Raw genomic sequence first — 143,519 nt, forward strand, 5'->3', positions numbered from 1 at the left:
AGTGGCAGAGAAAATCTGTGAATCAACACCTTACAGAGCACCTGGTCTTGGGAAATGTTTATTAATGATTGCTGTGTTATCTGTTGGGGGTGACTATGTGGAAAAAACATCCCCATTTTTGCCCGCAGGACTGCAATGCATTTGTTTTCCTGGATTTGCCACACACGGTTAGGCACAATTAGCATTTGCAGGAGGCCTGGGTAACAGGTAAGCACGGCCCCAAAATGGGGCTTTTCTCCCGAGAGCCCCTTTGAAGGTCAGGTTGGAGCAGGCAGGGGTTCAGAGTCACAAATCCGCTCGCTCCAGCTGCTTATGGGGAGAGCCATTGCAACTCCCCCACGGCTTCCCAAAGGCACTGAGTCAAACATCTCAGTACAGCACAGAAAAAATTAGGGTCCCTAAAGAGGAATTAGTGGCACTGTGGCTCTTGGTCATTCTGCCTTTTTATTATTACTGCTCATTAATTCTGCCCCGTCTGCATGCAGGAGCCCCCATAAGTGACACTGCAAAGGACAAGGGTGACAATCCCTCCTTCAAGACTAGAGCAATGCCTGGAGCCTGTTAAATCTGAGATGTTAATCCATGAAGTTTTAGGCTTTACTTTCTGACTGTATCCAGCAGGGCTGGTACAGTGCATTTCAGAGCTGGGAAACCCCTCCCCTTCACTTGTACTTCTGAAAACCAGAAGATTTACTTCAATTGACAGAGTGCATTCCTCAACATTTAAAAATTCATTGGCTTGAATTTCTGTTGTTAACTCGAGCTCTCTCTTGAAACATATAAATTAGTGTTTGGCTGAGAATTCCACTGTAAGTTGCAGAATACGACAACTTGCACGCTCCAGAACCGTAAAGCAAGATGAAGCATCCCCAGCCCCTTTGCCTTTAAAATGCCATGGAAGCACCGAGGCTCTCGGCAGAACACTTTATCTGCTCTCCAAAGCTGTGACTCTTCATCCTTCCCCGATGAAGACCCAGGGGATTGCTCACTTAGCATACACCAGAGGCAATGGGTAGGGTGAGCAGGCACTGCAGCCAGAAACCCCCAGCGCCGAGCGCGGGCGATTCCCCGCACATGCAGAGACTTCGGAGCTGAATTGTGCTGAGCAGAGAGCCCCGGCTGGGGCTGAGCGAGCCATGTGTGCCCGGCAGGAGCAGCTCCGCTGAAAAGCAATGCAGTAAGTGCTGGGCTATTGCAGCAGGCAGCGCTGCCCGGGCTTTGCAGCTTGTGCTGCGAGAGACACAGCCTCCATCCAGCCCGGAGCAGGGGCAGGGGCGGATTTCTGTGGTTGTTTCTAAGCCAAGTGCAGGGATGGAGTGGGTTTGCAGCGCCGGGGGCTGTGGGGTTTGTTTGCTTTGTGTGCCTGTGTGGGTGTTGCAGGGCAGCGCTTGCTCCATGTCCTGTGCTTGCTCTATGTCCTGTGCTGAACTAGGGCTGCTGGCTTTGGGGGGGATTTCTCTGCTTGTGCTCAATAACTTCATGTCAGCAGGCATTTGTGTTCTCCTTCATCATGCAGCACGGGTGCAAACTATTCTCTGTGCTAGTACTAGGTAGTCTGGTGCTGGGTTTACAGGGGCTGTGCCTTTGGGTGATGATGAATTGTAGATTGAAACTATGTGAGTGAGTGCCCTGATGGTGGGTAATACTTTTATTTCACTTCAGCAGGTATGGCTAATTCCTAGTTTGTGGTAAATTCTGCACTGTGTTCTGGAATTGCTCTTTTGGTAGATAAATGTTTGTAAGCAGTACTTTATCCTAGCAGAGCTGTGGCTTTCTTCAGATTCTGATGTTCTGTTACTGTACTCTGCAGCAGCAGCTTTCTGTTTGTACTGAGTGGGAGAGGGAAAGCATGAGTTAAAGTTTGCTTTATATGATGAAGGATTTTTACATAGTTTGAAAGTGTTTGCAAAATTCAGCATTTGGGCATTAATTGCAGGCCTTTGGAAAGATCTGTGCAGCATTTAAAGGAAATTTAACCATACAGTTTTTCTTCTGTTACTTAGAAACTAATACCAAGCTTCATTCCTCTGGTTTCTTGGTACAGCTTCCTCAGTGACTTATGAGCTCTGGCTTTAGGATAACTGCCTGCCTTCAGCCTCTCTGCCATTTTGGGCTTCAGGCATGTTTAATTCTTTAAGGCAATGTTTGCGAAATTTTTGTAAGAGAGCAACTGCCAAAAGTTAGGGATTCTCTTTTTACTGCTCAGTCAAATGTCATTAATAAATAGCCATTGTAAAGGAACTCTAATGAAACCATTCCTTGGTTTTCCCACTCAATATTTGTTTGTAAGTTGGGGTTTATTTAGTTCTTGTAAAATAATGAAGAAAGAAATATTCCTCCGATATAAGTCATTTTAGTTTTAAACAAAATTTGTAGCATCAGGAATTTGAAGGGATAATTCTCAAAAATTAGACAAATAAAGTTCAGCTTCTTCTAAAAGAGGTTTTGCAGAGATGCTGCTGAAGATGGGTGTAATGTTTAGTCCCAGGCACAGCTGATCAGACCAAAAAATACCCTGGAAGTTCCGGCACCTTTTCACTCCCGTGCAACATGCGTGTCTTGGAGTTTTTTCTGTGAGATTAATGCTCAGGTGCTGAAAAGAGATATTTCCTCTGACACTGCAGTCAAAAGAATTTTCTCCTTTTCATCTCAGAGAAGATTTATGACATATGCTGTTATTGAGTTGCAATTGCTAAGATAATGCAAAATTAATAAGTCCTAATTATTCTTCATTAGCTGTACAACTTGAAGATGAACAAATCTACAAGGAGGGTGGATCACATCTGAATCTGATCTGCTCCCCCCTCCTTTTCTCTCCAACCCCTACTTCTCCCCTTCTTTTTATGAGCCTTTGATAGGTGCTGTAGTTACTCTCATTTAAGGACCTGAACCTAAGATCAGTGCAATTTTTCCAGTCACTGGTTCACAATCTGTGTCTGCCTCATCTGCCCATTTTCTCCATCTAGATTTCCAGCAAAGCCAGAAGCAAACTTGGAAGATATGAGAATTTATTATAAGATATCTCTGACTGAGCATTACAAAGCTGGTGTTGGTATATCTGTCATGAGGAAAGAGCAGGGATTTTACCTGTAACTAAAACATGCTGAGAACACACAGTTTTGATGATATTATCATCAGATATTTTCAGGTAAACTAACTCCACTAATTTAACAAGCTATTGTTTTCAAATTATTTCCTCTGAGGTACAAAGCAGGGGAGAGAAATAAATGCAAAGAAAGAGTTGGATGTTGGAAAGTCACTGGATTCATAATGAGAATCACAAGACAAAAAGGAAGATTAGGTCTGGTTTTATGCTTTCATGCAATTCTGAGTCTTTAATCAAAATGTGTTTCCTGAACTGGAACCTCAGAATTATTTGCCAAATATTATTGTTCATGTCAAATGTAAAATGGAGAACATTGGGTATAAAATCTAATTTCTCAGCCTAGAATAAGCATATTAGTAAACATTATGTTTTCACCTCACCTCATCTGTAAGTAACCCTGGCAGGAGCCTTGCCTCAGAAGTCAAGTTCACTTTATTGCATTGCAACCTGAGACACAAACACGCAAAGGGAAGTTTACTGATTTTGTCCTACATTGCCAGTAATGAGCTGCAGGTCAATTTAATTAATGAAGAGTAGCTGCTCAACATTTGTAGTCACCTGAACTACTTTAATTTGCATCACTGTATCTCTACCAGCTTTTGACGTGTAGAACCACGGACAGATTTACAAGAGAGTGAGAAATACCACTGTCATTTAAGTACCAGAGGCAAAAATTCCAGTACAAAACTGGATAAAAGAATATACAGTGGGTGGATAAACATGCTGCATAATTCCAGAGGCCAGTGGAAGTGTGTGTCATTGCTGCACCAGGAAGCAATGGCGCAGACGGTGTCACGTTAACAGACACGACATTCAGTTCTCAAAGAGATAAGTTAGCTCTGTTTGTACAAAAGTGGGGAATTTTTTGTACCATGCTTAGTAGAACTGTCATGTTTGTAAAGAAATACATCTTACAGCTAGTGACATCCAAAATGTGCCACATACATAGTCAATAGTTTCTTTGTGGTTACAAAAGAAAGGACATTTTCTTCCTTTTTTGTTTTTCAAGGGTAGGCTTTCTGATGGCGTCAACTACTTAGATATGCTGCATAGTAATTATTTTATTCATATGTATGAAAGAAAATCTCTTAGAATCTTCATTATACTTATCTGCTGCGAGCATCAAGATTGAATTTAACTGGGATTTTCAGATATATGCTTAGACAGTCCATTTTCAACAACAAAATGAATATGCTATTATTTTCTACTATCACTTCTTCCCAAGGGCAATTACTTAATACTCTGTAATAGCTACAATTTAGGATACTTCATTTGCCACAGTGACTCTCCTCACTTTCCACACCCACACAAACCCCAGAACATACTGTGAGTAAAGCAGCAGTGCAGTAGCATTCAAGGAGGATTAAAGGACTAAGATTGAGTACTTCCTAAAGCCTGCAGCCTGAGCTGTCATTTAAAACAGGAGCAAAAGTGATGCTCCTGCCTCTCCCAAGTGCTATCCAAAAGGTGTAGATACGCACACAAAACCCATGCAGAATTAGAAGGATCACACGCTATGTTTGGCAAAGTATCTTCAAAGTGCACCTGGCAAGGCAGGGTGACCTTCAGAAAGTGCAGAAGAGCTGGCCCACAATTCTGTCACCTTCTGCATCTATTCCTTAAAGCTTTAGGCAAGAATTCTGGCATCTGGCTTTTTGGAGGGTAATTCAGGACATTGAACTTTAAAAGGAGGCTGTGGAAGTCTATATTCTAACAAACTTAGCCACGAGCAACAAACTGAAAATCAGCAGCTGATTTTCACTGAAACATCTGGAAGAAACTCCAAATGCCATGTGCTCTGAACCTTCATGAGTTCATGGCACCTTTAATGATCTTTTCTTTCCTCTTGGACAGAAATGCAAAGGAAACAGCGCAAACTAAACAAGGGTTTGTTTGAATGATGGCTGCAGAGACACATACCTCTTCTCAGCCTTATTTTAGCATTTGTGTTTCAAATCTATTTCATCCAGCCCTGGGGAGACCAAGCCTCTGGGGATCCTATTCATGATACTCAGAATTCACAGTATCAGGCAGAGAGATTCCTAGACAGGAGGAGCATTGTATCCCCCAGTGTCAGTCAGGACTTTGTTCAGAGGGAAAGATGAGGAAATGAGACAGAAGGTGGCTGAAAACACAGATGCTCACATTTCTTCTGCTAGAAACAGGGAATGATTTATTTCTTTTTATCATAAATCACAGGTTTTCCTTCAAGGCTTTGCTTTAGACTTTCAATCAGTGCTGATGGCTGTGAAGAATCACATGCCCAAGCAAATCTGAACTATCTGGTGGAAAAGCCTTCCATTTCTCTCCCTGCCCCATCTGATTGATTTCATGATTACTGCAGAATTTGCTGCTTCACACATTTATTTTTTCTTATAAACCAGTCCAAGGCCGCTGATGTCACCCGTCCAATTTTGTTTCCACATTCACACTCAAGCTCCCATTCTCTCTGTCAGCCTGACCAATATATATCTATGACTTCTTACCAAATAACCATATCACACTATGTGCTGCGGAATTGTTTTGGTTTTCACCAGTTTAGTTTAGAATTCAGCCCTCAGTCTGAGCATAATTCAGCTGGGAGGAGATCAATTCTAGAACCACAGAGGGGTTTGGGTTGGAAGGGGCCTTAAAGCTCATCCCATTCCAGCTCCCTGCCATGGGCAAGGAATCTTCACTAGACCAGGATGCTCAGAGATCCACCAGCCTCTCCTAGAACACCTCCAGGGAAGTGATTTTTTAAAAAGCTTGGTGAGAGCCATGAGCCAAAAGCCACATCAGATATAATGAAAAATAGTGGGAATGAAAAGAAGAGGAAACCTCAGCTACCAACACAGAGAGAGCCAATTTTTGTCAGTAAGATCTTGTCAGGAAAATGTCTCCCATTGTTAGAAGTCCAAATAATGATAAGTCATAATTGCTCAAAATCAAGAAACTCAAAGTAACCAAACCACAAAGACTGAACTCTGAAAAAATAAACATTGCATTCATTTTGTCTTTCATTTTGGGGTGTTCTTAAGGATTTATACTTCAAAGCTTTCATCTTTAAGGATACGAGAGCATTTTAGAATAAAGACTTTTATATCCTTGCACAGTAACCTCAGCAGAGCTTCAAAAGCATCTCCTCATATGAAAATCACACAAGGATAAAATTTAGATAATCCCTATATTGGGAACCACAACTTTACAAAATATTACTTGCTTCTGGTTTGTTTTCACTTTTTACAACATTACATGACCATCTTTGTGTCTTACAGCCAGCAGAAATGTTTCCCAGGAAAAGAAATTGAGAGATTTTCTACCATCTGCATCAGCAAACCACCAGAAAATGATGTTTTCTGGATTATATTCTGCCTCTGAGTTCACTGTATCATCACTGCAGTTTTGCAAGTTGCAAGCAAAAGGCAGTCAGAAAGAAAATACCCAAGTAAAGCTGATCCAATTCTTGTTCAGCTGCAGAAGTATTCAGAAATATCTCTCCTTACTCTTTTCATGTGCTATATTTGCTCAGCACACTGAAGTTGGCTTGCATTGTATTCTCTCCCATTCAGACCCTGTCACACCATTGCAGCACTGACAGCTCTCATCTCCATGCTCACTGTGGGTATTTTGTGGGAAGAAGCAGATTAGGGAACACCTGCTTTCCCTTCTTATCATTTTCCTTCTGCCACATCTCAGTAATGAGCTCTTTTAAGAATTGCCTGGAGAATGGGAACAGGTTGGTAATAGCAAGGGGGAAAAAAAAAAAAAACAACAAACCAAAACAAACTCAGAATTGCATCTGTGAAGGAGGTTTTCCCCAGCTGCCTTCTGCTTTGGGTGTTGATCCCACATCCATGGAAGGCAGTGAGGAGACTCCCACTGACTCTGCAGCAGAACCCAAAAGAATTCTATGGGAAGTACATTGGGAGTTCTTTTGGTGATGTTTATGATGCAGAAAAGAAGAAGTTCAGAAGCTCATGACCTTGCAAACCCTGGCCATGGTGAGCAGCCCCTCCTGGGCAAACAACCAGCTCCCCTCAGGGCCTTTATTTGCCCAAGTTTATTTGCCCAAGTCCCACACGCATTAAACATTTATAGCTGGCCTGTTATGGACAATGAGATTTTGTTCCTTCCTCTTGTTTTCAAATATTGTCTTGATTTAAATTATGTGCAGAGCAAAGGAAATAATATTTTAGAAGAGGAATGAAAGGATAATACAGGCACAAATAAAATTTGGTTACAGAGAGAATTAGGTAGATGGAGAACTTTTCTTATGAAGAAATACTGCACCTGGGGAGGGTGTTTTGTATAATGCTCCATAGCTTGGGATTTGATTTTAAAAGCCTTTTAGACACACTTAGATCTCAAGATGTGGAGAAAACCAGCAAGAAAATGTGTCTCCTTTTTTTTATATTTAAAGCGTTTCCTTCACATAATCCTTGTAAAACCAAGATTTTGGTGAGCAATAATAAGTGCATACAAATGAAGCAGATTCTCTGGAAGAAGCAAAACCCAAAAAAACCCAAGTAAATCAAGATCTGGAAATGAAATGCAGGCAGCATATATTCCACAGTAAGTTTCCTTGAGCAATATTTAGTGCTAAGGCATTTTCTGTTTAATGTGAGAGCAAAAGCAGCAGGTCCCAGCTGGATCCACCTGTCTCTCTTGACGAAGCAGCTGAGTGTTTCAGCAAGCAGCCAAGGAAGGGCTATGTTCATGTGCTGCTTCATTTCAAGCTCAGACTTGTACAGCAACCTGTCAGGGTTGCTGACATGAGTATTTGTCTCCAAAACTACCCTGTGACACTGAGATTGACTTTAAAGGACACTATTGGGCTGTTAGGAAGCACTGTCTGCACAGAAACCATCCCTGTCTGAAAGAGGAAGAGGTTGAGTAGGAGGAAAATACAGAGAGGATATTTAATTTATAATTGTGTACAAATACACACAGATGCAAACCTGAGGGCTCATTTTGGGGTTTCCACCAGAAAAGAAGGACTTGGGAGCCACTGGAGCCCACAAACACAAGGTTTTTATACCATTTGTCTACATTATGAAGACAACATACTAAGTTATTCATTAAACAAAAGAAGCCCAGAGCTTTTCTATGCCTCTCTTTTGTTTTTAGCACTCTGAGTTTCCTTCCCTGAGCCTGTAGAGCTGAAGGAATGGCACCTTACAAGCTCTGCTCCCTATCCCTGCCCCTGGGCACAGATTAAACACAGCAGAGATGGAGCTAAATGTGCTGCCTGACTCTACAGAACAGATTTCTGGTTCCCTGCACCTGGGGTCATGGCATAAAAGTCATGTTATGCTTTCAGGTGGTATTTAATCACTCACCATCCATAAGAAAACACCTCAGCTGACTGCTAGGCTTTTTCCCCCTGGTGTTTAGCATTTAAGTGTCCTTCTACTGATTGTGGAACAAATTCTTCTGTGATGCTTGCCTGGGTTTCAAACGCCTGGACATGCTGCATGTGTGGTAGGTGAAACTTCTCAGCAAACACAAGGGATCAGTCTCACCCTTCACCCTGCAGTCACCATTGCTGTCATAGCAACTTGGCCCCATATATTCAAAGTTTAAATGTGTTTGCAAACCTGCTGCCCTCCAAACCAGTTCTATGTGCTCCAGTGACTTCACTGGGCAGTTTGGCAGCAGAGGGCCACATTGAATTCTTCTCAGTTTAAATTCACAGGAGTTATAGTTTAACACTGAAAGGGGCTGTGTAAGGGAACCACAGGAACAACCAAGCTAGGCTGAGGTTTTTTATGAACTCTGATTTAGTGATTTAAATTTATTTGGTTTTCTGAGATGGTCTAGAGATCATAGGCAGTGTATTACTCTGTCTTGGCTGACAAGAGGTAACTTCTAAAGATGCATGACCTTAGTTTCTTGCTGCCTTGGAAACATAATGATATCTCTACCACATTGGAAATAATACTTTAATAAAAAGTTCCCTACCCCATCTGCAGTTATGGCCACGTTATGTGCTCTGCCACAGTAATAACAGAAACACATCAACATGAACCTTGCTGGAAATAGCTCCAGCACAGCTTTGAAAGCCATTTCTTCAGGTGAATGGAGTAAAGAGAAACTTTTCATCTCCAGGAACATATGAGCCTTTCCAGTGCACTCCAAAGCTTGGCCAGCTGGAAGCAGGAGCTGTAGCAAAGGGCTCTGGAGCCTGTTTGGAAGCTGACTCCAGCACAGGAATTGAAATAAATGAATTTGGCACCTAAGAGGAGGCTTTGTGGAGTCAACGCTTTCTAAGCAGAGGACAGAGAGAGATTTGGCAAGGTTGGTGCATACATTATTGACATTTTAATGTCACAAAGGGGTAATCCCAGGTCTAACTCTGAGCCAGCTGAATTTGTCATGGTCTTGAAGCCCACCCTTCTCAGGTGTGGGGCTGAAGGGATGCTGAAGTGACAGCCTGGGTAGGCAGGGGAATGCTAGACACTGTCAGAAAACACAACAGGCAGAATAAACACCCCACCCTGTTTGTACTAACCTGTGATTTTCTGCATTCCCTACTACCCCCTCCCACCAAAGATAAAGCTTCTTATGTTGATAGTTATCACAGAATGAGCATGAGAACGTTGAGAAAATAAATAATTTATGCCTGCTTTTGGTTGTTCAAACCAAAACACTTGTTTAAAGGAATCTATCCGAAATGGAAATCAATGATGGTTGGCATCATTCTCAGAACATTGCCTTGGGACACTGAAGTGCACAAATGCTTTGCTGATATTTTGGACACAGTGCAGAAGAATTTTCCAAGTGATTTTCCACCTCCCAGGAAAAAAACATTGTGTTTTCCTATTTGCATTTGGACAACTATTTGTATCTTAAAGCAAGTATCTGCAAAACATTCATGCCTTGCAGCATTTTTAAAATTAATAGCACAGAAGGAAATAACACTGGAAATAACACTGTCTAGCAGAATTTTTTTCTGTTGGATTTGGTAAGAATTGGATATTCTGTGTAAAGAAAATCTTGCTTCCTTATTTGCTTAGGGATCAGAACCGTTGTCTTTAGCTTTCTTTTCTCCTGACAATTTGTTCCTGTAATCTCCTTATGTTCCTCCATTAAAACCTTTGGCTAAATTGAGAGGTGGCTTAACTGAGAATTTAAGCTACACATTAGTAAACATAACAGGAGGCAATGGAACAAGTCACCCCACAAGGAGAGAAAAACAGTGAACATCAGGAATCTGTGCTGCCTCACCTAGTTTTTATTAACTCTTAAAAAAAAAAAACCAAACAAAAACAAACAGTTTCCTGCAACAGCATCTTTCTTCTAAATTTTCAAGTTACATCAAAGGTCATGACAAGCAGAATGGTTTGCACTATGGTTAGGTCTGTTCTAAGGAGATAATAATGTATTTTAATCAGTAGCAAGCACAGGAACTGAATGTCTCTCACTGAGAGTCTGAACACATCCAGGGGAGCCAAGGGGCAAGAAATGGCCCTGTGACCTTGTCTGGGGGCACACAGAGCTCCTCAAAGTGGCTCAGCACCAGCCTAAAGCCTCTTCTCCAAGTGCAAGGTGTGTGGTGTTACCAAACCCTTCCAAAAAACCACCCAGGAGGGGATTCCAGGTCACCCTGCTCAGGGATGGGGGAGAGGAGGCAGAGGAGCTCTGGAACCTCTCAAAGAGAGAGGAGCTCTGGAACATCTCAAAGGCAGAGGAGCTCTGGAACCTCTCAAAGGCAGAGGAGCTCTGGAACCTCTCAAAGGCAGAGGAGCTCTGGAACATCTCAAAGAGAGAGGAGCTCTGGAACCTCTCAAAGGCAGAGGAGCTCTGGAACCTCTCAAAGGCACAAGGAGCTCTGGAACCTCTCAAAGAGAGAGGAGCTCTGGAACCTCTCAAAGGCACAAGGAGCTCTGGAACCTCTCAAAGAGAGAGGAGCTCTGGAACATCTCAAAGGCAAAGGAGCTCTGAAACATCTCAAAGAGAGAGGAGTTCTGGAACCTCTCAAAGGCAGAGGAGCTCTGGAACCTCTCAAAGAGAGAGGAGATCTGGAACCTCTCAAAGAGAGAGGAGCTCTGGAACATCTCAAAGGCACAAGGAGCTCTGGAACATCTCAAAGGCACAAGGAGCTCTGGGAACCTCTCAAGGAGCGTTGCCATCACTGTTTCTCTGAGAAAGGATCATGCTCCATAACCAGCACAGCAGATACAGTACTGCAAACCTGTTTTCTGCAAGAACACCATGACTGCCTCACGCAGAGCCAGAGCAGCACCACCAAGGCGCTCAGTGCTTCAGGGAGCAAGGGGCTTGTGGAAGGAATAATTCTAAAGCACCAAGCCAGCATCAAACTATCAAACAAACCTCTTTGGTTGGGACATTTTCCTCGCTTTTCCCCTTCTTCACCACATGATCCAACAAAGTGTCTGACCCCTTGACTGTCTGGGAAATGTGATAAGTTTGATCAGGAAAAGAAAAATTTCTCCCCCAGCTCTATTAAATTCTGTGGGTGTCCTGAGAGGAGATGATCTCTGGACAGCAGCAGAATGTATGATTGCAAGCAGACAGTAATTTTATTACACAACTGCCCAATGGCACTTCTCTGAAATATTTTGAAGTTCTGTGGCATAGAGAAAGTCAGCATTTCTTAAAGCAGTTTAAACCATAAAACAGAGTAGTAACCAGCAGGGGAAAATAAGAATAGCTGTTCCTTCAGAATTTTTGAGTGATTAGACCAATTTTCAACCTTTCTTGTACATGATCTATTATTTAATCTCCCACCTTACTTCATGGCAGCAAACAACAGTCTATTTTAAACCTCTGTTTTTCCTCCATTACGAAAGCATTACTCTCTAAAAGAATGGATTTTTGCAAAATGCTAAGAGGGAGGAGAAAGCAGAAGCAGCTCCAAAAAAGGTTCAGATGGCTGTGCCAGTCCTGCTGCTGTGCCATGTCACTGCTGCTGTCAAGAATATTCCTCCCCTTGAAATCAAAGGGAATTTTAAAATAAGCAATAAAATTAGAAGATCAAACACGTGAGGTGAGGAAAGTGCGATCTGGTCCAGTACTTACTATATTCTTTCCTGTATTTGTGTTATCATTAATTAAAATCAGTAAATGCTGTAACTGCAATTTAAGTCAGAGTAAAAAGGAGAAGAACAATCAAGTTTCTACAATATTTTACTTTTACCACATAACATGGGCTAACTACTGCATTTTTTCCCCATTTGATCTCTTTGTAAGGTTATCTTAAAAAGTTTCTTCCCTCTTTATTTGAAAGGATGAATTCTATTTCTAAGCAGATTTGCTCAGCAAAATTTTCTGATTTCTGTTCTTACAGTTTCTTCTCATTGTATTAGCGCTTTCTTTTTTTTCCCCACACAGCTCTTGTTAATACAAACTTGCATTAACATGTTGCTTATTTGGCCCATAAACAAATTAACATGCAGGGTGTTAAATAACTACTAAAGCTCTTGTAAAAATACATTTAGCAGGCAAGAATGTGTTTGAATGAATAATAATCATATCAAAAGAGAAAAGATTATTCTATCTACCTCTTTCTTTTAGATATTTTTTTAGATCTCCATAACTTTCTGAGAAACTGTGCTTAAAACACTGGTGTGAATACAGAGCAGGAAATCTGAAGTAATTTTCTTTCAATCCTTCTCAAAAATGCTCTGCATCTGCTGGTGCAGCAGAACAGCTCTGGGGATGCTGAAAGGGTGCTGTGAAAATCACTGCCCCGTAAAGTCCTCGCTGGCTGCTGTTTAGAAAAGGAATTTGTGAAGGAATAAAGGCACTTTTTCACCAGGTTACAAAAAAGGAGAAGGAAGAAATAGTTTCCAGTTGCTGGAACTAAAAACGGCGAGGAAGTGCAAGTGCATGCAAAGAGGGAAAACCACAATTCTCCTTTGCAAAAAGGAAGGAATGATGTGTAAAAGGCATTCAAAAAAACACTTCTACCCCAGCCACAGGAAAGATTTGTGTATAATCAACTTCTGTGTGCTGCAGAGCAGTTGCCGACGTATTTTCATGCAAGCTGATCTTGTTTTCCCTGCTTGAGTGGCATAGCAATAATAAATACATTTATTATTCATTAAATGCCTTCAAAATATTTTAATATGCCTCAGCATTTCCAAGGTGTTCAAATCACAGCAGTAAAACACCCTGCTCACATAATTTGCCGCCTTAACAACTGAATATTGGAGTTTGTAGTTGAAGTTTCTGAGTGCACATTTTCAGACAGAGTGGAGAATCCCTTTAGGTATCTGGAGTCAAATCCTTAAAAGAAGCTTTCCTCTTAAAAACCATCCCCCCTCAAAAGAAAGCTGGCATTATACACAGTTTGATTCTCCTATAGTTTATAAAATAAAATTTCATAAAATAAAGTTTCATAAAATTCACCAAATTCAGAGGTTGTCAAATTGGGAAAAGGATGTTCTTAAGGTAAAGGCAGCCCAATAGATAGGTGCTGTAGTATGTGCATGTGTGATTTGTGTAATTTGGTTTGATTGTTTCTTTTCTATACACAAAAACACTCCAACAAACCAAAAAAACCCCATCCAAAAAACCACCAAAAAACTAAAACAAATAAACAAACAAATTAAAAAAAAAAAAAACAACAAAAAAAAAAAACCCTAAGCCCTGCCTCGCCCCCCCAAAAACAAACAAAAAATTTAAGAAAACCCAAAGAAACCAAACAAACAAAAAAAACAAGAACAAAAAAAAAAAAAAAATGAGGAATTGAGGAATCAAGATTTAGTCTTATGGTTTTCTTTACTTGCTATTTGGAAGTAAGACTTCACTGGCCACAGGGTCCCAGCCTAAATTTGCATGATGGAGAGCTCTGCATAGCATTTCCTGAGTGCCAAAGCAGATGGAAGGTGATTTATGGCCTTCATTGTTTATGGGGATAAAGGAGGAGAGAATTATGCCCAGATCACTGTGTCCCAAATAATTCCTTAAGGTTATCAAGTTTGCACAGCTCTGTCTTATGTTAAGTTTATGCCGGAAAAAGAAAAATAAATCAAAAGAAGAGGAAGTGAACCACTGAAGCAGGGAATGTACCAAAGCACACAGAGCTTATTTATCTACAGCTGAACCACATCAACCAGGGGGAAGTTTTATTCCCAGTCACTGCTCAGAGCTTCCAGTGAAACCTTCCCTGATTATATTATTGTCACCAAATCCAGCATTTGGTGAACTTTATCTACAATTAGAGTCTGGCAACGTGTAGGCCATAAGCAAATAAATCTGAAAGCTAAATAAAGTTTTTCTTCTTAAAAGATTAGCACTTGAAATATCTAACTGCAGTTACCTGTGTTGCGTCCTGTGAGATGCAAAGAGAGAAATCCTCCAGAGGATTTCTAAGAGCAGCCTGTGGTCCAATGAGCAATGCTGTGAGATGCTCAGCCCTTCTAGCAGCCTGGAAAGGGTTCAGAGACACTGCAGGCATGATCCCAACATGACTGGAACTGGCAGAAACCTCTCACCAAGATACAAAATAAGGCTAAAAATGAGTATGTGTTATTTCCTGCATGTCCCCCAGGTAAGAATGCAGAATTCCAGGTACCCAGGGGATGTTTCCCAGAGTTCTGGCAGTGACAGAGCTGCCACTCATGGACTTCAGCACACCCCAGGAACCAAGGCTGGTTTTGTCATTTGCTAACATCACTGCACTTTGGAACTTAAAATGAAACTTGTTACAAAGACTTGTCACATGGAGTTCTCTTTTTGCTACAGGAACTCTTGCTTTCACATTGATGAAGCCAGGCATTGACAAATTTGCTGTTGTTTAGGGCAAATGCTGCTGCAGGGGTTATATGAGGCTGTGGTCTCAGTCAATGTGGTATAGGATTTACCATTCAGCTCCAAAATGAAAAAGTGCAATTAAATGCTCTTGAAAATGTCCTGTGCTAGGAAGAAAAGCCTTCCAAAATAGATTTCTATCTACTTGGTCCTAGTCCATGGTTCTTTAATGTTTCTGTAAGCAGTAATGGTTTTGTCCTGCAAGACAAATACCCATTGATTTCAGTTTCTAATGACTGCTGGGTCAGGCTTCCTATATATTTGTTTAATTAATTTTTCTGACCTTCCTTCCGTTTAGTACTTGGGATGACAAACCTTCATTTTAGCAGCTGTGTGGATGTTAATCTGAAGCACCCATGATGTCAAAGGCTTTGTATTCATTTACTAACCAAGTTATTTTGGGCCTTTTTAAAAATAATGTGCATGGTCAGCACAGATTTATGATTTGGTTTTTTTCAGCTCAACCTCATATCACTTATCAGATGAATTAAATTTAATTCATGCACATTAACCTAGAGGAAAGAGATGGTTACTGTTTCTTGAGATATGAGGAAAACATCTGAATTCCAGGGAGGATTCCAGATAAATGCATTAATTTTTAAAGTTGAAAGGTTCCTTCCTGCTTTAATTAACAAGGCTTCAATTTTCTGCCTCAACATTCAATAATAAAGGTGGAGACTGGGAGAAATGCCATGTCCAATACAGAGACTGCAATGTAGAGGCAATTCCAGGTGCCATCCAGCAAACCAAGCACATGCCTTAAATCTGACAGTATTGGCTGGACTTAGGTTAAAAGCCAAAGGCAGAGGAAGAAATTGGCTCTTGAATCCCTCCTTGAACCCCTTTTCTCATTCAAATCTTAGCTCAGCTGGTTTGAGCAGGGTGCTGATAACACCAGGGCTGTTGTGGACCCTTCACTCAAGAGCCAAGCTCAATAACCCTCCAGCTCAGAACAATCTGTGAATCTGAAGTGTTAAACAAGTCTACACGAAATTAGTAACCTAAATGCAATTATATATCTTGTCCTCACTGCTTTATTCTCAATCTGCCCTTAGTACCTATTTAAAGCCAGGCATGTGCCTAAACCCTTGCATGAAAACTGCATTCAGATAAGTGATCTAAAATTAAAGCATCACCCAGCTCTTGTATATTTGCAAATCAAATTTGTTTGGACAACAGGTTAACATAAGACACAGATGAGACACAGAGCCTAGAGCAAGACTGATTGGGCTGTGTGATTTAAGGCTCTGCAATTAAAGACAATGCCCAGGGATGGGATGCTGCCTCTCAAATGTGAGTGCTCAGGTTCTGCCAGGACTCTGCTGCCTGCACACCTGCCAGTGAACTGGAGCAGGTGCCATGCTACTTCATGGAAAACATTTATTAACTCAGTGATTTATTTAGTCTATTTAAAGAAGGTGGAATAAAACACTGGGCTGGCCATAATGATTATGCTGCTGTTGTTTCTTTTTTAATTAATATTGAGCAACCTGTACTGCAGCCAACTTCAAGAGACTTCAGACTTGCACTCCTCATTGTCTGGCTGGAGAACAAAAACCTTGGTTGAATAAATAATGTTTTCATTCTAGGATCCTACAGAAGAATACGTTTCCTAGTATCTTCCTTGCACAAAGAAAAAGGACTCTTGATTTTTCCTACCTCATCTTACAGGGAAAATACTCCCCTTTTTCTCTTCATCTCTGAGATATGAAATCTAAAACTCAGAAACATGGGCAGTCCCAGGTCTGAGGGTCCCACAGAGGAGAAAACCAGATCCTGTCTCACCATGTTTCTTTAACTCAGTGCAATATTTACCAGGACAGAGCCAGCCATGGTCCCCTCACCCTGCTGGCCTGGAATAAATGATTTTTTGCACTTTTCCGTCCCAAACCCTCTGTTCCTCCCCTCCCTGCAGTTTTCTGTGCTTGCTCCCAGGCCTGCTCTGGGTTATTGAGTGGGAATTTTATCAACCCATTCAAACTGAAACACCACAGAGTTTGATATCAGAGATTTGCCATTGGGGTAGAGGGAAAGAAATAAAGAGAAGAACACCAGGGCACAATGCCCCAGCTCAGCATGTCTGACCACCATAATAAACAGAGATCTCTGCTTGTTTCTAGAAGCTGAACATTATATTAACCCCTGGGAAAGACTCTTCCAGCTTGCATGGGAGACAGCAGGGTTTTGCTGCTGCCCCTCTGTTGAGGTCAGTGGACAGAGGCAGTGACTCTCAGTGCCCAGTGATGCTCTCTGAACCCTCTGACCCAGAGAAGAGACACAAAGCTGACCACAAACTCCTCCTGGTGCAATGGTATAACACCACGTTGAGCTAAATCCACAACAGAACAGCCTTCAGAAGCTATTTTAATCAATTAAGAACAGTTGGGCCCTTTAGCACATAGTTACCATCATCTACTTATTATGCACTTAAAATGCAATTATAGACAGGAAAATAATGTTCCTTTTCTATTGGCCTCGTTTTCCTTGAGTGAATTAAGTCTGCTTCTCATCTGCATTCCCAGTCCCAGCTGCTTCCTGACTGAGACAGATCCTGGAGGCTTTTTATATCCAGGAGCAATGCAGCAAGGCCATATGTAAGGCCAGGGTGTGTGTGGGAGCAGGGCTGGCTCCTGATTTATTAGGCTGCTCCAAGTTCCAGTGAGGAATCATTCCCTGGGTGGTGATTCATGAGGTAGCAAACAACCCAGATCCAGTTCCCAGGCTGTCTGTTTAGGGTTAGAAAAGCAATAAAAAAATAAAAAAAAAAAGCCATAACAGAAGGGAAGATAGTTTTTGGAGTGCCTGCCTGTGACAGAGCAGGTCTCTGAGGTTATTAATTACCCAAGACTGGTGGTAAAGTAGAAAAGGTGAATGTATAGCAAAGGAGTTTTCCTAAACATATATAAATAGCAAACCATTACACTCGCACTGGAAGAAGAAAAATTTGCAGACAGGGCAAAGCTCAAGAGCTCCCAAGCCCACAAATGCTTGTGTTCCCTGAATGTCATTGATGCAAGTCACTTGCTGCCATAATTAGCTTTGTCAGAAGACCTGAAATAAATAGAAGGGGGAGGAGAGGAGTCCCTGCAGTATAAACTGATGGGGCTCTGCACCAGGGTGGGGTGTGGAGAGGATACGCCCAATTTCTTAAATCTGCTTTCCTTCCTGACCAGGGTCATTTGATGGACAGATATGCATAGGCTGGCCACATTTCACCAGGAGATTGCTCCACAGCTTCAAGGTTATATTTATGAGAAAGCTGCCAAATGCTTTAATTGGTGTCCACTGCAGTAGGTCACCAAGAAAAATAAATAAAAAATCAAAAACCCACCCCAGGGCAGCATTCAGGAAACCACTTCATAGGAGAAGCTTTAAGTTGTGACAAGACAGCCTGTCAGACTTCTGGAAGACTTACTTTAACCTATACCTTCAGTAGATTCCAAAGGAATAATTTGGACACTGTTCTTTTTGGTCAAGTGCAGGTTTTTTATGCTGCTACTATAATATTTAAACACTTCCTATTAAATATTGCATATCAATAGGACTGGCTATATCAAAGAGCAGATAATTGCTGGCACTTATTTTTCAAAGTCAAAACTCTGCTTGAACTTCCCTTTGAGAAAATTAGGGTTTTATTAGCTGGCAGAGAGGGGGAAGTGATTCCAAGGGCAATTTGGCTTGGGAATGCAGTGTTCCCATTTTCTGGCAGTGAGGCTTTCCTGAGAGAGAAAGTTCAGCAGGGTTTCCTGAGCCTGTTTAGCTCTCACACCTGATTTTATGGAGGCTTTGGAAGATGCTGAGATGGTGCCTTCAGCCTCATGAACCCAGCAATGCACAAACCCCCATCCTTCTCACTGCAAAGTCAGTAGTGAGTCAGTGCATGGAATAAAAAAGGCTGAGGAGGAGGAGGAGGAAGTCTAAAGTTTGTGTTTGTCACCAATGCCAAGGGTAGGCTGCCAGCCCATACCTCCCACTGACTGCATGGAGGTGTCCTGGCAGCGCCAAATTTACTCACTGTCACACTGTCCTCAGCCCCGAACCCCCAGATATGCTGCCCTTGATTTTCCTGCTCATGGGGGACATTTTCCACCACCATTGATGGCATTTGTGCTTTGCTTAGCCCCAAAGCACTGGGTTAAAGTGGAGCACTCAGAAGTTTCCAGCTGCCTACGGTCTGCCTGCCTGAAGTCAACGCAGTTTTTATGAGGCGTTTTATTATTAAAAGAATTTCTCTAGAAATCAGCCCTCCCACTGCCTGTCCAACATTTACAAAACTAATTTAGTTCAAGGGTGCTCTCAGTCATGTAAATAGAAGCCAGACATTTTTCTGTGCCAGGGGAAAGTCATTCAAAGAGAGGTAGCCAGCCATGTGCAGGCCCTATTTTACCATGCCCACAAAGAGCAATTTCCTAGCTCAGTGCTGAATATCTCAGTGCTTTTGAAGGGTTTGCAGTTGCAGTGTTCCCTCAGCCCCATTATTTCCCCTGTGCCACTCCAGGGCTGCTGCCCTTGGTGGCAGGACATGCCCCAGGCTGTGTGTCAGAGCATCCCCAGCCCCAAATACCTCACCCACCAGCCTGTGCAGGACTTCCCTCCTTGAGGCTTGGCATATTCACAGAAACTGAATTTTACAGCACTCTTGGCTGCTTTCCATTGCTGCCCCTCAGAGCTGAGGGTGCAGCTGGGGCAGTCAGTGCATGGACAGAGGTGCTGGAGGAAATCTCCATTTCACTGTCTCCATTGGCAAAGTTCACTTTGCAGAGCAGACAGAGAGAAGGCAGAGCCCAGACTTACAGACTGGGAGCAATGTTGGAGGTTTCTGCTGGTAAAAGAGCTCCCTTGTATCTTTGCTTAACATCTTCTCAGCTAATCATTACTTTCAGTAATTCAAAAAAATAGAAGTAATGAGATTTTATTTGCCTTCCTGTGGAAGTGTTGACTCCTAAACTCAGCTAGAATTGAGGTCTGTGCTTTGCTGTTACAGGTGGCTTGAACAATCCTGCCCTAAACAGAACAAAACATGGTCCCTTGCCTTGTCCTGCCATAGATGATCCCTGTGAATGTGTTAGCTGCTCTGCACAAACCCTGAGCATCACATCTCACACACCTCAGGCTGTACCTACACAGAGGCTTCACCCAAAAACAATGTGCATTTTAGTATAGAGGGAACCATTTTCCCCCAGCCACAGCATCCAGATAACTCTTTGTGTTAATCTGCAGTGACGTGGGACAAGATCTGAGGCTTTTTTCTGTGAATCAGAAACAGAGCAGAACTGGGCAAAACCAGTTGTCCTTGTTTGCCTTCTATGCTGAACCACGATGGAGTCATAAATCTCCTTCTGCCACTTCACTCCCCCCTTCTCAATCAAGCCCCTGCCTTGAGAACCCTGACTGCTGCTGGCACATGAGCAGGAGCAGCTTCTGAGCACAGCCCTGGTGGAACAGCACCAGCAGCTGAAAAGCAAGGGCTGCTTTTGAGCTCAGTGTCCTGCCCTTCCAGATGCTCCAGGCTCAGCTGCAGCACATTGAGCCTGTGGGGGATCTGGAGCCATTCCCTGCCATGAGGCTCAGCACCAGAATCATCTAGAAGACCTTGCAGGGAAAACAGTCCAAGGAGAAACAAAGAATACTTAGTTAAAAAAAAAAAAAAAAAAAAAAGCCCAAAAAAACAAAAATCAAAACCAAACAGTTTCAGATCTGCATTTGCACATATATAAAAATTTTGCCTTAGAAATTCTGTATTGAGTCATCACTGCAGTCCTGTTAACTCCTGTCCTAACATAAATATTCACACAGAGTACACCAAATGAAGTAGGGAAATGCATTTAACCCTGCTGGTATCATCGTGTCATGCTCCCTGCACAGTTTTTAGGGATCATGGGCTGGATGCTCTGTGTGTGTCTGGTGAGAGGTGCTCAGGGGTAATTGTCTCTTCCTCAGCACTCACAGATGTAGGATGGAATTTCTGTGTGTTAGATGTATTCTTGCTTCTGGCCCAAAGTCACCTGCACTGCAAAGCAACTCTCCATTGCCTGCATTTGCAATTAATTTAACTTCCAAGAGCATGGGCATAAAACAAGCCCGTGACAAGAAATAGCAGCCATGGACAGGCAGAGACCCACTGGGACACATCTCACCTTATTATTCATAGGACTGAGCTGTTTGAGTTTAGTTTCTTTTCATGCATGAAGAGCTTTTGAGGAATCTCATTATTGCACTGAATATAAATATATTCAGTAAATATGAAGAGACAGAGTTAAACTAGAAGCAAAGATCAGTGCCTGGCTTTAAAAGTATTAGAGCTGTATTACTTACAGATACAAATAGAGATTGAAGCTGAAATTAGGATCAGATCTTAAATATCTTCTCTTCTCTTAAAGGGGCTTTCCAGAGGCAGCCCAAAAGCATTGGTAACCCAAGAAATAAGAACATAAGAAACTTGTTTTGGGGCAGCCCAGAGGTCTGAGGGGAGGTGCTGTTTGGGGACCCTGTGTCACATTTGGCAGCACATCCTCCAGCACCCACAACTGCTCCTTTAGGAAGTCACAGGGAACATCCCTGATTAGTGATTTTAAGGTTTGTTTCTGGACCTGCTGTCCGTAATTAATCCAGTTCAAAAAGCCTGCTGGTGTTGTCTGCAGCTCTCTGTGTAGCAAGTTTTGGGAAGTCACTACCTGCTGAATAAAGAATCCTTTTTTTCTATAACAAGCTGGTTGTCTACCAGTTCATTGAATGCCCCCAATTGAGTTACCTGCTTGGAAAACTGGTGATTTTTTTTTTTTTTTAATGGGAGGAAACAATTTTCCCACTCACCTGATCTGTGATTTTTGTATAGCTCAAACATGATTCCTCAGCCACCTTTCCCCCATCTTCTTCAGACACTTATAAAGGAACTGATCATCCCTTTGATCATTTTAGTTGTCCTAAAGAGAACTCCCTTGGGGCACGTATCCATTCCTCTGCCCACTTCTCTCTTTTCAAACCACACTGATCCCAGTCCATAAAACACAAAATAAAAAATGATAACAAGGGGTAAAGGAACATTTAAGTTTGGGACATCTGGGCACATTGAGAAGTCAGTGTGATCCCTGCAAGGGAGAAAAGACTTTCCAAACTGCTGAGTCAGTCCAGGCAAGCCCTCCTGGCTCCCTGTACATTAAGTTCACTTGAAAATGTTCCTTGTGGCTAATGGTGCATTAATAAGGTGTTGGCTGTCTGGGGCTGCTGGCGGCTGTGCCAAAGCCAGTCCTTTATAAATTGAACATGTGCAAAGGTTCTGGCAGTCTGACCCACTGACAAGCTACCAATCCAGCAGAAGATGTGGAGATGGGATGTAATTGCCCACAATCTTTTTAATCAAGGACTACACTGCCAGTAATCTGCTGCAGTGACAGAGGAAACAACATCAGGCTGTAACACACGTCTGGAATCAAAGCTCTTTTCTGTACAGTCTTAATTAAAGAGTGTTTCTCACTACAAGTTTTATAGAAAAGTCAATGAGCTTCCAGCTGAGGAAAGGACCTTTCTTGATGTGATGAAAAGGCTGCACATATACTGAGAAAGTGTACATGAGTACATGATCAGAAAAAACCATGGAGAAACACAGGTAGCACTCAGGCCATGGGTTGTGCTTGGGAATACCTTCAATACAGATTGGGATGAGACAGAAGGAGGGAATGAAAAAGCACCAATCGCTCTCAAAACCCTGAGCACAAACAAAGCTATGGCCAAAGTCATCACTAGCATGGATCAGCTCTGCTACAGGGAAGGTGAATTAGAGCCTGGCCTGGAGCAGCCCCCCAGGGCATGGGTACCTGAGGAGTCACCTAAAGGTAATCCAGGGAAATGCCCCAGAAATGAGAATGACAACCAGGTGATAATCATGGGGTGGCTTTTCACTGCTCGGACAGCCTTCAGTGTCAGGCTGTGCTGGTGATCACTACATTGGTGTTCTGCCACCTCCTGCCACCAAGGCCCAGTCAGAAACAGGCCCAGGGTTTCACCTGAGAGATCATTTTTGACTGTTCCCTGTCTTTGATTAAACAGAAATTTTATACTCATACATGTGGCACTTCTAATAAATACGTTCTGCAACCAAGAGATACTCAAAGTTTACAAGTTTGTCATCCCTCTGAAAACACATTGTAACATAACCTGTCGCAGAGGCCAAGTTTAACAGGATTTCATAGAATCACAGAATGGTTTAGGTTGGAAGGGACCTTTATAGGTCATCCAGCTCCAAGGCCACTGGAATGAGTTGGGAGATCTGTAATTAGATCAAGTTGCTCAGAGCTCTGTTCAACCTTACCTTGAATATTTCCAGAGATGGGCATCCACTGCCCTGCAGTGTTTTACCACATTCCCTATTAAAATGTTCTTCCTTACATCAGATCTAAATAGATCCTGGTTTAGTTTAAAACCATTGCCCCTTATCCTAACACAACAGCCACTGATAAAAATTTTGTTCCCATTTGCACAGGCAGCTCTACCAGCCAGCCTTGATGCTAAAACCCAGCCTTGGACAGATCTGATTTACTGCAGGAGAAATTGCCCACATGTCCTGGGAAGGACAAGAGACAGAGACCATGAACAGCTGGGCTAAGATCCTGCCTGATCCTCACTCATCTCAGCAATGGGCCATTTATCCTTTCACCCAGCCTCCCTGGTGACATGCCAAATTTGGAGGCTGCTATATTTGTTACCTACCTACAGAACTATAGACCAGAGCTCAATTATCCTTAAATTCTCATCAGGATCCTTCACTCCAGCCTGGGCTGTCATGGAAAATGTAATGCATGTCCTGACTCAAGGTTTTGGTTCATTTCTAATAAAAAATCATCTGGCCTCTCTCTGAAGGAAGATGCAATCCATCCCTGCTGGGAGACAGTGGAAAACACAGTTTATGTGGGTGCCAACTGGATCCTCCTCAGAAAGAATCTTTTGTGCAGTGTTCATGTGCAGAGCTGTGCAGAAAGGGAGGGGGATCTGAGAACAGGAAGATTTTCTGTGCTGTTGAGCTGTTTGGCTGCTCACACTGGTTCCAGATGGTGCTGGAGGCACTCAGTGCCTCTGAAAACAGGCCAACTTTCACTCTCCCTGTTCTTATAGTAGCAGGAGAAAAACTGTCCCCTTGAGAAAAGGAAACAGGGAAAAACTAGTAATGATACTCCTGCTTCTCCTGTTGGCAAATTAGAGCTGGAATTAGATAACATGCTGCAACAATTCTGGTTTTCCAGCTGGAGAGGGAGAGAAGCTGCTGTGGGTGTCTCATGCAGCACAAGGCTCTGCTCCCTGGAACAGCCCTAACCCAAACTCATCTGGATCACCTGGGGCCCCCAAATTTTCATTTCATATCTTCAGTTATTCTTTCCTCCTATTCCTCAAGTCTATGTAAGCAGGGCTGGTTTTGCCATTGTTTTCTGAGGGTTTCTCACCAGGTAAGGACCCAGCACCATTTCTGGGCTCTGGGGCTGCTCCTGGGGGCTCCATTTCTGCCCAGTGCCCTGGCAAGGGAGGCTGGCAGTGTTAACCCCCATGTCCTGCTTTGCAGTCAGGTCCATATTTCTACTGCATCTCAGGCTGATTCATCCAGTCTTTAAGACTCCTTTGCAATTTGTCACAGACATATTTTATGAGAAATCCTCTCCTCAGGATTTTTTCTCCTGAAAAGCTGAGAGGCCTCAGAAATGAAATGTAAACATTGATTATCTGCTGCTGTGGAATGCAACAAGTGCATCTGTGATCGGTCTCATGTGGTTGTTTTCAATTAATGGCCAATCACAGTCAGCTGGCTCAGACTCTCTGGTCAGCTACAAGATTTTATTATCATTCCATTCCTTTCTATTCTTTGCCAGCCCTCTGATGAAATCCTTTCTTCTATTCTTTTAGTATAGTTTCAATATATAATTTTCTTCTAATATAATATATATATATCTTATAAAATAATAAATCAGCCTTCTGAAACATGGAGTCAAGAGTCTCATCTCCTCTGTCATCCTGGGACCCCTGCAAACACCGTCACAGCAAGATTATTTTTTTCCAGTTTAAGATAGGATGTGGTTCAGCTGGCATCCCAGCCCTGGTTGATCACCACAAAGAGCCAGAGCAGCAGCACAGGAGGTTTTGTGCATGAGCACGAGCTGCCAACACCCATCCTCACCATCCCCTGCAGACCAAACAGAAAAGGAGCAGACAGGAGCAGTGCCTCTGATGGGAGCCCTGTGTAGAACCTGTGTCAGTTTGATTTGTTTTGAGCCAAAGCACACTCTGGACTTTAAGCTTTATTTTTGCTCATGTTTAATTGATCAAATCCCTCTCCCCACAAAGTTCTGAGGTATCTGAGAAAGGCCTGCGCTAAAAAAAAAGTGTATGAATCAGTTATCAGTATGGATTAAAGAGTACCTGCAACTATTGCAATGGCAAAGTTACCTGTAACTATTTTGGATGTTTTTGCTACTCATTTGTTAAAACTTTCTTGGCTAGGAGTTACCTTCATTAGCAAGAATTTAACTTTTGATTTGATAAGTGATTCAGCGATGAAGCAGAGCTATACTATTCCTTTCTGCCTATATTTGTGACAGTTCTACAGACATAACGCAGCTATTTTTTGAGAATTCATCCACAATACTGTTCCTCAACTGGAAAAATATTGATACAGCCTCAATCTGATCTGTATGTAACCTTTCAAGATGAAAGGGCAAAAGATGTGTTTCTTAAAGGTATCCTCTCCTCCAGTATTAGAGAATACTGGACATCACCACCACAGGGTAATATTTATGTAAAAAGGAGTTGCTGCTCTGCCTTGAAGTGAGCCTTTTGTTTTTGTAAAAAAAAAAAAAAAAAAAAAAATTCAGAGTAATACAGAAAAATATGGGTCATTTTTCCTCCTTGTCAGCTTTACTGCAGTGAAAAATTTCTCCATAGTTTTGCTTACAATTCTCCTGGCTAACAGTCATTGTTTAATTTATAAAATAGCTGCCAGGACCAACAGGCATGTTTGTCTCCTTTCAGAGGACTTAAACAGCAGAGAGTTAAAAAAGCAGATACTCCATTAAAATGAGTTTATATCATATCTATTCAGACTTTACAAGACTTGGCTTGAAAGCCTAATCCATTTGTTTCTCTCAGACTCCTTTACATTTGCCTCTTGCCTTGATGAAAGGGATGCACTGAGTGCATCACAGCAGTGATAAGAAAAGCATCTTCAGCCCCCTTATCAAAACACACAGGCAGTGAAGGATGGTCCTGCCCAGACAGATGTTCCTTCTCAAGCTCATCTAAACTTCTCATATCCCAGGTATTGCTTTGCATTTTCTGGGCATTATCTCCTAAAGGACAAATCAATGATCCCAACAGCCCAGGGTGGAAGCCAGCACTGCAAGGATGGGCTGGACCACGCTGGGCAATCCCTGCAGCTCTCCCACCACAGCACAAACACAAACTGGGCACCAAAGGTGTTGGGGAAGGTGAAACAGGAAAGCCTTATAAATATGAATGCCTGGCAAAAGATTGTGAGAATATGGAAACTATAAGTGAGATGGAAATGAAAGCAAGCTTTGAGATACCTCAGTTTCTGAACAACGGGAAAACAATGGTGTGGCCAGTGAAGGTAATCTCCTTTTGATGGAACAACACCCTCTGCTTGCAGACAGGTCCAAGGGTCAGAGCAGACCCTAAAGCTTGGCAGAAGGGGCCCAAAGAGGAGTTTTTAGGGTTTAAAATGTAACAAGTATGGTAATGTAGGGATTCTTATAGGCCGTATGGAAATGCTATAGGATTTGTATCTTGTACTAGATTGGTTAGTGAGAATCAGAATATTCAGCACGGAAGAAGATTTATTGTATTGTAACGGGAACCTTACTCTCTGATCCTCTTTACCATGATCTTGCCTTCTCTCTCTGTACCACTCTCTCCCTCTTTGGTGCCTGCTCCAAGCTGTGGCTGCAGCTCCCAGCAGGGCCCTGCACCCAGGCCCTTTGCAATGAACCCCAAATCCCACCAGGGCCCTGCACCCAGGCCCTGTGCAATGAACCCCAAATGCCAGCAGGGCCCTGCACCCAGGCCCTTTGCAATGAACCCCAAATCCCAGCAGGGCCCTGCACCCAGGTCCTTGGCAATAAACCCCAAATTCCACAACCTGGCTGCAGAGATCTCTGGTCTCTGTCCATCCCTATCACTCCTGTCCCCATCACTCCTACCCAAAGGAATGTCCCTGCAGCTCTCACAGCAGCCTCAGAGCTCCCTTCCCCAGGGGTCAGTGCCAGGGAGGGGAGGCACAATCCCTGGCCTGGGGTCTGAGGGAGCACTGGATTTTCTTTCTCCTCCTGCTCCCCTGTGGGTCACAAAGCAACTGATACAGAGACAACATCACCAAATCCTCCTGCATTGCCTGCCCTTGATAATGGCACTTGAATCCTATCACCTCCCACTCTTGTGTCCAGCCAGAGAACCATAGAGAGCATCACTGATCCTATCCCTCTTTTTCACCTCTGAATGACCACTTCCAGCCTCTGAGAAAGATTCCCAGATGTTCTTACCTCAGCAAAGTTTAATCAAGGATTTCTCCCAATAGTTGAGCTTTGCGAGGCTGAAACACTTTTTACTCCAGATCCCAGCTGTCCCTCAGTTCACTCAACAGTTCTGAACAGTGACTTCTTCCCAAGCACAGCCCTCCATTTTTCAATCTTTTGTTAATGAGCAATTCCACATGCTCCTTGAAATGATTATTTGATTTAGGATGCCCTCAAATTATAAGCAGCCCACAGTTATTTTAAGTGTATGCTGCATCTTTTTCTCAATGAAGATTAATGTTATACTTGCCCTGGGGCCATGTAGGAAGGAAACATTTGTGCAACAGCAACTTTTAAAACTTTCCCCAGATTGATTTATGTGTTTATTTGTTTTCAACTTTTGGGCCTTTGCAAATGATGTCTTTAGTCTTCTGATGGAATACTAGCATTCAGTGATTTACAGCTGGCTAAAAGCAAGAGTGTGGAGAGAAGATTATTTGTCTCTTGACCCTCACTGAGGGCTAGATTGAATAAAAGAGTTTGTATAAACTAAGCTAACCATAAAGATTTAAAGTCATTATGTAGAGCAAGAAATAAAATAGTCCAACAACCAAAACAAAATGCCAAACAGTGAGCTAAAACAAAGATTAAACCTGCCTTCAGCTACATAGGAAAAATCATGCTCATAGGAAGGCAGAGTTCCTGAAATGAAGTATTGATTTTCTGCTGAAAGAATTGTAAGTATAAAAGGACAATTAATTTTTGGACTAAGCTAACAGTCACATTATTGCTCTCTGGGTGAAGCAAGAAGCTCATCTGTCTGTATCTATCCACAGCATTTGACTCCTATGCTCAGAGGCAGTGAGCTTTTAATCAAAACTAGATTGTTAAGAATATTAGAGTATGATCAAGTGTCCAGGCTATTCCTGTAGAGGTTTGAGCTTCAAATTGAAGGTGACTTTGTTTGACAAACACACACAGTACCCCTCTGGAGCAGCATCTCACCTTCCCTCCTGGCCACTCACCTCCAGTCCCTGCCTGAGCACCCCTGTCCTGCTGAGTCCCCTCTCAAGGGTTTGGGGCTCATCTTTTGCCTTGTTCTCCTCAGCCTTCCCATCCTACACCTTGGAACTCCTGTCCACAACCATGTGCAAAAAGCCAGGTTTGTCACCCAGCAAGCATTGCTGGCTGAAACTATTTTGTGTGCCAAAAAAAGAGTATTATCCCAAACCAGACAGTCCAAAAAAAAAGGCAAATAATTAACAGCTTTTAAGTCTTGCTGTATCAGTTCAGATAAATCAGGCAGTTTTCTTTAAACAAACCATCCAAGCCCTAAATAAATATGCAGACTCCCGAGCAGGATCAATTCAAACCTGGCTGATCTTTCACTATGATTTAAAAATAAGATTTTTCTGCTTGTTTAAGAAGAAATATCGATATGACCTCAGGCTTGAGCATTGCTTTTCCTCTCACAAACGTTCTTGCAGGGCATGTGTGACAGTGAATCCACGCTGGGCACGAGTGGCTCTGGAGCTGCTCCCAAGCTCTGACCGAGTGTGTCCCGCCCCATCCCGTGAGGAGCAATTGTCAATTATTCTCTTTTTTTGCAGAGCACCCCGGTGAGAGCAGCTTCTGCTTCCAGGTCTGGCTGGAGGTGAAGCCGAGCAGAGCCCGGACGCCGCTCAAGCGCCACCGACCGAGGAAACTTTTGAAATATGACTGCAGGGAGGATTTCATCTGCACAATGCTGCTCTGCTGGGATGTGACAGGCTTCCTACCCGGGTCTGGAAGGTATGGATCTGCTTCATACATGAAATCTCATGAAATTCGCTTCATACATGAAATCATTTCTCTTCCCTCCCTTTGCCTCTGCTGTTTTGGGAAAGGAGTATAGAAAGAAAAAAACCAAAACCCCCCCAGAGAAACAACAAACCAGAACCAGACAGGGTTTTGTAATAAATCCTAAGGGTTGAGATGAGTTGAAACATGATTAACCAGCTCTCTGCAATGTATGTGGTTCATTATTAGTTTATATTTAAAGTGACAGTGCCATGAATGTCAGCTCAGGAAAAAAACCCTAAAAACATGTATTTTAAAGTATCTTGCATAGGTAGGGCTGATTGCAAAACTCAGGCACACTGATGAGCACAAATGTTACAGAGAGCCTGTAACAGAGCTGGAACACTAAGGAGGGTGCCAGCACACTGCATTAGGTCATAAAAATTAAATATAATCTCTCTTCTGTGGCAATCCCTCATGTAAAGGGCACTGGGAAACAAGACAACCAGCAAAGACCAAATGCTCAGGATGGAGTCCTCAGTGAGGTAAAGGGTTCCTGATCCCTGACCCAGCTCCAGGGACTGTCAGAACAGAGACAGAAAAAGCCTGGGAGCAGGGCACCAAACCTTGAGGATGCCAACCCCTCTGAAGGGGCACAGCTGCTGCCTGCTGGTGGGCACAGAGCCACTCTTGGTGCTGAATTCCTCACCCAGCACAGCTCCATCCCTGGCTGAGCCTGCCTGGGGCACACACCAGCTCCCAGAGAGGTCACAGGGGAGAGACTGCACTGAAACACCCAGGGGGTTTACAGGAAGACAGATTCAGGATGGCTAAATTGCCAAATTGGAACCAGGGATTGTTTCTTTGTTTAGACCTAATCACATTTTCAACAAATCTGAAGAATATTAAAAAACCACAATTCTACAGCTTATTGCTGTCAAGCTGGGGAAAAAATGTAATTTTCTACAATTCAGCTATTCAGAGAAAATTTGATCAATCAAGTGTGAAACTTTATAATTGTTTCTGCTGATATTTCCCCCCAACACACACACAATACTGTCAACATTAACCCTGCTAGCAAACAAGAGCCAAACATCCAGCCAAGCAGTCTGCAGCTGGAGAGAAAGCTGATTTCAACAGCACTGATGGATTTCACACACCAGACCAAGGAAAACCAACTGCAAAACCCCTCTGCTCACCTGCACAGCACATCCCAGGGCTGGGATGGAGGGCAGGGGCTGCAGGCAGAGCATCCAGCATGGAATTAGTTTGTTTCCTCCTGGGATTCACTTCCACAGCCTCTCCAGAGCTGCATGTGCTGCTGGGCACCAGGGGAGTGAGGGAGGGCAGTGCAGGCCCTGGCCAAGGAAATGGGAATTAAACAGGAAAAGTTGTGCAGCTGTTACAGCGATGGAGGAGCACAAGGAGATGGCAGACAGCAGGACACAGCAAGTCCATGGGATATTTGGGACCTGGACTTCCCCAAGAGGAAAAAGTGAACACATTCTTTTGAATTTGGGGATTATTTTTGCATTTTTTGCAAAATTTGTGATCACACCTACTTTTGCATTTGGGGACTGTCTCTTGCCCGATGTAGAACAGCAGTGAGTTCCAGCCACAATAAATTAATCTGTCCCAGGCACAGCCCCATTCCAGCACCCAGCTCTGCTCAGCACCAAGGGCTCCTGCCCTGCCAGGCCTGCAGGAGTGCAGGAACAGCATGAACAGCACCAAAGCCTGCTGGCACCAACCTCCCACAGCTCACATGAGCCCTTTGATGAGCCAGAGCTGCAAAGGAGGCTCCACTCTGACACAGGCAGGTGAGCAGCCAAAGCCAGCCCCAAGCAACACGCTGGCCATCAACAGTGACTGCGTGCAGAACAGTGCTCAGCATCAAAACATTACTGAGTTTGTGGGGGAACCAAAAGGAGAGACCCAAACCATGATTTATACACCTCAAGAATTCAGATTTCTTGGAAAAAAATATTTCTAGTCCTACTGAAAATGTCTACTTTTGTCAAAACAGATCAATATAAACCTGAAATCATTAAGTTCAAGCTGTCACTGTAATTTACTGTGCAAGCCAGAGCTCAGGTGCCACAGCCTTTCACTCTGCTCTCTGGGTAAAGCCTGCTAAAGCCTGGCTATCCTTCCCAAAATGTGCTTTTCCCTTCCAGCAGAAGAGAAACATCCTCCAGGCACAGCCCTGAAGCAGAGGGATGCAGCACTTAAACCAGACTTATATGAGATTGAGCGATGCCATTTCGAAGAGAAAAATCTCCAAGGGAATAGATCTCTACTTGAAACCTCTGATCATTTTCTGACTAAATTATTCATCTTTCCAAAGGGAAAGTGAAGTTTTCCCTCCAAGATCAGTACTGATGGAAATTACCAGGTAGTTCTGCTATTCTGCAGGAGGTCACTTAGGGTGAAATGATCCCACATAGTACAACAGCCAGAATGTCAGGAGGGAAAAAAAAAAAAATTAAAACTCACTCCCATCCTTGTTGGACCTTCACAAGAGCACTGCAGGGAAAGACTGGGATACATTTGCAGTTTTGATAGCATATTTTTTTCTTTTGTATTCATAAAGTATTCACACTTAATACTCAGCTTTGCTGACAAACCTTTTTCTCATCAAATGAAGTTATAAACTGCAATGTAAGATCTCTTGGCTGGGGAAATAGAGTGGTAGCAGAGTCTCTGGGGAATATTAGACCCCTGACCAGGCAAGGTGAGCATTACAAGCCTGACCTCACTCCTCAGAGGTTTCTTCATGAGCTCCTAAGGATGTGACTGGTAAATACATGAGATCATGAAATGTTTGCTTGGTTTCATTCACTTTGTGTCATCAGCTTCGTTTCATTTCCCTGGCTGTCACAGTAATTTCTGTGCTTTCAGGAAATTAAAAAAAACCTGACATCCTTGTGCTTAAAATAGACTCAAGAGCCCAGCTGATTTGTACTTGCCTTGTGGGATCTAGGAGGTTGTGAGGCTGGAAAACCACCTGAAAAGGAGCTAATTATGAGACAGGGAAGAAACTGTGAGCTTGTAAAATAAAAGGTCTTCAGCTGACCCTGAGGAAGATTGGCAGGGCTCAGGAGATCAGGAGTGCCTGGGACACCCAGGGCAGCTGCAGGAGCAGAACTGCAGCCAGATGTGAGGCACCACTGCAGCAGCCCTGCCAGCAGCAGCAGCTCACTGCAAACACAACCAGGCAAACCTGGCTGTGGAATAAAGCTGGGATTTCCTTACTGTGTTAATGTAGTAATAGAAAGCAACTGGGCTGTTTGATACCCCAAATCCTCTCAATATCTTTTTGTTCCCATCTCTCCTCTCCAGTAAAGCAGGGGCTGCTCTCAGGTTGATTATTGTATTTGATGTGAATGACTTTGTTGTATTGTTTGCTGTAAGAGGCATATTCCACATTCCGGATCCTCTACACTGTAATCCCCAGCACTTGTCCCTCCCACCTTGGCCAAACATGGATGTCAGGAGAAGTTTCTCCATCCCTGGGCAGTGACTCAGTTCTATGTAAGGTCAGCTCCTCTCCTTCAGCTCAACTGTGCAAAGCAGTCTGTGTTATCAGCTGGTGAGCTGGCCAGAATCAAACTTTCAGAGGGATTCCATCCCTGCTGAAGTAATTTTGGTTTTGGATTCAGGTGAGGAGGCCAGAGAGACCTTCAGCTATGCAGACATCTGCAGTGAATAAGATAATTCTTGTTCTAATCACATAATCACCTGTACCTCTCTGGTTGATAAAACATCCACTTAAAAATTATATTGCTCTTAAAAAAAAATCTTCTACTGCCTGGAGAACCTTGAGTAGCAGAGATTAAAAGATTATGGAAAATAAGTATGCATAATTTTCACTTTGCTTTGTGCCAGTGAGAGACAGAGAATGTTTGGACAGAGAGGAAAATTGGAATAGAAACAGTCTGCTCTGCCATTTGTCTGATCTTTCACACTAGCAGAGGAATGGAAATATTTTTATGATTAGGAAATGCTGAGACAAGAACAGTGTCTGTGTCTCTTTTAGGAGATGATATTTCAAGCAAATAGTGCTCATTCACTGTTGCCTCTCTTTTCTTTGTTAACATCTCTTTTTAGTGTCTAATATTTCAGCAAGAAGCATTTGTGGGCCAAATTAAGGTGGAGATGAGGTTTCTTCTTCTCTCAGCTCTCATTCAGCTGAGCTACAACATTTCCACTGGGTTTAATTCCCTGCAAGAATTTAGTAGACCTGTAACAAGTACCTGTGTCTGGTACTGTCAGAACCGAGGACATTGCTCTGACTGCCCTGGAGGACTCAGGACCCTGGCAGGGGGCTCAGAGACCTTGGCATGGAGTCAAAGACACCCGTGCCTTTGGTTTTGACCCATAGAAACAATTACCAGCTTTGTGTGAGGAGTCACAAGCCACAAGAGTTTGAATAGAATGATGGTGAATTTATCACAGGGTGAAAAAGTAGAATTTTGGGGTTTTAGAATGGGGGTTCAAGAGGCAAGATGGAGGAATCTGGGCATGTCCTGTCCTTCTCTTTCTTCTTCTTAGCCTGCATTTTCTGCTGTGTTGGCGGCACTTTTGGATTGGTTTAGAGTAGAGACAAACTGTCTAACGTAGGTGATAGGTACTGGAAAATTGTCAATAAAGTACACGTAGCTTTTAGTATAAAAAGATAACACTGCCCTGAGGGCGGTCAGTGTGCCATGAACCAACGTGCTGGAGAGATCTCAGCAGGTCAGAGAAAGAATTAGAGATAAAAAATAATAAAGAAGCTTGAGAACCAAAGCCAAGGAATTCTGTCTTCTTCTTCAGTCTTGGGGCTAGGAAAAGGAGACTTTCCAACACCTCAGCATCACCTCAACACCAGATACCCCATCATGGTCCAACCCCTGATTTTCCCCAGCAGTCCCTCGTGCCTGACGCCCTGTTTGTTTCGCAGGAGCTCGATGATGTTAGGAGCAAACTCCAGCTGGGCTGAGGAGCGGCCCCAGCCATGGAGGTGCCCACCCCAGAGCCCGTGTACGTCGACGTGGACAAGGGGCTGACGCTGGCCTGCTTCGTGTTCCTCTGCCTCTTCCTGATTGTCATGATCATCCGCTGCGCCAAGGTCATCATGGACCCCTACAGCGCCATCCCCACGTCCACGTGGGAGGAGCAGCACCTCGATGACTGACGGGGCTCCCGGGCAGAGCCAGGGGTGCTCTGCTCCTTGTGCCACCCACAGCCATCCCCAGACGTGCAGGGCAAAGGCAATGTCTCCCAGAGCACGTCGTGGGAAGTTATTTCTGCTCAGCGGGTCAAGGTATCAGCCAGCCATTCCGGCAGCGGAGTTTACTACTATGCAGCAATTGTTATTTTACAGTTGTCTCTTATTTTACATTTTAACTCAAGTAGCACAAGATTCTCCAGATTTTCCCAATATAACTCTTGGTCTAGCACAGTTTGTCCCACCCTCAATATCACCCACAAACCCAGGGTAATGCCATAAAAAAAAGCAACCCATCAATGCCATGAAAAAGCAACAAGAGTATTCTGTCTTTCCTGGAAACTGATTGTTTCAAATATTGATTGCTTCCTCAGTCACTGTGGGTGCATTTTAGGAAAGGCCCAGGTTTCATACACCAGAGCATCACTAAGTAGAAGTGCTGCAGTACCTCTGGCTAAGGAGAATTATACAAGCAGGTTTATTCTTGCCTCTGATCCTGCACTTGCACTCCCCACCCCACTGCAGCCATAGTTCCAGTGACCAGGATGCTGAGGCACTCAGATTTGGGGGTTCTGGGCTGCTGTAGACCCCACAGCACCACCTTGCTCTGCCCTAGTCATGCAAAAACAGCCATTTCCTCTGTCATGGGCCCTTGGATTAGTCAGGCCACTGATTCTGAGCTTGGTAGGCACCAAAAATCCCTGGAGCAGAGCCTGGACACTGCTGGTGTGAACTACATAAAACCTGCTGTGGTTTTCAAAGAGTGATTCCACATGCAATTTCGCCCTTCTTTTGCTCCAGGTGTACTTCAGTGGGATGAGACAGGACTAAAATGACAAGGACAATGAGCAGAGAGACTTTTCCCCCAGCTTTGTCATTCAGACTCCTCAGCATAACATTTACAGGCACACACAATAATAAGCATTCTACCTCGGAGAAATTCAGCTTCTTCAAAGGAAGATTTTTTTTCCCCACAAATTTGTAAGGTACATTTCCTTCTCTCAACTCATTAAGACAGTCATTATGCAAGAAAGCAGGACATGGGAGCTCTGAAAATTTAATTTTTACCTTTGAAGAGTGGGACTGCAGCATTCCAAAGTTCTCAATTCCTCAAATTCTAAGGTTTGATCATGCCTGTCTTTCCTTTCATGACTACATGTTCAACTTATGGGATTGAAGGGAGACAATTCAGAGCAGGTGCTGCTAGCACCATGAGCAAAAAAGGCTTGAAAGCACAAAACTTCAAGAAAGGCATTTCTCCATTTCCCCTCCTCACCATCCCACCTGACCCCCAGGTTTGTGCCATGAGACCCCTCACAGTGGGTGGGAAAGGTGGAAGCAAAGGCTGTGGCAAGAAAATTGGGACACAGCCTTTGTAAGGCACTGTTTTAGCTCTGACAGATTTGTTTGATAATCACACAAGTCAACTTTTATGTGCCTCAGTCTACTCATCAGTGAAATGGGTGTAACAACATCTTGTCACACCTCATTTTTTTCTGTCTAACAATACCAGAAAGCACCTGGAGAGGCTCAGATAGAGACACAGAAATGAGGTTCTCACTCACAGCTCCTCCTGCTAAAACCAACAGGGAAGGTCTGGGTCTTGTTACCCAGGCAGAGCACTTGTCCAGACCCCCATTTGCTCTCTCATTACAGAATTTTGGGCCAAGCCAAATGGCACCTGGCTTTTTTACATAGCCCACTGGTTTCTGAGGATGTAAGGTGCTCAACACTGCAAATCCAGAGATCCCAAAACAGCAGGCTATCAGGCATATGGAGACCCCTGCATGGATCTTTTGAACCACACAATTTCTGCTGATCTCCGTTGTAGGAGATCCCTTTCCTGAGGCAGGGAATGCAAAGATTATCTTTCCTCCTGGTGTCCTCTACAAGAGACCTCCACTGCTTCCATCACCCACTGCAGATTGCTCCTCAGGCTCCTATTTAGCCTCAGCTTCTGCTAGCCAGGTAATCACCAGTAACTGAGCACTTTTTCAGGCTTAAATGTTAAATGTTCATCATTCTTGGAGCAAACCCACTGTTCTCTCTTATTGGTGGGCAAGTCTATCTGTGCCACAGGAATGGATGTCCCAGCCCAAAGAACAACTTCTGTTCCCTGGGCTAAGGTTTGGAACCTGTTTTTTGTCATTAAATCTTGTATCCCTCTAGTGGGGCTATTCACAAAATAAGCAAAATAACAAAATTAGATCCAGGCCAGAGACACTTTCAGTGTGCAGATCACCTGGCTGAGCTCACAGCTGGTGCAGAGCAAGGACAGAGCTTGTCCTCACACCTCTCAGTGCCAATACTCCCCTTGGTGCTGATCTGCATGCAGGACTCTTTGGCACTGGCACACGTCACTGACGAGCCCCAGTTCAGCTAAGGACTAATTCAGGTGCTCAAGTTTAATCCTCTGAGCAGACTGCCCACCTACAGAGCCCAGGGTCAGCGCTGTGGCATGTTCCTGGCAGGGCAGGGACAGGAGCACACAGCCCTTAGCAGCAAAGCCTGCCTGAGAATGGAGGGTTACAAATGCTGGGGAAGCAAATGGACAAATTTGCTTTGCAGGGATGGTTGCCACTGTTTTCTCTCTCTGTCCAGCTGAACAAACCATTCTATGGATCTTCCTGAAAATCCTCATGAAAAGACCCCTCTGGGTAGCTTTGTTTTCTAATAAAAAGGCACTTGTCCTCCTGGCATAGCCTGTCCAGTCCATCCTTCTGTTGACAGAAAATGTCTTTATAAAAATCTGGATATTCACATACATGACCGCACAAAAGTCAACGAGATTGTTTTTATAGAGAAAATGTAAATCTATTGATCTCCTCACTCTTGTGACCAGTGACAAGACTTGAGCCCGAGTTCAAGGAGCCTTTGGACAACACTGAGGCACATGGTGACATTTCTGGGATGTCCTGTGCCAGGCCAGGAGTTGGACTCCATGATCCTGATGGATCCCAACTCAGCATATTCTAGGATTCATTCTAATTTCTGCCTTTCCCCACTGGTTACAATCACACAGCCTCACTCCTCTTTAACCAAAAGCAATACTGAACATCATGCCTAAGCCAGACATTTCCAGCTCCTTCCCCTGGAGCCAGGGCTCTCCCAGCCCAGGTGAGCCCATGCAGCTCTGGCTGGAGCCAGGGAAGGGCTCTGCCAGCAGGAGCTGCACCACTGGGCTTGGCAGGAATTCCAGCTGCATGCAACAAGTGCCTCTGCTAGTTTTGGCTCTTTTTTTAATCATCGTGCCATACTACCAGCAACTGCACTCAGAGGATGCAAGTCAAACTTGTTGCAAGTGTATTTATCTAACATAATAAACAGCTTCGACATGGAAACCTCCTTGCTGTCTCTGCTGTGGTTTTCTTACAGTTGCCAGGACATCTTTAGAAATACTCACAACACAACATGATGTACAAGAAAGGCACACATTCCTGACAGCCCTCCTTGGACAGTGAGAGCAGAGATCAACTCCCTGCACCACTACAGATTCTTGGAGCTGAGGGCAGAGCTGATGGAGCCCCAGGTGTCCCTTTGGCTCTGCAGAAGCTCAGCCATTCCAGCCTTTCCAGAGGGGCTATTCCAGGTTACTCCCTTGGCCAGGAAGAGCACTCAGCTCCAGCTCCGTGGGGGACTCCAGCATCTGTATTTCAGCAATTCATTATCAGTAAGAAATTGCATACCAAAGGAAATAGGGCCACTGAGACTGGAATCCCTCCTGCCAGCAGCTGAAAATGAGAAGCATGGAGCATCTGTGGGGGTCTCTTTGAAGGAGCTCCAGAGCATGGGATATGCAGGGTAAAAATCACCCAGGGTACTCCTCCTCTCAAAAAAGATGAAGAGATGAATTGCTAATTCTTTCATCTTGCAAAAAAAGAGCTCTGTTGCCTGAAAGCTGGGTGCTTTATAGATCTGCCTGTCCCTGCAGCAAGTCCTCTGGCAGCAGGATCTCTGTGCCTGGAACCCAGTTTGCTACAAAGACTGAGCCCCACTGATAAATCATTACTGCTCTCCTGGTCACAAGCAGGGACTGGAGCCTTTACTCTCTTTTCTGTACAGCTGCCCTGGCTAAGGTAAGAGCAGACCTGAACTGAGGCCAGCTGCAGCTGAATTTGAGCAGACACCCTGGAAATGTTTTTCTGGAAGGAGCAGGGAGTGATGGCAAGGCAGAGACCCACGTGATGCTGCTGCAGCCTGGTGTCCCCAGCCCGCTCTGGGTCATTTCAGTCTCAGCAGGCAGCTTCAGACTGCCTCAGCTCAGAAGCCAGCACAGGATTCACAGGATGGGAAATGCTGTGCTCAGACTCCAGGCATCTCCTTCACATTTTTAAATTTTTTTAAATACTATTTTCATTAAAAATGGTCAATACCTTGCTAGCCAGGAGGAAAACTCTGCTCACACACACATCTTTAAAGCAATAAGCAATTTGAAAATGCTGGTTGCATTTGCTCTCAGGTCATCATATATAATTAAATTCACAACAGTGTTAAGAAACACTGAATTAGAGAATTCTTAGTTACAAAGCTGCATGTTTTGTGATGGAACCTAGCCAGGCAGCCCACACAGGGAATCAGAAATCAAAAATGTATTAAAATTACATTAAGTGTGCCAAAGCCATAAGGAGTGCAAAGTTTTTCAAAACTTATTTTATATTTAAGATTGATTGGATTTCTCCTGCAGCTGCTGCCTTGCCTCTGCAGATCAAAGGAAGGATCTGGTAGGGGTGAGCAAGCAGCAGAGCTGGGCACACTCCAGCCCCTGCAGCAGATCCCAGAGCCCCCAAAATGGGATCCCAGGGCACGATAGCTCCAGGGCACCCTGTGCTCTGCAGGGCACTGGAGATGCTGCAGGTGCTGAGCCCTGAGCACCCCTGGATCCTGCACAGTGAGGAGTGGGACAGAAACCCTACCAGGCAGCCCCTCAGTGTTCAAAACCAAGGTGTTGATCCCCAGGCTGAGCCAAGGATGCTCAGCTGCACCAGGGACCTCTGCTCCTGCAGCATTTCCCTTGGACATTCACTAAGTGTGCTAACAGCAGCCCTGTGACTGTGTTTGCAGGGGTCTGACGATGAGGGAAGAGATGAGGATCTGACTCCATGTTTCAGAAGGCTGGATTTATTATTTATTATATATATTACATTAAAACTATACTAAAAGAATAGAAGAAAGGATTTCATCAGAAGGCTGGCTAAGAATAGAAAAAGAAGGAACGAATAACAAAGGTTTGTGGCTCAGCTTTCTGTCTGAGCCAGCTGACAGTGATTGGCCATTAATTGCAAACATCCAACAGGGGCCAATCCCAGATGCACCTGTTGCATCCCACAGCAGCAGATAATCAATGTTTACATTTTGTTCTTGAGGCCTCACAGCTTCTTAGGAGGAAAAAATCCTAAGGAAAGGACTTTCCATAAAAGATGCCCATAACACCAGCCCTGCCTCAGCTGCTTATGGAGCGAAGAGTATTGTAAAACCAGAAAGCACAGGCAAAAACCAGAAAGCACAGTTCTATGGTTAAAACTCCATGGAAAACCAAGCACTTGTGCAACACTGAAAGAGTTGAGGTGAAGAAGTTCTTGGGAATGAGGGAGATGAGAAGGAGGAACAGCTCACAGCAGATTTGTATGGAGCAGCGTGGTGCCAGCACCTCAGCATGTCCCTCACGTACTTCCAAAGCCTTCAATCAATTTTAAAATCCCAGAAATGATCTCCTTCTTTCTCACTAAGCAGCAGCTGTGTGGGCATTCTGAGCAGAAGCAGCAATCAAACCTGAGCAATGTTCTCCTGCCTCAGTGCCTTACACCAAAAGCTGCGTGAGCATCACCCACCAGCCCTGTCCCTCTTCACAAAGTCACCACCTTGACCCTGAACAGCTACTGAGAGAGTGTTTTACTTTGAGTTATCACTGCCTGGGTAATGGAAGAATTATGAATACTGCTGACCCAAAGGCTTACATCAAAACTTTTTTTTTCCCCCAAGATATCGCATCCGTTTCTAATTAGAATCTCTGCAGAAAACTACTTCAGGTGAAGAGTGGCAGCATTTCACAGCAAAAAAACATTGGTTCCTTTAAATTCTGAAATACATTTTAAGGATTCATTCCATGCTTTTTTTTTTTTTTGGTGACACTTAATTATACCAACAGCACGATTATAAATTACTCCCAGGTTTTTCATTACACACCAACCAGACAACACTTTGATCTGTAAGAAAATGCATCTCCAAGTACTAAACAGTGGCTGCCTTTAGTTTTGCTACCAGCAAAATAACAAAAGCAGGTGGAACAGTCTCAGGCAGCATGATTTATTGCCTCTGTGCCCACCCTGTGATAAATCAGCACAGCCCAGCAGCAGCTCCTGCACCCCTCCAAGAGTTCCCATCCATCCAACAGCCAGGCACTACTCACCCCTGGATCTCTGCTCCAGCATGGATTGCTCCTGGAACTGCTGACCTCTGCTCAGGCAGGAGAAGGATGCTCCAGGCTAGCTCAGGAGCCGTGCTTTCCATATAGACTCACATTTCCATTTCCTTTGGTCGTGAGCGAGGCTCTGTCTCCCCACACAACGTTGGATGATCCTGAATGAGGCCTCTCAGGTGGCTGACACAGCAGAAAGGTTTTGCTTTTTCCTCCAGGCTTCTGAAGATCCAAGAAGGATTTTCTTGCTCCACACACAGGTTACAAACCCACAAACCTGGTGCTGTGATAGGGCAGTGAAAAAGGAGCTCTGAGTCTGTTTGTGGGTTTTTTCCACTTATGTTTGAAGCCAGATTATAAGCAAACTAAGAAAAATACATCTAAATCAAATGAAAATTAGTAACTTCTAGAAGCAGAGGCAGCCATGCTCAACCCTAACTAAAACAGAATCTTCCAGAAGTGCATGGGAAGCTCTTTGTAGAGGCAACCAACCCAAGTAAAACTGGCACTTCAAAAATAAACTTTTTCCAAGCAGTCAGCCTGTTAGGCTGAAACACTTTCTCATTCCTGATCCTTTCAGCAGTGCCCAACTTCCCCCAAAGCAAGAGGAAAGCTCCATGACCTCCATTTTTAATGACCAGGGTGCAAACTGACCCCAGCTGGCCCAGGGGAGGTGGAGCAAGCAGGAGGTGCCCATATCACCTGTGTGTGTCCCAAAATTTGGGTCAGAGGCTGCTTTTCCCCAGGCAGTGGGTGCTGCTGGCCCCAGGCCAAAGCAGATTGCAGCACAGTGTGTCCGTCACTGTCCCTGACCCAGGGCACCCTGGCAGGGATGGGAACCAGCAGTGCTGTGGCTCCAGGCTCACTGCGTTGGCCATGGACCCCCCTTCTCCACAGTGCCCACCCAAAAAGAGCCCCGTCACAGACATCTTTTATGGAAAATCCTTTCCTTAGGATTTTTCCTCCTGAGAAGCTGAGAGGCCTCAGGAACAAAGCGTAAACATTGATTATCTGCTGCTGTGGAATGCAACAGGTGCATCTGTGATTAACCCATGTTGGTTGTTTGTAATTAATGGCCAATCACAGTGAGCTGGCTCAGACTCTGTCTGAGACACAAGCCTTTGTTATCATTCCTTCTTTCTCTATGCTTTCATTCTAATGAAATAATTTCTTCTATTCTTTTAGCATAGTTTTAATATAATATATATCATAAAATAATAAAGCAAACCTTCTGAAACATGGAGTCAGATCCTCGTCTCTTCCCTCATCCTTGGACCCCTGTGAACATGGTCACAGAGCCCACTGCCTTCTTCTGGGGGGGTAGAAAGTGGTCTTGGGCACACAGAAGAGTTTTTCTCCTTTTCTGTCATCCCCTGGCATTTTGGCCCCCATCCATGTAGCAGGCAGCAGATGACTCTGAGCTCTGTCCTGGGATTTTGGACTTTGTCCAGCTCACCTCTGAAGCCTGCTGTGCCCAAGGTCCTTTCCAGAAATTACCCACCTTCTGGGAATCTGGAACTTCTCCAGGTGTCCCCAGGCAGGAGGAGCTCAGCTCAGTCACCTTGGGGCCACAGGGGCCCTTCTCTCCTCCCACCCATCCCCAGCGTGGTGCTTGGGCCAGGGATGCGCAGAGGGGTCACAAAGCCACCTCCTCCCTCAGGGCTGGGGCACGAGCCAGCTTGGAAGGATCTGTGGGTGGCTGCCTCCATCCTGGCTGGGTTTGGGGGCTCAGCACCACCGACCTGCCTGAGCAGAAGGTAACAACCCCAATTCCCACTGGCTGGCAGGAATTGCAGTATCCGGTCGGCTCTCGGGAAGAGGAATTCGTTGGGTGTGTGCAGGACTCACCTTTACCTTGCTCAAAGTTCAGGAAGATCCCAATGGATTTATATTTCCCTAAGTATTCCTGCACCCAGAAAGCCTGGACACCACAGTTCTTGGCTGTGCAGTGTCTTGCATCAAGGTCAAAGCTGCTGGCCAATGACACATTGCCCCAACATCAGCTCTCTGTCAGACATTTCCCTTCCAGGATATCAGATATGCCGGGGTGCACCATGGATGTGGCTTCTGCAAATAAATTTCCCTCCAGGATAAATGCTTTGTGTGTCCTCCTGCTGCTGCCAGGAGCAAAGCCAGAGGAACAGGATGGGTTGTTTCTAAATCCAAGAGGGAAGGTGTCAACTCACAATTGTCCTTTTAGGTCAAAAGATAGCACAAAGCATCTATAAATTGATGATCCAGTCAGAGTACATTAAATAAATATCTGCCTATTAGTTCAGCTCCAAGAGCCTGAAGGCAAAATAGCTTTTCCTTGATAAACAACAAAGAGCCAGTGTTTTCCAAATCAGGAAATTTGGGGATAAACCTCCAAGTATCACTCTTTAAAGAACTATTATTGTGGCACACTGAAAGAGAGCCCATTACAGTGCATATGCCCCATTAGCAGTGATTTATATACACTGCCACATTTTTTTCTTTAATTTTCATTTCAAATTCATTTTCCTCTTCTGCATGGCCATAAGGTTCACATTCCTTGTCAGCCCCAGGTGCTCCCCAGGATGACATCAATGTCCTCACAGCCCACATCAGCAAAAATACCTGGCAGAGCTTTCCAGCAGCAATGGGACAGCCTGGAAAAGCAGCAGCATGGGCTCATCCTGCTGTCACCACATGGAGCCAGCAGCCTCATCAGGTTCTTCACTTTGAGGACCAAGCAAATATTTAACAAGTTCCCCTTGCACTACACCACAGTTCATTATCCGGTCTCCCGAGCTCCTCCAGTCAGTAATATCCTCTAATTGATGTGATTTGGCACTGGGCCATGGAGTTAAATTGATTTGTAGGCCAGCAGGAGACAGCAGATGCCCTTTACACTTGAGGAAAGTGGCATGTGCTGTGTTTACTGGCTGCTGCAGGGGAATGCTGTGGCTCCAGACGCTTTCAGGGTGCAGGAAAGGGCTTGGCCTGCTTGGTGTCCTTGTCACAGCCCCATTGAGTGGCAGGGTGTCACTGCCACCAGGGAGTGCCTGGGGATCACCCCAGTGATGGAATTCCCCCTCCCTCCTCACCAAGAGATGCTGGTGCACAGGGTGAGAGAGAAACAGGGAATTCCCTTCTCTAAACAGGGCAGGAGGAGCAAGGGTGATCTTCTGACCATGACCTTTTGAGGGGTGCCCCAACACAGTCCCCCATCTCTGGGCTGGAATCAGTCACTTTCTGGGGCAGAAAACTGGCTCTGGTTGTGTAAGGGCAGGAGGAGCAGGGGCATCCTGCCTGTTGCCTTCAGTAGTGTTGATTGTCACATTTCCAAACTGCTTTGGAAATTATTGCCAATTATTTTGCCAATTATTTTAGAGCACTGGCATGTAACTCTTGCTCAGGAAGGTCTACAAGTTTTAACAACTGCATGCAGCTCGGCTCCAGGGTTGCACCTCCAGCATATTAACACTGTGCAAAAAGGAAGCCAGCATGGAGTCTCAGCTCTTATCATCAGCCTAGTTCTCTGAATATTTAAGCTTACTTGAAAGCGTCTTTTTATAATTATGAAAAAAACATTAATATGGTAGAAGAGTTAAGAATCTTATTTTCCATTTCAATCACCTTATTCATATTCTGAGAATTTTAGGCCAGCATTGAAATCCTTTTCTTATCACACCAGAAAGCCACATTCACCTTTAAGATATTTATTGATAATTAAAAAGAGTAAGATTACAATCACTCATATAAAAATAATAAACCTAAATAAAGCAGGATGACTGGTGGAGGTGGGAGGATTCCTCCTTGGATGCCACATCACTCCAGGCCTCATGGATTGGACAGGGCTGGAAGGATTTTTCCTGAGCACTGGCCAAATCCCACGCGGAAGCCGTTGCCCTGGCAGTACCCTGGGGACAGAAACAACACACAGCTTGTTCTGTGAGGACAGCAGGGTTTAGCCAGGAATAAAAGTGAATAAAGGCATAAAGGGACTAAAACCAAGTGAAAACATCTCAGATATGCAATGAAGTGCAGGAAAAAAGAGCACCTGGAAGAGCTGAAGCAGCCCAGGAATATGAGAAAAAAGAAGCACAAACTGTTAAACACAGCAATATGCAAGTTCAGTGAATTGATCAGAGAACAAACAAGATGTGCCAGCAATATTTCTGTTTTCAAACCTAACCTGCAGCACCATCAATCTACCTGGCAAACTGATTCACTGCCCGGCCCAGCCCTGCAATTAATCAAATAAATCTGGATTCTCTTTCTGTAGCATCAGGGCTGCTCTTGGGATGTTGGGATGCTGGCAGCCAGAAAGGCAGTCATTAAACCCCTCAAACAGCAGCTCCTGCCCTTGCAGAAGCTGTTTCACTGGCTAAAGTGGTTTAGTTCCATGAGAAATCCAGCATCTGACTCCAAGTTCTCATTAATCCTGTGTTACATAAGAGGGGTGCTGCAGAGCTCAGGGGCTGTGACAGCATCTCTGACCACGGGACAGCTCTGGGTGTCCCTGCTGCTGTGAGATGGAGGGGGTGGCATTGGGACAGGGGTGCTGCAGCCCCTCCTGCTGCTCCACCAACAGCAGCCACCACAAAGCTGCAGGCAGGGCAGGGGACACAGCCTGGCCCCTCTGAGAAGTCTGGTCTGCAGCCTTCTGCTACAGCAGCTGATCAAAGGAAGGACAAGTGCCCTATGCTGCATTTTAAGGACTGATTTCATAGCTAGAGATGGATTTTCCTGATGGAATACATCACCTGCATGTGATAAAAAGCAGCTGCCTTCAAGAAGCCAAGGAGGAGCTCAGCAGAACAGCCCCTAATTCCCACCCTTAGCACAGATCAGGGGAAAACTCCCCTGAGGAAGAGAAAGGGTGGGCTCAGGCTGCAGAGCAGCCAAAGTGACTGCAACACAAAGAGAGACCCTGCCAGCCCTAACACACCCTGCAGCTCTCACAGCCAGGCTGAAATGAAGTTTTCCAAGGCCAGTGGTGTCTCCAAGAGCTTGTGTAAAGCCACAGACACCACCCTGGTACCTGCCAGGTAATCCTCATCCTCAAGCAGCTGTGGAAAAAGGCACTGTAAGGCTCAGCTCAGCTTCCATGTGCCTCCTTAGGCTTCATTGCCAGCTTTCCTTTGAGCAGCAGCTGATGATTTCAGTCCAGTTTGGTTATCCCTGCTGTCAGGCACAGTTTGGAGCAGCACCAAGGAGCAGCACACTGAACAGAGCCAGCCCTGGTCTGCCAGCATGCCTGAGCTCTGAGGGTGCCAAGGAGCTGCTGAGGGGTTTTGGCTGCCCAGCACCACCAGGAGCCTTCCCCTGCCGTGCTGAGCCACTTCTTGGGAGAAATACATTTCTCTCATTTTGTGTGTTAAGTCTCTGAAATAGGTCCCGGGTGGGGAGTAAGAATACAGAGCTGAAAGAGAAAACCAGAAATGATGTGTTGAGCACTTTGCAGCGCCTTGGGAGGGGATGGAATAGCACCAGCCCTGCCCCAGGGGTGCCCTAAGGCCCTGGACCTGCCATACATCAATAAATGAATAAATAAACAGGAGCAGCTCCCTCACAGCCCCAGCTCCTTGCACTGCCCTGGTGCCACAGCCACAAACGGTGCCAGTGTGAACCAGCCCAGCAGAACAACTGCCCTGGCACTGCCCCCTGCCTTCCCCAGCCTACAGCAATGCCATCACGCCACCTCTAAACATTAAAGACATTCAGGATTCAAAGCACCTAATGAATTAACACAGCTTGTTAATTGGGCAGGCAGAGCATGGCTCCTGGGCTGGTCACGTTTGTCCCCAGGCTGGCTCCCCACCCCAAACTGTGAGGGGCTCCTTGCCAAAAGGGATAGGGGTGTGCAAATCCACAGGGATGTGCATCAGCCCTCACTGCACCCTAATTTAGGGCTTCTGGCATAGCTACTGAGGGAGACAGAGGCCTGGAGGGCAGTGTGGCACTCGGGATTGCTGCAGGAGGGTCCCTGCATCTGCGGGAGCCTGCAGAGAGCAGCCTCAGCTGGCTCCACATTGCAGCACGGACACTCGCTGGGCTGGAGGGGCTGGAGGGTGTCAGGGGCACTGGGGACTGCTCAGGTTCATCACCTATGGCTCTCTCTAGAATATTTCAGTCTCCAGCTGTCTCAGCATCTTCCTCTGTCAAACTGGCAGCAGCTCACAGAAACAGGATTTTCAAGGCTACTGGATGGGCTGCCAGGCAGGAGGCACTGGAATTGCCAGGGGACTGGAATATATACATTCCAGTATATATTTTACATTTATTTATATATATAATATATATAGTATATATACATAGTATATATATAGTATATATTTTGCAGTATATATTACAGTATATTATCCAGTATATATTTTACATTTACATATTATCTATTTTTTCTTATTATATATATATTATATATTATATATATATAGTATATATATAGTATATATTTTGGAGTATATATTACAGTATATTATCCAGTATATATTTTACATTTACATATTATCTATTTTTTCTTAATCACAGAAAATTCTTCACTTTTTCTAGGTTTTTTTTTTTTTTTTTTTTTTTTCCAGAGAAAACCAGTTTATAATTTTAAACTGTTTTGTCAAAAACCCCAGGAGTCCAGGTTGGGTTGAGCCCAGGCTCACATTAACATCACAGCACGAGGCAGCTGCCCAGGAGTTTGTCACTCACATTTTCCTGCCCTCAGTCACTCCTGTGAAGCCTTTCCCCGTTGCCTGAGCCATGTGCAGACATCTCTGGTCACATCAGCAGGACGGAGCTGCTCAGAGCCAGGGCTGGCACTGGCTGGGGCTCAGCTGTGACACTCAACATCCCACAGGACATTCCCCAAAATCCCAGCAGGTCACACAGCAAAGACACTGCAGGCTTGGAACAAAAGTTTCTTGCCAAATATTTGCGCCCCAAAGATGAGAGGAAAGGAAAAAATAGATTTGTTTTGCACTAGGCTTTGGGTTAAAAGGAAGTAGGAGTAAGATTTAGATCACAAAACACTGTGGTAGATTTTAATTCATAAAATCCTTAGATTATCGAGATGAAAACTAAAACCATGTCTCAGCATGAAACTGCTCTCAAGCAGAGCCCTCTTCAGAGGAGAGCTGGTCAGCTGTTCTAGAAGGTTCCATACTGTTTCTCACATATTTGATTTGCAACACACTTCACTGAATAGGCCTAGGTTACAAATGAAATATTATTTGAAAAATACCTTTTTTTTTAGCATTTTCCAAGCTCTGCTCCACATGCAAAGTTGTACTGTGGTGGAAACAATTCAACAATTCAACGATCAACTGCTCCTAGTCCTGGAGTATTTTTACCCATAAAGGCAAACCTACCTCCATCATCTCCTTGGTGCTCACACAGTGGCATAGCAAGAGCACTGGGGACTTAGCAAAGCAAATAATCCATTCTAGAGAGCATCTATGGCAGGGCAATTTCCATCCACAGCTTTGGCCTCCTCGCAGGCAGGATGGAAGCAGCTGTGCTTGCGTGGCAGGCGTGCTCAGAACAGCCCAGCTCCGCACCAGGGGCTGTCCTGCTGGCTCAGCCCATGGCCGTGTGTCCCTGCTGCAGGGCCAGAGCAGCTCTCCAGCCCTCACCTGTCAGAATGACCTCATCTCCATCCTGCAGGAACTTCCGACACTGCCCGCTGCCGAGAGGGATTTCTTTTGTGCCATTCCAGGACAGCTCCAGCATGGAGCCAAAGCTCTCTGGCTCCTGCAGCAAGAGTTCGGAAACAAATAAACATCTTTTCAGTGTCTTTCCTGCTGTTCAGCTTCTTGCTGCTGGGAGCAGACACACAATGTTACCTCTCCAGAACAGAGTTTTGCTGTTGATTTAATTCATTGATACATTGGGTCCTTTTCCTGACTTTGCATTTTAATTTCTTGCTGGCTATTAGCAAGAATTATTAGTGATGCTTACAGCTGTTATCTGGTGTATTTAACAGTGTTCAACCTGTAAAAGCATTTTGAGTCTGCCACAGCAAGAATGGAAAGAAGTGGAGGAGATTTCTACAAATCCAGTGCTTTTCTGTAATCACTTTCAGATTTTTAATTACATTTTGTTCTTCAGAAGAGCAAAGCTGGTGTTTGTGAGTCCTTAATGTCTTTTGCAGTACAATAATCTGAAGACTCAAAAAGCACCTCAGAAATGCTCAAAAGGGAAGTACAGGCATCCCAGCTTGCAAACAACTTACCTGAGGCTGTGTTTGAGACAGCATGTACAGGATTTGTGTTTGGTGGTTCAGAAAGTGAGGGTTGCCACAAATGGCAGCTCAAGGGGAGTGAAAGCTTGTGAAGCTGGCACAAGCTTCATTGGAGAAACTAAAAGTTATACCCAGGCATCTTTTACATTCTTTTCAGAAATAAAAAGCTGCATTTCATAGAGGGCAAATGGATTGTGAGGATGCTTCCACACAGAAGTTATTTTTCATCTGTTGTAAAATAGTTCTTAGAGAAACAAGTACAGGAGAGATCAAAACCCCAAAACTCAACAACATAAAAAACCAGCAAAGCAAAACCCTACCCAAACCAAACCCCTTCTCAGTGTGAATCTGGGGCTACCAAAGCAGCACCCCAGAGTGCCTGGGAGAGAGCTGCAGATGGTTTTGTGGTGCTCAGGTCAGGAAGGGCCCAGCCCCAAGCCCTGCTCTGTTGGCTCTGGGTTGCTGACCAGTGACTGGCACGGTTTCAACACTTACAGGTCCACTGATGGTGCCAGAGGCCAGCAGGTCTCCAGGCCTGAGGTTGCAGCCATTGATGGAATGATGAGCCAGCTGCTGCTTCATGGTCCAGTACATGTGCTGGGGGAAGGAGGAACAGCGGCTGAAGCAAGGAGGCAACAAAGGAGAAAATTCTCTGGTGGCCATTAGGCTGAGCAGAGTGTGGCCTGGCCTGTGGCATTCATAAACCCCACACTTTAACATGCAATTTAGTCCCTTAAAATTTTGTCACAGACATCTTTTATGAAAAATCTTTTCTTTAGGATTTTTTCTCCTGAGAAGCCGTGAGGCCTCAGGAACAAAATGTAAACATTGATTATCTGCTGCTGTGGAATGCAACAGGTGCTTCTGTGATTGGTCTCATGTGGCTGTTTCTAATTAATGGCCAATCACAGTCAGCAGGCTCGGACTCTCTGTCCCAGACAGCAACTTTTGTTATCATTCTTTCTTTTTCCGTTCTTAGCCAGCCTTCTGATGAAATCCTTTCTTCTATTCTTTTAGTATAGTTTTAATATAATATATATAATTAAATAATAAATCAAGCCTTCTGAAACATGGAGTCAGATTGTCGTCTCTTCCCTCCTCCTCAGACCCCTGTGAACACGGTCACAAAATTTTTCTTATTTCAGCTGGATTTCATTTTTCCTTTTCTTCCCCTCTAAGACCAGTACTGCTGACCCAAGCTCCATGATTACACCCAGTATTTTAACAGCCTTGTAGAAAAATCTGCTTATTACTGATTTGCTGACTACTGATTTACTGATTAAGGTAATTACTATGCAAAGAGCCAAATGTGAATATGAAATGGATTGAGAACTGCTGCAGCTGGCACATAAATCTCCGGGTTTCAATCGGGGGGTGGAGGCAGAGCCACAGAGGGGATGGGGCAGACCCAGGCTCAGGCTGGCAGCAGTGAGTGGCATCCAAATCAGAGCTGTGGCTGCAGAGCTGCATTGCAAGAGACAATTCCCTGCCAAATGCACAGAGCTAAGGATGCTCTGAGCACCCCAAAGTGAGCAGCAGGGAGAGCTGCCCCCTTCACCAAGCATTCGGGTGTTCCCACCTCACAGGGGGGAACCATCACCATATTCATTTCATCTTTCAAAAATAATTTTTTTTAAGTTTTTTGGAAAATTTTGGGCTGGTCAGGGAGGTGGTGGATTCACCATCCTTGGAAGTGTTCAAAAGGTTTGTGAGGGACATGGTTTAGTTGTGGGCTTGGCAGTCCTGTGTTAATATCCGGACTCAATGATCTTGGAGGTCTTTTCCAACCTTATTGGTTCTATGATCCTGTTCTATGAGTCTAATGCAAAAAGCAGGGTTTGAAATTGCCTGGGCTGGAGCTGATGGCATCAGCAAGATTGCAAATAAACAAAAGATGCTGGAGCCTTACCTTGAAATTGGATCTGCATATAGTAGCTGGCGTGCTCATTCCTTCTCCTGCAGAAAATAAAGGATAAAAAGGAGAGAAGCAATTTGTTTGTGTTGGATGAATGATGTCAGAGTCTTTTTATTTTACAGATGGATGGAGACTTCTTTTATCACTGTAATCCCTAGTGAGAGAGCAGTAATAACATTTTCTATTGCTATGAAGACCGGGATTTCATAGAAAACAAGTGCGTGGGTTGCACTGGAGCAGCATCAAGCTGCCCATTTCCCACTTTCTGCTCTCCTGTGGGAGAAACACCTGGACCTTGTGGCCAGCAGGGCCCTAAGGTGGGGGCTGGGCTGGGTTAACATCTGGATCCCCCGAAATCTGCTCATTCCATGCCCTGGTGAGCCCTGGCTGTGCAGGGAGACCCCTCAGGGACCCTGCTCAAGGGCAGCACTCCCTGCTTGGCACAGTGCTGCACAGCCAGCAGGGAGCAGAGCAGCTCTGCCCCTTTCCCTGGGCAAAGCAGGAGAAGAAGGAGCACACAAAATTTAATTGGCAATTGCAGCTTTGCAACCCACTCAGCTTTGCCATACCTTTAATGGCAACAAAGAGCTTGATGTCAAAAGTGTAGGGCTCTTTATCCTGAAGGTAGGGCAGCGGCTTGGGATCCTAAAGGAACATAAAACACATCATAAACCAAAAGGAATTTAACAATCCACAAGACATTCCAGTGAGTGTTGGTGTACCCAGCCTGTGCTGCACAAACCATTCACTTCACCATTCTTGCTGCTCAGATTATCACTTTTCTTTGGTCTCATGCACACACTTTTAAAGATCTTTCTGAACAGGCATGATATCCACGTAATCCAATTCCTTTTTCTGCACAAGGCTTACAAAAGTCAAGCCCATTATTGCAGTGTGGATGTTAATCCAGCACAAACAGAGTGCCAGCACACCTCTGCTCTATGTCTGCACAAAGACGGTGAGGTCTCTGCAAGACTCTGTTATCCATTCCAGTTTTAACCACCTGCACAATGCAGACAACTGGAAATGCTTGAACAAAGTGCTCTGGCTTGACTCCAGCCTCTCTCCAACACTTACTGCTACCAAAGACCCAGAAGAAGCTCTGATTAGTTTATTTTCCAGGCATTTTAAAGATGATTTTTCTGCCCCCCTCAAGCAGGATGACAGCACAACACGTGCCAGGGCCAGTGACATCAATGAGCACTTGAACCCAGGGGGCCCTGGTTGCCCTCATCTGCTCAGAAGCAGAATCCCAGCTGTGAATTCCATGGAGGCAATCCTTGGCATGGAGGCAGCTCAGTGATTCCTGCTGATGCCACCTTCCAGCTCTGCTGACATTTTCCCAGCGCTGCTTTTCCTTTATTTCAACCTTTTCTCTTGCTGACCTGCACGGGGTTTGGCAGCACAAATGGCATGAGAGCTTCCATGGTGACAACCCAGGGAGAGATGGTTGTGCCAAGGCTTTTGCTCAGGAAGGGACCCAGAGGAACATATTCCCACTTCTGGATGTCACGGGCTGGGAAGAGAACATTCAGGTAAATATATCCCAGCACTTGCACATCCATCAGACCAATGAAAGAGTAACATGAATTGAAATTGCCATCCCCAGCCCTTTTCTAGCTGTTATGCCTAAATCCCTAATTTTAATCCATCCATTTTCAACCCAATTTTCTTACATCAGCTAGATTAGGATGATAATTCAGCAATAAGTAAAACAAACCAGATCATCTCCATATGATCAGTATTTTTACCCCCGCTTTAATTTTTTATAATTTATTATATTTATAATTTATTATATATAATGTATTATATATAAATTATAAAAATAGATTTATAATAATCATTTTATACCCAGCTAATGGTCTTTGCCAGCCATAGGGAGAATTTCAACACGTTAAATCTTTGCGGAGACTGAGGGATTTGTGATGCCCAAATCCTTTTCCTGACACTGAAATCAATCACCATCCTTGGTATCACCATTCTTATGACTCCTCCATCCCTGCCCAGAAGGAACTAGACTGAAATTAGCCCTTTCATAAGTAAATAAATCTTCATTAGGCAGCAATTTCTGGTTCTACTAATTGATCAAAGATGGATTGATACAGGGAACACTTCATTTTCATCCCTTTCAGCGGCACCAGTGTTTTCAGTGCTCAGTTCTGCTAGAATATGAATTTTTGAAGAATATGAATTCCTATTTTGAATATGGAATTTGTGCCTCTCTGGGGTTTCCCGTGGACCTGCGCTCACCGCTCCAGTCGTTCATCAGCACCATCCCAAAGATGTGCTCCTGGGCCCTGCTGATGGGAATGGGCTCCCCAAACTTGTTTCCAGGACCTACAAAGAATGCCTGAAATCAAAAATAAATAAAAAAAATTAAAAAGCAACGTGTTGATTGTGTTTTTGGAGCCAAAAATCTTTACTGCACGGAGAGTTGCGGTCAGCAGCAACAGAGGCTGGACAGGGTGAGTTTTGCACCATTTCCCACACACATTTGGACAAAACCCATGGCTTGCTCCCCTTTTCTTCCCCTCCATGAAGCTGGCAGGCTTGAATTACTTAAAAGCTCTGTGTTGCTAAGAGACAGGGATTAAACAAGGGCACGATGTTGTCAAAACGCAGGAGGAAAAAATGGTCGCTCCTAATTGGAGGCCGGATGCAGAACAGGTTTGCCCACTGAAGGGCTGATTGCTGCAGACAGGGAACAGGAAGGAGTTTAGAGTCATCCAGGGGGATGATGAACGTGGCTGGAGCCTGATGAGACAGTGGGGAAAAACAGGTGGAGAAATGTGCCCACCAAGTAAAGCAGGCCATGAACTGGGTGCCTGCACTCATTCCCTTAGGAATCCACAGCCTGCACATGCAGAGGATTTTATAGGAAATCTCAGCTGTCTCTTTCTGTCTACAATGAGGAAGTTTTCCCTTCTGTTCTTGCAGCAGCCAGCAGCAGAGCTCAGGCTGGAAGGCAGAGCCATGGGAACCCCACTTTGTGGGACTGCATCTCCCCTGACAGCATTAAAGAGTTTCACCACATTTTTATAGCCATTTCCATAAATATTACACTTCTTCCAGTACTTTTTTAAAAAGGGATTGGGAATAAAACATACAAAAATTATATCAGCTATTAAAATGATATAAATCTTAATAGAATCCCATGGAACCCTCCCTTCTGGACCACACTAAGCCACAGCATGAGGTACCTTCCCACCATCTTTTTTTACAACACCCACAGCACAGGTTTTAACTTTCCAGACAGGAAAATCAGGAGTTTGAATTGCCAAGAACTCAGGGTTTCCTCTGCTCCTGCACAAGGTGCAGACAGCCTGGACTTCAAACCCCCAGTGTCCATTGATGGATCCTGGCTGCAGAGGTAACTGCTGACCAGGAAACGGGCTGTGGTGGCTGTGGAAAAGAATTCTGCTGCCTGACTGCACCACTGGTGCTCAGCTTTGGCCAGGTGAGCTTTTTCCAGCCTGAGAGCTGTATGAGCAAACCTCCCAGTGAGCTAAGGCACCCTGCTCCTCACCCAAAGCACAGGTTTGTGCCACAGAAATCCTTACTGCCTGCAGCACTGACAGCTCAGAGAGGAACACAGGAGTGGGCCTTATGGGGCATTCAGTTTAGAAGCAGCTAAACACACCCTTTCTTCTCTGTTTCTACTTTAATGTATTTGAAGTCATAAGGAGAAAAAAGCCTCTCACCATTTCTAACTCGATATCCAGACGTTTACAAGCACCAAACACTGGAGGTTTATCTGTGGGTAGAAGCAAGAACATATCACAAGAGGGAGGCAGCTAGGGAAATAGAAATAATGGCCAAAAAGAAACAGCAGCTGGTGCTGCTTGGCATGGAACAAAAAATGGACTTAAACCAGGGTTTTCTCTTGCCCTGACCCCAGGCTGGGCTTTAGGCAAGGCATCCCAGACCCTTCCACTCCACTACTCTATGATGTGGAGCTAAATTACAGAATAAAAGAAATAAGAATCCAGAATAAAATCCCCCAGAACTCACCATTGTCAGGTTTTGTTTGTCCCACAGGTCTCCTGATGGGCGTCCCAGACACCACAACAGAGGATGCCCGGCCGTGGTAACCCACAGGTAAATGCAGCCTTGAGAAAGAGCACAGGCCTGGGTTAGCTGGGTGCCAGAGCAGCTTTTGGGGTGGAAGCACCACAGGAGTGTGAGGTGCAAGGAGAAGGAGCTCTGCATGCATGTGCACAGACCTCAGAACATTACTCTGATATAAAGATGGAAGCGAAATATAATATAATAACAAAGCCTTGCTGCAGTCTTAATGCACTGCTGTGCCACTGCTCCAATTAATTTCTTGGATCTTAAATTCTGCTCTCTTGTCACTCAGCAAAACCTAATTTTTTTAGGTATATCTGTCTTTGAACTGGGGGGCTGCACAGTAACTGGTGTGGCCCCTGCAATGAAGGGCAGTGCAGATTCAGCTGAGGCTGGGGATGTGTGGTATTTGGTTCTGATATTGAACTCTGGACATTACTGATTCTCATCTGCTAAGAACAGAAACCAGTGTGGCCCTGAAAACCTACTCAGACCTTTGAAATATCATGTGCATGTAAGGATAAACCTGCAAAATAATGCTGCACTAGGGAGCAATCCAAGGCACTCACCAGTTCGGCATCAGAGCGTTCTCCTTCCCCCTGAACATGATCCCAACGTTTGTGGCATGCTGGCGTGAGGAATAGAAGTCAGTGTAATCTCCTGCAGGGGAAAGAAGCCATAAATCAGGGATCAGTGGCAGCCAAGTCCCTCATCTGTGGGGGCTAAAGCACTGCTGGTGATGGAAGGAGCAGAGAAGGAGACGGGGGAGCGCTCGGGTGTCACAGACATCTTTTATGAAAAATCTTTTTTAAAGACTTTTCCTCCTGAGAAGCCGAAAGGCCTCAGGAACAAAATGTAAACAATGATTATCTGCTGCTGTGGAATGCAACAGGTGGATCTGTGATTAACCCATGTTAGTTGTTTCTAATTAATGGCCAGTCACAGTCAGCTGGCTTGGACAAAGAGTCCGAGCCACAAATCTTTGTTATCATTCCTTCTTCTTCTATTCTTAGCTAGCCTTCTCATGAAATCCTTTCTTCTATTCTTTTAGTATAGTTTTAATGTAATAAATATCATAAAATAATAAATCAAGCCTTCTGAAACATGGAGTCAGATCCTCGTCTCTTCCCTCATCCTCGGACCCCCGTGAACACGGTCACACTCAGGGATGTCAGTGATAGCATAAAGGGGGAATTAACAGTTCACCTATACATTATGCGGACAAAAATGGCTTTTATAATTTTTTTTTTAAGTCTCCATCAGAGAAGAGAAGGGGAAAGGCAGGACACAGAGCAGCAGCCCCCTTTCCATAGTGAAGCAATTCCCGCTGCTTTCCCCGCAGCCGGCAGCAGCAGCGCAGAGACCCGGGCGATACTCAGGACATCTGCTGCCCTCTGCTGCCATCCCTGCAAACAGCTCCCACTCCTGAGCCACGGGAAAACACAGCAACGAGGGGGAAACACCGTCTGCGAGGGTGTATTTGCATGATCTTGGTCAGGGAGCTCAATAATTATCCAGCAGCTCCAGGAGCATCCAGCAGTGAGTTCTCCCCTGCAGTTCAGCCTCCCAGAGGGGGACCCAGCCAGCCAGGAGAGGCAGGGACCACACATGGGACAGAGCTGCCCCTAGGGGCTGGGGAGGCTGGGGAATCCTAAATGTGCCTCATTTCTGTGGGATCCAGCTCGGTCACACCAGGGCAGTCCATTCCCAGTAGCCGTGGGAGCCAGGAGCCAGCAACTGTCTGACAGAGCATATTCAACATGAAACTATTTTCAGGAACTCCTCATGGTTCCTCTGGGACAGGCTAGACTTTGTCCCAAGCCAGGCCTGTGCCCCCAGGAAGGCAAAAGCCAGCTCAGAACTGAGCTTGGATAGAAAATGGGCAAGTTCACATCCCTGTTCCTGTGCAGGTCCTGCCCTCAGGTGACTTTGGTCAGGTTGGTTTGGGTCCAAACACAAACTCCTGCTAAAAGCAGAAAATGTTCATGTATCTATATGAATATAGGGATCCCAAAGCAGTCTTCATGGGAGTGGAGGCAAGATCTGGGATGCAGAGTGGAAACTCATACTAGTTCACGAGGCTGTGCTGGAATATCTGCCTTGGAAACTTTGCAACATCTGAAATATTTTCTGATGGCAAAAGGGGAAATTGTTGGAAACTGAACAAGTGTTTCTTTCCTGGCTCTAGTCACAAAGGCCTGTGGTGATGCCAAGCTGATGACAGGAGTTATGTACCAGCAGACACCCCTGATTTAGTGGAAACTGCATCCAGGAGCGCTCTGGCTGCTGTTGAGCTTCCCCAGGCTTTTATTCTTGTGCCACAGACAGCACCTAGCTTTCATTATGTGCAATAATCTCCTTGTGGCTGCTGCAGAGCCCATTCCCTGTCACAGCTGTGATGTGTCTGTCTGGGGCAGCTGGAAATGAAGCAGCTGCTCCCGTGGGAGCACAGGGCAGTGCCCTGGCTGCCCCCACACTCACCAATGTGCGCGGGCAGGTGCATCGTCGCAGCAGCTTGAGGCACAAATGCCCTGAAATGAAAAATGATGCCTTCAGATCTCGGAAAACTTGCAGCTCCCACCCCTAAGAAGCATGGAAGAGGCTGACTTGATCCCCCAGCTTCTTCCTTAATTTAGTTTGCAAAAAAACCCCTAAAAAATAAACCTGACAGAAAAGCTGGTGGCTGCACAGGCTGCTGTTCCTGGGATGGCTGCAGCAAGGGAGCAGCTGCCAGGGGCTGAGTGGGGAGGGGGCAGCCCTGGATTCCCAAGGGGCACAGAGAAATCCCAGAGCCCTGCCCAGGACAGCAGTGCCTCTGCTGGGTAGGAAGGATGAGCCCATGGCTCCTGGGGGCTCTGATTCCTACTGCTGGCCCTGCTCATGTGGCAAGCAGCAGCTCAACGCCTAAAATCCTAAATCCTGCCTGATTCTGGCAGGACAGGGAGGAACAGCTCCTGCTCACTGCCAGGGCAGGTATTGTGGTGCCTAAAGCATCACTCCAGACAAAGGAGAGGTGTGGGGTTGATGGACACCCACATTTTTACATCAGCACAGAACAGAGCAGAGTCTCCTGTCCCTACACCACTGCACAGCCCCAAAGCTGAAGCCAATTTGTGACCACATGCTCAGTTTTAGCAAAGTTGAGTAGCAAAGTCACTGAGGACAAACTGGGGATGTCCCTTTCCTGCTCCAGGTGTGACAGGCAGGGAGGGAGAGATGGAGACCCTTGAACCGTGTCTCCATGGTGCAGTGGGGTGGCCAGAGCACCAGCCCAGCCCCACAGAGAGGCAGCAGCAGCAGCTCTGGACACACCCAGGGCAGAGCTGGCTGTTCCCAGGAGGAGGGTGACACCCTGGCTCTGCGGGCAGTCACGGGATTAATCAGAGATTAATCTTTGGGTAATTAAGAGAAGGAAGCACTGGATGTGCTCAAACCGCAGTTCATTCCCACGCAGGTGGCCACGTCAGAGTGTTGGTTTTGGTGTGCTGTCACTCAGGTGACACAGGGCACAGCTGCCACCTCCCCCTGCCACTCTGTGCTCCCTCACCTCCTCCTCAGCTCCGTGTTGTCCCTCAGGGTGGGCTCTGCAGCTGACAGCAGCTTCTGCAGCAGCGCCCTGGCCTCGCTCCACGCCGGCCGGCCCAGCCCCATGAAGGCATTCAGGGTGGGCTGGCAGTGACACACAGGGGCAGGGACAGAGAAAAAAATCACATTTTGCTTATCCTTCTCTGCAGGAAGATGTCCCACCCTCCCATCCCAGTGTTGGCTGCCCGTGCCCAGGGTTATGGGGCTGCGGCTGCCCAGAGCATCCATCCCCTGCCCATGGCTGCCCACATCCCCATCACACCCCCAAGCCCTCTGCAGCAGGACCTGCTGCATGCTGGCATCACCCATCCTTACACACCACTGCAGGCCCTGCTGGCTTTGGTACCTCAGCCAGCTCTAGACAGAGGTTGTTCATATTTATCCTTTACACAATCTCCCTGTGTAATATCCCACCCATGGAGTGTTGAGGGCACAAGCAGGAGTGTATTAACATTTAGGCTTTGTGTCAGACACCTGCATTGCCAAAGGATGATGACTCTTTTCTAGAAAATGACCTTTGGACCCCCCCATGCCCCTGCTGTCCTTGCTGTCACACCTGCGATGGTTTTTGCTCTACCAGAACCTGCCTGACAACATATTTCCAGTTCATGTTCTTTATCTTCTCACCACAAGTTGCTAAAGTGCCTTATGGAATATTTGTTAAATGCTTGTGGAAATTAGAACAGATTCTGATAAATACCTGGTCAAAGACATGCTGGTGTTTGGCAAGAGCTGGTCCATTGAAAAGGTGTTTGATGACGCTGAGATCCAAAATCTGGTCCCCAATGGCCACCCCAAGCCTGTGCCGAGGCTGCAAAGCAGCAAGAGGAGAGGGGAAGAGAAGAAAAGTTTATGCTTGTAGGCAAAAATGCTCCAAAGAGGGCATAGGGGGAGACAATGACCACAGAGAGTCCAGGACAAAGGTCTGGAACCACAGCAATGAACCGTCAAGAGCCATCTGAGTCTGGCTGCTGGAAAAGGTAAAGCCCTATGGGCAGAGCATCACTGCAGACCCTGAGGGTGGAAAAGAGCCTCATCCCCATCTTTTGGGGAAAGAATAGCACAACAAGCAGAGCTTTTTCTCCCTGTCCTCTTTCCCCTAGAAGGAGGATGGCTTGCTCATTAACAGCCCTCATTAACAACAAGCATTGCAGAATAAGCCCATACATCTATAGTATGCCGTGAAGAGGGAAAACACTCCTGCTCCTCCTGCCAGTGGGGAACAGAGGCATAGAGAGGCCATGGGCAGGGTGAATTCCATTCCTGTGGGCATGCCATTGGAGAAACAGCCATTTCTGCAGCCCAGCTCCTCCCCAGAGGACAGAGGGTGCTCTGGTGAGGGTACTCTGGGGACACACCATGCCCAGGCACATGGTTTCTGTGCCTCGCTGGATGAGGCTGCCCTGCACCACCCATCCTCACAGCACACCGAGCCCAGGCTGGATCCCTGCTGGATCCTGGCTGCAGGAACAGCATCCCACACATGGGAAATGGCACAGATGCAGCCCAGGAGACAAAGCTCCTGTTCATGGCCCGGGCTGTGCGGAGCCAGCGGCGACAGACCCAGGGCAGCTGCACGGGGCAGAAACACACCACAGCCTCCATCATTGTGTCTCTGGGCAAAGAGAGGCAAGCTATTACAGCCACTCTGAAAAGCAGCTCACCAAAATAACCATCTTCAAAGATGCGTGCTATTAAACCTATTTTTCAACCTTTAATTTCCAAACAAGATTCCAAATGTGGTAGTAGGCACTTATTCAGCAAACATTCCTGCAGAAAAAAACTAAAGGCCATGTCAGGTTAATTTGTAACTGGGATAGTCAGGAATGACACCAATTGTTTTAGCCTGAAATCATTAAAACATTCAGCTACCATCAGAACATTGTTCTCCTAAATAATTTCTGTAAGTCTTGCCTGTCATTTCACAGGGTTTGAGTGAAGATGTCTTTTTCAGAGAACAGTTACTGAGGAAGGCAGAAAAATAATCCAAACTTGCTAGATAACAGCATGCACATCTTGGAATAGATTAAACACACCATCTCATTTTATCTTCAGAAAATGCCACATCAGAGAACACAATCTTCAGGTTGGTTTGTTTTTTTTTTTAAACCTACATGGATAACTAGCAGAAACCAGAAGATGATGATGAAGTTTCCATAGGCAATGAGAAATAAATTCTCCACTTTTTCCTTCTGAGAAGCAGCTCTTGGCTTGTTTCCCTTTCTCCAGGAGCTCATCCTGTCAGGCACTCAGAGGTGTGAGGTCCACCCTAGCTGGGCTCAGTTCTCATGAAAATTGGGAATTGAGAGCTACCTCTTTAGTAGAAAGGTTGAGTCACATTTTCTTATGTGATCATTATAAAATAGAACGCCTGGAGCTGGCTCAGCTGGCAGGCTTTGGGCCCAGCTTTAAACATGACACATTTGCACACACTTAATGCAGCATTGCATAAACTTACACCCAATCGAACACAATGGGTCAGCTGCAAAAACAGGTAAAAGACATATTTGGTGCCCTGGTTTAATGCTTTGGCAGCCACCAACAAAACTCCTCAAGAGCAGTAGTTAATGGGGTTTCTTAAGGGTCACGGTGTGCAGAGAATGAAAGACCAAGTTAAAAATTAAAAAATTGAGTGTGAAATGTACTGTGCCTCTACATAGGGAGTGGAAGGGTCAAACACAGATTAAATGATGTCACAGAAATGATCCAAACCACACAAGAACTACTGTACATATTAGCCAAAGTATTTCTCATCAGTATTACCACTTCTGATTTCTTTTGTGCAGTTTCAAAGAAGCTGTAATCAAAATAACCACACTAAGGAAACAGACAACGTGTCAACTACAGCTCTGCCATCAGGTCAGGAAGCTCATGAGTGTCTCAGGCTGGGAAATCTCCCTTTATCCCACATTGCTGGGAAATTCTGCTCTCTCATAGCCCTGGAACAATTACAACATCCCAAGAACAAAGTTTGCTGTTACTCACCTCCTCCTTTGTGGAGAAAACCCCATAGGGGAGGTTTTGGAGAGGAAAATCCGAGTCCTTGTCTACCTGGATGAAAGACATGCTGAGCCCTGAGCAGCCCCTGCTTACACACTCCCACCTCCCAGGTGCTTCACACCTTCCTCGGAGGAAGATCCTCTCCAGGTGCTGCAACCCGGAGCAGAGGAGCATCAAATCCCACCCTCTGTCCTCAGGCACAAACCAATCCCTGCTCCGTGGCCATCCCACCCCCTGCCCGGGCCCTGGCAGTGGTTAATCAGTGCCAGGGGTTGGCCTGAGTCAGCAGCTGGGAGCTGCTCCCAGCCAGGCAGTGACCCTGGTGAAAGGGGGTCCTCTCCTCACAGGTACCTCCCCTGGGGTATTTAGATGTGGCACTGGATTTAGGGGTGGACTTGATGTTCTTGGAGGCTTCTTCCAGCTTTAACACCTTCATGATTTTACAAACCCTCACATGAAATTGAGGCCTTCCTGTAACAGGTAACTCACTGGGGGTGAAGGATCCAGCAGCTCTGAACTGCCCTGGTTTCACTTTGGAGGGGTCATTTATGTGCCAGGCCCTGGTGAAATGATGATGTCCACACTGATTCTCCCACCACAAGCTCAGCAGCCCTTGGGAAGTTGCACAATTCACACCTGAAACTGCACCTTCTGTGGATTTCAGTTTTGCAATGCTGCTGCGCCTCGTCAAGTTCTTCCATTTTCTACAGATAGTTCCACCACCTCAAAACCAGAGACATGTGCAGCCAACCAAAAAGAACAGGGAGGCTGGTGCCTCTGCTCCCAGTCCCAGCATTCTCCCACCTGCAGCACAAAATTCACTCATTGTCAGCAGAAGCCAATGAAGGAACATGCTTGAAATTAGAACTAAATAGTAAAGGCCACATCTTTCAAATAAAAACAGGAAGACACTTGTGATAGCCAAGCCAAAGAATTGGTTTGCTGCTCAACCTTTTTTTTTTTCTTTTTTGGCAGAGTCATTAGAAGAAATGCAGCAAATGGTACAGCCAGAGATTCAGTGCAAGATGACAGAACAACATCATCTGTGACAGCTGCTCACTCACTGAGACACAAGCTCACAAGGTGCTGTTTGAAAAGGGGTCTTATTTAAACATCACAATACCTAGCTTGTGGAAGACTTCCTGTAAAATTTCCCCTGCCTGGGAAATGTTTTAAACACAGTGAAGAGGCTTTGTGGACAGATTATAGGATCTGGGCTACAGAACCTGCTTATTCCAAAACTGAAACAAAACCACATTGAAAACCTGTTCCAGTACAGAGATCAACGTGAGGAGACACCCAAGCATTTTGTAGTGCTGTGAATGTGCTGGTGTTAATTAAAATGTTAATCTGCTAACCTCAAGCTGATGACACAAAATACAGATTGAAGTGCAGATCAACCACCAGGATAATACAGGGCCATGCCAAAGCAAACAAACATGACACAATTCTCAGGTGTCAGGGAAAGGTGGACACCCAGCCTAAATGTAAGCTTATAAACAGGTAGGAAGTATGTGAATACTCTTCTTGTACTTTTCCTTCTTTCAGGCACCAGAACACACAAACATACCAGGTTTTCCCCCACCTTGTGAAATCTATGGCATGTTCTCTCTGCCTGGCCCAGAAACATCACTGTCATGTGAAAGGAAGATTGGTCAGGAGGGCACATAGGAGAGGGAAAAGAGACCAGAATAGGGAAGAGGGAGGACTCAGAGTGAGAAGGATTAGAGAACAGGGAAGTAGCAGCAGAGAGGAAAGCAAACGGAAACACCCACCAAAGATGACACTGCTGCTCTTCCATGCCCTGTGCTGTGTAAGAGGAAGTTTAGCAAATGCTTTGAGGAAATACAGGCTCTCTGACCCATGATAAGGCAGACCATTACTGAAACTTGCCAGTAAGTTATTTATTCCTTCCTTCCTTTACTATAAGCTTCATGTGCCTCATAGATTTTGGTTAGGCCATTTCTGCAAGCACGAGCTACTTCATTTATTATTCAGTTTTGCAGATTACTTTCTGTTACCACCAGAGAAAGCTCCTTCTGCTGCACAGTTTATATCCTAAATGTAATGTTTTATCTATTAATTGCCAGCCATAGCTTTTTAAGAGCATTCTGAATTTTAAAATCAACAGACAAGGTCTGCAATCTGCAGTGTCTCTGGTAGTTACAGGTGAAGAGATTAAAAAAACACATCAGAATTTAGCTGGTGTTGGGATACAGGTGGGAAGCTGTGAATAAATACTCTTTAAGTAAAGAACCATCAATGGAAGGTCCCCATTAAAATAAAGCAAGAGAAATCCAACATACATATGCCAGTGACGGCCACAGGGGCTCAGATTTTTTTAAATTTTATTTAATCAAAGTTAAGACATGGATAAACATAAATACAGCACAGGTACTTCAGATCATTCTTCATATTTGTGTACAGACAAACTGATGGATGTAATCCCAATGAAAACTGCAGTCAATGAAGTGCATACAGCCTTCCCCCCACACACACACAAAAACAAACCCAAATTAAAAAAAAAAAAGAAAACAACAAAAAACCCCACACAATCTCAGCACACACTCTCATTACAAATGATTCATACATAAATAGGTAGAGGGTGCAAACAAGCTAATATGCGAACATGTATAACCTCTCGTTAATGGGAAAAAAAAAACCAGAAGCAGCCATAATGATTAAAATACATTCAGTTACTGATAACTAGTTGTGCCATACAAGGCATTATCAATAAAAAAAAAAAAAAGGAAATTGTGCTGCAGAGAAAAGCTATATACAACAAGAAAATAAACTGCAAAGTTAACGCATGCATGTTTTATCCTGGAAAAGCACAGCCCTCCAATATTTTCTCCATGTTTGTTATAAAAGCCCTCTGCACTCAACTAAAATTAAAATGATCTTAAAGGATAATACTTGTAAAGTTTATTTAAGTCTTCAGCCACAGAAAACTGCAATGAAAATAATGTTCAGAGTCATTTTCAAAACAAAAAAAAAAAACAAAAACAAAAAAATCTATTCATCTGATGACATGCATGATTAAAAGGTCTAGGCAAGATACACTGCTCTACGTTCCTGATGACTAAGGAAAAAAGCTCAAGTCAATTCAATCTGCAGATGGTCAGAAGATTTTTGTATTCCAGCAGAAGCAGCAGTTCAGATCTTCTGGATCTTTTCCCCAACAACTACAGGATTCTCTTTTCTGATTTTCTCAGCAGCATCAGCTTTGTAATTGTAAGAGCAACTGTGTACATCTGAGTAACGGTGCATTCCACAGTAAACGTTCCCACACCGGCATTCGAACCCTGCGGACACAAACAGCAGCTTAGACATTTCAACATTCCCAATGACACTGGTTTGCTTTAAATCCTGAATGTGTTCACTCACTAGCAGTAAATCTCAGTCACCAGTGTCAATCAATCAGCCAAAGAGCCTCTGCTGCAGAAAGCATAAGAATCACAAGTAATACATTTTTAAGTGATAATAGCAAGATTTGACTTGACCATTCCTTCTTTTTGCATGCCACTCTAGCACAGAACATTCATAGAGAGCTCCTGCTCTTTTGCCATGTTTATAAATCTTCACCCTCCAGAACTCAGGCCCTTTCACTGGACCAATGCAAAGCTGGCTAGTGAATGGCAGCAAACTATCATCCAATTCCTTAGCTAAGCAGACTTCCAAAAGGAAGTATTTGGAATTACCAACGTCACTTTAAGACAGGAGGCTGAAAAACAAAATGATACATGAATGACTAATCTAGTGAGAGTCAGCTGAAAGCACCTTTGACTGTTATTTCAAATCAATATCAAATGACCATGCCCCATTTTCCCTTTAAGATAACATTTCAAAGGGCCACAGCCTAAACAAGCCTAAGGAAAGTGAAATCAGTGTTTCTTACCAGTCAGTCCAACCTTCTTCCTGCACATGAAACAACGATTCTTTTTCTGTTTTGGTTTGTCAAGCGACTTGTCCTGTTCTTCAGTTGTAGGCTCTGCATTCTCTGACACTGAAGCTGACATAAAGAAAGTTAGTAAGAACAGTGGAGAAAAAAGTCTGTCTCTCCCCTCTTATGCCCTACAATAATCTAAAGCCCATGCTGTACATTTGGCCATTTTGCTGCAGTTTCCATGTCTGAAGTGCACTGGTGTCTCCACAGCAACTGGAACTCCCCCCTTCTAGACCTTTGATATAATTTAAGAAAAGAATTCACCAAATGCTTGAAAATACCACAAAAAAAACAACCAAAACAACAAACATAGGTTCAACAGCAAGATTCAGCACTGTGAGATCCAGGAAGAAAATCCAACAGCCAAGTGTTTCCTCACAGTGTTACTTGCCCAGCTCCCAAAATCTACTTGCAAGAAGCACTCCATGTAACAGGACCAGTTGAGCCAAACACCCTCTTTCAAATCCTGAATCAACATTATTTTTGCAGAAGACTGCAACATGTAGGCCACACAAAACACAGTGTTTCAGAACAATCTCTACCACTGGGATGCTGCTGCTCTTGCACACCTGGAAAAAGCCTACACAGGACATAAGTCACTGCCTGGGGTGAGAAACACCAGCTCAAGAGACCCAGGGTGGAACTACACTGCACTGGAGCCCAGAAGGGAGCAGGTAAAAACCTAATTTTAAAGATATTTCTCCTAAGGCATCTTTCAACCTACTTTAGTGTTCTCTAAAAGAAACAGGTTACAGGTTGTGTGGGAGAGTATGAACATGTAATAGTAGTATTTGCCTGAGTCAGGTAAAAATAGAAGTTGGCTGGTTTTCCTCAAGTATTTGCACATTCCTTACATTACACAGCAGAAATAGAAACCAAAAAAACCCAACTTCATTTCAAGAAGGGCTAAGAGCCAACCTCTGCCTACCAGACATAGCTGGACCACAGCAGGACAAGTCTCCAGTGAGTAAGACACACAGAAGTTGGGAATATTTGTAGCAAAGAACAAAAGCAAGCTCCAGCTGGAAGGAGTGTGGATGGAAGCAGAGCTAGAACCAGTGTTGTAAGGAAGGGAGTACAACAGCAAGCTCAGACATTTGTCAGGGAAAAAGCTGCAGGCATCTCTGTGCAGCTGGACTTTTGTTTGTCAGAGACTGTCAGATGCAGTTCTGTGCTAGCTCTTCACCAGCTGACAGCTCTTCTGCATGACAAATCCAGTGGGGCTCTTCATGTGCTGCTATTCTGATCTTTTTTTTTTCTTTTGAAAGGAAAGGGCACTCATCACTTTTGCTATGTATCAAAACATTGTACTAAGCAACATCAATGGATAGCAAGATACCTGATCACCAGCAAAGACTCTGCCTGAGGGGACAGTATATTCCACAGATTAATCTAGCAAAGATACTATTATACATGGTCTATTAATTCCTTCTCAGACACCATCTATGTTATATGCAGAGCTTCTCTTTGTCCTGAAATTTATAACAATTCATAGTCTGCAAAGAAAAAAAAATTCAATGCCTTTAAATGGCTGTTAAAGGGCACATTTCTGAGTGGGCACAATATCAAAAGGATTGTGAGATGAGAACCAAAATCAGCAAGGACTAAAAGTGGTGAGGTAAGTACCAGAAGGGGTAAGACTTACTCAAATGAACTTTTGTACTTCTACACAAAACAGTATTGCAGTCTTTATTAATTCATTAAGACATATTCATGCCATGAGCTAACATTCTCCAGCCTGCATTTCCTGTTATAGCAAAATCAGTTACCTCAGTCTAAGTTTCACTAACAGCCTCTGTAACTATTAGCTAAATTTAGGAAAAACTGGCACTCTTCCCTGCATAACAAGGCTCTCATACACCCTTACTTACATTTTCTTTGTGCGTATGGCTCTCACATTAAAAAGGTTTAAAAATATTTGAGAGCTGCTGCTCAGTGTGGAACCGAGTGGGAAGATTCTTCTCCTGCATCACAAGTCACTTTGTATCTACTGTAGTAACCATAAATTTTAGGTCTCAGTTTGCTTTTGAATAGAAGCTAGAGATTTGAACCAAAATCCTCCATGATAACCACAAATATCCCAACCACTTTAGATGCCCAAGTGCCACTGTTGAGTCCATGAGCTATCTGTGATGACCACAGCAGAACAAAGCCAGGTAAGATGCAATACTGTCCAGCTTGGAGCCACTCCCAGCTGCTGGACTTCACCTGGATTCCAGGATGCTGCTGCCTGCCTTCCTTTAACCAAATCATCCCTTCCCCCAGCCCCAGCCCTGCCTGAAGCCAAAGAAGAGAAGCCCTGGCAGAAGCAGTACAAGCTGCCAACTAACCAAAAAGGAGTAAGGTATGAACAGAGTCATATTTCTGGAGCTGACAAGCTGGGCTGGTCACTAGAAGTTCCCTGATTTACACAACATGTTCCTAGCTGATCAAAACAAGCAGAGCCTGCATGTCCTTCTAAAGACACAAGCTTTTCCTATTGCTTTGCTTGTGCAAACCCCCCCTGAGCTTCAGTGTGCTCTGACTGAGCACAAACACAGCAGCCACATGACAAAATGCACTCCAGCCTCTGCACCCCTGCAGGCACAGCACAGCTCTGTGTGTGCAGCAAGACACCCATCCTGTTCTCTCTCTCCATGTTTTACATTCATCACCCCTGCATTACTGGGCAGATTTTTAAAAGAAAAAGGTTTCTCATTCCTACAGAAGATCATGAACAGCTACATTTACTTCTTAAGAGCATTTCACTAGGGCTAGTGTAAGAAGCACCCCCACATTTCCAGAGGAGTGAAATGTGAAGTTAATCCAAAGGAGAACATCACTGCTTGTGAACATTTTAAACTGACATAATCAGCCTAAAATACACTGTTTAAATGTTAGGAAGTGGCAAATTAAGTAGGAGCACATTCACCCACAGAATTTAGTTTTAAATCTTTCTGTTGAGTGTTTCCTCTCCCCCTGGAGCATTCAACCTGTATATCATGATATCCTGTATTATTTGATACACTTGTGTCATAATCATACTCTACCTCTGAGTGCCTGGTACTATCACAGAAGTGAAAAGCATCCATCAATTCCTTTCCAGTTCTGTCTACTGAGCCCCTGATAAGGCCCACTGAAGCTGAAGCCATCAGCTCAACTGCATTCACCTTAGGTCCAAGTAACCCCAATATAAAATTCTGTAGCAACCTAATTATTTTAATCTCAAGTTTTTTGAACTTAGTTCGAACTTCACTATTTAATCTCACTAAAATCCAGATAGGCACAAAATCAGGTGACTTCATTCAGACCAGCCATGTACCTTTTAGACAGTTAATCCAATCTAACTTTGTACTTTGGTTTTCCAAATAACAACCACACCACATGACGTGAGTGATGGCATTTTGCAATGCTAACAGTACATGCTCCTCTCCAATTCACAACAAGCTTGAAAATCACAGAGGCTGTTTTCATTCTCAGAAGTTTTCAGCCTCAGAGGGGCTGAGTCCACCCATTAGTTGGATTTCTACTTTTACCACCATGCTCCTCAGTTGTAGGAGCTCCATAATGTTTGTGGTGGAGTCCTCCTGCCTTCCCTGGCACCCTTTAAAACCCTCCCTGAACCAGAAGCATGAACCCTAACCAGGATGGTTTTAACCATCTTCCTTTACCCCAGGGATGTGAAGCACCTCTTTACCTGCTTGCAGGCTTGCCTGGAGGCAGCCCTGGCTAACAAATCGGAAATCCTGACTGGCTAATCCCAACAAGGATTATTATGTTGAACATCATGTTGAGCAAAAGGCACAATAGCCCAGGAGGTAATTAAAATTACTTGAAATAGAAGAAAGCTGCTAGAAAAGCTGGACTGTACTTCATGCCATTAAAGATTACCTAAAATGAAACTCATTTTCATGGTATTTAAGAACATTAAAGTTAAAAAATTTTATTAGTCCCTATCTTAGAGCATCTGGCCTTTTTCACTGCTCCACAAGCATTATCAAACACTAGCTCTAAAGCCTACACTTTTTAACATTCTAGAGTTTTCCTCTGCAATGCATAAATCCAACAAAAACAAATCTGAAATGCTCTTTGGGAATTTTATCCCTTTGTAGTTTTAGCTTGACTGCAAACAGCAAGGGCTGTGTTGCACACAGCTCAAGTCTCATTTATCTGTCTGCTTTAGAAAAGTAATAACAGTAATCTAAGAAAGCATAATTATTCACCCAGTCCTTCATTCAATGTTGTTGCAACCTGGTAATTTTTGTTAAATGGCAAGTTAAGGGGACCTCAGCTGAACACAATACATTAACTTACAGCAGCAGCACAGAACAACTCACCCCAGAACAGATATTCCCACAAGGCAAGACTTTATAAAAATAAATACTGACATTATTTCTCCTGTTCCCCTACATCAACAAAAGCACTATTAGACACTCTTCACTTTGGGACCAACTAGCATACTGCTGTGATTTTTTTTTTCTAAATGTTAGAAACTTGCGCAATGCTAAAAAACCCCTTGGATTCACACGTTTATATTACATGCTTGTCATCAACCTAAAATTCAAATTCCAAAAAAAAGCGCAACTTCAGGATGCACAACTGTGACAGCAATTCAATGAAATCCCTCTCAGCATCCATTCTAAGCTGCTTTCCTTCCAAACTTACATTTTCAAATTAAAATGCTTTAAAACTGCAAACACTACATTTCCCATGATTTTCAGTCAAGGGACAACACAGAAGGAACTCTTAAGGAAGTAAGGCTGACCCTGCCAGAGTTATAAAGAGAGATGGTAATTTAGAGCTGCAACTACATGCTAGTGATGTTCTTAGTTTAGAAAGGAGGGTACAAAGAAAAGGACAGAGGACACAGCTGAGTAACCTAAACACCTGATATATGTTGATCCTGCAGATACATCCTTAAATTCAAAGTTTCTGGTTGAGAAATCTTTTATCTTCTCATAGATAGGAGAATAAGCTTGAGAGGTGGAGAATTAGAAGCAGCACAAATTTATCCAAGTGTGTAAGAAGAGAGACATGCCTCTGGAAACTTGCTGGGAAAAGTCTTTTCAAAGGCCCAAGACAGCTCACAGTGCCAGGGTAAATAAAGTAAAGTTCTGCCAGTGAAAAGCCAGAAGATGCCCTGTCAGAACTGAGACAAGAGCTCTCAGCTCCAGAACACAAACTTCCTAACAGGTATTAGAGTGTATCTCTAGAATGTATCTTTTCAAGAGTAAACATGTTTCTCACCTCAAAGACTAGTAAAAGTGGTAAAAAATGGAATTAAAAGCTTTTCTTTCAAGTTAATTAGCCAAGGAGACAGCTTTACTCAGCATAGTAGCTGACTAATGACTCTTACATTCTATCCTACAGAAAGAGAAAGGTCAGGTTTAGGAAAGTATCTGAGAAGCAAAGCTTTGATACCAGAGATACAGTCAAAAAACTAATATTTAGAATGTTTAAGAGGAATTACAAGTTGTATCTGTAAAAAACCCACACTTCTATGTTTAGACTAGTCCAAAATAATCCTCCTCACTAAAACCTAAACTGTCTCAGCAGAAGGCAGAATACTTACTGACTTACCTTTAAATACCTTTTATAATGCCTATAGGTTACCAATCTGAGCACATTTTGTATACCAGCTGGCATTTTTGCATTTCCTAAAAAATACTATTAAACCTTCCTCAGCCTTAAGCTCTGAAAGTCTTCACATAGAAAATAAGAAAAAAGGGAAAAGAAACTTTACATTGTACCAGCAAGGAGGATTTTAGGCCAATATAGCTGACCCTCTTAGCCATTGCGCTTCAAGCAAACATAGCCTGTGGTTTGGTAATTTTATATTTGATAAAGTGAATTCCAGTAGTTCAAAATCTTACACCACTACAGTTCAGAAGGGAAAGGTTCTTTTAGAGGTGTTTCCTGTTTATAAAAGATACTGACCCTGTTCTGGCAATGGCTGTGTCAAACACCCTCTACCACAAATATGTTCATAAACTTCTGATATGTGCTGTAAATGGTCACTGAGAAGTAACTGATACTCAAAACTCCACTCAGATGTAACAGCCATAGCATAGAGACAGAAAAGGATGCTGATTTATGATGTGCATTTCCAACACCAATTAAAGCACTTGTTTATTAAACATAAGCTTTCACTTGCCATTCCCCGTTTGACTTGCCATTTAAGAAATGAAACTTTATTTTATTCTGCTTTCTGATTTCACAGAATATTTGGGTTTGAGAATCAGACATGTTTTAACAGGAGTGTATTAAGAACAGCTGAAGTTTAAAAAGCATTATTCATAAGTTCTGTCACTGAAAACCAGGCACCAACCTTGCAACTCTTCTGTCTCAGGTACTGTTTTGTCCACAGCCGTACTATCCGGTTGGGAGGATGCTACAGATTCTGTTAAAAGTGACTGACTGGACACAGGGCTGGGGGCAAAAGAAGAAAGTTAACATTTTTATAATGCATTTTCACATTCTTTTCCTGTAAGATACATTAGGGCACCTCTTGATGAGAACATTTCACTCTGAAGTTGTTTGTGTAACCACTTAAAACTGCTACAATCTGAACTCACACAAAAGGTAAATATTTTTTTTTTCAACTCATACTGAATGCAACAAAACAGTTCCACTGTAAAAAAGGAAAAATATTTTGGTTGGTTTGGCATACCATCATTCCACACAGAAGCAACAATGCAACATTCAATATGCAAGGATCTTTATAACAGAAGTCAGCAAGATAATTGTAGAGGAGACAGTTTCAGTGTTCTGGTGATACAAACGAGAAAATTGCACCATGTCAATGTTTCCAGTAATAAAGCTGCAGCAGCTGCACACAGAACCCCTTGGATTCTCACAGTGTAAAGTGGTGCAGGCTAAACTTCCCAACCCTTCAGCCATAGTGCTAAATCACAGCATGGCTAAATCATGGCATGTGAACACTCACCAATGAACACTCTGAGCAGTTTAGAGAGAGCAATTCAACACTGGCCATGACTCCCAGCCAAGCTGCTCATCCAGCAGCTCTCCTATGAAACAAGACAGTGCTACCTCTTGCTTGGAACTTGAGCTCCATCTCATTTGCATTTTTTTTCCTCCTTTCCACTGAGGGATTCGCTCTGAAGGCAAAAACCAGATTATCCAGCAGCCCATGAACCAGCACTCCATGGCACAACAGGAGCACTGGAGTTGAAATTTAATTGTCAAGAACTGCACATAGGTCTTGAACTGCTCATCTGGCCACCTACAAAAGGGCACTGTCAATTAATTTTATCTGTCCTCAGAGTATCCTGAGGTATTTCCAGAGACTGAAATTGAATTCCTGCTCTTTTTTTATTTTGAAAACAAAAACCCAAGCAAGTGACACTGATTTATTTCGAGTGCAAGTCCAAGAGCAACCATCCACTCCTTTCTTCTGCAGTCAGTAATCAAGCTAGTGATCAGTGAGGTACTTCTATTCTTTCATGGTTTTATTGAAGTTGTGACAGAACAAAGGCAAGGCACTGTAATTGGTTCACATCTGTGCATTGACCTGGATGAACTTTTTTTTTTTTACACACTCCAGAAGAGTTGTTTCAGGGTAAGATACATATTTTCTACCCCAACTATAAACCTCAGAATGGAAAGACTAAATATAGCATCAAGCATGGCACCTAGCTTTCAGTTCATATGCAGGATCCAAGCATGAGATAACACCTCCTATAAAAAGCTAAGGAGCAGAAAAGTCTGAGCTGAATCAATCAGCAGGAACTGATGAAATCTCCCTTGCCCTGTGTTCTACTACATTCATTTTTTTTAAAGAAAAGTTGAAGTGAGTATTACTGCAAGATTAGCTTCCATAGTATCTAACACACTAACACTTTTCACTCAAAAAATCTCCAAAGTGCTTAAGCTGCTGTTGGTTGTGTCACTCTAAACAGAAATGGAGCCACTAAATATAAACAAATATTTAGCTTTTACAAATGGAGTACACTTAGTAAGTCTGAGTGATTTATAAGAGGATATTATGTATCCTTGAATAACCCAGATGGAAATTACTTGCTTAATAAGAGATCAATTCAGTAGCACAACTTGTACCAAGACTTGTGTCTTTACCCTGTTCTAGTACTCTCCACTTCTTGCAAAGCAACTGGCTTGTTAACACATTATCATACATTTATTTATGAGAGCTCTCGTAAACAGCTCCCTGCCATTTTACAAAATCCTCAAATTTCTAGGATGAGAAGAGTTCTCCTTTGGTAAATGTACAACTACAAGTTGAGGAAGCAGAAGAGCAGCCAGACAAATCTCTGTAGAACAGAAACTGGCAACTTCTATTTGAAGCTAAATTCTAAAGACAAATTTCCATTTGAATGCCAGATGAAGCACAGAGATCTGCTAGCATTCACCCTGAGATCCCATGCTTTAAAGTTAGCACTGAAATCTTACACCTTTTCCTAATCCCGGTTCCAGCATTTAATTGTGCAGGATCAGCACACTCCATTTAATCATTCTGACAGAGATTTTTCTGTAAAGCCACAGAGCAGACTGAAGCACCTTACCTTGGCTGCATAGATGGAGTCGATGTAGAATCTAAAGTGGACTGAGTTTCCTGGGCACTGCCCTCTGTGCACTGGACCGGTAAGGACTCGGTGATGCTACTGACAGAGGCTGCTGCAAGACACACCCAGGGAAAAGGGGTTATGCTGCTTCCTGGATCACAGAACTCACACACTGCATTTACTCTTCAACCCCTACAACACCAGCCAGGAGAGTAAATGAATCTCTGCCTACGCCATAAGGAAACGTAATTTTACAATAAAGTAATTATGTTTGGCCATATTTTCATCTCGTTCCAGCCCCCCAGAACTTACATGGCAGAAAATTCTGAAGCTGGAGTTTTAAAGCAGTTACTATTAATTACTAACTAAAGCATCTATGAGCAGCTTTCTCAGCATAAACTGCTATACTCTGACTCAAGAAGCTGGTGTTTAAAAAAACCAAGATGGATCTGGGAAATATCAATTTAACATCCTAATGCCAACTCCAGATGCATTTTGAACATGTAGAACCCAGATCCCCAGATTTCAATAGAAGATATTGCTTCTACTTAAAAGGTCAGTTTGAAGGAAAGGCAACAGTACACAGAGCACTGGGCCAAAAAGAACTGAAAGTATGTGAAGTTAAGGAGAAACTATTGTTGCCTTTTCCCAACCTGGAAACGAAACTCAAAATAATTTTAGTAAGAACAGATCTTTTCTTGAAGATCTTCAGGGGCAGTGATGTAAAGATGTCCACAAAAGCTCCTGAAGGCCTTCAAAAGGAAAAGGCATCACTATCAAGTGTTTACAGCTTACTCTTTAAGAATAAGGTCACAGAGATGAAATACCTGTTCTTAAAAGGCCTTTCACAAACATTCCCCAAACTCAATCCTGTCTCTGTCAGTAATTCCAGCAAAAATATGTTGTAGTGTTTTTTCTGCATTTTTATAACTTCAAATCAGAAACACTCAAATGAATACAAAAGGTATTAGTGAGAGTCTTCTGAGCAGATTAGTGGCAACACAATTACATTATGGGCATTCCATCCAAGCTCATTCCATCAGGCAAGATGCTGGAATGAAACGGTTTGCACTAATGCCCCAACAATCAGTATCTGGACATGGCCAGGAAGCTGCTGCCTGCTGGGTCAGGCTGAGCTGCTGACACACACACAGTGTGCTGGGGTTACTTACCAGGAGGGCTAATTCTACCATTACTGTTCTGCCTTTGAAGGTGTTCTTTGTAGCACACTGAGCACATGCCATTTGTGCGAGGATTCCCGTAAAATCCGCAGCCAGTGGAACACAGCATAGGCACTTGGCTACGGTTAGTTTCTTGAGCCATTCTCCCTTCTTCTATAAACCTGAAATTGATACACACAACCCAGCATTTAGAGGCCTGAGAAAACTCTTCTTTTACAGCTGACATTTGAAAATCTGGAATTTCCTATAGCTCAGCAAAAAGACCATCCAGAAAAAATGTCTTGTGGGTAACTCGTTGCCCTTTCCCAAAAAGTCTATAAAGTCTGCCTAATAACACAAATGCAGTCATATGTAGGCTTTGCATGACCCACCCTCTCAGCCCCACCAATTTATTTTCAATATACACCCCACAAAGAAAAGTAATTTTATCAAATATTAGAAGTATTACTGCTTCTGGCAGTCAGGTGAGGAGAGCAGGGGAGGGGGACACTTATGCTGAAACCTAAACACCTGACACTGTGCATGAGAGCTGTAAAATAGAGACAAGCATGCTAACACAGGCTTACTTGCTGCATAATTATCATTAACAACAGTCACATGAATCCACATGTCACCGTTTAGTCACTGCGTCATTAGTGAAAGACGACACAAGTGCTTGCCACAAACCCTGGACTGTGATTTTTCACACACTAAGAAAATCACTCTTACAGGCAAAAAGTACTAGACCATGTACACAACCTCCTACTTATAAATTCACTGTGAAAATATAGTAAAAATGAGAAGTAAGAGCTATATAAGTTGAGAGATATATGTGATATGAGTTGTCTCACTATAAAACCCAAATTTAAGGATGTTAAATAAAGACTCTATCATGTTTTCACCCCTGGCTTGTATTAATCAAGTTTATAGGTATTTGTAAGACATTATAAGAAAATTATAACAAATGACAATTTCCATCAGTGTTTTGAGACTCCTAACTATTATCAAGTGGTCTAACATGGAAATAATTTTTGACAATTCATTGCATGAGATAAAATTATTTTCTACTACCCCCCCTCCATAAATATACAATTGCATTTCTTTTTTAACAATTTTGAAAGAAAAAACAGCTTCACATTAAGACTCTAGATATATCAAGGTATAAATTACTCATACTTAATTCAAGATCAACTTAGGTCTACCATTTTCTGATTAAAAAGTAAGCTGAAGCATAGGTAATTTTAATTCTTGCAAGTCAAACCAAAGATAAGCAATATTAAAAATAAAATCAATCTTGCAAGTAACATCAGTATACATTTCAAACAAACAAAAAAAATCCAGAGAGAAAGGGGTTTCAAGACACTTGAACACTTCACCAATTGCCATGTTATAAAACTAGATGAAACCATAGTAGTACCACACTAAAAAAGATTTCCTTTTACATAAGAGGTATTCAAAGCCAAACACAAACAACATTCCCATTATTTTGTTTCCAGAGAAATCTCATCTCCTCTCACACCCACATCCACTCCCATCTTGTTTTTATTTCCCCAAAACATATGAAATTGATACCAAGAGCAAACCTCTGGGTTGCAAAGCCAACAGCAACACAGAAACAAGCCAAGTCTTCTGCTCACAGCAACAAGGCTCTCTATGGACGAGGAAGGATTCGAGATATAAGACCAGGAAGAGGTACAGGCAGGAAGACAACCAAAATCTGATACTATCTTTTTCAGCTTCAACCTGCAATTAAGCTTATTTCAGCTGTTGACTACACTCCCCCACCCCAACAGAGAATCACTTGCTTTCAACATACAAAGCCCCCATTGACCTCACACGACAGCTAAATTTGATTTTTGCTGAAGTACTGCACTTGTAGCTGAAAGAGCACTTTCATTCCTGCTTTTCTCCAGACAGTCTTTCAGAATGAAACTGCAAGTAGTGCATGTGGAATTTAATTCTTATGCTGGGCCCAACATTTCAGAGAAGCCATTTCAGGGAAGTGCAAATGAATATGAGTTTGCTGTGCTTTGGTAACCAGAACCAATTTAAAACTGAAACCTTACGCAAGTCACTTTTGGCATAGAATGTTTAAGATTGAAAGACTAATTAAAAACACTTCCAACTGAATATTTCAAGAGCTAATAGAGATTCAATGTCACAATGTAGTATTAATCCTTTTAACTTTAGGCAGCAGCATATTAAAGAACCCTACACTAACTTCCAGATTGTACCATGATTTTCTTTCTGTTCAATATTAGCTTCAAATAGCACACAGGATCTCAGTAACTGCACCAGCCACTGCTAATATTCTCCAAGACAACATTGCTGAAGGGATCAGGTGCTAACACAAACACAGAATAACAATCTCTAACTTGGATGTAAAAAACAGTTCTGCTCCAATTCAATAAACAAACTGTGAAAGGTGCCCAAAGATGCCCAGACAAAAAACAAGAAAAGCTGGCCTGAGTTCCAGCTAAGCCAGTTCCCAAGTTCATTAACCAGTGGATCCTGTCACCAGTCAAAGCACAAGCCACTGGCATGAGACTCCCAAACACTTCAATCTCCAAAGGGAAGTGCCAGGGATTCTTCTGCAGAGTTTTAATAAGGGCCACAGGAAGCGGAAGATCTTTCATTGGTTGCTAATATTTAAGAAATACAATGAATAAGAGATAGGATCAACCTCATGCAATGCTATGAAGCCAAAGGAGAACTTGCACCAAGACAACAGCTTGTTGGATATGAAGGGGACAATTGGTACAATCCACCTCACCCACACAATTACTGCTGGGAGCTACCAAAAAAACCCACCAGGAAAAGAAAGGACCATCACCAACACAAAGTTTTCTGACAGTTCAGTGAGCTCAAGCAGTACAGATGCAAAAACAGAGCAAGTAGAAAGTCCAACACAGGAGAGCCTCTGGAACTGATGTGAGGAAGGACATGTTGTCCCCCAGGAGGGACAACACATGTTTTAGCAGCCTGTAAGCTCCTGGGATGGCTGAACTCATCTACTTGAACCCTAAAGCCACAGAATGCCAAACCAGTATAATGAGCTCTCCCATGCTTTGCCCTCCCTTTCAGTACTCACATGTACCAAAATGAAACAAGGAAATGATCAAACTTAAAAAAAATCAACCACTCCACCTTCTGCCAATTAGTTTCAACACAGACTGGTTTCTGAGCTCATTTGTCACATGTGTGCTATCTGGGCAGGAGAGAGGGTCTAGCTGCAGACACGTGTGGAAACGCCTGTTTCAGCAGCAGAGCTGCTAAGAGAGCCACTAGCCAGCACCAGGCATTGAGAGGAGAAGGAAAGAGACCCAAGTACTGGCAGTTCTGCCCCTGCACTCGAGCCATGCCTGTCCTGTACACATGGATGACAGAGCCCTGCTGCACAGGGACTCCGGGCCGCAGGCAAGCTGCCACCAGCAGAGCAGCAGACTCTGGCCCCAGCACAGCAAACAGGGGCAGTGAGGGATCACGGAACAGATGTGTTTGGGGGAGGGAAGGACCTCCCACCAGCCCAGTTCTTGGCTCAGCTTCAGATGATTTTTGTTTCAAAACCGTAATGGCTCACGCAGAAGACCCACAGCATCACTGACCCCAAACATCCCACAGAGCAGCAGAGGCGGGCAGTCACTGCTGAAACCACTCTCAGAGGGGCAGGCATGCTCCCACAGCTCTGGCCACTGCTGCCCCCGTCCCTGCCTGCAGCCACATCAGCTCAGCCATCTCATGCAAACAACACAAATATTTGTTCTGGTGCACTGGAGAGCTTGCTCATCTGACGGAAGATCAACTCCACAGAAATGACATACACTGCACAGGAAGTGACATGGCTAAAAATAGGACAACCCTTTTTAGGGGCAGCAAGCCCTTGCTGAGCATCAAGCCTACTGTAAAATAAATCCCAAGTGCATACACGATCCATAATTTCAAAATTGGCCTTCCCCTAGCTTGGCTTCAGCATGACACTTGAAGCAGCTTCATAGCTGAAATGACAACAAGGTCTTGGGATCAACATGTACGTCCCTCTCGGTTTGAGGTGTCACAAAACAAATGTGGAGCTTGTCAAGCTCCTGGAAATGCCTCTGGGCTCTGCCTGATCCCCCAGAGCTGTGCCTGCACAGCATTCATAGAATAATGCTATGAATTCTGAAGGTTATTCTGAATGCAGAATTGATTTATCTTAAAGAAAAAAAAAATGACAGAGCTCTTCACAATATTTTAAGCACATTCCCTGCTTTGCTTTACAATATAGTTGTATAACCAGTTGTACAAGCCCTAATGAGAAGGAACAGACTAGAGGGAAGTGCAAGAGATTTCAACAACTCCTTTCAATGCAACCCCAGAACATCTACTTCATTGAAGATTATGGAATAAACACCCTCTTTCTGTATTAGCTAAAAATTGCCAAACTTCAGCTGAAATTACCTGTTTCTTAAAGACATCTATTGCCACTAGAAGCATGGCAGCACACATCTCTGCAGGCTAAGCCCTCCTTTTGCTACAAATAAGGTGCTTACAGTCTACCTGTTCCTGTCACTCCTGCAGTACACAACTTCATTCATTTAAATAATGCCCTCTTACTGCTGCTGCTACAGGTCCTGCTTTTCCTCCCTCACCATCACATCCTCAGAGTAAATTTCTCTCTGTATCAAGCAAAAAATATGGAAAGGATATGCCTATAAAATGTATAAACTGAAGCTGTAGAAACACTAAAGCAGAGCAAATCTTCTGGATATCAAGTTCTCTGGAGAAAGAGACATCTTCCAATATTCTGTAAAGCAAGCAACAAAATACTTGTGGACATCTCTTCCCCACAGAGCAGGCACTGTGATACGGGTCTTCCTCCCCACCCCCTTTCTTTTTTTCCCTTTAATTAAAATGTTTATATGCCACTAGTTTCAAATAACTGATACCCCAGCTTTATAGGCTTCAAATGTTAATCAGTAAGATCAGAGAGAGCAGCATTTAGCAGGATTAAACACACAAGGTTTAAGAATAATCTCTTTCACTGCTCCCCCCAATTCTAGACAAGAAAAAAAAAAAACTGGCACAGAAGCCAGCTTTCTCTTTATCTGTCTTCCCCAAAGAAAAAGGTCTCTTGAACACCAGTTACCCTCATACTTCAGGTTCTGGTAAGGAAAAAAGCAGATCCTCACACCCTGCAGTACAGTTTTGTGTTCTGCAAACACTCCTAAAATCTGTGACTGGTATGGGAAGGATCCCTCCCAAAAGCAAATGCTGAGACCACCCAAACAGCATTGTGCCTCAGCAGCACAGCAGACACAGTTTGAGCCATTCTGATGCCAGCTTCGAAACTGCTGCTCAAAGAGAAAGCAGAACAGTGTGAACTACTCTTCACTGTCAAAATCAGCACACTGACAGTTTTACCTGACACTCACCTCAAATGATAAATCCAATTTTAACAAGTAATTAAAATATTCCCTCCTCTGTCATAATCACCTTTATAATGAAGTAGCTCAGCACTGACTGAAATAGCATCAACACTAATGGTCATTTTCTCTTTGTGCTAATGAAGCAAAGAAGGAGCTGCAGAAGTGGTAATGTGTGCTGCTTAAAAGCACAAAGCTTCATTCCAAGCACAAATAAAACACAAAGTTGGGCACACAAAAATACATTTCACTTTTTAGCATGTACTGGCACAGACACCCAATACCACCTGTACCACCATATGAAAAGGCAGGCTGGTACAAAAGGCAATAAATAGGAAATCCATTTCTCTACAGGCTTATCAAAACAAAGGGCAAATAAAAGCCCAAGAACAAAGTTCTGTTGAATCTTGCAGCAGAAGCTCCCAAAGCACTGGCTGTGATTGAGGATACCAGTTCATATTGGAATTTGCTGCTGAGGTGTCCTGCTTCCAGCAGGACACTACTCAGGGTATAAAGCACTACAATCACAAATTAAAAGCAAGCTACAGAACAGTCCTGGATTTTTTACTCCATTGCTGTCTCCCAAAAGGCTCCAATTTATATTCACTGAGCAGTCATTTGTAGCTGCTTTAAGGCATTATCATGTCCCAGCAACTTGCTATGGAGCCAAGAAGAACTGGCAGATTTGAATAGGGGCCTCAGTCACTGCAGCTCAGCCCAGCTTGCTGGTTGCAGTCAGACATGCCATTTCATCTTACAGCTCACCCTTGCTAAAGCACTGCAGCTGGTTCACATTTGCCAGCACAGCTACATGTGTAGTTACACTCTGACCCAGTTTCATCAGAATGCTTTGAGTTAAAAAAAGTGAATATGGTTAAGGACCAGCTATGCAAGCAGATCTGTAAGGGCAGTGACCTCTTTGTTCCTGTAGCAGCAGAACACACAGCTGCTGCATTTTTCAAAACACAGGAGCTCCAACTTCCTCAGCACCAAGAGAATCCATACATTTTAAAGCTTTCCACCCATTCCACTGAGCCTCCAGTTTTTTCCTGCTCAAAGTTTTAAATTGCAATGTGAAGTAGAATTTATACGACTTCATAACAAAAACAAAATACTCACGCTAGTGACCAAAGACTTACATAAGATGTTCTTTTAACTCACTTGACAAGTCATTTAATATCTACTATGTTCCTGTCTATTCCTGTTGAACAGCTTTTTTTGTTTCATGCATAGACTTAATTTAGGCTACAATCAAGTACTTATACTAGACACTCCTAGCAGAAACTTTATAAAAAGGTGTAAAGAGTTAGTCTGTTCTTCACTTCCAATTTTTATTAGTTAGCAAGCTTAAATCCTTCCATGCAAGAACTAAAATGTAAATAAAATTGGAACTCTTAACAAAGCGGTATCTCAGATTTAAGATGTCAGAAAGACTGTGAAAGAATCACTCTAGTGAAAAAAGACACACTCATGAGAGAAAGTGGCAGATGGACAAAAGAGACAGTTCAGGTCTTAAGAAGGGACACAACATTAGCAACTTTTGTAACTAATCTGAGCCAGAATATCATAAACCCTGGAGGAACACCTGGTACAGACAAAGCCTCCAGTGTTAAAGCCTGTATGCTGCTAAGTACAGCTGACTGCTCTTGTACTCAAGGTTACACAAGGAACAAGAGAACATTTCACTACAACCTCTCCACTCTTGCTAAGCAAGAACAAAGATGCACAGATTCTACATGGGTATCAAGGAGATCACTGATAATAAGGACTCAGCTTTCCATGCTTGTCTACATACACTATTAATAGATGTTACTTTGAAACTGTAATTACTACTTGTGACCACGCTTAACCTTTGCAAAGCATGGATTACCAGACCCAAAGATTAACTTCTGTAAAAGTGGTACCTCAGACTCTCATTCACCTCATGCAAAAGCATCTCATTGCTTGCAGTAACCACTTAAGGTCGACAAACAAAAACAAGTATAAGCAAATTTTTCATACTTAATTTCCAAACTTTCTAGTATAGTCAACACACCAGAGAAAGGGCCAATTCCATGAAGGTCATTACTCTACTGAAAATTAATTCTAAAAAAACTCCCAACAATTAATAAGCAATGTAAGAGGTACATTTTATTACCTAGCATGAAGAAGCACATTTTATCTACTTTGGATTTCAAAGAGGCAGAGTACAGACAAAAGGATCTGTATTGAAATTACAGAAAGCTGCCACACAGAGCTACTGGTGTGATGCTGGGTTTTTTGCAGGAATGACCACTATTTTATGGGGCATCTGCTAACTGCTAAGACACCTAAAAAATTAAGTGCAGCACTCTGTATAAAGCCTTCAACACTCCTATTTATCATGCATTTCAAATTGAGTCTAAAGCAGCAAAACTACAAGTCAGGATGTCAAGGATTATCATTGTTTGTACATTTAAGCCTGTACATTGAGACTTCCTAGCTGTTCTAGACTAACACTGCAGCACCACTAGAACTAGACCCTTGCATATGACAGAATCCAAACTTCCTGAGATTCAAAGAAACATCATTTTTCCTCTGACTTAGAAAATTTAAATGCCTCTTATTCCCCAGCAGCACAATACATTTGTAGGCAACCCCAATTCATCCAGCAAACTCCAGTCCAGAGCAACACAGAAATGCTTTCAGAAAGAGGCACCACCAGCATGTTCTAAGTTTCTGTCTCTCCAGTGATGACTATCAAAAAATCTAAGCTGACAAAGCTGCCTTTTTGGAGAGGTCAACCTGAATGCAAGTGAAAACAACAAAACAAAACCCACGTACACAACAAAACTCACTTCTTGGGTTCAAGAGAAAAAACAGCAAACAACCCTTGGAGCTAGACGTGCTTGTTTACAGCAAGCTATGACAGGGGCCTTCAATAAACATAACTAGTTAAACATTAAAAGCACTGAGAGCAACACAGTAACTGTAGCTGTTCAGTACATAGTAAAGACAATTTCTAAGTGAGTTACAAAGAAAAGTGAAGAGCAAAGAGTATATTGTGTGTTTCAGGAAGTTGGTTTTGATCTGGCATCCTTGGGGGAGGCACAGTGAAGAAGTTCAAAAGGTATATCTGAGGAACACAGAGAAGACACTGGTGAGCCATCTGGTCATGCTATCCTACCCAAAGCACTGTGTGTCCATGCACAAGCCAGAGAAGAGTGGCTTGCTCCCCAGATATGAAGTTGTACTTACTCAGTTTAGCCCAAGATCTAAGGCAGACAGGCTGAGCAGGCCCATTTCTGGAACATGGCTGTCTCTGAGACAAGACTGACACAGAAACCTTACATGAAGTTACACTTGTGACAGAACATGCAGCTACTTTTAAAAGAGCACCCTTTTAGAGTGCTTGCTCTGGCATCTCTGCTCAAGAGGAATAAAAACTCAGAAGTTACACCCATTAGAGAAACCAAACCATGTCAGTAATTGCTCATCAGCAGTTGGTTGTGTCAGCTCACACAGTTTCCATCATGTGTGGCTGAACTGGTGCCAAGCTGTACAAGTCAGACAATGCTTGAGGAGCCCTTTTCTTTCCTTGTGGAGTTTGTGCCATCTCATACCTGTATTCTGGCATTCAGGTGCTGCAGGAATACTTGAGTTGCCCTTCACAGTCCCATAAATTTAAGGTTAACTTAAAATCTGTCAGATAACAGAAATGCCTTCTTTTAAAATGCTCTACAAAAGGTAAGAAAGCTATTCTGAAACAGAGCAGACAGGGTCAGATTCTGTCTTCTCTGGCATCAGATATTGAAGCTGGCCATTTCAGAAATCAGAGGTTGTATAGAATTAGAATCAGGAGATTCTAGAATTCTCTAAATTCCTTTAGAATACCAGGCCAACAGGGATGCAGGAGAGCAACTCCATAAACTATCTTTGGCGCTGTATTTTAAAACAGGTTTGACTTAACACACTGATGAGAAATAATCTGTAAGAAGGATTCAAACACTTACAAGATTACCCTCATAATTACTGAAAGAATAGATAGATTCACTAATCGCTTCTTTTGAGCTTCAGTGAATAAGTAATCTTCTCTCAATACAGCATAAGTTTCACTTATTTTAAGCATATCAAACCCAGAAGAGATAAAAGCCGCTTTAACACGAGTTCCTGAAATAGACAGCTTCTTGTTAACAAAGCACCTGTTGCCGAGAACTGACAGTAAGCACAAAACACATTATAATTTGTTTTCATAAACACCACTATGTAGAATTTTAATTAGCTTATAATGCCACAGTTCTACTAAGAGCTCCTGCTCTAATATCGGGGTTCCTATGCGTTAATAAATAAAACTGTCATCATTTCTGGCTAGGGCATCTTGAATTCAGCTTAACTTCCAAGAACACTGTGATTATCATGCATGATGTATAGCTCCATTTAGAATTATGCACTATATCTAATTTAAGTGTGTAAAATTATACAATACTCTCACTGTGGTTTGATGGGGAACTCAACCTAAAGCTAAAGCCTGACCAAAGAAAGAGGGTATGTAAGGACAAGTTTTCGGCAGAAGAGGTGTAAGTACAGCGTTCCCTGTGGCAAAGCTGCATTCCTCATCTCTTTCAATACACTTAAATTTAGTCAAGGGACTCAAAGGTATCACTTTGTTTTAACCTCAATGCCATTCTGGAAAGAGAGGGGTGTTTGCTGCTTTTTTTATCCCTTAATTATTATTTCAATCACTGGGGAAGCCAGCTTACATGATCCCAAACAAATTACATACTAAAACTTATCACCCTGCACAAAGCATAGGAAAATACTTCACAGGTGATCAGCAGCTGCCATGTTGGACAACTGGTATTTATCCATCACTTTAATACACTGTCAAGTTTCACTGAAGATAGGAATAGACCAACTGGTCACACTCTGAAGTTTTGCATCTTCCCTTAGTTTCCTCTCAGCTTCCTTTCACGGTCCCTGAAACAATGGAACGTGTAAACATCCAACTGCAACCTATAAACATGCATTCAGGATTTATTAATATGCAACTAATGCATATGAATAGATGAAATAATGAAACAGGTAATTTGGGGCTTTAGATACCTCTGTCACAGCTTTGCTGGGATAGGAACTGATCTACCCTGAAGACTTCATTCTTCAAAACCTTGGATTGGCTCTTCTACCTGGTTTATGGTTGTAGGTCTGTGCCAGAGGAGTCAAAGTTAACACTGCACTGCAGGAGGAAGGTGAACCTACCAAGTCAGTAGCAGAACTAAAATTTAAGGCATAGCCTCTCTTAGAGCTTGAGACAAGGAAAAAGGCCCACATCACCAGGAGGTCAGAGCGTGAATTAGTGAGAGTTGCCTTGTGTCAGCTTTAACTATCTAAGTGTCAAGTTAACAGATAAGGGACTAGGGAATTATCAGAAATTTGCCATGAGACACTCTCCTTTCTGAAGGTTTCCAGAAGTACACCACTTCCTCAGATGGAGAGGTCACTGCTTAAGAAAAGCTTAAAAAAATACTGGAAGCAACTTGATTGAGGACAACTGGCATTTCTTCCCCCACTGCCATCATGGAACAGAAAATAGTTTTTTACACTTCTTCCCTAAGCCCATACAGAACAGACTGCACATATTTCAGTTTCTCAACTGAGGAGAAAGCCAGAGCTGACAGCTCTCGAGTAAGAGTCTGCATTGCAAACACTGTGCTTTAATCACCAGGGCATCATTTTTACCTACAAAATACTCCAGTTACAACTCTCTGAACTGCCCTCCTGATAACCAAGTCTGCTATTCATTCTGTTTCCAGACAAGATTCCACTATGTGAGCACACATTTCTAGTACAATGTCTCCCCCACTCACTGCCCAGAACACTTAGATCAGCAAGTTAAGAACACAATCACCTAAAAATAGCATGGCTGGGTGCCACTGTCTCCCCACTTATTACTCTGCTACCTTTGTACAGAGTTTTTTTCTACAATTCTACATGGAAAAATAAAGCCACAAATGGCTTTACAGGAGGGACTTGTAATCAAAAAGGCCAAGCTGTTAAGTAGTGCCCTGGGATTCCCCCTTTTTCCTCAAGCCACATAAACAGAAATTTACATTTTTAGAAGCATTTTGAACAATAACTCCTTAAGTAGATCCGATTTCTCTTTTTATTCTCTTGCCATAGAGATTTTATTCTGCCAGAGGACAGATTGACACATGGCAAAGTAACAGCACTTTCTAAAGAAAGAAAAGTTCACAATATAACAGAAAAGTACACAAACATAGAAAAACGCAGGCCAGATCACCAACTATTTCGCTTGGCATATTAAAGCCAGTGTCACTTCAGAATGGATAAAACTGGGGAGAGAAAAAAAATCTGCTCACAGGATATTGAGCTTCAACTGTCAACAACGTGTGGCTTCATATCATGATGCTCATTCCCTTCCATTCACAAGCTATGGGCAACAGGGCTATTATCAGGAAACAATGGAAAAAAGAACAAAGTATTTTCCTTTTTATTATGGTACTGGGTCAGAAACAGGAGGGTTATCAGCAAGAACAAGGCCCTTTAGCCTGGCCTCAGGATGCAGTCGCAGGCACAGCAGGTTCAGCAGCGCCCTCGCTACAGCTTGGAGAACAGCCCAGAGCCCTCACAGTGCCTCCCACAAATCCCTTCTGTCTCACACCCCCTTTGTGAGGGCAACAATCCCCACACAACTGTGGAAGAATATTTGTACTCCTTACATTAAAAAACCCCATTAATTTTAACCATTAACCTGCATTTCAAATACCAACTGTCCCGTTGTAAACCTTGATGGTGCTCCAGGAAACCCAGCAACACTGCACTGCAATTTTACACTGCATATGCCACCCTGTTTAAGTTCACCAGGCTGAGCTTCCAGGCCATACAAAAAAGTTTCAAAAAATTCTTCATTTCAGGCCTTGACAGTGTGAGAAATTAAGGTGTCAGAGCTGCAGCAAGGACAGAAGTATTACTCAGAGAAGACTAATGTTCCAAGCATTCTGATTGTGCAGTGTGGCATCTGAGGTTGAAGACAGAAGGATAAGTAGGTAGCAACTAATCAGGGATTTATTTATATACAGAATGACTAGGTATAAACTTAAGACCATGGGTCACAGTCACATTATGACTTTGCAGAATAACAAGCTAATTCCTGCAGAAAGAGACCAGAGGCAAGAGCCAAAAGTTTCAATGACACCAAGTAAGAGAAAAGCAAATGCAGGAAGGCAACAAAATCAACCAAGTGACCAGAGTGTGAAATGAGATTTTTTTGTTGTTATATTGGAAGAAAAAAATTAAAGCAATTACTGCACTGCTATGCAGAGAAGTTTAAAATCTCTTTTAAAAGCACTCAAAGCACCAAGTTTGACTGGACTTATTAAGAAGGCAATAAACATTCCCAGCTGCCAGACCATTCTACAAATCAAACACTCCTTTATGTCAGCACTAGTCTTAGCCCCTGCATGGTTTGTCACACACAACTGATAATTTGTTTGTTATGTAACTAATAGTAATACACTTACCTTGACCTATTGTTACTAATGCTGCCTTCCTCCTCTCCAAGGATACTTTAAACAAACTCCATGAAAATATGTTGGTACTCAAAACAACTCCACTGAGCCATTCTGAAGTCTTTGCCCTAAAAAGCATTTCAGCAAAGTCCTTCCATGTTGTCACAATTTCCTTCTCTTTCTTTGCACGTTAGTAATCAAATATTTTGGTATCATAAAACAATAATTACTTTTCTTGTCACCTTTCACCTAAAGGACAACATTTATTTGATAACTAATTCTAATTAATACCTACAAAATCACTTAAGGACTTGACACCAATATCCAACAGCATGCCATACCAGCATGATATTTGGATAGCATAAACCCAACATGAGAAGTCTGGCAAAATTCACTTAGAAAACTCTCTGGTATCAGCAACTAAAGCTACCTGATAAGCATCTTACCTGATTCTGAAGGAGCTGGCCAAGGACAGCAATCTCCAAACCTTTCAGTTTAACACTCACAACCACTTCTTTTGCCCCCACCTTGATAATGATGCAGATCCCAATATAAGGTCATCCCACAGCACAGAAAACCTTCTGGTACATGACAACATTGCATTGCATTAAGGACTTTACTGTACCTGATTTTAGAAAAACGTGTTGAATTCAGACAAAATTCATACAGGGGGCAGTAGAGAAACAATTTTGTCCTTCTTTGGAGACTTAGATCTTTCCTGCCACCCCATCCTTGAAACCAGCATGATCAACAACTCACTGAATGTTTTCCTCTGGCAATCTAACTTAGAGATAGCATTCTGTATAAAATGCATTAATATGTCCAATTTAGGTACAGAATGCTACATTTTGCCTGAAGAATCTGTATCTCTTGCTGCAAATATATTTTAAACCTTAAGTGGAAAGTACCTGCCTTTCTCATGCAATATTTTGCTTTCATCAGCACAATTATATTCCACAGCACACACATGAAAATCATCCAGACTCATGCATTGTCCAAACCAATGGTGAAAACTTCAGGCCTTGCTTTAAAAATCCCATGCAATGCAAAAGGTTTCAACAAGCCCAAAACACCTCACCTCCATCTCAGAAATACCTCTCTTAAGCTCCCATTCCAATTTGACTATTCAGTTGATATTTGTCTCCCTAATTCTTCACACAGATAAAGATGCATTAGCATCATGAATTACAGGACACACTGGTGCAGTGATGCCTTAAACCCTGGGCTGGCTGAACTGCTGGGGTGGCTGCCAGGCCTGCCAAGCCAGCCACACTGTTTGTAGTTCAGTTCTCCAGATCCAGGATTATTCCGTTTCAGACTGACAAATACCATACCCTGAAGGTTAGAGTGCTGTGACACAAACACATCCTGGCAGGGCAGAACAGCTGAGCAGGGGTGGTCTTCAGCACAGAGGCAGTCTGAGCTCCTGCAAGACTGCTGAGGCATTAAGCTAAAGGAAGAACTGTGGGTTTAATAAAACTGCTGCTTAGAAAGGAGCTATTTTTAGGAAATACTCAAATGAGTGTGTTCATTTGTCTAAGTAATACTCAAAATACTGTCTTAAACTGAGTTAAATCCTAACCTGATCCATCTTCTGCTCCATTTAGATCAACTTATCTCTTAATGCATAATTTAATAGCCAAAAAAGTTACTTCTCAAATTGAAAAACCCCTCAGTTTCTTTCAATAATTGGAGAATGAGTAAAAAACCCCAACGTGATCGAGGAGAAACAGTTTTTGCAATGTCAAAGCTTTGTTTTAACTAATCTCTGTTTAGCTCAAAAGCCCTATAAACACACTTGGAAGAAGGGATCTGTTAAAAATATACCACCCCACCCCTTCAATTAAGGGCTGAGAAGCTTATGACACATCTGAGAGATCCAACAAGAACAGGGAAGAAAGACTTAATGTTCCTGATACTTCTAAAGGTAAAAAAAAAAAAAAAAAAAAAAAAGAAGAAGGTTTAAAAATCCCAAACATGTTTCATGCCTCTGTTGAGTGGAGTTTAAACCAAGAACAGATCCCAACTATTTTTATTCCTTTGTAGGTCATGTGCAATTAAATGCTTATTTTCACAAAACCTTATTACAGTGTAAACATCACAGGGCAGATGATCTGCCCCACCCAGAGCGAGCTGCACAGCACAGGAGGACACACAACTATCTCCTGAGGAGCCCCTGTATCTGCAGGAGAGGGCTGGTCCTGGGCACCAATCTGCCCCGCAACAGCAGCCCTGTGCTGATCACACCTCCCCAGCTCAGCCCTTTCCTAGAAACTGCAAGAAAACCAGAGGCCAACCCTCCCAGCAAAAGCAAGGGCAGGTGTCCCTGTTTGGGCATCACTGACAGGCTCTAGGATGACATTATTCTTGTCCCCCCTCCCTTCTGCCTTGGGCACAGGGCAATTAGCAGAAATGATCCTAAACCACTTGGGAAACAGGGGGAGGAAGAGAAGGGGAAAAGAGCCAGTTGGGCTGGCTCCAGCCACGAGTTCAGAACAATTTGAGCCAGCCTAGCTGCCTGTGCCTGCAGTGCCACAGAAACCACTCTGCTGGGAGTGTGCAGGAGGCCACACGTGTGGCAGAGAGGGCCCCACAGGAGGGGGACCCAGAGCCCACACTCCTGGGTTCAGGGTAGACAGCAGCCCCCCATAAGGCTGGGGGATATTTTAGAGATCAGCCCATGGCAGGCACACAGCCCAGGCAGCACTGAACAGAGTGCAGGGTCACCATTCCAGCTGATGCTGGGCATCCACCTCACACTGGGCAGTGCCACCAGCAGCTGGGGGACTCCAGGGCACAGATGTCCTTTGTCTCAAAGAGGGGAGATAAAATTTCATCCTGTGTTTTGTACACAGCGTTACAGTGGATTTTGAGAATCTCTTATTCACATCAGAGATGTATATTCCATGTTGGCAGCAGAAGCAGACACATAAATCCCACAGCACACAACACATTCACAGTGTTTAAGATGTGCAGATGGAGCATGTGCAGGAGAAGGTTTTATGGACAAGAAATGCTGGAACAACCAATGGTTGTGCAGGGACAACACGGGTCCTGCCAGCAACGGCTTTGAATGCAGGCAAGAAACATTTGCTGTAGCCTGAATACAGAAGTTGTACAGCTGTGCCAGCAAAGTGCTATGTTTATCCTTTAGGGCAGATTTGCTTTCTACAAACAGCCTGCATTAGAACTGTATACATGTGGCAAGAGGGTTGAGCATTTCACTCCTGTGTTGAATAAATCAGCAAAACTGGTCCCAGATAATACATCCTCCCTAAGTTGGGGGCCAGAGGGGACTCAGAAACATGGCTGCTCAGTCATCAAGCAACAGGAACCAAGTTCCTCATGTATTCAGCTTTATCTGGTTCTAAATGAAACCAGTTTTTGGCTAAATGTAATATTTAATAGAACAAAAATACTTTAGTTGGCTTGCTTTAGTTTTAGTAATTCTAATATACATACTCATCAGTTTAGAGACATTCCAGCTAACTCTAGTATTCTTCTTGCCCTCACCTCACACACCTGATCCAGACACTTAGGCCTAGCATCACATGGAAGTAAAGAAATTAATATCCAGGTATTAAACACTTATGTATCCTTGTCTTAAAGCCAGTACAAGAAACCTACCTCAGCTGTCAGCTAAAAGACCATATATAGTCATGGCCCACTCTAAAACAGTATTTTTAAAGTTTAAACACAATTCAGGACATTTAAAAATGGCATAAACAGATAAAGACAGCAGGAGCAAATTAATAATTCAGATCTATAAACCACTGGCCCATGGCAAGACACCAGTGTGTCAAGACACTGATATATATACACAAAAAAAGCAATCTATACCCAGCATTTTGGGAGAAAACAGAATGCCTCAATGTAAAACTGAAAGAATGAGGTATACTTTGAAAATAACACTTGTTTACATTCAGTAAAGGTCTAAGCAATTGCTTTCCACAGTCATTTGAAAGACTGTTGCTCAATTTCTCACATCCATTCTTCTATCACCATGACTAATCACACAAAACCCATCAAACTTCTTAGACTCAACAAGTATTGGGGACATGAGTATTTCTTTCCAATTCCCAGGAGCAGCTGTGTATCAACACAAGTGATTTTATAAAAACAGGAAGTATTCAGGGAAGTGAGAAAATAGATTTCCCAATCTGAAAGCTTTGTTCTGTATGTGGCCTCATCTAATACAGAAAGGGTGACAATTAAAAGAAAGTCTTCATTCCCATTAGAACCCCCCTGTTTCCTGCCTCGCCACTTCCTGCTCTCCTCCCTCTCACCCTATCCCATGCCAATTCAGACTTTTCCTGTTCCTGAAGCCCTTTCAGATGCACAAAGTGGCACTAAAAATACCATATATGATATAACTGGTGCAGAAACTGAAAATAATCTTCCCTCAAATAAAACACCTGCTACCATTAGGCAATACAGGTTTTCAAAGGGATTCAGACCAATTCCAAAGGAAAAAGAAAATCGTCTACCCCTTTCCCCCCCCATCCTTAGCTGGAAGGGTAATAGCTGCACAACAGAGCAGTAACACTTCATTTTTCCTGCCTGTGTTTGTAATCAGACCCAGACACCCTACAAAACTGGTTAAAATTGAGGAAAAAATTGCCATGTTTTACATAGTTTTTACATATCTTTGTTCTAAATGCTAAAGACCTGCGAGACGTTCTTCTCATCAAGAACAAACGCACAGACAACAGCACAGCAGCCTTCAGTGATACAACAAAGGACAATTTAAGACAAATGACTTGGAGCAAATGCTATCACTGAATAATCCCACAGCAGCTGTCATAATTAGTTACCTCCAATCTCATCAGAATCAGGGAAGTTAGAGTTAAAATCGAGCTCTCTTCCTGTAACATTGTGTAACTCCAAAACAGCAGCATTATCCTCGCTATTTTAGAATTAACATTTCTCCATAAGATAATGGGGAACCGCTCGATTCTTCCACGCCAGAACACCCGGTGCAAGGCGAGAGATGACAAAAGAAACTCGGTCAAGTTTGAGTCTCTCAGCACCTTATTTCCTGTCTAAAGAGCCCTTTTGTTCTGCTTCCCTGCATAAATGTTAATATCCTGCCATCATTAGAGAGCGGAACGACGAAGGAAAGCCCCACGCACATGAACTCCGCTGCCCCGGAGGGCGGAACGACGCCACACGACGCGATTAGAAGGGCAAAATTCCTACCAACACGATCTCCACAATTTTCTGTTCGCTTCACCCCAGATTAACTTCACTTGGAGCTGCACTTCGGCGCAACCTACCGTGGGCACGGGGCCCGCCCTCCCGCTCCTATTGGCCGAGCCGGCGGAGGCCCGCCCCGCCGGCCGTGCCGCGCCCGCTGATTGGCGGGACGGGCTGCCAGTCAAGCAAAGAACTTTTCCTCGCTAGCAGGTTAGGCTGGGCGGGCTCGGGCACCCAGGGCGCGCGCTCTTAAAGGGACCGTGTCCCGCTGCCGCCGTGACAAACCCGAGCCGCGGGCGGGCGCACCCCGGGAACGATGCCCGGGACGGACCCCGGTCCCTGTGGGACTCCCACCCCTCCCGGCACCTCGCTCCCGAACGGGACCTCGGGGCTGGCAGAGAGGATAACACCCGAGCGGGCTGGGAACGCTTCTCCCGCGGCAATTACACAACTGCCGCCTGCTCCACTTCTGGGATAAAATTAGCTGTGGGTTTGGAGCCCATCCGCGCTTTAAGGGTGACTGGAGTTACCCCGGGAGGCCGAGCACACGATATAAATTAGTAACCCCGGCTAAAAATACATCGGGTCGCCGCTTCCAAAGACTTCCACCCATTTAAAGCATGAGTCAGCAGGAGCTCCGCAGGAAGTGACTGTCTCCATCCCACAAGGTACCACGGCTTCTGCCAGAAACTTTTTGTGCTTATTCAGGCTTCACTTGGCTGAACAAATTTGCAAAATCCTGGTCACGTTATGACAGCAGCGTTTCTCACGGCACAGCTTCCTCTCGGCACCACACCAAAACCTGACTTTTAATCTAAAAGTGGTTCTTTTTCCTTCGTGCAAACACAATTATCCACTGAAAAGATGAGTAAAAACAAAACAAGGCTTAACAAATATTTCACAAGTGCAGATAGGACACCTGGTTCAAAACGAACCTTGCCCCATCCTAACAAGCAACACAGGGAAGAGGCAGAACACAGTCAGTGTTCCCTCCTGCACCTACAAGCATCATCATAGTTACACAAGACTTATCTGGGTAGCAAGGCTGCCTTACATAAAGTATTTTCACGTGTTTAGTGTAAAATATCTAAAAATACTAAGCCAGAGGAAGATAAAGCACTTGTCAGCACAAGCACACCGGGGTTGTTTTTGTCCTGTGCAAAGGCAGAGAGGAAAAACTTGTTTCTGGTTCTTGTCACCTTTCCCAGTGCTGGAACTGCCTGCCTTCCCTTCACCCACTGCCATTACCACAAAACAGGGAAGTTTTAACTTCCCTAATACAGATTAATGAAGTCCAAGGCAGTCCAGCACACTGCTTTACTGCAAATACTGCACAGCATCAGGAAAATATTTACAGCTAAGTGCTCCCTTGAGCTGTGATACACCAAAGAGAGCATAAAAAACACCTTCAGGAGGGACATTTACTTCTGCTAAAACGATGAAATTGCACATTTTGTGTTACCTATTTTAAAGCAACCTATCATGCCAAAAACCCAAGTGCAACTGAAAAGCAGCAACTGGTTATAAGCTGATATGTATGAAACACTACAAGAACAGAATTAACAATATTCACATAACTTACACACAATACCTAAAATATAAACTGAAAGAACCAGACCTTAATCCTTGCACCTGAATCTAGTGCCCTGCTGGAAGCTGATCTGGGGTCCCCTGAGCATAACTCATACATGCATGACACGTTTTTTGATCAACCCTTATCTAAGCAATCAAAACCAAGAACACAGTTCACACAAACAAAACAAACCAATGAAGCGTCCCTCAAGTATCTCAGAAATCAACCTTGGAAAGCTTCAATTCAGAGCACATTAACTTTAGGCCCATAGAAACAGCAGCACAAGTCACAAATGATAGCAACCAAACTGCCAAGTGCTAGAAGACAGGAGAACCCTATAGTCAACATTGTTGTTGGGGTACTTTAAAAGAAGAGGGGAAAAAAACCCAAATAAAATATACTACTCCAAAAGTCTCCAGCTCTGTTTGCTACCACAGCAGTCTCACCACCTTGTAAAGGCAGTGAAAAATAATTTTTATCATCAAACATCCCACACTTGAGCTCATGTTTCTGTCACACAGGCAACTAGCAGCTCTTATCACTACAGGGGAGATGTTCCATCCCTTTTCCTCCCCACCTCTTCCCCCCACAAGCCCTGCAGTCTGGCCAGCTCCTGAAACCAGCTCTGGTGCTAATCAGCCCCTTCCACCTGCCTTCAGTCTCTGAGCTGGCAGAAGCCCCTGATGAGCAGGAGTGTGGCTTACCCAGAGCAGAAGGGGATGGCAAAGCAAACTCAGCACTGGGCTCCCAGATTTTCTTACCTCACCTCATTTAAAACCCAAACACACCCACACCATAACTGTCCTAATAAGAAATCCCCAAGAGTTATTTGCTATCCTCATAAGAGTGAAGATGCCCACATCATCTGTGGAGTATCCAAACTAGATTCATGGCTGACCCTTAGGTCACTGGACTAGAATTCACAGGTAAACATATCTGAATCTAAATATTGGGAATCCATGCATTAAAAAATTGCTATTCGAATCATTATTCCATGCTGAAGGAAACAGTAAAACTGGATTATAAAGCCTAATTTTCACTTTCTGAAAGAAGCCATCTATTTTCCCTCTAAACACACACACATTCTGGAAAAATGGCACAAGCACATTTTAAGGTTCAGGCTCAAATTAAGCCTTTGCTACTATTAAAATATCTGTAGCAAAGCAGAAAAAAGGAAAACAGCAGATAGCAGCTGCAAGAAGACTAAGCAAGAAAGATTTCACAGCAGTGTTAAAAAAAAAAAAATCAGTTTGCTGCCACCCAACTTTGCACTTGGACAGTAAAAGAGCACCTGACTCTCATTTGACTACGGTAATCATGCAGCAGCTAAAAGGCCATTTGTTCTGTAATCTCACACACACACAAGACAGCAACTTTGGGAGACTTGACAGCTCAAGAGATCAGGAACAGAGCCCTCCACCTGTAAGTCACCAGTTCAAACAGAGACAAGAATAGTAGTGATCAAAAGCCACATGTGATGGCTGTTCAGGGATTAGATGAAGAAACTGTTACTCAATCCAGGCCCCAGCAGATCAGTGTGAACCACAAGAGCTTTCTTCACTATTTTGCACCTGGTTTTCAGTCCTGAATCCATCACATCTCCTGGATTCTGTACATGTTAATAAGTAGCAAAGAAACTGATCTGCTGCATACACACACTGAACTGGCATTGGAGAAAAGGACTTTACCCTCTGGTTGTCAATGTTGTCTGCACTACAGCATGCTGAATTTTTAATTTTTTATTATTATTATTATAGTTCAGACTTTTAGCTTTTCTTATTACTACAGACAGCTTTCAAAGTAATATTTAACTTCCCATGCCTTTCACACCCTCAGATGCTGTAACCCTATTTATAAACAATAGTTCCCAAACTTGCTGTGTATTTCTGAAAATATATCAATTTTAAAAGTACATTAGCATAGGAATTTCAGAACTTTGGCATTTGAGAAATGACTGAGACATTATAAATTTTTTTTTATCAAACCTAAAAAAACCCATTATTTCATGAGTGCCATGTCTACGTAAAGGCAGTGGGAAAAAATCCCTATGTGAAGAGACAAACATTCCTTTTCATATTATGCATTCTTCAATACATCAGTCTGCAAAGTCTGCTCCTTTCCAGCGTGACTTTAGTTTTAGTTTTGAAAGTCTGCAAAAGTACCTGGAATTTCCAAGCTGGATAAGCAAGATGAAAACAAGTTCAGAGTGTATGTTGACTGAAGGTCCCCAGAGCTTGGGTTCATTGTCCTGCTTCAAACACCACCACCAAAAACAATCTTCTACAGAAGCCCAACAATACACAGCTCATAGTTCTTAGCAGCACATTGCTTCCCGAGAATGAAACTGCTGATGAAAAGCCAAGGTCCCAAAACCTAGCAGGAAACTTATCCTTAGCTGGAACTAAGGAGGCCCTCACGTACAAAGAATTCTATTTGCTATTCCAGGACTTTGAAGAGAACAACATACCAGACTGATGAGATTTCAGTAATCTTGAACTTCTGAGATTCCTCTTGCTGCTTTCAATCCCAGACGTACTACTGCACTGCAACAATCAGATCTGGAAACAACAAAGAGGTGCATGTGGTAAACACAGAGAGCTCTGCTGAGCTGTCTGGACAGCAGCACAGACACACCAGACAGACACATCCCACTGGATTGTTTCAGCAGCTATCTCAAAGCTTAGCTGACTTGAGATATTATTAAAGTTCCAGCATGTTACACCCCAACTCTTTCTATATAGGCAAAAAGCCCTTAACAGAAACATTTGTCCCTGCCCTGTGGCATCCTGGCCTACAAAGCTGGATACCCCTAACAGGTTTTAACTTCTCAGCAGCTGCCATATGGATTTGCTTTGGGGTGCTTGTTGGAGTTTTTGGCAGGGTGTGTGATTTGGTTGCATGTTTTCTCTTTCCTTTTTTTAAATCAGAACACAGAATTTTATCTTGTACAGCTGCATAGCCAAGGTCTCTGGTGACAGAGGGCCACATCACTTGCCTCAGCCAAAGTCCTTGAAAAAGGATCTAGACATTTTAAAAGACACTTCCTTGATATCAGGTATCTCTTGGGTGGAGCAAAAATAAGCACACTACAGTTTCCATTGAATTCAGCATGGTCCAAGTGCATTTATAGGTAATCTATAATAATCTTTGTAGGTCAAATGATGTATCTTGAATACCAGTCACAGCCCATTCAGTAAAAAAAAAAAAAAAAAAAAAGCTGCATAGCAATTAACTGCCAAGAAAATGGAGCCAGAAGTTTGTATACTTCCAATTTTCTCAGAAATCAGACTGATTAATATAGCTGTTACAAAACGACACACTTTCACAGAAACAGGGATTACCTTTATCTGTAACCATAGCAACTTTTCAGTAGTTTGTGTTAATGTTACTCTCCCTCTGATAACTTGCCACTATCTCTTTCAAGCTGTTTGTGTAAGGTTTTGAATGTGCCATCTGAGACCACGCAGTAACAAGAAGTTGAAATGTAAACTTACATTCTTCAATGACACTCCTGTGAGGATACTATGTCATATACAACTCTGTTAATTTTTGCCATAAATTCATGATTAGTCAAGAAGTTAAATAGTAACAGATTAAAATAAATTTAACATGATTCACAGGTTTTTAAGACAAACATTTTAAAAGGTATTCCATGAATATATACAGGAGACAGTTTTCCCACTAGTGAAGAATATCTTCTTCTCTATCTGCAAAGTAATAAACCCAAGGAATTAGGCCACTAACATGTCAGAGACTTTGTCATTCAGTACCATAAGGAACAAAAATCCTCCCATAATGCATTTATTTTGGCCTGAAAAATACAAGACAGATCAGAAAAGACCCAATCCCCTTTTTCTAAGTTTGTTGATAGTAAAGAACAGGTACCTCAGCACTACAAAAATCAGATAAAATTCAAAGAGTAAAGCTGTAAAAGTTACAGGACAGACAGGAAAGAGACAAAGGCATGAATTGACATATTTACTTCCTCAATTGTTGACTTACCATCAGCCACAGTTCAGAAGAGGATTAGCCCTCTGTGCAAAAAATTAAGATGACACAAGACAAACAAAAACGTTTTCTTGTAAGTAGGAGGAAGAAGAGAATAATTTCTTCTTCTTTTTTTTTTTTTTTTTTCCTTTCGCTGAAGTTCACAGGGCAGCTTACCAAGCTGCGCCCTTCTCTATTCAGTGCAGAGTTTGGCACAGTTAAGATGTGAGCACAGAACCTTAGAAGAGTGAAAGAAGCTCGGCACGCTCTTTGCTCCCTGTAACTCTTATGCAATGACACCTATTATAGGACAAGCCTGGACAAACACCCGGGAATGGACTTCAGAACACAACGGTGCACTTGAAGGCAAGCCATGCAGGGGGTGAAGAAACCACCACGGTTTTGCTGAATGCCTCCACATTACACCAGCACATACGGTGGAAGCTTCTATATTTCGTTGTTGCTGCTGTTGTTATTAGCAGTAAGGTAACTGCCCTTTTCATTTTCTAAGGTTACCTAATCCTAACATCCTGTGGAAACACGAGTGGATGTTCACACCCTTTATCTATCATTCCAGGCTTTTGGCAAAGCCTAGGAGGCAAGTTGGGTTAAATCTCACGGGCTTCCAGGGCGAACATCAAAACAACAACACTAACTTTTCATGAAGCAAAACGCCAAAGTACGACAGACTTTGCAAACATTAACCCTTGGTTCAACTAGAAGAGCGGTACAACACAAAGCGCACGGTGATTCCCTGTGAGCACCTCATCCCCACAGCAGCCAAAGCCGCCGCACCGGGCTCACCCGAGGGGCAGCGGGGCCCGCTCCGGGCTGGTGGAACCGAGGGGCGGCCAGGGCAGCCGGAACCCCGCGGGCCGTGCGGAGGGCGCGGGGCCGGGCCCGGCGGGCGCCGCGCTGGCCGAGGGCCGGCTCTGCCTCTCCCTTCCACCCAAGGACACGAGTACAAACACCTCTGCCCCGGGATGGCTCCTGCGCACGCAGCCGCCGACGGGGGTGGGGAGAGCAGGACGGAACCACCAAAAAAGGCAGAGAAAGAGCCGCGGGCCCCGCGCCCGCCGCCGCCCCGCAGCCCCTCGCCCCGCAGCCCCTCGCCCGCTGCGTGCGGGGGTCGGGGGCACGAAGGGTGAACCCTCCCCACAGCCCCTCCGCCGCACGCCGGGGCCGGTGGGCGGTCGGCCGCCGTCCCCCCGCCCCGTCGCGGTGCGGAGCCGCCGCCGCAGCCCCGGCCCGGCCGCCCCGGCCCCGCCGCGCTCCCTCACCTGCGCCGGGCCCGCCGTGCCCGCCGGCCCCGCTCGCTCCTCACCAAACTTTTTTTTCCCCTTTCTCCGTGTTTCGTTGCCCTCGGAGTGACGCGGGCGGGCGCTGATTGGCGGAGCCCAGGCAGGGAGGCCGCGGGGAGCGGGAGGCGGCGCCACGGCCCGCGAGTAATTATTACACGGCGACGGCGGCGACGTGAACCACGGAATGCTATTTAAAGGGACAGCGCCCGCCCGCAGGGGTGACCTGAGGCGAACGCGGCGGCGGGAGGGCGAGCGGGCAGCGGCTGCTGGGGCGGCGGCGGCCGCGCTCCTGCCCCACAAATAAATTCATTTTGCTGTAAAATACCCGTAGATGCGCCCTCTGCCCTTCAGGTCCGTGAAGGGGAAGGTGTCTCCTGGCGGGGCTCAGGGCGCTGTGTGGGGTCAGTCCCTCACAGGCCCCTCGCCTTCTGTGCCCTGCGGTGCCCTTGGAGTCTCTTGTTATCTATAATGTCACCTTCTTGTTTGTGTTTTCTTCTCTCCTTGTGGGGCTCTCAGACAATCCACTGCTGCTTCTTTATATGGACACCTCACACCCGATATATATGGATATAGCTACTTTTTTTTTTTTTTTTTTTAATTTATTTTCCCTGCTTGTCACAGCCCATACCATACCATGCAGGGAGGTTTTAAAGGTGGGATTTAAGGATGCTGAGTGACTTGATGGGAGCAGATGGGGAGTACAGGATTCCAGAGACATGAAACAAGCCAAAAAAAGGAGAATTTTATCTGTGGATAGGGGAGAGGAGCGGGCCAGGGCTGGAGTAGCTGCCAGGAGGTGAGTGGAGCTTGCAGAGAGTTTTGGAGGAGGGAAGGACGAGTGTGCAGTCGCGCAGCCAGAGAAGCTGAGGCTGGGTAAAACACATTTCCATTTCATAAAATCACAGAATATACTGAGCTGAAATGGGCCCATCAGGATCATTGATTTCCTAGGGATACTCTGAAGAGATTTAAAATTTGGAGTCTTTTTTTTTGAGCAGAGGAAAGCATTGCAAGGGGACACAAAGATTTCAGCAAAGATAAAATCAAAGCAGAGGCTTCTCATTGCTAAGAGCTTGCCATCCCCCACATTTAGAGCTGAGTAGGTAGACCCATAAACCTGGAAAAAGCCCTAAAAGGGAAGAAAACACCTTATTTGTTTGTTTGTTTTGAATATCAGAGCTTGGATCAACACTAGAAAATGCTGGTGCAACCAGCATGGAAGTGCTAGCATAGCTTTACAGCTATTTTGGTCGAGATTATTCAGTCTTGGCTGCTTTTGCTGATGCAATAGGTTTTCCAAATGCCAGGTTGCATGAGCAGAAGATGACCTGCATTGCATGTGGGTATCACAGCATTCATCACAACATTATTTGGAGCACTTTCATGGCCTTGGCAGTAATCATAAGGAGCTGCAGGGAGTGATGATTGCATTCCTCCCAGCCTCTCCGTGATCATCTCTTTTTAATATGATTTTTTTAAAATCTTGAATTAATTCCCTCTGGTTGTTCTCGGACTGCTTTCTTTGTGTCAAATTTCATCTCATCATTGGAAATATAAACGCAGAATAGTAGGGCACAACATCCTCAGTGTTCAGGAAAAGGCCAACTGATTGTTCTGCAGCTGGGAGTGACCAGCACAGCAGCTGGCAGAACAGCAGTGCCAATACAAGGGAAATGCAAACAGTGAACAAGACAGACACCTCCTGCCAGGACTTACTGACCAGCAACACATGGTGCAACAAATGTGAAGCTGTGGCGTCAGATGTCAAGGGGGAGCAGCAGAATGTTCAAATGTGATCTTACTCAAGTTGCGGGTGACATTCATCAGTTCTCATGTGCTGAAAAGAGAAAACTCATTGACAATAATGCTGGAGTAAATGGGGTTTTGGGGGCATTCAGAATCACTGTGTTTGGTACAGTCAAAAGCTGCCATAGCTCAGAAGAGGCAAACAAACTCTAGGAAAATAGGGAACACAAAGTTTCATGCCATTTGCATTTTAAAAAAGCCAGTAGTCAAGCTGTCTCTGAGGAAGAAAATTCCCAAACGAGATGGCCAGGTTTATTCTTGGGGTAGAATAAAGGATGCATTTAAAAATTACAAGTACATGTTGTTCCACTGTGAATGAAAAGCATAATATTGAATTGTGTTCAGCTTTCTGATTTGAGGATCTAGGTACTGATAGGCTAAAAAACCTTGCTGAAGTCAAGTAGGATAAGGATTAAAAGGGAAGTGTCTAATCAGAGGAATGGCTAAGGTGTTAACCACCCAGAGAAGGGCATCCTTGGCTTTGAAATCAGCTGAAGAAGTCAAAAGTGATTCTGAGCCAGCAGCTGAAAACAAAAGCCTGTTTTCTGTGGACCACTGTAGAGAAGGAGTTGGAGGCTATTGGTCCACCTTAAGTTGATCACAACAGTTTTTATTTTTAAGAGTGCACAAATGTTGAGTAGGGCACAGGATTGCCTGAAGCATGGGGAGCCTGATATTCAGTGGGATGTTCTTCATGAAACAACTTCATTCTACCAGGCATGATTTTGCTTTGACAGAGAAATCCAAAATAACTCCAAACAATTAGGAGATGCTAGTCCAAGCTGAAAGAGCCAGGTGAAAGGTTTTTCCCAGCTGTGCCAGTGATTTGATGATGTGTGGCTGACTGGTGAGAGGTAATCAGTGAACGTTACTTCCTCTTCTGTAACGTCACAACTGGAACGGTGTTTGTTCTCCTTGACCTGCATTACTCAGCTCTGCTTTCATATATTAATGCTCCCATCACCTTCATTCCCCAGCACAACTCATTTTCATGGCTTTAAGGACTATCTATTCATGTACCTCTTTAGAAAATATGAGCACAATTTTTCTGAAGGAGGTTTCTTCTGATTTGTCCTCGCTTCTCCCAAATCCATTTAATCTATCTGCTAACACAGAGGACCTTTTCCTTTGCCTCCTCTTATGTTTGCTTCTGCTACAGTGGCTTGTTATTTCTTTTGCTAAAGCTTTAGATATCACTAGAGGAATCTTAGTAATGTATTCATTTTGAGGTAGATTTATCTTTAGAGCTGGAAAATGGGAAGTATCTTCTTCACCTCCGTGGGCTTTGGATCTGGTGTTAAGTGCTAACATCATTTCAGTTCTAATCTTGTTGTTTGGGGCTCAGTGTGCAGCTCCTGACTCTGCTGAGATTTTCACCATAGGTTTATTGAGAACAGAATCAGCTTCTGCTTCCTGAGAGACAGACTATAAAAATAGGAAAGAAATAAGCACACGATTCTGTTGAGCAAGTGAATCTTAAATTTTATTTTATTTGATTCTGAGTCTCACTGGATTTTTTTTTTTTTTATCCACAGGTACTTTGACCCCTGTTCTAAGCCTTATCCTAAGAAGATGAATTGGAGTTTCAGCTACCCAGGCCTAATGGAAATTGGGCCCAGCAGTTATTTGGCAGTGGCCTTCATGAGCAGCAATGCCAGCTTTCCATTGCAATTCCCACATTCAGGGATTTGCAGAATTAGAGTCCAAATTCTGCTTTGCAAGCCCAGAATGCCACTGACTTCAAGGGGGTTGTAGGATTTTAGCCAAGAGCAGAAATTGGCCCAGGATTTTTTCAGACTCCCTCATGCTTCTGTTTATATGATATTACCATCAAGCTCTATTAGCATGCTCCATGATGCATTTTACTTTTAAATTACATAAAGGATATTTACTGTGCTGATGCTACATAGTTTGCAAGAAAGATGCACATGTGGAAATGAAAAAACATCAATTACCATCAGGATTTCCAGCTTTCAGCATTCATTTTCCAAAACAACCCAGGGACTATTTCTCATCAAAAAAAAAAAAAGAGCAGAAATGAAAATCCAATTTCTTGGCATTTAAGTATGGCATTCTGGAGCCTTACTCATCAAGCCTGTTGTGAAAATGGTTGGAATAAAAAAACCTCATATTGTTCAAAACTTTAATACTCTGCTTTTGTTTTCTGTATACTGGTTTCCCAATCAGAGACATGAGTCCATCCCTAAAAATAACGAAATGTTTTTCTGCCTCTCAGAGGATGGGAGAAAAAAAATCATCTGGTGAAAAACTGAGTGATCATCAGGGATAACAGGTAAAAACACAGGTAGAGGTTGAGAATTAATGGGTGAAACCTGTGAGATGCCAGGCATCAGACAATGCCCACCTCAGCATCTTTCAAAATGAGGCAGATAGCGTTGCCACGTGGTTCCAAACCTGGGAGCTTCCTTCTAGATAGCCTTGTTTAGAAATCTGGGCTGGGGCCTTTTAAAGCCCTAATGACTCCCCACTTAAGCTTTTAATATCCATGTTAAATAGTTCATTGAGCACTCAGGAGAACAGTGTGCCTTTGTGGGCTGATGAGTAACTTTAGGCAAAGAAGTTATGTTGCACCTCTGTGCTTTTTCTTCTCCTGCATCTGCTTTGTCTGTGTGGATAGTAAAGTCTTTCAGGGCAGGAGTGGCTCATGTTGTGCATGTCTAGTCATCAACACAGCAGCTCCAGTCTCACTGGGAGCCTCTCTGCCCATAACACAACCCTCTGAACATGTCTGTCTGTGCTTTGTATATGCTACAGGGTTTGAGCATTAATTACTATTAATTACTATTTAAAACCTATACTCCTAAATTCTGTAATATTAAAGTAGCCATTCACCATATGCACAAACCCTTCCATAAATGGGTCACTGCACAGAAAGCCTAGAAGCTATCCACTGCTCTGGTGACCTGCTGCTAAATTGTGAGGACACGAGGACCAGAGATGCTTTAACAGGGTGGCTTTGGCCCCTGAAAAGCCTCCATGTACTCAGGAAAGCTGGCCCTACCTGTTTCTGCTCTAACCCTTGAAATTTAAGGGGAGTAAAATCCCATTGTCAGGGCATCACTGCTTGGTGATCCTTTAATAGCAGCACTCTTTCAGAGACCTTTAAATCCAGCAGAATTTAATGCCTCCCTGAAGGTACTCTGAGCCAATTTTTGCTTTTGCAACTTTTTGTTGTCTCCACTGCATGTAGGAGAGCTCTTAGCTCATACCGTGTCACTGAATTCTTGGATTTAGAGGGTTGTTGTGCATGAATAAACTCAGTGCCTGGACACATCCTGGTGTCTAGAAAGTAAACAACACGCCTGAAGCACCTGTCAAGGATCTAGGTACAAATGTCCCAAATGACAAAAATGTCTGTTCAGCCATCTTCTCACCTGCTTAGGAATGCCAGGAGCACCAGACTGCTCTGGGTTTGGCACTCCTGTTTGTTCTGTTCCTGTCCATCTGACCTTGCTAGCTCAGATAGGCTATTTGTCAATGCCAGAGGAATCTGCTGCAACAACAGAGGGAGTATCTGGTGTCAGTATTCTCCAGCTCCTTGAGGGAACTACCTCATTGGGCAAGCTAAAACATCACTTTGATTGCTTAGAAGCAAACCATTTGTTCTCCAAAACTCTCCAAGCAGTTACTTACTTCTTGTAAAATTATAATGCCTGAAGTCTTTTTCTAAAGTAGTCTTGGATACTTGAATGGCTGGAAATTTGCAGGTGATAAAAAGTTTTACTGCAAAGCAGATCTGATCAGTGTTTCCTTAAATGAGACAATTATTCTTCTCTGTCAAAATGTCATTAGATTTTGATAGATTAAAAAAAATAAAACGTTCTACTGGAGAAAGTTATAAAACAGGACATTTCTATAGTTTCATAGATCCTCAAAATGCATATGAGATTTTGTAGGCTTTCTTTAGGAAATTTGAAGCTGAGGCTTTTAATATACCTACAGCACATATTTTTGTCCCACAATATCCAAGTATTGTGTCACAATCAGCTTTGATCTCTCTCATTAACTCTGGCAGAGGACATCAAGCTGAGATGAGATTACTGCTGTCCTGGTATTCTTCCTCAGAAAAGAAGCCTTTTGGAAGATTGATAGTGGGGGCTGCCTTTGGGTAGTAGCTTTCATTTAAGGATTCTAAAGCAATCACAGAAATTCCCAAGTCTTCCTAGCCAGAAATTGGGCCCAGCCTTCCTGCTTTTCTGCAGAGTACTTTGCTCATTGTATCACATCAGGAGGGACAGAGTCTATCCATCTTACTCCTCTGAGCCGGCAGTTTCCCAGGGAGTTGCTGGTGAGCACAGATTACAGACTGTGCTCCTTGCACTCTACCCAGAGAGAAGGAAGGTGCAGAGAGAGAGAGAGGTATCGTGTTCCTGTTCTCCTGGAACAGATGGAAATCCCTTGGGTAGTATCACATTTGAGCAGCTCCTGCACAGCTGTAGCCTATGTGAGGACCACAGGGACAGAATCAGAGCAGGACCCTGTCCATCCTCATTCCTACCCTATTCCTGATGCATTTTATAAAAGCTGTTCTGGTCCAGCTGATATACTGTTTAATTTAATTTAATATGAAGAAACTCTTATGCCTGATTCCCTGTGCTGTCTTTTCATGTCTTGTGCACTGCCCAGGAGATATTAAAAAGCCATACTAGCAGCTTACCTGAGTTACACACAGGAAATGCCCAGTGGACTTCCTGAGAAAAAGTACACACAGAACAAGATTAAGGATTTGGATCCCTGACAGGTCTACAGTAGAAGAGCAATAAATCACACCTCTCTCCCAGCTTGCTTCTCTCTGCTTCCTCCTTACTTTTCTACTTCTCCTCTTCTAAATGAAAGCAGACATCTTACAGGCTTGCAAAATCTTCCCTCCTGTGGGAAATTGGTAATTATCAGAGTTGCCACAATAAAGTTCTGCAGAAACAGAGCAGAATACCACAGTAAAGCTCTGCAGTTTTTTGGGTTTTTCCTCTTTACTTAAAAAAACTCTGCTATTTCTGAAAGTTACACCTCCTAGAATATAGTGTCCTGCATGTGAAGATAGAGTGGGTTTCTGTGCAGTTCAGCCATGAAAATGTTGGGGTGTGTAAGATATGTAAGGTCTTTGTAAATACTGCCTCATAAAATCTGCTTTATACTCTGCTTTGTTCTTTTATCTAGCATTCTCTAGAATGCGCTTGGGAATATTTATTTTCCCTAATTTCTTTTCCTTAACTGAGGCAAAATATTTACACACCCCACACCAAGCTCACAAAGAACAGTGCTTAGTGCTGCTGCTGTTCATTTGCTGGCATACCTAATTACACAGTTGAAAATGTCAACACTAAGTTATGTCTGCATGGCAGGCGTTGATGTGGCTGTTATGTAACACAGGTGTGCTCAACCCACCTTCAGCTGAAGCTCAGGCTGTGTTACCAGCAGCCATCACTGAGCCACATGGGCTGTAAAACCAATCACAATAATATTCATTGAGTCATAGCCCGTGCCAAACTCTGGCTTTACAATATGAATAATTGGTAATCAAGGCAGCTTGTGAAGACCTTGTGCAGTGTGTACCCACACAGCAGTGATCACAGCCCTGTCACAGCTCTCAGATGAGCTCTGGTGGGCCTGGCCACTGAAGGATATGGTTCATCACCCCCCCCTCTGTCTGCATCTTCCTGTCCCTGAGATGTTTCCACCTGTCTGGAAGAACAGGAGAAGAGGATGGTGACCTAGTTTATAGTTCAGCTGGCCCAGATCACAGCTTAAAGCAGTGATGGAGATGCGTTGGTGCTAAAATGCTGGGTTATGAACTGTGGTACAGACACACAACCTTTTGTGCTATTTTATGCTACAGTAGTGTATGCAGACAATACCATGTGAAGCACTGATCATATATAAAACTACTGCTAGCTCTGCTGGAGCTGGGCTGCTAGAGCCCAAACTACCAGAAGAGAGGAGCTGGGAGAAACACAAACCATAAACCAGAAAGCTTTCTACTAGCAAAACATCCCAGTTCAAAATCAATATTAAGTCTTGAGTAAATCAGGGAAAACAGAGCAATAAGTAAAACGGGGGAAATAATAAACATTAAAGACATATGTATTAGTTCATGCCTAACAAAAAAGTTACTTCTCTGGGATGTTTTTCTGAATGCTACAACAGATCCTCTGAATGATCTTGGGCAAAATGCATCATTTCTCTCTGCCATGATGTGAGATAGTACTTCCCTACCTTATACTCCATCATATTGTGAGCTGCTGAGTGTCAAAGAGTGCAGGATTATATCAGGTCCTGAAGAAGAGCGAGGACCTGCAGAAGGCAGATAAAGATGGGATGAGTTCAGCTCTCCTTGAAGCCATCAGGAGCTGAGGCATGGCAGATGCTCAGGTGTTCTCTGGCCCAGTCTCTTGCTAAGGAAGCATTTCTCTAACCAGCATCCAGGGAGCAGATCCAGCATAGGGGCAAGTATTTACACTCACAATACTCAGGGGACAGCTTGATTAACGGCCAAAAAATGTGGTTTGATTTCTCATTGACACCACTTGTAGAAAATATTTCAGTGGAGTCAGGACTGGTTCTTCCCCTGAAGAATGAGCTTCTGGTAAGGTCTTGAGGAATGTCTGAGTAAACGTCTGGAGGAAGGCAATGGTGGGTGTTAGCAGGTGACTGAGCATGTTACCCTTACAGTGTTACATATATTAAATTGAGTAAGGGACAATAGGAAACACTGCAGAGTGCCAGCATTTGGGAAGACATCACTACTTGGAATTCATCTGATGGATAAATAAATTGATTTTTTATGACTGTGTTTTATACCCTTCAAAATGATTTCTACCTGTTATCAGTGTAATAACAATGGGGAGATGAGAACAAACCTCATTGACCATTTCTGTGCACAGATCAGAATCTTCTACCTGCAGCTCATTCCCTTCCCTATCTGTTACCTTTATTGCCTTATGCATAGCAAAGAATTAACACTTCAGCTTTGAAGCATTCTTTGTCATGCCCAGGTAATTAAAAGAATGCCACTGCACCTGGTATAACTATAAAAATGTCCTTCTAAAAATGTCCACAATGTTTAATATTTTATTAATTGCTGTGTTGTTGTGTTTTGCCTGCAGTAAAACGACCTCATGGAAGCGAGACACTACCACTCAAGGCTAACAAACATTTTACCTTCAGCATCTTGTGTTAGCACTGTGCCTTTTTTGTCCTTCCATTTTGAATCCTTGTTTTTAACAATCTTTCTGTTTTCAAGCAAGAAAAAACTCCAACAAACCAACATCTCTATTGCTGCAAGCAGGGAACCAGAACAAGTAGTGTTGAAGCTTTCATTCCTTTTCCATATGTGGAAAAGACTGTCTGAAAACTTTATTTCCCAGGGAAATATAGTCTACATTTTCATCCTGTAATGCCTGAATATTGCCCTGCATATAACACTATCTCCTGTTAGTGACTGAGGAACTAGAAGACAAAAATAAAGTTTAACATATACAAAAAAACATTGATAGCTTTATTAGAGAAGGTGTAGGAAGCCAAACCACACAAGCACAGACACAGCTATTAAAGGAAAATTAGAAAGTTGTCAACACAAGCTGTTCAAAAATAATTTCAGGTCCCCCAAAACCATGTGATTGGCTTGCAGAATTTAGTCTTCAAAATACAGGTTCAGTGTGTTCTTATTTGTCTTCACTTTTTGATATGCTGGGGAATCACACGGAACCAGCTTTATTTTACAAATGTGGAGGCTGAAAACTTTTTGCTTAATAAAGATTCCTGAGTGCTACCATGACATCAGAATCCGGTGATTTCAGAAAATCATCACCAAGGACACATGGCCAGCAGTAATGTGCAACACCAGTCTATTTTTCTAGCAAAAACCCTCATGTTCCACACGTGCAACTCCCTGTGGGCATGCTATGTTTTTCCATTCAGCAACCTCATCTCAGAGAAAAAGGGCTCTGTCTAGGATTTGCAGGCATCTTGTTGCACAAAGGGAAGCAAAAGCAAGCTGGGACACCATGAAATTCCCATTATGTTCTGTGTATGCTCAGATTGCCCATAAATGCATGTGCTGCATGTGTGACTCATGCCCAGATCCTGGATGTGAGTATAGGAGCCCCAGGTGCAGTGTGCCAACAGTGCAGTAAGCAACATGAGTAACATCTATCATATGTATTTTGTTTTCTCACCCTTTTTTTCAAGGGAAGGCCACATGTTTTGGCAGGTACTATTAGTGCTCTCTTCGCATCCAAGAACACAAGCTCCAGGAATTGCATCGCACACAGGAAGCAGAAGGTGGTGATGTTTGTGATGGCCATGAGCCCCTGAGGGAGCTCATTATTTACCTTGGGATGTGGCCTGTCCCCTGCCCAGACAGGCTGCATTGTCATTTTGCAGAATCCTGTTTACCTGAGGGATGAAGCTGCCAGTGAGGTGTTTAGTCTGAAGGTCTGGAGGATGGGGTGTGCCCAGTCCAGCCATTTGAACATCTTGCTGCAATGTCCAAAAATTTACAATGAGAAAAAGAAAATTAGTCTTCTCGCCTTTATTTTTTTTTCCTTATTTTTCTCTTGTAAATTCAGATGGTAGTAAATTGGACTGTAAATTCAGTCCCAGTATATGGAGCTGTGTGAAGATGGAGCTGAAATGAATATACCTAACCCAAACCAAGTCAGTGGCACATAGGCTGAAAGTGCAGAATGCAGAATGTGAGGACAGTCCACCCCACTGGGACTTTCATCCAAAGCCAACTCATTGACAGAATTTTAAAAAGCCTCAGCAAAAGCAATCTACACTTTCTCAAGTAGTTTGACATATCTGAACACTGAGACATTGTGCTGAAGTGAAAAGCAAAACGCTCACTCTAGATGGAAAGGAAAAAATCACGCATTTAGTTTCAGTGCTTACATTCAGTGTCAGCACCAGTGCTGCCAATTCTGGCCATTAGGTCTTATAATATTTCCTGTTTTTCTGAAAACAAGAATTATGTGTAGCTCATGACAAATGAATACCCTGAATTTCTAGCCTTAATGGTTGCAAATCAGGGCTTGAACACTTGAAATGGGTGTGCCTCACGACCTTAGAAAACCCAAAGGCAAATTGAAAATATGCATTTTATTGTTTTTGATCAACCTTGTGATTTTAAGTCACGCATGGCTTTTCTTGGAGGCCTGACTCACAGCTTTTAAATGTTCATGTGGGGCTGCAGTGCCCCACAAAGAATGAAATGCAGCTCCAAGAGCTGTACCCAGGTGACAGGTATGGGGCAACCAAGCAAACATGTAACATTTGTATTTCTTAGCAATTTTTGTTTCATGTTGGCAGACATGAGGAGCCTGACACTCTGGTGCTTTATGGGAAGAGAGAAAGCAGAGGAAAAGCAAGGCAAGGAGAAGAAGGATTCCTGCCTAACTCAAAAAATAGGTGAAAGTTCATCTTGAGAAAAATAAATAAGCTAAATCTAACTGCTACCGCTGTTTTAATGAAGGGTTGGGAAGGCAGAGAGGGAAGGCATGTGTTTATATCTCAGAGCTGGTAATGAGGGATTCCTCTTCTCACCCTGCTTCTGCCACTGACTCATCCAGCAGGGTTAGGCCTATGTCAGTTCTCACTTCAGAGCAGATTAGACTTAACCATAGACCCAGCTGCTGTCTCATTTACTTGTGTTGAGTAACACTTTCTTCCCTGGTGACAATTGCTGTGGTGGGAGAGCTCCACAGTTCACAGGAGGTGAATGACAGAGCCCCATTGTAGTCACAGAAAAGAAGCATCTGCAGCACAGAGGGCTCTAAGGCTTGATGAGCTCCATGCCTAAAGCATCTCTTCATTAGTTGAGCCATATGTGGATACCAGGATCTGCTCCTTTCCAGGCTTTTCTTTAGGAACAAACACTCAGGAGCTAAGGAAGATCTGCCAGCTGAGGTTTGCTCAGTTGGCAAGGCCACCCACTCTGCCAAGCAGCTGGCAAGGTGGTGAAGGATCACCTTGCCCCTCTTCCATCCTTACCTGAGTCAGCCACAGAAAGGCTGAAGATCACAATATATTCATGGAGATGCTTCTAAAGATCATGGTACTTAAGGCTGAGATGCTCTGCTGCAGGACTGAGCCGAGTTTGGAGTCCAGTACAAGTCTCCTTTGTAGAATTTCTGCCTGCCTTGGGTGCACACAGCATACCAACACCCAAACCTGATGCCAACCACTGACAGCACAAGGGCACAACTCAGGAAACCCTTCCAGGGAGGTCTTCTTCATGTCAAACAAATGCTTGGTTGAAAAATGAAGTTTTAAAAAGCAGCTAGTTGTATGGATCCCCAGGCATCATTTGCTCAGGAATTATTTGGTTAATAGTGATAAGTATTATCAACATTTATATAAACATATATAATTCAGAGGTGCCAATGAATATGATATATCTGTTTCTGTCAGTGCTGGCACCCTGCCATGCCTCATTCCCCCTTTGTAGAGTGGCTGCAGATTTGTTAATAAGCACTAGATTAGAAACTAGATCTCATAGAAACTACATTGGTTTTAATTGTATTATTATGGCTATATTGCTTAAATATCAAAGTGAAGTTTTCTATGGATCGTTCCTCAGATTTCAAATAAACCATGTGTGTTGTGAATTTAGGTCAATGCCTCATTTGTGCTCTTATGGAGGCCTGTACATTTTTACTCTTGATTTGAAGCGTTTCACATCTCCCTTTGCTCTTTTCTCATAGAAAACATTGTCCTGCTACAGTTCCCAACTCTTACATTATCTGCTTCACCTTTATTGTTATTAGTCAGGTACACAAAAATCAGACTGAACAGCTAAAAATTGTGCAGTATTAAATGCACACTTCAGGACTTAGAGCTGCTGTAAACCCCTCACCTTTACACTTACTGGCTCAAGAACTTCATGTTCCCCTTTTATTACACACCCATAACTTACAGCAATATAAAAGCACATCATTGTTTTCCCTGATAATTTTGCCACCCTGCTATTTTATGGGCCAGTCGGTTGGTCTGCAAGTACATGCACCAGGTACTGTATCTTGATGAAGGAATTGGATTATTGCCAAATAAAACAGCCAGACTATTATTATGGCTAATACACTAGAAGTGTTTGCAATGGGTTTTTAAATAATCCTCTACGTTTATATTGCACTATTCATCCTGAAGAGATCCAAGGTGCTGTGGAAGGCTGATAATGGGTCTTTTTGCTCATTGCTAGAACGTGACTGCTGCTAAGCTGGAGAAATAGTGACCATCCTGCACAAACAGCATTAGCAGGCACAGCAGGTAATGAAGCAAACAATAATATTGCCATTTGGAATTGCAAGGTAATTGCTTGATTTGGAATTTGATGAGGACATAAGAGCTGATATGCTGCTGCTTGTAAAAATATGCTCCAAAGTATTTTGTGGTCGTTTCATCACTTGTGAGTGATGATGGCACTTCCACAAGCATTAGGTTCCCTGTGACCATGCTCAGCACAGTGTTTCCAACTGAGCTCAGGGACAAGGCTGGGACTTGGAAGGTTGATTTCTAACAGTGCATGAGCTTCTCTAAAATATTTCCTAAGCAGTCCAGTGACTTGTGAAGCCCAACTCTCTTTGGCTCAGGACCTAAACACTCAGAGCTCCACTCACTCCGGCCCAAACATGTGATATGTGTGGGAAGGGGGATGACAGGCAGCCTTCAGCCAGGGATGTGTAGGTGCTTTGCTGATGTCTGACTTGTAATGCAGATAATAGCACTTTATTTAGCAGACAGCAAATCTTTCCTAAGTGTAGTAGGAGGATATGTAGCATTCTACTGGACTTTGAGAGATGAAGCATCCTCAGTGTGCTCCCACAGTCTGCTCTAATTTCTGATTTGGGGCTGGCTCTGCCACCTATACTTGAAGGATAAAATCAGAGCTGAAAATAGGGAAGCTGAGAAATTCTTCTATTATGTCACTTTAAAAAATTCACTGTGTTGCTATATGTAGTTATGAGAGGACTTAGTTATCACCTGAAATAGCAGAGTGTTCCTAACAGACTGTCCATATCATGCTGCCTGCATAACCTATTGTGATAAGAACGGAACTGTACCACAAGGGAAGACAACTGATCACACCTTCACTTGAAAAATTATTGCCAAAGGCAGATGGGAAATACCAAACCAGCATACACCAAAGATGAAATCTTACGTACAGGGAAGATAAAGAGAAAATTTACTGTAAAATAAGTGGTTTATGTCCAAAGTGGATATAATTCCAAATTCTTTGCAAATTAAACATTTCTTGGAGCTTACAGCTGAGTGCCATTTTTGAAGCCAGGAGCTTAAATCAGATAAGTGTTGCCCAACTGGACTCTTGAGACTGAGGGTAAGAAAGGTCCATCCCTCATAGTGGCATAAAAGCTGAATCCAAAGCCCATGCCATGAATCCATTACAGTGTACACTGATGCCCCAGAATATGTTTATCCCAAAGCCCATCTTCACCCTTCACTGCCAGTGCTGGGAACTGAGGTACTCACACTGCAGGGCTGTTTTCTCTCTGGCTCCCAAGCACCAAGCACTGTAGGTCAAACAGTTTCAGATGGTGCTTGTTTTTTGTGCTTAACTGAAATCATTAGGTAAATTATGTACCAGAGTGCACAGGGATTTAGTGGTAGGATTCCCATTAATATGGTCAGACATACATGGCTAAATTTGTTGCACTAAAATTTCCCTGCACAGTATTGCCTTAATAATCTTTTAATTTCAACAGATTGTTCTGTCTATGCAGAGATGCTACAGACAAACTGAAAGTAAACTTTCCCAGATTTTAATCATTCAAATGTCAATATTCTCTTTCTTCAGACTCCTCAAGCAAGAAGAAAACCTGTGATGACAAAAGGACGATGTGTCAAATTAAAAGCACTATAATTATTGAAACCAGTTTCTATCATTTAGTTCTCTGGAGGCTGATATCTCAGCTGCTCTCTAGAAATAAATTTCTACAAATTCCTTAGGAGTCAACACTGATGCTATCACTTATTCATAGCAAAAAAGCTGTGCTGACTCAGTATTCTTCTTCATCTAGTTATGTCAGAAGGTATCAAAATACCAAACTTTAATAAAGGGGGAGATGGAGACTGGAGACATCAGCATCAGTGTTAATGATGACAGAATATTTTGTCACCATACCCTAGCTCAAATAAGTACAGGGGTGTATAGAAACACAGGCATAAAGGCACCACCAGTGAGGGTAGTCAGCTTTAATGGTGAAATTCTTATCTATCGTTTTTGTTGTTTAACCATTGAACCCCTTGTAAAACTTATCATTGGTACAGAACAAACCTTGGCTGAATATCAAACAAGTACCTGAGGGTAGAAAGAAGGTTTACAACAGCAACACTCAGCTCCAGAGCCAGTGCAGGAGCCAAGGGGGAATGCTCTGGGGGAAGAACCACAGCAGTTGTTGGAGGCATGCACAACATGAATCAGAGCATTCTGGAGTCTTACATTTCTGCAAAACCATTAAAAGGAATAAAATTATAAAGCTGTGAGGGTTCACCTAGCTAGCAGAGTCTGTCTTAGCTCATTTATGAGCTACATACAGAAAGTAATAACTGAAATTCTCTGTTTTGTGTTATCAAAGAGGCAGACTGGATGCTCCAATTCCAGCAGGTGTACATTTATCAGAAGGAAGGAACCTATTCTGACCTTTTTCACATCCAACTGCAACCTCCCTGTTGCAAATAGAAAGTAGAGGCAAAGCATCACCAATTCATGACTACAACACCTACCTGGGGAAACAGCTACGTGGGCTGTAGGGCAACCAACCTAGAGCATAGGGCCTTTATATGGCTGGCAGCTAAGGAAGAAATATTGTACTTTTGCTTGTAAACTGCTTACATTTGGTCTGGACTCAGTGAGGGCAGCTTCCAGCATCCTGGAAGTAACATTTTTACCAAGTCACTTTTCATATCAGAACACAATTCTCAGTGTGTTATTTGGCTTGTAAATGTTTGTCTCAGCATTCTTATCCTGCTAATATCACCAGGAATTAGTTGATTAAACTGCTCAAACTGATCCCTGTTCAGGAGTGTGAGCTTTCAGGCCAGACTTTGTTTCCCAGCCCTGCTCAGAAGTGTTCAGAACCCTTTAGACCCGAGACAGGAGCTGCTCAGGCTGGATCCTGCATTCTGCCTCCCTCCCTGCAGCAGGACACAGGGGCAGGTGACGCTGCAGGACAGGGCTGCAAGTCCACAGAAAGGAAGAAGGGGGACAGGATAATGTGGATGTTTGAGGATGAAAACAATGTCTCAAAGAGAAACAATAGCTGGAGATCCCAGATGAACCTAAAACGCCTCCTGGTTTCACACGAGGCCATGGCTAATGGAGACAGCATTGTCTGGCAAGGAATTGCTGCAATAAACCCCCAGACATTTTCTTTGTTGGTATCCAGCTGGACACCATGAACAGAAAACCTGACTGCATCATGCAAGTGTGTTGTGTTTTTACCTTCCAGGGGAGATTAGTTTCCATTCGATTACAAGTTAATTAACAATAAATGTAGTTTATTGTTATTGCAGTTGTTTCCAATTTGCCAAACATTACATACTAGCAAAACCATTTCTTTATTTTAAAATGAGATTTTTACCCTTTTATGAAATCTATAATTCTGAACTATTTTGGAGAGCTACACAACAAATTAATTTAGTACACTAAACACTAAAGAATCTGACCATGACTGAATAGAAATCCACTCACAAAGTGACTATCCAGAAAAAATGATTAGTGAACAACAAAGGACAGAATACAAAAGAAATGCTGTTCTATAGCAATTTCCAATTTCTATGAAATTAACTTCTATCTAAGTGGCTAAAAAGGAAGAATGTTTTCAGGAGCAAGTACGTTGGATCAAAGATCAATGCACAAGAAAACAAATTGCCTCAGAGTGTGGTAACATTGTTTAATGGAATAATTTTACAGCTAGCAAGCCATATTGTGAAAGAAATGTGATTTGAAAAGATGAACTTGATAAAACTGCCTTTCAGGTTGCCTCACTAGCACTCAATCTTAGGTGACTGAATCAAAACACATGTCCAAAGAATTACAAGCTCTGCATCTTTGGCATCTCTAAGGCAGGCCTAGCTGCTATCTACAATGTCATCTGGGAGAAAAATGGGATTCAACACATATACACACATAGATATAAAAGCTAAAGCCAGCCTCTCACTCGTAACATGCTACATTAGGCTGGGTACTAAACCAGCACCTAGGCCTGGCCGAGATTAAGGCCCCAGTGTGTCAACTGCTGCATAAATAAACAGCTCCACTGACTTCCAACAAAGGATGGAAAACAAATATTAGGGCTCTGACTCACACACAGATGGCAAATGACTGGAGTGATGCACGTTTGAGTCAGCCCTTACCTGCCTCAGCTCCACTGAGCTCGTGGCTGCAGAATGATCATCATCAATAGCCTGAGCAGGGACCAGCCCAGCTGAGGCACCACACACAGACCCCCCTTGCCCCAACACACCTCTCTGGGAAGGCTGTAAATACAGGCAACAGGCACAGACCTGAATTGCAAATCTCAAATTTCCTCTCTTTTAGAAGTGGAAAGCTGGGTCATAGAGACATCCATGGTTTTCATGGGAAGGCTGTAAATACAGGCAACAGGCACAGACCTGAATGCAAGTCTCAAATTTCCTCTTTTTAAAAAGTGGAAAGCTGGGTCATAGGGACACCCATGGTTTTCTTGGGAAGGCTGTACATACAGGCGACAGGCACAGACCTGAATGCAAATCTCAAATTCCCTCTCTTTTAGAAGTGGGGAGAAGTGGGGTCATAGAGACACCCATGGTTTTCTTGAGGACATGTAGGCATAACTAGAAAGCTACATCCTATAGCCAGAGTCAGCAAATCTTTTGAAGAAGCCCATCCAATAGATGGGGAAACCAAAACTCAGCAGGCTGAAGGGGTCTGCCACGCCACAGGAACACCAAGTTTTACACTGGATATAATGATTTTGTGGTTTGCCACCTTTTGTAGCTAATACAGGGCCCTGCTGAGTGACCCAGCAAACAACTGAGCTGTGCTCAAGTGAGACAACAGCTCTCAATCCCCTGTAGGCAGCCAGAAAAATTAACTCCCTCTGGAACTGCAGTGCCCATTTATTAGCTCAGGAATATAAAGGAGAGACAAGTAAAGTAAACTAATTAGGTTTCATGGGGGCTTTTTGGATCTGGGTTCTGAGTTACGAAATAGATTGGGAATGGCTGTTTATTGTCAAGCCTCCAAAAGGAGATTGAGGGCAAAGGAGAAACGAGGATGTTGCTGTTATTTACGTTGCTTGAGCACTGGCCATTGGAAATGCGTTTCTCATTGAGTGATTAACAGTTATCCAGCACAAAGAGCAAATAAAAACCTTGTCTAATTCGGTCCCATTCTCTCTGCTCTTACTGCATTAAATCACATGCATCTGGCTGATTTATTTACTGTTGCTTCTTAGTATCATTATTCTGCTGTGATGCCATGTTTCAAAATCAAGAATAATTAAGAAAACATAAGAGATTTTTAACTAAAGTTCTTTGCTCTTGAAAATCGATAACTTTAGGTTTCATTTAGCTCCCTGTGGACAGATTCACATCCCTGCACAGATGAAGTTACCAAAATCAATACAGCTTTGCAGAGGCACAGGGGGTCAGTCTGTGCAGAGCTCCTCTGACTTCATGAAAAAAGCACTCGCTGCTGGGTCCAAGCTTCCATCTGCATTGGGGTTTAAAAAGGTTTCTCAGCTCCAGAATACACTGTGAAAGCCCTTGATTAAGTCATTATGGTGCATAATTCCCTGGCATGCCAAGAATCTAGTCCCAAATTGATACAAAGGCGAGTCTGCTGAGGATGAGTGGGTATTCTGGGGTTTTATTGTGAAAACTCAGGGTTACACACACTGAACTGCTGGTATGGAGTTTGGTTGCCCTTGCTACCGATAGCCATTAAAATGCCTCACAGATTAAATGCAGTCACCCTCACCATTGCCTAATAAAGACCATCACAGCTCCTCTCCTGCTGTTATGTGGGGCCAGTGGGGTTTGTGTTGGCTCAGTGCTGCTCCCCATGCTCAGAGAGCTGGGGCAGGACACTCCTCCAGGCTTGGATGCGTGAATTCCTTCCACAGAACAACCCCTGCTCCCAGCTGGGGCATTTTGGTGCTGCTTCATTGCCCATAACAGCTGGCAAAAGTTATTTGGAAGGGTCTAGAAGACTGCTGCTTTCTTAAAGACAGAGCATTCGGACACTCCTGCAGGCTTGGATGAGTGAATCCCCACCACAGAACAACTCCTGCACCCAGCTGGGGTGTTTGGTGTTGTTTATTGCCCATAACAGCCAGCAAGAAGTTATTTGGAAGGGTCTAAAAGATTTCAGCTTTCTTAAAGACAGAGCATTTTAGGGCCTGAGCAGGCCCTGGGATCAGTACCACTGCTAAGATGCTTACAGGCTTAATTCCCTCGATGACCCCAGGCTCTGTACACAGCCATGGCAATGGAGATGGACAAATGTAATTCAAAGCACAGAGCACTGTAAAGATCCATCAATAAATAAAAAATGAGCTCAAAAGCAAATCTCTTTTTATTCTGCTTTGGTTAAAGAATGGCAGCAGGTTTGGATAACTAGCCAGGGTAGCATCATCTTCCTTCACACTCACTTAACAGGACATCATTTCACTGAAAAAGATCGAGGGGACAGCATTACATGCTCAGACAGCACAGCCATGAATGTGGTATAAATACCTGGGGAGACAGATTAGTTTGCTATTTCTGCTCACAGCCTTCTCCTAGGAGCACAGAAATGCCATCTCAGCATGCTTTTTGGAGGATTAGAAAACGTAATAAACACAAGGATAAAAATATGCCCTGGGAGTTACAGCTAATTTCTTGCTCTAATTTGCAGCAATTTACACATAATCATTTGAAAATACTGCAGAGTGCCAGCAGCCCAGTGTCTGCTGCAATGGTGCAAATCAGAAAAATGAGAAATGCAGTTAGGGCTGAAGAACCCTCCAGAAGGGTCATTTGGGACATTAAGTTCACAATGTCTTCCTTGCAGCTGAGTAATGAAGGAGATTTTATTCTACCACATGGAGCCCAGTTTCTTAGGCTGTAGGTGGATGGAATGACCTTCATAACAAAAGACTTTAGACTTCAGAAAAGTCCTGCCAAGCAGCAATGTAGTCTGTGTCTTTTTCTTGTACATGAAGGGTTTTTTAAAATTTTTATTAAAAAAGGAGGCTGCAAGCAGTAGGCACCAGCACCACATTTTCATGCAAATGCATATTTGAAAAGGTAATAAAACTGTAGTAAAATTACTGAATTAGGGTTCAGAAATGTGTTTTAATATCAATATTTATTGTGAACTTATGAAAATTACTTGAAATCCCATTCATTTCCTAATCATAATTTCCATCCAAAGACCTGGATTGATTATAAATGATGAAAATATCTATACACAATTTGTATTTTTGTCTATTTTATAACTTCAAATGTTTCAAAACAATTTGAAAGGGGAATAAAAACAAATGTGCCCCCAGACCAGAACCCTGCATGTAAAACAAACTAAAGATGAGTTATGAACCTCCATGAAGAGGAATTTATAGTAGAAATACCAGTGTTGCTGCAGCCTTCTTTTATAGGATCATCAACAGAGGGATATGGAAAAAGGGGGGTGAAGTGATTTATTAAGAGAATACATTCTCTTCTAAAGGAAAGATATTTAATCTGTGGATCACAAACACTTGACCCAGGGCAAAGATTACCAGCAGTACCTTGAGAAGATGCAGCCTTGATTTAAATAATGGAGAAGTGCAGGAGCACATGCAGGGCTGATTTAAAAGATGGAGAAGCACAGAGGCAAGCACGCTCCTGGGAGCGCTGATGTAGAGGACTGCAAAGCTCCAAGGCACCCAGGTAACTTGTAATTGGTAAAGTGAGCTTGAGTTTTAAAGTGATTTATTTTAAAAAACATGAGATACAAAAGCTTCTCTTGGAAAATCAAACAGCAAAGAATTTAAAAGCATGCCTGTCTTTATACTATTAATAGCTTTAATGAATGGATGATTTTTCTTTTCTTTTTTTTTTCCAAAGACACCTGAAGGAACTGGGCACATACATCTTATCCATGCTCAGTGGAAACTCTTTATTACCTAAATCTCATCCATATTTTGGAGTTGTCATCAAGTGGGACTCTCTGTATGCTAAGCAAGGCTCAGCTATGTCACTGAAATGCTGCCTCACCCCATTTTGAGTATCACCAGTGTCTAAAATAGGTTTAGGTGTTGAATGCCTGTCTCTCCTGGCAGCATTATGTTGCTGGAAAACACAGATCTCAACTAAAGGTGCTGATCAGTCACAAATGACTGCACATGTTCATCTGCCCCAGGAGAATGAACCAACACTCAAGACCACCCTTGACTTGTGACATTCTTGACTCGTGGGTGCCAGGGACATGCAAAGTTTTGGTTGTCATTTTGAGGCATGAGTTCTTGGCTTCTTATTTCATGAATACTCAAAAGCAGATTTTAATTTTTTACCCTCTGGGAGCAAGTGTTTTCAGCCATGAAGCTGATTCCAGTGTTTCTGCTGGCATCTGCAGGAACTTGCTAAGCCTCTACCAAGACTTGTTCATGCTCCATTGTCTGGGAAGCTTAGGGACCTTTGCATTTCTGTGGCTCACTGCTGACAAGGATGACTCTGTGTTCAAACTCTCCTAATCCGAGATAAACATTTGGAAGGGCTTGGGAGAATGTAGAGCATGTGTTTGCACACATGCACATGATGACACATGACACATGCACAGTGGAGAAGTATGTTTGGCAGAAGAAAACAGCCTCTGAGTGGAGGTGAGTTACCAGGGGAAGTGACGAGGCAGCAGCTGAGTCCTGAGTAACACAGCCAAAGCTGGCCATTCCCACAGTCCCCTTGGAATGCTGCAGAGGAGTCACAAGGGGAGTAGAATGACCACTTTCTCATGTTTGAGCCATGGAGAACCATGGTGCACCTCCATTTGACCCATCCCCTCAGCCTTTCCTGTGTGGTATTTTGGGAGCAGGAGAGAGCCTGTGCCAAACTGTGCAGCCCTCAGTCATTCTAGATGGCACCACAGCTCAGCAGTGAGCTGGAGAAGTTCCTGGCTTTAGTTTGTGCTGGGGACCATGCTGGCTTTCCAATTAGCCCAGAATGCCTCAGCTGGCCCAAGAGGATGCAAAACCAGCTGCATCCTCCCATCCTTTCTAGAGCTTGCCTTCAGAGCATGCCTGACACACAGAATGCAAGCTGGGTCAAAGTCTTTCTTTCAGTTGCCACAGAATTTAAGATCCAGGATCCTGATATTTTGTCTACATCCTAGAAACATTAGGAGATGGTCTTAAATGTTTTAAAGTTAACTGCTCTCAAAATTAATGGAGATGACTTTTCCATGCTTTGGACAGGAGGCTTTGGTGCTTCTCGGCTCGTGGAATTCATGGAATCAGAGAATCTGAATGGTCTGGGTTGGAAAGAGCCTAAAGATCACCAAGTTCCAACCTCCCTGATGTTGGAAAGAGCACCTTTTACTAGACCAGGCTGCTCAGAGCCCCATCCAACCTGGCCTTGAACTCTTCCAGGGATGGGGCAGCCACAGTTTCTCTGGACAACTTTTTCCAGCACCTCACCACCCGCACAGTAAAGATTTTTTCCTAACATCTAATCTACACCTAATCTAATCTTTCCATTCAAAGCCACTCCCCTTGTCGTGTCATCCCCTGTAAACAGTGTCCCTCCATATTTCCTGCAGGCACCCCTGAGGCTCTGCAAGGCTGGAATTAGGTCAGCCTGAAACCTTCCCTTTTCCAGGCTGGACAATCCCGATTATCCCAGCCTTTCCTCACAGGAAAAATGATCCATCCATTTAATCAACTTAGAGGTCTCCTCTGGACCTGATCCAACATGTCCATGTCCTTCCTGGGCTGGGTACCCCAGAGATGGACACAGCACTGCAGTGATGTCCTGGAGCCGAGAGAGAGAATCCCTGCAGGGATTCAGGAATCCCCAGGGTTTCGGGAAACACAACATCACTTATTAACACGGCTCACGGGCCGGCTGCATCCCGGTCCCGCGGGATTCGGGTGTTTGCTGCAGAGGGAACCCAAACCGGGGATGTGGGGCAGAGGGAACCCAAACCAGGGATGTGCTGCAGAGAGAACCCAAACCAGGGATGTGGGGCAGAGAGAACCCAAACCAGGGATGTGGGGCAGAGAGAACCCAAACCAGGGATGTGGAGCAGAGGGAACCCAAACCAGGGATGTGCTGCAGAGGGAACCCAAACCGGGGATGTGCTGCAGAGGGAACCCAAACCAGGGATGTGGAGCAGAGGGAACCCAAACCGGGGATGTGCTGCAGAGGGAACCCAAACCGGGGATGTGCTGCAGAGGGAACCCAAACCAGGGATGTGGAGCAGAGGGAACCCAAACCAGGGATGTGGGGCAGAGAGAACCCAAACCAGGGATGTGGGGCAGAGGGAACCCAAACCAGGGATGTGCTGCAGAGAGAACCCAAACCAGGGATGTGCTGCAGAGGGAACCCAAACCAGGGATGTGTGGCAGAGAGAACCCAAACCAGGGATGTGCTGCAGAGGGAACCCAAACCAGGGATGTGCTGCAGAGGGAACCCAAACCAGGGATGTGGGGCAGAGAGAACCCAAACCGGGGATGTGCGGCAGAGGGAACCCAAACCAGGGATGTGCAGCGGCGCTGCAGCGCGGCCGGCTGCGGCACTAGGTGTCAGCACTCCACTGGGCAAGGGCCCCGCAGCAGCCCGAGAGCAGCAGCATCCCTGCATCCCTGGCGGATAAAGGCCATAGAACGTGCCCGGGGCTCCCACCAGGGATGGGCAGGACAGCTGCAAAGCCACAAGTGAACCGAGGTGTTCTTTCGCAATGAAATGCAATACCACGCCAAAAAAACCCAAAAAACCACCCCCCCCCAAAAAAACCCAAAACCCAAACAACAACAACAACAACAACAAAAACCCCAAAAATCCTCAACCAAAACAAAACAAAAAACCCTAAAACAAACAAACAAACAAAACAAAAAAAACCCAAACCAAAGCAAAACAAAACAAAAAAAACCCAAACCAAAACAAAAAACAGCGAAAAAACCCAAAAAACCCAAAAAACCCCAAACCAAACCTAGACAAAACAAAACAAAAAACCCCCAAAAAACCCAAAAACCCAAAAAAACCCCCAAAAACCCCAAACCAAACCTAAACAAAACTAAAAACCCCCAAAACAAACAAACAAAAACCCAAAACAAAAACCAAAAAAACACCAAAAAAATCCCCAAACAAAACAAAAAACCCCAAACCAAACCAAATCCAAGAAACAAAAATAAACTAAAAAAATCCCAAAACAAAACAAAACAAAAACTAAAACAAACAAACAAACAAAAACCCAAAAAGAACACCCCAAAAAAATCCCAGTGCAGACCTCAAAAAGAGAAGAAAAGGAGGGGGAAAAAAAATCTTCAATTGTTTTGTTAAGGCTTTGGACTGTTCTTCCAGACAAAAAAAAAATCACAGTTCCCACAGTCACCTGGAGCTCTGGCAGGGCAGATGCAGCACGGACAGCTCAGCAAAGCTTTTGTTATTTGGCTTGGTTTTGTCTCGAATGTGATGAGATAACATCGTCTCTCACAAGTCAGTTTTATGAGGATCTGTCAGCTCAGTCCCCATCTGTTCTGGGAAAATAAACCTTTTCAGGTTAGAGTGGGATGTGGATTCAAATCCACAGGGCACAGGTTTAAATCAAAGTATCTGAAGCCCCTTCCAGTTGCCAAGTAGTGAGGGGAGAGTTTGCATTTGAGCTTCTCTGTCAAGCTGGTTTCTGTTTCAAGCCTTTTATTAACAATTAACACTTAAAGTATGTCAAGCAAAGAGGAAAACAAGGAAAAATCAGTGCAGTGTATGAGAATGCAGTCTATGCAGCACAGAGGAGACAGAGCAGGTGGGAAACAAAGCAGTGTTTCATTAATTCACAGGTATTCTCTTACAACTACAAAATGAAAATAAAAGTCTGCTAGAAGCAAGCAAGACATTGTAGAAAATGAGAATCAAAGCATTAGAGTGGCATGATGCAAGAAATCCCAAAGCTGATTTCTTAGGGTGTTCAGAGTTGACCATTATCAACTTATGTGTATAGATCCACAAACTGTCACTGCTACTGAACATCCAACACTTGGAACTGCACCCTGCACTGCCCACTATTAAAAACTTGGAAGGAGAGAGACCTGGGGCATTTTCAACAGCTCCATCCTGAGCTCTGGTCAGCAGTGTTACAGCTGGCTGTTGGAGATCTCTGCTCAGAGCTGCCACTCCACCCTGGGAGCTGAGCCCTCAGCTTCACCTCAGAGCCCTTTAAGAAATGAAGAGACTGTAAGCAGCAGCATTTGCACTAGAATTGCCAAGGTATGACATTGATTTCTTTCAATAATGGTGAACCAGGGAATCCTCAGAATCCTAAATGCTCCACTAATAAAGAAACAGCTGCATCTGCTTGTGCTCTGCTACTGTCAGAAGAAAACAAAACTGGTCTCCATAGGTATTGTTCACTGTCCTCATATTCAACTATTATATTCTCAGAGAATACCAAAAACTTTTCATTAATCAGTTACTAAGAAATTCAGGAGTGATCTATAATTTCGCAGACTGTGCTATATAGGCAGAGGATTCTTGTGATGTCCGCTCTAGTACCTCTCTCAGCCCTGTTTGCAGCAAGCATCTGACAGGAGGGGTGGTGAGCAATGACTTCCCTCTGCACCAGAAATTCCTGTCCAGTTGGAAAGAGTTAGCGACTGTTACATCCTTTTTTTTTTTTTTTTTTTTTCCCATTTGCATTCCTCATCAAATGATAGCATTTTGCTGAAATCACTGAACATAACAAAGGCAAAGTCAGCCTGACAGCTCTGCCAAAACAACAGCTGCAGGTACTGGATAGGAAATACCTCTGAACTTTCAAAATGAGCTTTGCTAAGAACAAGAGGGTATGAAAGAGGAGAGATCCAGCTTCCCACACCCAGCTCATTCCTAGTCCTGACATCACATCCTTCCCTGGGGGTAACATCTAACGCTGGAATTTTTCAGCTCGCACTGCCCTCTGAAACACATTCTCTCCCAAAAGTGAACACAACACCAAGCCCCCTCTCTCTTTGCTTCCAAGAGAAAATGAGGGAAATAATCCTGAAGTGCTGGATGCTGTGCTGGCTCCATCTCGAGGTTTCAAGCCCTGCTATGATGGAAGATGACTGTGTCACTCTTGGCCAGACTCACCACGTACAGAAATAACCTCAGCAGGAAGTGGAAACTACCCTGGTCTAGTCAATGGGTTTCTACAAAACCTGTGATGTCAGAGCAGCTGCACACGCATTCTGGGGGGCTGGCTAGGGTTAGCAGTGTGTGACACCAGAGCTGTTTCACACTCCAGACAGGCTTTCCCCAGTGCAATTCGGTGCCAGTGCTATCCTGACATCTGAGACTGCAGCTCTGCTCCTTTTCTGTAAGTCTGAGCATCAGGGAGTGCCCAGGACTGGAAACAGGCTCACAGCCACGCCTGGGACAAAGGAAAGCTGTTGGTGTGGGTGCTGGGAGTGCCTTTTGCTTCCAAAGGAAGAAGAGCAGTGAAAGAAAGGTGGGTAAGAAGTAGAGGGATAAAGAAAGATGGAGAAAGAGAGGGGTGTCCAGACATCAAACTGCTTGCTGCTCTTTGAAGCCTTTGCAATGGGGTGAAATTCTCCATGGACACATCCTGGCCCTTTAGCAAGATCAGATTGCCTCAGGACAAGATGTTTGTAAGGAAAAAGCTGGCTAGATACTCCTCCCTCTTCTCCCAAAAATAACAGCTTGACAGAAAATTTGAATCTAAGAGCAGTTGTAGGGATCATGATACTTCTTTTTTACCTGTCCTGAAAGATTCAGGTGGTATCACACATCACTGGCCCCCTATTCTCCATCCCATGTTCTGACATGCTGCCTGCATTAGCATTGTCTTTCATACTTATAACATCTTATACAGCAGAGCTCCCCATGGGGGAAAGAAATCTTTGAAGCTTCCCATTCAAATCTTCAAAGAAGGACCTTGAAGAGCACTCAGAGAGAGTGTGGGAAAGTCTGGAGCAGAGATAATGCTATAAAGCTGACTTTCCCCTTGTACCACACCATAATTGTACCACTGTTGTGCTCCCACTTTTTGCACTTCTGTAAAACTCCCTGAGTGCTGAAGAAAGTTTATCCATTCTTCCATCCTGTTGGGAATACATATCAGTTTCTTCACAAAGTTGTGGCCAGAAATAACCCATAAACCTGCAATACAGATTGCAGCCTTAACCCTGGCAAGGAGATTGGACTGGGGGTGCTGTATGTCTGCATCTCCAGCAGCATGCACTTCTGGGCATGTTTTTTCAAGCCAAATGCCAAACCTTTGCTAGCACACACCATTCTTGGAATTTTGCAAGCCAAATGCCAAACCTTTGCTAGTGGTATGTAGCAAAAGTCCCTAGAAAATGCCAAGTTATGCTACTAAGAATGTGGTAAAATCTGGTCCATTTTAGTAGCGGAATCACACCATTTGGAGAAATAAATCACTCACGACATAAAAGGAGATACTTTTTCTTTCATTTCCTCTGTGACATATTCCCCGACGCAGCCATTAAGTCACTACCTTTTACAGGAAATTCTGTGGTAAAACCAGAGAGATTCCATCGGAACCGACGGAACAAAAGCGCGTGCATGTCCTGTGGCTGCTCAGTGCCGAGCCTGACTGCCAGCAGTGAGCTGCTCTCTGCACTCTGGATTGAATGGAAACTGCTGAGTTCTACTATGTTTATTACCTGGCTCAGGACTATCTGCAGTATGTGCTCCAGGAATCACACCTGGGACCAGCCCAGACCAGGGTTGCTCATGTCCTGAGAACCATGGCATCCTCTCTGCAAGAACAAACTGAGGAGGCTCTCAGGCCACTCCTGGACAGGATTGACATCACCTCTGTAGCCGTTGCCAAGAGAATTTTCAATGGAGTCATGGATGAAAAGTTTGCTGATGGAAATACTAACTGGGGGCGAATTATGACCATATTTACATTTGGAGGTGTCCTCACCAAGAAGCTTCAAGAGCATGGGGTTCAGCTGACTGCGGAGGAGAAGGAGCAGATCTCTTATTTCATCACAGAGTACATCATAAACAACAAAGCTGAATGGATTGATGCGAATGGTGGCTGGGTGAGTTTCTCATTTTCCACCAAAGTCTACATTGGGAGATTTAATTAATTATTGCTATACACACTCTCAGAACCATTTTATTCGGGGTTACATGTATTGATTTAATATTTGGTGTCTGGAGTGTCTCATTGAGACTTACAGTGAGAGCTTTGCTTCTGCTTTAAACAGAACAGTCATAAAAGACAACTTTATTTTTACAAGGCACTTGCCAGTTTTGAATGACAGGATCATGCCATAATTCAGGTTGAGAATGACCTTAGAAAATCATTTGGTCCAGCCTCCCACTCAAAGCAGGTTAAACCACACATACCCTGAAATTTCCATTATTAAATCTAAAATTAAGTGGCATCCTAAGGTCAGCACAGCAATTTTGCTTGCATAGAGAAGCTGGTCCAAAAATACTTAAGTTCAATGTAAGGTAAGAATACAAAGGTGTGATCCTCACAAATGAAGTCAGCACTTTTGCTGTGGATTTCAACAAAGCCATTATTTAATTCCCCAAATCACTTTTACTTACAACAAATGTACTGGTAAGTACAACTGGCATTAAATCTTTTCTGTTTGGACTGAGATAATCCTAGAACTTCCACCCATGAATGGTCAATGCTGAAAAACATACTTGTTACTAAGCGGACTGTTTTGCCAAGCTGATGAAATTCCCATTTTGCCAGTGAAGGGAAGGGAAATATTCTTTTGCTCTGCAAAATTTCTTCACACCCGTACTTTTTTTTTTGCAGTAGGGGGAAATCTGACAATCAATGACAGCAGTGTCAGTAATTTCCTTGGTACTTTTTCCTTTACTTATATGTAAATGTTACTTTTTCCTTCCACCCCCTCTCATCCCACTTCTCTCATATTTCCTACTAATTTTTTTCCCCTGATTTATTTTCTAGTGTCTTACTTTTCCTTTTTTTTTTTTTTTTTTTTTTTTTTTCTTTCTGCTTGTTTTAATCCTTCTCTCTCAGTAGCAGGAAAAAAAAAACGTGACAGTGACTCTTGGCCCCTTGATGCATTGGATTTATTATAAAGGCTTATCTTTCCATCTCTTTCAAATAGAGTCAATTTTATTTCAGAGAAGTATCAACTCCTGGCAACATTCTGTCATAATAGGAGGCTCATCATAGTGGAATAAGGAAGCTTAAAGGAAGATATTTCTGGGTGTATTAGTACAATAGAAACATAGCACTTGTACCTTCCTGGAAGATGTGGGCTCAGCTGATAGAGTTCACGTTTATTTTCTATTTACACAGGGAGGGCATAGCCTTGACTTGGAGATGAAACAAACATTCAGCAAAGTGCAGCTATTTTGAGTGACTATTTTTAAAAAGCTATTCATCTTTTGGAGGCAGAGCTCTGAAAAGCTGTCCCTCACTGCACAGTGCTGACACAGGGAGTGGTGTGATTTCCTTACATGCTGTTTTTAAGCTGTCCCTAATTGTGTGTGGTTTTTCCCACAGGAAAATGGCTTCCTAACGAAGTTTGAAAGAAGATCACTACTGTCCTTCTCCAAAATCACAGCCCTGCTCATAGCTCTTGTTTCCTTGTTCAGAGAGTACTACTGAAGTAAAAGCATCTGCCGTTCATTGTAATCTAGATATTGCCACAAACTTCACTTCTCAGCCTTCCTCCAAGCAATATCAACAAGAGAATAATTTCCTTCCATAATTTGTTTTTAATTTATTTGTATTTATTTTGACTAACTGCAATGCTTAACATGCTATCCCAATTACCAAATCTGAAGATGAGATCCTTCCAAAGGGGAATCTGCACAACATCTTGCAGCAATTCAAGTCCACCTTTCCAGGCAGGATTGCTTTGAGATAATTTTCCACATCCAGACAGCTCTTGGAATCTCTCTTGCATCTCCATGAAAGGACTTTGTTTTAGTGAAATACAATCCAATGGGTTAAGAAACAAGTTTTTATGTCATTTGTTTTGTAAATGAAATACTACTGTAATGCATTTTATTGCAACCTCTGTATGAGAAAAGGGGGGGGGGGGTTTTTGTGAAGAAGAAAGAAATGGGAACTCCAATATAGAAGTGGGTAGAAGTTACTGACACAGACTAAGCAATTTCTATGGGAAGAACTGTTTGTGGAAGCTAGCAACTTCAATATGTGCACTCACTTACTGTTATAGCAATGGTATGTGTTTCTGTGCTGTATTTTTTTAATAGCTCACATCTACAGTGAATGTTCTTTCATATTTGTGTGATGTAGTCATCTGGCTGAACATTTTTTAAACTAGATGTTTAAAAATAGCCAAGTAAAAATATTTCTTACATGAGGAATTTGTGTAAATACACTAATATTTTAAGAAAATACATTAAAATCTGTATTTTAAAGCCTTGAGATTTGTATAATTTTTTTCCAGAAAAATTGGAGCATGGGAAAAGATCTGTCTGAGTAAGATAATCTTAGAAGAGTTATCAAAATGCTGCTGGAAAATCCAAGTAGTTTATGGATTTGACCTGAGGTCCATGGACGTCAAGACTTTCATTTTCTGTAGTACTTTTTAGGTACTATCTGGTAGCTTGCATAAGAAACAGATATCTTGTGGCAAAATAAATGAACTGGATCAGCTCTGATGACAGTAATCAGTGTTTTGGAATACATCATAAAACTCAGCAAATTCACAGAACTTCCAGGCTTTTACAGTCTGGGGCAAATCATGTTTTTACTCAAATTCCATGTGCTTTCCAAGGCTAAACAGTAGTTGTTCAAGAAATCATTCTAGAAGGGTTTTCTTCAGCTGTAGTGATTTTCCATTAAGGAACTAAGGCTGGGTCTAAACACCCTTCTTCTTTTTTCAGATGTGTTGGGAGGTGAACCAAACTGAGCCAGCAGCCACCTGTGGCACAAACCACCACTGTTCTCTGAGACAGATCCCCTAGAAAATCCATCTTTGTGACACTGAGAGAATGAATCAGCCTCTTCTGTAATGGGCTCTCCATCTTTGAGCTCAACATAAGACTCTTTTTTGCAGTAAGAACGATTGTTTACTGGAAGAACCTGCCCAGGGATGTGGTAGAGTCCCTCTCCCTGGCAGTTTTCAGGGTACAACTGAATAGGGCACTAGAGAGTTTCATCTAAGCTCCCTTTCCCAGGAAAGGTTGGATCACATGAGATCCCAATGTCCCTTCCAGCCTGGGTTGTTCTGTGATTCCATGGTCTAACTTGGTGGGTTTAACCATAGAACACAAACAAATGTTAATGTTTGTTAAAACATGCATTTCTCTCTCTCCTTCCCCAGTGAAAACAAGAAATATTGTTTAGCATGCAGGCAGGATTTGTAATGTAATTGAAGAAAAGAAGGCAGCATTCAAAGGGCAAGGGGCAGCAAGAGGAAAATGCCCACCTCCAGAACACCTCTGGCAGCACACCTCCAGAACACCTATGTCAGAAATGACATTTTGAAACATGTAATGACACATGTCTTTATAGGCAGTCCAAGCCTTCATGGTAAGAACAGTAATTCTTACTCAGTTCCTTTTTGAGCACTGCTGCAAGCCACATACAATAGTGGCTAACACCAATCTATTAATACCACATCCACTTCCTTTTGCACTGATCTAGTAACCTATTTCATACTCAGAGAAACAATTTTTAAGTTAAATATAAAGGGTAACTGTGTCTTTTCAAAATGTAGGTGATACAATAATTTTAGAACTTGTCCTCATGGTAAGGGTAGAGTTTAAACAAAAGAAGACTGGATGGATCATTAACAGTCCAGTGGCCTCCAGGTTAACTTCACTGGGAGAAAACCTCTTTTTGTCAGTGCAGAGCAAGAAAAGCAGTGATGAGATGTACCACCCCAATTCTAAGCATAGCAAAGTGTCTGAAAACAGCACGGCTATTAGCTAAGTTTTATAAAATAGTGTCCATGTAAGTGTCATGAAGTTATCCACCCGTGACACTGAGCAGTGCCCAGGTCCTGGGCACTGCTGTTTAAGGGATCCTTGGATCTGCCAGGGGAGAACAGCGTGCTGCTTCAAGAGCTCAAGGTGAGGCCAAAGAGCTGCCCAGTGGGACAGCTGATGACTTCATCCCTGCACACAGCAGCTCAACTGAGATGTGATCAAAAGCCACACAGAGGAGATTTATGAAAACAGCTGTTCTTCCACAGAAATGTCTCTTTCTGCGCTTAAAATCACAGAATCAGTTAGGTTGGAAAAAAACCTCTGACATAATTGAGTCTAATCTTTGCTCACCACCTTGTCAACTGGACCACGGCACTAAGTGCCACATCCAGCCATTTCTTGAACACTTCCAGGGATGGTGACTCCACCACCTGCCCGGGCAGTTAAAGGTGTGTCGGACTCAGAGGCGTCCCTTGGGCCGGTACATCTTCCCTGTGGGCACAGCTATGGGCTGGACACCGCTGACCACCACGGGGCCATCCGTCACAGCATCCCCCTGCCGAGGGCACGGCCACCGCCGGCTGCCGCAGGAATCTGAAACTGCTTGGCACACACAGGGGCTACGAAATGGACTTTCCCTTCCTGCAGCGAAATTACAGAAGGGGAAATTCATTCGATCTGCGCCAGGAGAGAAAGAAAAAAAAAAAAAAAAAAAAGAGAGAGAGAAAAAAACCCCACCACGCTGGTGTTGGCAGGGGCCCTGCCGCACTATGGGGCCGGTGCCACCCGGGCTCGGAGCGGGCGGTCCCGGGCCGCCCCCGCCGGGGCCCGCCCGGCGCACTGGCGCATGGAGCCGGCCGGGGACGGCGGCGCGATGGCGGCGGCGCTGAGGGCGGCCAAGCAGCAGCTGCGGGCGGAGCTGCGGCAGCGCCTGCGGGCGCTCAGCGCGGCCGAGAAGCAGCGCCAGTCCCGGCTGCTCGGGCGCAAGGTGGGTGCGGACATCGGGCACGGCCAGGGCCGGGCCCCGCTCGCCGGGGAGCGCGGCCGGGACTTTCCAGGCCCTGCCGGTGATCGAAACCGTGACTCAGGCGCCCTTCCGCCGGGCGGGGGTGAGCTCCGCCTCGGAGCCTGCCCTCGGCAGCGCCGGGCAGCGGGGCTGTGGCGCCGGAGTGACAGCAACTGCTGGCGGCTAACGCGGGGGTGCTGGGGACACTTCGCCCTGGAGCGGTGGTCACACATCACCCAGGGTGCTGGGGACACTTCAGCCTGAAGGGATGCAGCCCTGGGTGCTGGGGACACTTCATTCTGGAGCAGTGGTCATGCATTACCCTGGGTGCTGGGGACACTTCAGCCTGAAGGGATGCAGCCCTGGGTGCTGGGGACACTTCATTCTGGAGCAGTGGTCATGCATTACCCTGGGTGCTGGGGACACTTCTCCCATGAGTGGTCACACATCAGCTCTGCATGCTGGGGATACCCTGGAGCGGTGGTCACACTTCACCCCGGGGTGCTGGTCACACTTTTCCCATGCGTGGGTCACACATCACCCCTGGATTTTGGGGACAGTGGGGGCAGACTGCCACATGCCCCAAGCAGGGCTCCTCAGGTGTTTATCTCAGATATTTCACACCAGCCTGGCTCTTGCCATACATACAGAAACCCAGCCACTGCCTGATTTGGCCTCTTGTTTTATGTTCTGTCATCGCCCTTCTGTATCTTCCAGCGGTGTTTCTTCCACACAATTTTATTTCTAATATAATTTTCACACTCTAAAAGATATCAAGCAGGGTTTGCCTAACTGGTATCCTAGCACAGAGTGATATGGGTATGTACTTTTGAAATGTCCTGTTTGTGTTTGGATTACACAGTTTTTATATAGATGTATTTTATCATTTTAATAAACATAATAAAATTTTATTTTGCAGTCACTGCATGTAATAGAGCACAGTTCTCATTTTTTTTGCAGCACCAGCGGGTACTTCTAGATGATCTACATTTATATGGTTATTTTCCTGCCAGAGGCTCTCAAATCATTTTATAGACTTCATTTACTACTAATGTGTAGCCACTTCATGAGTGGGATGTGGCAGCACAGAAACTTTGAAGTTGTAGGAAGTTTTAACTGGAATTTATATAACCCTTTTTTTCCTTGGGAATGCTTTTTAAAAACATATCTATATGTAGTGTCCTATCCTCATGATAATGCATTTTAGTAATCATACATCCTAGACTTAAATCTCTTGAATTTTAGCAAATACTGGTATGCATCTCCTTCAAAAATTCAGAGTCCTCAGCCAACTTTTAAGCACCTAGCCCATGGAATACTGAATTTTTAGGAGACCTCAGCCTTTGTCTAATTGCTGCTGATAAACACAGCAACACAGCACTCATTTCTTCTAGTGAGAGCACTCTAAAAGATACAGCCTTTGTTTTACTTAAAAGAAGGCATCAGGAAATATGACATAAATTGAAATTATCTTGCCCTTTTCTTAATGTGACACAAATTGAAAATGTTGAGCTTGCTTGGGACAGAGTGGTTCTGTGTAAGTGGCAGAAAGTAGGGTTGGCTTTCTCATGGGAGGTAGCTAATACAGCAGGCATGGAAAAATTTTGGAACAGGCTGAGAAAATACTTGGAATTATATAAAGCCAAAAATGTAGCTTTGTAGCATACATCAGTGCTTGTAGCTAATTAAAGTGAGCGGGTTATTTTATAACACCTGAGTAATATTTTTAGTGGAAAAATCTCATTTCAAAATAATCTTTAAATTCAAAATGAAATAGCTTCACAGGCTGACCTAGCCACCAGTATTTAATTAGCTTCTGGGTGATTATTCTTTTTAATGCTTATGTTCATGATTAAAGTCATGCTATTTGCATGCTCTGATTCTGAAAAAAAATTGCCATCAGCTGGTGAACAAAGGACAGATAATATTTGTTAAGCGTGGAAATTTTTTCAGTCTTCTCAGAAACTGCCCCGAGTCATAGCAGGAGCATCTACACAATTCTGAGAATATCTGAAATTGTGTCTTCCTGCTCACATGTGGGTTTACATCTTCAACCTCATTTTTGTTCCTTTACAGCCTGATTAATGTGTCACTGGATACATCAGAGCAGATGGGACCTGTGTGGTGCCCAGAGCACCCAGCCCTTGTCTCAAAGTCTCAGTGTCTCAGTTTCTCTCCTCACCAAACCCATGAGAGGTTTTGGCTCTGGAGGCCCTCAACATGAGCCACAGCTCTTTTCTGGAGTCTGCAGTTGGACTAAACAGTCTGCTTTTTGCAGCAAAAGCTACCATGGAAATTCTGGTCTTTTGAGAGCTTAATCCTGTGGAAAAATCCATGTGTAGGGATAGGCAGATAGAAAAGGAAATAAAATACGGTTTGGATTGAAGATGTTTCTGTGGCCAAGCAACACATAGCACCATCATTTAGTCTGGAGTGTTTATTTTGTTTTCCTCTTACAAAATTCCATCTGTCTTCTGAATATTTCACTTGGGTTTTTAACTGCTGTGATGGAAAGAAAATAAAAAAATGTAGCGAGAACCATGTATTGACTCAGATGGGGCATTTGTATCTCAAAACAAGGCCGGGGCAAAGGCTAAAGCTCATAAGAGTGAGTTACCCTGCAGTTATACAAACACTGAGCAGGGCATCTGGTGATCTCTGCTCTGTAGACAGTAGAGAGTTTTCTCAATTGTCTGATATTTTAAACAGATTTTTGTCTAAGTGTGTAGAGTAAGAGTAAATCACATTTAAATGAGTAGGGGCACATTTATACTTGTTTTGTCCAGATGTAAATGACAAAATATATAAGGTGCTAGAGAATGAGAAGACAAGCTTCTAACAGCCTCCTTTCAAATTTTAATGTGGAATTCAGTCTGGAATGGGCAGAGACAAGTGAGGTATATCTGCTAACACTTTTCCACCATATAAGCATTTTTTATTTTCCCTCCTATATTCAGCCTTTTATAAACCCAGCTCAGAGTCTCATGAAAAGCAAAAAATGGCAAGGCCATCCTTCCTTCAAGCTTTGAAAAATGTGCAGTAATAAGATCACCTGTTAGAAGCAGGTGATGTTTGAAGTCATGTATCTCATCCTGCTGGAGGGAAGACATTCAGGTTAACAAAAGAAAGAGGGGCCTGTTCTTGGAAGACTTTGTGCTCCTCACTCATCTGCTCTGGAGCTGATTTTCCTTTGAGTTATTATCACTGAGGCACTTCCCACTCTGCCTGGGCACAGATGAGAGGTGCAGCCTGTGAAAGGGATGGAAGGAAAGGAATGCTAAACCCTCTTGGCTTGCATAAGCTGGCAGTTCTGGCCTGCTGTATTCTTCTGCAGTGGTGTTTGTTGGGCATTTGAAGATGTCTGCACTGTTATGGCAAAGATCTTTAGGGGATTGGAAGATTGTCTGCAAAATTGTATTTGGCTGGCCCAAACCTGTCTTGCAGTGTTTAGTTCACTAGATGCAAAAATTCGCCTGTTTTGATCTTGCTAATGGTAGAAATGTTGGAATAGGCAACAAAGTCAGTTTATTTTCTTTATGGTGCATCAAACTTTGTATCTCTACCCTTTTCAATGAATATTTTGTGTTAAATGAAAGTAAGTTATCTTTAGAAAAACTTTTCATAAACCAGTTGTGTCAATTTCCCATGTAGGTGATTGACCATCCCAAGTACCAAGAATCCAAAAGAATTGCAATCTTCCTGAGCATGCCAGATGAAGTCCAGACAGAAGAAATCATTAAGGACATTTTTAAGCAAGGCAAGGAGTGTTTCATCCCCCGTTACAAACCTCAGAGCAATCACATGGACATGCTGAAGTTATCATCAGCTGAAGACATGTCTTCACTTGCTTTGACATCCTGGAATATTCTTCAGCCCAGTGATGATGACACTGCAAGAGAGGAAGCTCTTGCTGGTGGTGAGTATTTTATTGCTGCATCATGGGATTGCTGAGCAGGAGAAGCCTGGAGGCTGGTAGGAAATACTTTGATAGCAAGAGTGAAATTAAATGTTACACCTTGTTTTTATGCATTGTAGAGAGATGCTCTTTTCTCTTGCCTGTTTTTCTCTACCCTGTGCCACCCCAATGACATGCCAGCAGAGCAGGAACACAACTGCACTGATCCAGCTGAAAGAAAACTCAGCCCTCCACGTAAATCAGCTTCTTGGTCTGATCCATGGACATCCTCAGCACAGTCTCAGCCAGTGTCATGTAGAGACTTGTGAAGGAAAGAGGAGCTTGCTGGGGGTAGCTTAAGCTGCCACTGAAAGTCACAGGTTTAAGATATTCTCTGAGAACTTTGGTTTGTGCTGCCTGAAAGGCTGGGAACTTCTCAGGTGATGCCCATAGACTGAGAATTTTCTGAAATCTTTGATCCTGCAAATTGTGTTGCATGGATGAATCACAGTGCTGATATGGAGCCTGCCCTTGTAGAACAGCTCTCTGGACTGAGACCCTAGACTGAAAATAAAAGGACTTTCTTGGCCTGCAGTCTTTTCTACTAGTATCATTCTCTCACATTTTTATTTTGACCTTATAATGCTGTCTCAGACACTGAATTCTTCATAGGGTTGAGAAGGTACAAGTTAATTAAGATCAAACTTGTGTGTGTGTGTTTTGATCCCCAAATAACCTATCTCTTAACCTAAAATTCCCCAACTCCTACTTGTAAACAAGCTTACTTTTTGTGTATTTGCATTCATTCTTTGCATTCTTTTTGTAAACACTTTAATGTCTTCTCAAAACATCTGCAGAAATGTTTAATCTTATTAATGGAAAACTCATATTGAACTCATGCTTTAAACCTCAGCCTGGGAAGATTTTCTCCGGGTGGAAATTCACCATGCAGACAGCTTCCACACCTCACACGCTTGCCAGCTTTTTAGTGCTTGGTAAAGGAACATAACATTTCTATGACTCTGTTTGATTGAACTTGGGCTTGTATTTGCTTTGGGATGCCAATGTACTTTTCCAGAACACTTCACCATATTTGTTTCTCTTTTATTTTCAGTCATTACCTCTTTCCTAATTCCGAATCCTTTCTGTATCTACATTTTAGCTAGCAAGGGATTTCACTGCCTTATACAATCATCTTTTTTAAATTTAATATTTAGCACTGTTTGATGTTTTGCCAATGTTTGTCAAAAAATTGTGTTTATTGGTGGGATTTAGGGACTTTTGAAGGTAATAAAAAATATCCAGAGTTCTGTTGACTGAGCTTAGTTCAGGCACTCTGGACAAGCTTTTGTGCTGCTGGCGAGCTGCTGTTAATTGAATTTAGCCAGTCTGTTGTAGACATCACAGAGTAAACACACAATTTGAGGTATGATGGGAGCAAGGACTTCCAGGTATAGAGAGCACTGAGATGTACATGTGTGCCAGACAGTGAAGATGGGGAAGGCAGGAACACACTTTGGTACCTGGCTAGTTCTGGAGCTGCTGCTTCCTTCTCTGCACCAGGCTGTGGGCAGAGAGCAATGCCAGGAGGGCCCCTGTGCTCTACAGAGAGGTGCCAAGAGACCAGCTCTAAGAACTGATGTATGTCCATGTCAGACGTGTTCTGCCTGAAACTCAATATTAGTCTGTTTGTACTGTTTGTACAGTAATTTTGGAATAAGGCCATTTGGATTGGAAGTCAAACCTTGGTCCTTTATCCTGGAACAGTTTTTGTAGATTAGAGAATTAGTTTAGTTTTCTTCCACTGAGCATCATATACACACTACCAATTGAAGCACACACTTCAACCCAATATGTCTTTTTATTCCTTTTGCTATATTTTTGTCACCTATTGTATTTTTTGAACTTTGGTACATTTGCAAGAATGCAAATTGCCTTGCTGCTCCATCCATTCTCCATTGTTGCAATGACGCATGGATGGCACGTTTGTCTCAGAGATGTTATCAAATACTTTGGTGATCTGAGGCATTTAGATTGTTGTAAGGAGATAACATGGTGTTACATTAGTAATGTTCCTATGGCTGGCATAAATTACTATGTAATTTCCAAGAAATAGCCTGTAGGTACATAAATAAGCCATGTAATTTCTCAGTGTATTCATTTTGCATGACAAAAAACTTGAATTCACACAGTCCATAAAACATCAGGCTTAGATACTGTTAAGAATAGCTCAAATATAAGAGTAGGTATAATTTTTGCATAGAGTTTCCCAGTCTTTGGTAGCAATCATGGGCAATGTTGAATAGACACAAGCCCTCCTTTTGGAGATGATCCTTTTTTCTGTTGGACCAGGGTTTGCCTCTTTTCGTCTTGGCAGTACTCACATCACACCGTGTTGGCATAAACAGAGATCGCTGCTTTGTGGTAGGAGAAAGTCTGTCATCTTCTCTACCATGTGTGGGTGTCCCAGTGGCATGTGAGAAGTTGCTTTTGTTAGGCTATATGGACAATAACAGAAAAAACAAAGGTGGAAGAAGTTCAGATATTTTGGAGCAGGGGTGTGTGTAGGTGCATGACTTGGTTCGTTTCCAGCTGTATCTGTTGAAAAGATTTAGACAACTACTGGGGCAAGCCAGTGGTACATTTTCCTAATAGGTACCCATTCCCATTTTTATCCTTGCCCATCAATGGTAAAAATGGGTTTTGCCCAAGGTAATACTGCTGATGAAAGTCCAGGCAGGTTGCAGTATTTGTTTACAGAAGTGTAGAAACATTGCACAACTTTGGAAGGAGTTAATCAGATAAAACTGTACTCCGTGTTTTCGTTTTATCAGTACTCCCACAGAAGTTTAAAGAACATTTTGCCAGCAGCTTCATTTTCAGTGTGGTTTAGGGAGGTGTTGTGATTCACTGAGCTGGACATGGGTTTTCTCATTTGTAATGTTATTTATTATTACCTAGACTCGCTCTGAGAACTATGAGGGAAAAGCTAAGTTATTATTTTGAAATAGAGATTATTCTTATTGGGACAAAAAAAAAAAAAAAAAAAGATAAAAAGACTAGGTTGAGTGTTTCCATATGCTAAAATTATTGGAGGCTTCTTTGAAGGGAGGCATGTGGCCAGGGATTTCAGGTGGGGGGCTTGGACCTGAGCAAATATGCTTAAATGTTCATAACTGAACTACTGACTGGAAGCTGAAGGTGTGCAATGAATTATAAAAAGCTTTTCTGACATTCACCTGCATGATGGGAGAAGGGGGTTTGGCCTAAATAGTTTTCTTGGCCAAAAAATGAAATGTTATTAGCAATGATGGCTCTGAATCTGCTTACTGTAATGGATTGGGACGTGCTTTTCTAAGAAATGCAAGAAATGGGATTATGTGTACAGACTTAATTCAGCCTCTTAATCTCTGTCAGTTCTGCCCTGGTGTCACAGTACATTGTTACATGGTCCTTGTCCCTCAGGTGTGAACTCCCTCAGAGATCAACCCAGGGGAAATGGTCTGGGCTCTTTCACAGAGGCAGAAGATGAACTCTGCTTGCTGTTAATGACTGTTCTAAGGAGTGTCTGCTCAGTGGTTTGCTTTCTCCCTGCCCAGGTTAGAGCTGCAGGCCTCTTTACTGTGCATTATTCAAACCTAGGATGGAGATCTGCATTTCTGTATGGGCTCTTCATCACTGCACCATTCAGTGGCATAAAGGTATTAAGTGGTATTTGCTGATGGAGAAGCAGCAGCAGAGGCTCAGGATCCTGTTGCAGCCTGTTTTGCAGAGGAGCTGCCTCCAGTGAATACACACTTGTTTTTCCAACATTAAGTTTTCTTCTTTCTTTCCTCCAAAAACAATAATTTTCCAGATTTGTCTCAGCCTTGAACTAAACCTCCTCTTTCAAGCTTTAGTTTCTCTACCACTATAACGTCACTTTCTATCCTTCTGCTCTTTGCCTGGCTTTTCTGAAACTCCCTCCTCAAGTGTCCTTCTCTGGCCTTTCTCACTGTATTCCCCACTTCCCCCTGCTCTCAGTCCCAGCCTGTCATTTCAGGGGCAGCTGGGCCAGCATAAATAGCTTGTCCCTGCCAAAAGGGAGGAGATCATGTGTTTTGTCTTCTTTCACTTGTCTGCTTCCAGACATACAAGATTCTCCATCCCAATTTACTCATTTCCTTCCCCACTGTGCTGGCTTCTTTCTCTTTTGCCTTGGCTTGGAAAAACTTGTTTTATAGTACTTTCCCCACGAAATACTACAAAAGACATATTTTGTGATTGTTTCTTTTGGGCAGTGCCTGATTAAATAAGCTGCTGCCCTTTCTCCTCCTCTTGGTCCCCACCCATCCTCTCCTGTGCCTGCACAGATGGCCCTGCAGCCACGTTGGGACCTCTGCTGTGCAAGCAGTCTTGGTTAGGAGCAACCCAGCACCAGCAGAAGTTTCTTCTCAGAACCACCACACAGGTTTGGACTGATGCAATTGAAGGAAGCTGATGGTGAGGGGTTGTGAAAATGGGTGCCATGCCAAAAAAGTCTCAGTGAAACTTCAGTCATCATTTCCTTCCATGTTTCAGTTCCCAGTCTTGCCCCAGACAGCAGGAATAGCAGCAGCCAGTGAAATGAAAGTTCTTGGGAGTCCTCACAGCTGAGATGGCTCTGGCAGGAGGAGCTGAGCCTGCAGCTCCACGTGCTCCATCTGTGCACCAATACCAGCTTAAGGAGTTTTCCCTCTTGTGTTTCCAGCCTATTCCTGCCTCTGGTGAGCTGCATTAACCTGCTGCTCTGGGTGAAGATTATTCCCCTCCTTTCCCCGCTCCTGTTTTTGTTGGGATTTTTTGAACCCAGATGAGTGGATCCAGTTTACCCTGCCACATCAGTGCTGTGTGTGGGGAAGGAGGAATGAGGAGCCAGGATGGAGGGGACATCCCCTGTGGCACAGGTTCCTGCAGAGAGTCGTGGGGCCGCCATGCAGGTGTGACTCCAGTAGTGGTACAGGGAGGGGGGCACCTTCAGAGAGCCCCAGAACTCACCCTGACAGTCTCTCCTGAGCCTGTGCCAATTGCAGCTTTTCACACATTTGCAGCATTGCATAAGCCTGGCTCAAATGGGTTTGAACTGTGCTGAAGCCACATCACCACCAGTGAGGGTGCTACCAGTGAGATTTCAAGTTCCTGCTACAAGGCATGGAGCAACAGAGCTTCTCTCCTTTTTATTTTATTTATTTATTTATTTTCCTAGCTGTGATCTTGGAAACCAGTGAGCCATTCTGCAGGAATAAAACAAACATAACCCCCCTGCTCCCATCTCAGTTTGGCATAAGTACCCAAGCTGAAAAATGTCAGCATTTGACAAAATAGCATCTTGTATGTAGGAATGCTGAATAATCTGCTGCTACTCAACTACAGCATAGTTCATTTTTGCTTTGAGAAATGAATGTATTAAGAGCAAGGGTTGTATTTTGTAATTTAGTTTGGAGACTTCTGGCATTTTCAGTGCTGAAAACTTTGGTGGCCTACTGGTCACAGCATTTGTGTTGTAACTTCAAAATAATAAGTGCAATATTAACTAGAAAATCAATGCTTTCAATGACAGTAAAAATTTATTGTTAATAAAAAGAAAAGATCCAAATTTGAAATAAAATAAGTAAGTACTAACATATGTCTAGCAGCAACTTCTTGCAGCTTTGTTTTCATATAATGTTGGCTTTTAAGGTTAAGGTAGTTTTATCTTTCTGCCCTTTTAACTTCCAGAACACTGTGAGACTTGCTGCAGCATAAATTACAACAACCTGCTGGCAGCAGAAACAGACAGGGACAGCTTACCTGTGTGATGGCATTTAGTTTATAAGGGTTTATGCCAGGGAACATGATTCTCTTGCAAGGAAACTGCTGGCTACCTCTAGGCTACAGTTCCAAACCTGGAGTAGTTTGAAATGTTTCCTGAGTGACCATTAACCCTGTCTGAAACTTTGCCATCAGGATTTGCCCTGCAGAAGCATTTTTGTCTGCAGAAACTCTTTTTCACCTGTCTTAAAATTCCTGCTATTTATTCATGCATTCAAAGATTCTGCATTTGCTGCCAGGACTGATGGCCTTGTGATGCCATCAGTATTCTTAGTTATTCCAAATTTTAGCACAGTTCTTGAGAAGTGTGACTGAATTGATGGCAGCACAGTCTTAAGAGGAATAGGTTTGACTTAGAACTGCAAAATAAAATGGGATTTAAAAAAAATATAATGGGTTCTTCCCCCACCCCCCCAAAAACATGCACCAGAAGTGAGAGGATTTTGAAAGATGAGGCACATTAGAGTTTAGAAATCAAAAACACTTGTGAGTAGAAAATGCTGTGGCTTGAAGGAATAGGGAAGGTCTATTATCCTACTTCAGCTGTCCATGAAGGCATAATGGGACCATACAAAATGATGCTAATCATTCTGAAAAAAAGATATGTGGTAAACAATGCTCAGAGGTAGCTGGGAATATTTAAATGAGCTATATGCAGATAGGAATGTATCAAGAATAAATGAAATATGGGTATGTGAAAAGCAGAGATGTTAAATGTTTCTGCTTAGGGAAAAAAATCAAAA

General features: G+C 43.5%; 5 protein-coding genes across 7 annotated transcripts in view; 3 read left to right on the forward strand and 2 right to left on the reverse strand.

Moving 5' to 3' along the window:
- The first annotated feature begins 690 nt into the window (after positions 1-690).
- Positions 691-37,711, forward strand: CTXND1 (cortexin domain containing 1). The gene is made up of 3 exons (XM_063169835.1): positions 691-1,177; positions 28,986-29,166; positions 34,100-37,711. The coding sequence occupies exon 3, from the start codon at positions 34,154-34,156 to the stop codon at positions 34,331-34,333; it is 180 nt and encodes a 59-aa protein (XP_063025905.1). The 5' UTR covers positions 691-1,177; positions 28,986-29,166; positions 34,100-34,153; the 3' UTR covers positions 34,334-37,711.
- Positions 37,712-44,448: 6,737 nt separating this feature from the next.
- Positions 44,449-61,730, reverse strand: FAH (fumarylacetoacetate hydrolase). Of its 2 annotated transcripts, XM_063169836.1 has the most exons (14): positions 61,535-61,728; positions 59,250-59,360; positions 58,512-58,633; positions 57,446-57,495; positions 55,534-55,624; positions 54,908-55,005; positions 54,598-54,650; positions 53,147-53,246; positions 52,282-52,412; positions 51,466-51,541; positions 50,891-50,937; positions 49,477-49,578; positions 48,374-48,491; positions 44,449-44,665 (listed from the first exon to the last, which is right to left on the reverse strand). In XM_063169836.1, the coding sequence occupies exons 1-14, from the start codon at positions 61,721-61,723 to the stop codon at positions 44,586-44,588; spliced, it is 1,368 nt and encodes a 455-aa protein (XP_063025906.1). In that variant the 5' UTR covers positions 61,724-61,728; the 3' UTR covers positions 44,449-44,585. The 2 variants fall into 2 exon arrangements, with proteins under 2 accessions (XP_063025906.1, XP_063025908.1); XM_063169838.1 differs by lacking the exon at positions 48,374-48,491 and having other exon boundaries at positions 61,535-61,730.
- A 2,150-nt stretch (positions 61,731-63,880) lies between these two features.
- ZFAND6 (zinc finger AN1-type containing 6) lies at positions 63,881-100,232 on the reverse strand. 2 transcript variants are annotated; one of them, XM_063169839.1, is made up of 7 exons: positions 100,097-100,232; positions 97,297-97,387; positions 75,187-75,356; positions 74,015-74,126; positions 71,803-71,903; positions 65,448-65,561; positions 63,881-64,854 (listed from the first exon to the last, which is right to left on the reverse strand). In XM_063169839.1, exons 3-7 carry the CDS (start codon positions 75,335-75,337, stop codon positions 64,706-64,708), a joined length of 627 nt encoding a protein of 208 aa, XP_063025909.1. In that variant the 5' UTR covers positions 75,338-75,356; positions 97,297-97,387; positions 100,097-100,232; the 3' UTR covers positions 63,881-64,705. The 2 variants fall into 2 exon arrangements, with proteins under 2 accessions (XP_063025909.1, XP_063025910.1); XM_063169840.1 differs by lacking the exons at positions 97,297-97,387; positions 100,097-100,232 and adding an exon at positions 93,260-93,350.
- A 27,438-nt stretch (positions 100,233-127,670) lies between these two features.
- BCL2A1 (BCL2 related protein A1) lies at positions 127,671-130,526 on the forward strand. Its single transcript, XM_063169218.1, has 2 exons — positions 127,671-128,187; positions 129,645-130,526. Exons 1-2 carry the CDS (start codon positions 127,768-127,770, stop codon positions 129,747-129,749), a joined length of 525 nt encoding a protein of 174 aa, XP_063025288.1. The 5' UTR covers positions 127,671-127,767; the 3' UTR covers positions 129,750-130,526.
- Positions 130,527-132,893: 2,367 nt separating this feature from the next.
- The window catches only part of MTHFS (methenyltetrahydrofolate synthetase), a 23,234-nt gene continuing 12,608 nt past the window's right edge, over positions 132,894-143,519 (forward strand). Inside the window, exons 1-2 of the mRNA XM_063169841.1 lie at positions 132,894-133,034; positions 136,704-136,968. Of these exons, the coding sequence (XP_063025911.1) occupies positions 132,894-133,034; positions 136,704-136,968 (406 nt within the window). The remainder of the gene's footprint in view (positions 133,035-136,703; positions 136,969-143,519) is intronic.

The sequence above is a fragment of the Melospiza melodia genome, chromosome 15, assembly GCF_035770615.1.
Source record: "Melospiza melodia melodia isolate bMelMel2 chromosome 15, bMelMel2.pri, whole genome shotgun sequence".
NCBI lineage: Eukaryota > Metazoa > Chordata > Aves > Passeriformes > Passerellidae > Melospiza > Melospiza melodia.

What these genes read in the sequence shown, in the direction of transcription:
- CTXND1 (XM_063169835.1), top strand. Translation starts at nt 34,154, where the DNA reads ATGGAGGTGCCCACCCCAGAGCCCGTGTACGTCGACGTGGACAAGGGG.
- FAH (XM_063169836.1), bottom strand. Translation starts at nt 61,723, where the DNA reads ATGCTCCTCTGCTCCGGGTTGCAGCACCTGGAGAGGATCTTCCTCCGA. An exon ending in AACACGGAGCTGAGGAGGAG is followed by an intron (nt 57,496 to 58,511) that starts GTGAGGGAGCAC and finishes TTTTCATTTCAG; the next exon opens with GGCATTTGTGCCTCAAGCTG. An exon ending in GCTGATGAACGACTGGAGCG is followed by an intron (nt 52,413 to 53,146) that starts GTGAGCGCAGGT and finishes TTCTCTTCCCAG; the next exon opens with CCCGTGACATCCAGAAGTGG.
- ZFAND6 (XM_063169839.1), bottom strand. Translation starts at nt 75,337, where the DNA reads ATGGCTCAAGAAACTAACCGTAGCCAAGTGCCTATGCTGTGTTCCACT. An exon ending in TGAGACAGAAGAGTTGCAAG is followed by an intron (nt 65,562 to 71,802) that starts GTTGGTGCCTGG and finishes TCTTTATGTCAG; the next exon opens with CTTCAGTGTCAGAGAATGCA. An exon ending in GAAGAAGGTTGGACTGACTG is followed by an intron (nt 64,855 to 65,447) that starts GTAAGAAACACT and finishes TTGTGTCCGCAG; the next exon opens with GGTTCGAATGCCGGTGTGGG.
- BCL2A1 (XM_063169218.1), top strand. Translation starts at nt 127,768, where the DNA reads ATGGAAACTGCTGAGTTCTACTATGTTTATTACCTGGCTCAGGACTAT. An exon ending in TTGATGCGAATGGTGGCTGG is followed by an intron (nt 128,188 to 129,644) that starts GTGAGTTTCTCA and finishes TTTTTCCCACAG; the next exon opens with GAAAATGGCTTCCTAACGAA.